General features: G+C 46.8%; 1 protein-coding gene across 1 annotated transcript; it reads left to right on the top strand.

Moving 5' to 3' along the window:
* Positions 1-15893: 15893 nt before the first annotated feature.
* Positions 15894-94967, top strand: LOC143984946 (uncharacterized). Its single transcript, XM_077484680.1, has 6 exons — positions 15894-16050; positions 16169-16447; positions 39182-39600; positions 46152-46286; positions 86918-87014; positions 93934-94967. Exons 2-3 carry the CDS (start codon positions 16189-16191, stop codon positions 39496-39498), a joined length of 576 nt encoding a protein of 191 aa, XP_077340806.1. The 5' UTR covers positions 15894-16050; positions 16169-16188; the 3' UTR covers positions 39499-39600; positions 46152-46286; positions 86918-87014; positions 93934-94967.
* Positions 94968-144179: the final 49212 nt, after the last annotated feature.

Genomic DNA, 144179 nt, shown 5'->3' on the forward strand with positions numbered 1-144179 from the left:
CATCGTCGCTGTAAGTCGGCCCGCACCCGTGGCGAACGGATTGGCTTCAGAATGGATCAGTCTCCATGCCAATGATTTCTGGCCTGGACCTGGTGATCGGGTTCTGATGAATGGGAGACTGTCCCCTGCCTGTAAGTTTAAACACAGGCAGGGGAAGTGATGTCATCTCCCTCTCTGGAATTCTTTTCCATTCCGGAGAGAGGACATCTAAGTTGCACCAACACTACACTGACACAGTACACACAGTCATACTTTTCACCCCCTCAAGTTAACCCCCTTCACTCCCTGTCGCATTGTCACCTAGTGCAGTTTTCATATTTTTCTTTGATCACTGTACTGGTGTTATTGGTGACACTAATCAGAGCAAGGGTGCTTAGGCCCATATTGGTCTAGGGACCCCACCTAATAAAGGTTTAACCCCTTGATCACCATTTGCCAGTATGTAGTTAGCTAGTTACTGTCACCGTCAGGTTTTTATAGCGTCAGAGTACCTGCCATATATTGCTGTATAAAGGTTTAACTCCCTGTTCACCCGATGGGTAATATCAGTTAGGTTTTAGCGTCAGTCAGGGTCTGCATCAGATTAGTGGCAGTAGCGCTAACACCCCCTGCACGCACCATACACCTCCCTTAGTAGTATAGTGTGAATGGATCAATATACTTGATCTGATCAGATCTATACCAGTGTTCCCAAAAACGCAGCGTTAGCGGGATCAGCCCAGATACCTGCTAGCACCTGCGTTTAGCCCCTCTGCCCTGCCCACCCAAGTGCAGTATCAATCAATCACTGTCACTTACAAAACACATAACTGGAGAGTCAGACCTGATCCCTGCTAAAGCTAACAATATATTTTTTTGGTAGCATTTGAAGCAGTCGCTGACATGTCCATCCGCGGGTACACTAGTGAAGAGGCTTACATGTTTCTGAGCATGACGGATGAGAGTGAAGAGGAAGTCGCCCATCTGTCAGATTCAGGCTCACAATATGATCCTGTAGACAGATAACTGACGATGGAGTAGTGGTGGTCCCTGCCAAGGTCAGGCGTACCCGACCCCGTTCTTCTGCTGCTATTGAGATGCAAAAACCGCAGGGCTCTCACATGGAGCAGAGAGCCAGTACTAGTGCCACTCATCCTGGTGAACTGGCAAGCACCAGTGGCCTAGTACGCCCTGGTCGTACATCCAGCACTGCAGTAACGCGTGGTGATGGGGCGAGTCCCATAAGTGCAGTTCAAGCTGGTGTGGTGGCAAGTACAACTAGTGTCCTGTATTGTAATGGGAAAGCAATCTTGGTCCACAATTTTTTCAAAAGAGAGGACCTGTCACTACCTATTGCTATCATAGGGGATAAATACATTCTCTGAGATACCAATAAAAATGATAAAAAAGGAAAAGGAACAGTTTAAAAATAAAATAAAAAAACTAAATAAATAATAATAATAATAAAGAAAAAAGCACCCCTGAACCACCGTGCTCGCATGCAAAAGTGAACGCAAGCGCCAGTCTCGTGTCATATGTAAACAGCAGTTGCACCATGCATGTGAGGTATCACCGCGAAGGTCAGTTCGAGGGCAGTCATTTTAGCAGTAGACATCCTCCGTAAAGCTAAAGTGGTAACATGTAAAGGCTTTTAAATATGTATGTAGTTTTGTCGCTGCTGCACGTTTGTGTGTGGTATCCATGCACTTGGCATAAGATCATTTTTATTTATTTCATCAAACATTTGGGCAATATAGTGTGTTTTAGTGCATTAAGATTAAAGTGTTTTTTTTCCCCCAAAAAATTGCCAGGACAATTCAACCCCCCCCCCCCCCCCCTTTTTGGAAAGTAGACAGACCAAGCTTTTTGCTGATAGGCACGTTGAGTCCATGGAATATTATTATTATTAATATTTTGCCACAAGTTTCTGGAAAATGACACTTTTTTATTATTTTTTTGCACAAAGTTGTCACTAAATGACATATTGCTCACACATGCCATGGTTATATGTGGAATTACACCCCAAAATACATTCTACTTCTTCTCCTGAGTATGGGGATACCAGATGTGTGGGACTTTTTGGGAGCCTAGCCGTGAACAAGACCCTGAAAACCAGTTACCACCTTCAGGATTTCTAAGGGCGTAAAATGGTGATTTCACTTCCTCACTACCTATCACACTTTTAGAGGACATGAAATGTCAAAACCGCCCAAGTGACCCCATTTTGGAAAGTAGACACGGTTTTTGCTAAGAGGCATGGTGAGTATTTCGGAGCTCTGATTTTTTTTGAAAATGAAGAAAGAAGAGGATTTTTTTTTTTCTTCAATTTTTAAAACTTTGTGACAAAAAGCAAGATCTGCAAAATACTCAACATGCCTCTCAGCAGATAGCTTGGGGTGTCTACTTTCCAAAATGGGGTAATTTCAGGGTGGGGGGCTTTGTGCTATCTGGGCATTTCGTGGCCTCTGAACCTGGGATAGGCAGTAAGGCATTTCTCTTACGTTCACGACTGCCACAGCTCCTTTCTTAGACCATCGGGTTGTTACGCCACCCTCAGGAGAAGACTAGGCAGAACATGTTAACATGTACAAAAAAAACAGAACTTGGGTAACAAGCCCCCAGCCTGCATCCTGCAGCCTCAGTTTTCGGGGGTTTGCAGCCCGGTGGGCCTCTCAGCTGTCTGACCAATAGGTCTGCGATCTGATTTCCTCTGGCTACAAGATAGAGTTTCTCTCTTGGCCACCAAACATATTCTTCCCCTCCAGCATACCCGTACTCCCGACTCGCCGGGAGGCCCTAATGGGGGCGGTAAGGGACCTGCTGAGTCACGGGGTGATAGTACCGGTTCCAGGGGTTCTACTCCAATCTGTTTGAAAGTACTCCTTCCTTTTTGGGGATACAATCTTGGACCTAAAAGCCCTCAATTACTTTGTAAAACTGCAGAGGTTCAGAATGGAATCAGTTCGCTCAGTAGTTGCTGCACTCCATCAAGGGCACTCCCTGGCTTGCAACTTGATGATCAGCCAATCAGCTTGCGACATGATCAGCCAATCGGCTTGCGTCTTGATGATCAGCCAATCGGCTTGCGACTTGATGATCAGCCAATCGGGCTTGCGACAAGTTGCAAGCTGATTGGCTGATCATGTCGCAAGCCGATTGGCTGATCATCAAGTCACAAGCCGTTTGGCTTAACTGCAAGTCGCAAGCCGATTGGCTGAACATCAAGTTGCAAGCCGATTGGCTGAACATCAAGTCGCAAGCCGATTGGCTGAACTTCAAGTCGCAAGCCGATTGGCTGAACTTCAAGTCGCAAGGCGATTGGCTGAACTTCAAGTCGCAAGCAGATTGGCTGAACATCAAGTTGCAAGCTGATTGGCCGAACATCAAGACGCAAGCCGATTGGCCGATCATCAAGTCGCAAGCCGATTGGCCGATCTTCAAGTCGCAAGCCGATTGGCCGATCTTCAAGTCGCATGATCAGCCAATCGGCTTGTGACTTGATGATCAGCCAATCGGCTTGCGACATGATCAGCCAATCGGCTTGTGACTTGATGTTCAGCCAATCGGGTTGCGACTTGAAGTTCAGCCAATCGGCTTGTGACTTGATGTTCAGCCAATCGGCTTGTGACTTGATGTTCAGCCAATCGGCTTGCGACATGATCAGCCAATTGGCTTGCGACTTGAAGTTCAGCCATTCGGCTTGCGACATGATGTTCAGCCAATCGGCTTGCGACATGATGTTCAGCCAATCGGCTTGCGACTTGATGATCAGCCAATCGGCTTGCGACTTGATGATCAGCCAATCGGCTTGCGACCCTAAATTCAGCTAATCGGCTTGCGACTGGCTCAGAAAACAGCAATCCGTTTGCGTTTCCCGCACTGAGTTCAGATTGCACTGCCCTTGTGATCTGCAGCGGGTGTCAGTGCTATGATAATGACACCGCAAACGCAGGTCACAAACGCAGTGCATTTGTCTGCATCAGATCACACGGTATAAAACTACTATGCGATCCGGTTGCATTGCGTTTCCAGAAGTTGTACATGCCCTACTTTGGTGCGATGTAGTGCAATTTTCAGCCTATTCAAAATGAATCGACTCAAATCGCACTGCAATGAATCGCATTTGAATTGCACAGGAATTGCGATTCATAGGTGATTCCTGTGCGGTTTCATAGTGTGAACCCAGACTTAGCTAGAGTTTGCACTATCTTTATAAATCAGCATAATTAGTGAGATATCACTCACATCGAGTATAAAGCCAAGAACACACTATCAGTTTTCTTGTTAAACCCAGCGGGCTAAATGAAAAACAACCCTCAAGAGCTGAGGAGGAGATCCTGTACTAACAGTCTAATGTTAGTACAGCGATCTCCCCCGTTGAGCTATTGTGTTCTGACAAAGTATCTTCTGTATCTTTTTTGGAGCATATTTCATGTGACAAAATGCCCAATTTTTTGAGTGTCATTAAGAATAATGGCTCCCAAACGCATGTTGCACATTTTTGTGCGATTTTCCAGTGTAGCAGAATTGTACGACTGCCAGTAATACAGATGTGAATGGGGCCCTATAATAGAGCTTCCCCGGGCCCTGCCCCCTCCTTGTCCCCCCGGATGATATGGATGGAAGATTCGGATCTATGAAGAGAAGGTAGACAGATGGACAGCAGACATCTCAGAGATTATTTAATTAGATGCTCTTCAGCCCTGGTTCACATTGATATGTCAAATCGCATGCCAAATCGGCAGCTATTTCCGGCAATGGCACCCTCCGAATCAGTGCTGCACCGATTCCCAAAAGTAGTTTCTGTGCTAGATTTGGCGATTTCAATAGACATCTGTGCAAGAAAACGCAGAGATGTCGCTGAAATCATCGGACTGACATGCGGGAATGAAATCGCTGAACTCGCCCCTTTTCATTCCCGCAGCTCAGTGTGATCCCGGGATCAATCCTATGAATTACTAATCGCAGTGAGGATCATTGCCGGGATTATTGGGATCAATGCAGTTCTCATGGACCCCATTGAATGGAATTCTTATTATGGGAACACACTCGTCCTATTAGATCAATTGAGCTTATTAATCTGACAACTAACAGAACGATCGGGTGACGATCATCCCATGTCTATGGCCAGCTCTAGGCCTGGGTCACACCTATGTGTTCTTTAGTACTTCTTTCCAGAAACACCCTACAGTCCATATAACATGGATTCCTACGGGACACGATCACATCTGTGCGTTTTTCCAGTCACCACATTTTTGAAAAGGGTCAAGGACTTTTTTTAAATGCAAAATTGTGCATTTTTAGTTCAGTGGACTTCATTTGAGAAGCATCAGAAACGCATGTAGTGCGTTTTTTTTTTACCTGCTCAATAAAAAGCATAAAGAATGCAAAACGCAATAAAAAAAACTTGAAACATGAAAACGTGAAAAATGCTTTAAAAACGTTTGTGCAAAAATGTAAAACACACCACAAAAGCACTGCAGAGATCAAAAGTAAACTGCATCGGTGTGACCCGAGCCTAAGGCTTCAATATCTGATATTTACAATAAGAAATATGTCGGCATTTCTGATCTTTAGACTCACACAGTGCAGTGATCTGCGTTTTTCTGCATTGTAGAATGACACACACCACAATTGTTACCTGTGAACCTCATTCACACTGTAATGCACCCTAAAGCTTTGCTTCAGTGGGCTGTGATAAAATGCAGGCATGCTGTATTTTATTACAGTGCACTGTACAGGATCGCATGTCGCTGTACAGGATCGCATGTCGCTGTACAGGATCGCATGTCGCTGTACAGGATCGCATGTCCCCGTAGAGGATCGCATGTCCCCGTAGAGGATCGCATGTCACTGTACAGGATCGCATGTCACTGTACAGGATCGCTGTACAGGATTGCATGTCCCCGTAGAGGATTGCATGTCCCCGTAGAGGATCGCATGTCCCCGTAGAGGATCGCATGTCACTGTACAGGATCACATCACAAGCTGCTGAACAGTGACATGAATGAGGTGTACATTTGTCCACTTCAAATAAAGTTCAGTGATGAAAAAAGGGAAGTTGTGTGATACACTGAATTGTGCACCGCACCGCCCCCTACTGCACTCAGGATGGAGCGCTGCGGTTTACCTCTCAGACTGCTGTCTATTCTGTGTGATTTACTTTAGAAAATGCTGATTGCCTGGCTTTCATGCTGATCCAAAGGAGCTCATATTATATAAATCACTGACCCAGAATAAGTTTGCAGAAAGTAGAAAGTCTCACTTTACTTGCTGCATGCTTCTTCCAGGTCAGGGACTTGGAAAGCACTGAGCCCAGTGACAGCCAGGCAGATGGTATGCTCAGGAGGTCAGCAATGGCAGCCGCCATATTCCCCTGAGTTGAGGTTTCCATGAAGTCTGACCATTCAGATGAAGTGTCCTCCAATGTATGTTCTGCTCCTTCTACAATACAGATCTCCCTATGAATAGTGATGGATGTGATCCGGGATAACAGGTCCTGGTTCTAGTAAAACCCGTCAGCTGCACAGGACAGTTATTACATAAACAGATCCCAGCAGACAGGAATCCCAGTGACAGCAGCCATTTCCTTCATATCAGTGGTAGAACAGCAGATCTCCAGCTGCAGTAGAACTACAAGTCCCAGCAGGCATTGCCATCTCCCTGGTGACTTTCTTCCCTCATTGAGTGTGGGGCAGGGATGGGATTTGTAGTTCCCCAGCAGTTGGAGCTGTGCTGTGTGGAGGATCCTGTTAATGTACAGAGGTAAGTGGCCAGTGTTGTGTGGAGGATCCTATCACTGTACAGAGGATGATGGGGGGATGGTATGAGATGTTGATTGGATGGTATGAGATGTTGATGGGGGGGATGATATGTGATGATGGGGGGTAGTATGAGATGATGGGGGGATGGTATGAGATGATGGGGGGGATGGTATGAGATGATGGGGGGATGGTATGAGATGATGGGGGGGATGGTATGAGATGATGGGGGGATGGTATGAGATGATGGGGGGGATGGTATGAGATGATGGGGGGATGGTATGAGATGATGGGGGGGATGGTATGAGATGATGGGGGGATGGTATGAGATGATGGGGGGGATGGTATGAGATGATGGGGGGGATGGTATGAGATGATGGGGGGGATGGTATGAGATGATGGGGGGGATGGTATGAGATGATGGGGGGGATGGTATGAGATGATGGGGGGGGATGGTATGAGATGATGGGGGGATGATATGAGATGATGGGGGGGGATGGTATGAGATGATGCGGGGATGGTATGAGATGATGGGGGGGGATGGTATGAGATGATGGGGGGGGATGATATGAGATGATGGGGGGGATGATATGAGATGATGCGGGGATGGTATGAGATGATGGGGGGATGGTATGAAATTATGATGGGGGAGGGTATGAGATGATGGGGGGTGGTATGAGATGATGGGGGGGATGGTATGAGATGATGGGGGGGTGGTATGAGATGATGGGGGCGATGGTATCAGATGATGGGGGGATGGAATGTGATGATGGGGGATGGTATGTGATGATGGGGGGATAATATGAGATGATGAGGGGAGGGATGGTATGTGATGATGGGGGGGTGGCATGTGATGATGGGGGAGATGGTATGAGATGATGGAGGGATGGTATGAGATGATGGGGGGGTGGTATGTGATGATGGGGGGTGGCATGTGATGATGGGGGAGATGGTATGAGATGATGGAGGGATGGTATGAGATGATGGAGGGATGGTATGTGATGATGGGGAGATGGTATGAGATGATGGGGGGGGTGGTATGAGATGATGGGGAGATGGTATGAGATGATGGGGTGGGATGGTATGAGATGATGAGGGGGTGATATCAGATGATGGGGGGATGGTATGTCATGATGGGGGATGGTATGAGATGGTGGGGGATGGTTTGAGATGATGGGGGGTGGCATGAGATGATGGGGGGGATGGTGAGATGATGGGGTGGGGTGGTATGAGATGATGAGGGGGGGTGGTATGAGATGATGGGGGGGTGGTATCAGATGATGGGATTATGGTGTGTGATGATGGGGGGATGGTATGAGATGATGGGGGGGGGGTATGAGATGATGGGGGTGGTATGGATGATGGGGGGTGGTATGAGATGATGATGGGGGGATGGTATGAGATGATGATGGGGGGATGGTATGAGATGATGATGGGGGGATGGTATCAGATGATGGGGGGATGGGATGGTATGTGATGCTGGGGGGAGGTTATGAGCTCATGAGGGGGGGTGGTGTAAGATTAAGATGGGGTGATGGTATGTGATGATGGGGGGATGGTATGAGATGATGAGGATGGTATGTGATGATGGGGAGGATGGTGAGATGATGATGGGTGGTATAAGATGATGGGGGATGGTATGTGATGATGGGGGATGGTATGAGATAATGGGGGGATGGCATGAGATGATGGGGGGATGTATGAGATGATGGGGGGGATGGTATGAGATGATGGGGGGTGCTATGATATGATTATGGGGGAATGGTATGAGTTGATGAGGGGTGGTATGTGATGATGGGGGGGAGGTACTGTGATGATGAGGGGGTGGTATGTGATGGTGGGGGGATGGTGAGATGATGGAGGGTGGTATGTGATGATGGGGGGTAGTATGAGATGATGGGGGGTGGTATGTGATGATGAGGGTGGTATGAGATGATGGGGGGTGGTATGTGATGATGAGGGTGGTATGAGATGATGGGGGGTGGTATGTGATTATGGGGTGGAGGATGGTATCAGATGATGGGAGTAGGTTATGAGCTGATGAGGGGGATGGTATAAGATTAAGATGGAGGATGGAATGTGATGATGGGGGGGGATGGTATGAGATGATGGGGGGGATGGTATGAGATGGGGGTGGTATGTGATGATGGGTGGTATGTGATAAAGGGGGGATGGTATGAGATGATGGGGGGGTGGTATGAGATGCATGGGGGGGATGGTATGAGATGATGCGGGGATGGTATGAGATGATGGGGGGTGGTATGAGATGATGGGGGGGGATGATATGAGAGATGGGGGGATGATATGAGATGATGGGGGGGGATGATATGAGATGATGCGGGGATGGTATGAGATGATGGGGGGATGGTATGAAATTATGATGGGGAGGGTATGAGATGATGGTGGGTGGTATGAGATGGTGGGGGGGATGGTATGAGATGATGGGGGGGGTGGTATGAGATGATGGGGGCGATGGTATCAGATGATGGGGGGATGGTATGTGATGATGGGGGGATGGTTGTGATGATGGGGGGATAATATGAGATGATGAGGGGAGGGATGGTATGTGATGATGGGGGTGGCATGTGATGATGGGGGAGATGGTATGAGATGATGGAGGGATGGTATGAGATGATGGGGGGTGGTATGAGATGATGGAGGGATGGTATGTGATGATGGGGAGATGGTATGAGATGATGGGGTGGGATGGTATGAGATGATGAGGGGGTGATATCAGATGATGGGGGGATGGTATGTCATGATGGGGGATGGTATGAGATGGTGGGGGATGGTTTGAGATGATGGGGGGTGGCATGAGATGATGGGGGGATGGTGAGATGATGGGGTGGGGTGGTATGAGATGATGAGGGGGGATGGTATGAGATGATGAGGGGGTGGTATGAGATGATGGGGGGGGTGGTATCAGATGATGGGAGGATGGTGTGTGATGATGGGGGGATGGTATGAGATGATGGGGGTGGTGGTATGAGATGGGGGATGGTATGTGATGATGGGGGATGGTATGAGATGATTGGGGGGTGGTATGTGATGATGGGGGGTGGTATGTGATGATGGGGGGATGGTATGAGATGATGATGGGGGGGGATGGTATGAGATGATGATGGGGGGGATGGTATGAGATGATGATGGGGGGGATGGTATTGAGATGATGATGGGGGGATGGTATCAGATGATGGGGGATGGGATGGTTGTGATGCTGGGGGGAGGTTATGAGCTCATGAGGGGGGGTGGTATAAGATTAAGATGGGGTGATGGTATGTGATGATGGGGGGATGGTATGAGATGATGAGGATGGTATGTGATGATGGGGAGGATGGTGAGATGATGATGGGTGGTATAAGATGATGGGGGATGGTATGTGATGATGGGGGATGGTATGAGATGATGGGGGGATGGCATGAGATGATGGGGGGATGGTATGAGATGATGGGGGGTGCTATGATATGATTATGGGGGAATGGTATGAGTTGATGAGGGGTGGTATGTGATGATGGGGGGGAGGTATGTGATGATGGGGGGGTGGTATGTGATGGTGGGGGGATGGTGAGATGATGGAGGGTGGTATGTGATGATGGGGGGTAGTATGAGATGATGGGGGGTGGTATGTGATGATGAGGGTGGTATGAGATGATGGGGGTGGTATGTGATTATGGGGGGGGAGGATGGTTCAGATGATGGGGGTAGGTTATGAGCTGATGAGGGGGGATGGTATAAGATTAAGATGGAGGATGGAATGTGATGATGGGTGGTATGAGATGATGGGGGGATGGTATGAGATGGGGGTGGTATGTGATGATGGGTGGTATGTGATAAAGGGGGGATGATATGAGATGATGGGGGGGTGGTATGAGATGATGGGGGGGTGGTATGAGATGATGGGGGGGGGTGGTATGAGATGATGGGGGGGATGGTATGAGATGATGGGGGTGGTATGAGATGATGGGGGGTGGTATGAGATGATGGGGGGATGGTATATGAGATGATGGAGGGGTGGTATGAGATGATGGGGGGTGGTATGAGATGATGGGGGGTGGTATGAGATGATGGGGGGGGTGGTATGAGATGATGGGGGGGGGTGGTATGAGATGATGGGGGGATGGTATGAGATGATGGGGGGATGGTATGAGATGATGGGGGGGAAGGATATGAGATGATGGGGGGATAGTTGAGATGATGGGGGGGTGGTATGAGATGATGGGGGTGGTATGAGATGATGGGGGGGTGTATGAGATGATGGGGGGGTGGTATGAGATGATGGGGGGATGGTATGAGATGATGGGGGGGTAGTATGAGATGATGGGGGGGGGTGGTATGTGATGATGGGGTGGTATGAGATGATGGGGGGTGGTATGAGATGATGGGGGGGTGGTATGAGATGATGGGGGGGGATGGTATGAGATGATGGGGGGGTGGTATGAGATGATGGGGGGTGGTATGAGATGATGGGGGGATGGTATGAGATGATGGGGGGTGGTATGAGATGATGGGGGATGGTATGAGATGATGGGGGGATGGTATGAGATGATGGGGGGGTGGTATGAGATGATGGGGGGGGATGGTATGAGATGATGGGGGGTGGTATGAGATGATGGGGGGGTGGTATGAGATGATGGGGATGGTATGAGATGATGGGGGGATGGTATGAGATGATGGGGATGGTATGAGATGATGGGGGGGTGGTATGAGATGATGGGGGGGGATGGTATGAGATGATGGGGGGGGGGGATGGTATGAGATGATGGGGGGGTGGTATGAGATGATGGGGGGGGATGGTATGAGATGATGGGGGGGGATGGTATGAGATGATGGGGGGTGGTATGAGATGATGGGGGGGTGGTATGAGATGATGGGGATGGTATGAGATGATGGGGGGATGATATGAGATGATGGGGGGGGATGATATGAGATGATGGGGGGGGATGATATGAGATGATGGGGGGATGGTATGAGATGATGGGGGGGATGGTATGAGATGATGGGGGGATGGTATGAGGATGATGGGGGGATGGTATGAGATGATGGGGGGGATGGTATGAGATGATGGGGGGGGGATGGTATGAGATGATGGGGGGGATGGTATGAGATGATGGGGGGATGGTATGAGATGATGGGGGGATGGTATGAGATGATGGGGGGATGGTATGAGATGATGGGGGATGGTATGAGATGATGGGGGGGATGGTATGGATGATGGGGGGGATGGTATGAGATGATGGGGGGATGGTATGAGATGATGGGGGGATGGTATGAGATGATGGGGGGTGGTATGATATGATGGGGGGATGGTATGAGATGATGGGGGTGGTATGAGATGATGGGGGGTGGTATGAGATGATGGGGGGTGGTATGAGATGCATGGGGGGGTGGTATGAGATGATGGGGGGGGGGTATGCGATGATGGGGGATGGTATGAGATGATGGGGGGATGGTATGAGATGATGGGGGGATGGTATGAGATGATGGGGGGATGGTATGAGATGATGGGGGGGATGGTATGAGATGATGGGGGGTGGTATGAGATGTGGGGGGTGGTATGAGATGATGGGGGGGTGGTATGAGATGATGGGGGGATGGTATGAGATGATGGAGGGATGGTATGAGATGATGGGGGGGATGGTATTAGATGATGGGGGGATGGTATGAGATGATGGGGGGATGGTATGAGATGATGGGGGGATGGTATGAGATGATGGGGGGGATGGTATGAGATGACGGGGGGATGGTATGAGATGATGGGGGGATGGTATGAGATGATGGGGGGGATGGTATGAGCTGATGGGGGGATGGTATGAGATGATGGGGGGTGGTATGAGATGATGGGGGGGTGGTATGAGATGATGGGGGGATGGTATGAGATGATGGGGGATGGTATGAGATGATGGGGGGGTGGTATGAGATGATGGGGGATGGTATGAGATGATGGGGGGGATGGTATGAGATGATGGGGGGTGGTATGAGATGATGGGGGGGTGGTATGAGATGATGGGGGGATGGTATGAGATGATGGGGGGGATGGTATGAGATGATGGGGGGATGGTATGAGATGATGGGGGGATGGTAGAGATGATGGGGGGATGGTATGAGATGATGATGGGGGGGTGGTATGAGATGATGGGGGGGTGGTATGAGATGATGGGGGGGATGGTATGAGATGATGGGGGGGATGGTATGAGATGATGGGGGGGTGGTATGAGATGATGGGGGGATGGTATGAGATGATGGGGGATGGTATGAGATGATGGGGGGGATGGTATGAGATGATGGGGGGATGGTATGAGATGATGGGGGGATGGTATGAGATGATGGGGGGATGGTATGAGATGATGGGGGGGTGGTATGAGATGATGGGGGGGGTGGTATGAGATGATGGGGGTGGTATGAGATGATGGGGGGGTGGTATGAGATGATGGGGGGATGGTATGAGATGATGGGGGGATGGTATGAGATGATGGGGGGGATGGTATGAGATGATGGGGGGATGGTATGAGATGATGGGGGATGGTATGAGATGATGGGGGGATGGTATTAGATGATGATGGGGGGGGTGGTATGAGATGATGGGGGGGATGGTATGAGATGATGGGGGTGGTATGAGATGATGGGGGGATGGTATGAGATGATGGGGGGATGGTATGAGATGATGGGGGGATGGTATGAGATGATGGGGGATGGTATGAGATGATGGGGGATGGTATGAGATGATGGGGGGATGGTATGAGATGATGGGTGGGGGTGGTATGAGATGATGGGGGGGGGTGGTATGAGATGATGGGGGTGGTATGAGATGATGGGGGGATGGTATGAGATGATGGGGGGATGGTATGAGATGATGGGGGGGGTGGTATGAGATGATGGGGGGGGTGGTATGAGATGATGGGGGGGGATGGTATGTGATGATGGGGGGATGGTATGAGATGATGGGGGGGGGTGGTATGAGATGATGGGGGGATGGTATGGGATGATGGGGGGATGGTATGAGATGATGGGGGGTGGTATGAGATGATGGGGGTGGTATGAGATGATGGGGGGGATGGTATGAGATGATGGGGGGATGGTATGAGATGATGGGGGGGTGGTATGAGATGATGGGGGGATGGTATGAGATGATGGGGGGGTGGTATGAGATGATGGGGGGATGGTATGAGATGATGGGGGGGTGGTATGAGATGATGGGGGGATGGTATGAGATGATGGGGGTGGTATGAGATGATGGGGGGATGGTATGAGATGATGGGGGATGGTATGAGATGATGGGGGGGTGGTATGAGATGATAGGGGATGGTATGAGATGATGGGGGGTGGTATGAGATGATGGGGGGGATGATATGAGATGATGGGGGGATGGTATGAGATGATGGGGGGATGGTATGAGATGATGGGGGGATGGTATGAGATGATGGGGGGATGGTATGAGATGATGGGGGGGGTGGTATGAGATGATGGGGGGATGGTATGAGATGATGGGGGGATGGTATGAGATGATGGGGGGATGGTATGAGATGATGGGGGGATGGTATGAGATGATGGGGGGATGGTATGAGATGATGGGGGGATGGTATGAGATGATGGGGGGGGTGGTATGAGATGATGGGGGGGTGGTATGAGATGATGGGGGTGGTATGAGATGATGGGGGGATGGTATGAGATGATGGGGGTGGTATGAGATGATGGGGGGATGGTATGAGATGATGGGGGGGTGGTATGAGATGATGGGGGGATGGTATGAGATGATGGGGGGGATGGTATGAGATGATGGGGGGATGGTATGAGATGATGGGGGGGGGGGTGGTATGAGATGATGGGGGGTGGTATGAGATGATGGGGGTGGTATGAGATGATGGGGGGATGGTATGAGATGATGGGGGGATGGTATGAGATGATGGGGGAGATGGTATGAGATGATGGGGGGATGGTATGAGATGATGGGGGTGGTATGAGATGATGGGGGGATGGTATGAGATGATGGGGGGATGGTATGAGATGATGGGGGGGTGGTATGAGATGATGGGGGGATGGTATGAGATGATGCGGGGATGGTATGAGATGATGGGGGGATGGTATGAGATGATGGGGGGTGGTATGAGATGATGGGGGGATGGTATGAGATGATGGGGGGGTGGTATGAGATGATGGGGGGGTGGTATGAGATGATGGGGGGGGGGGTGGTATGAGATGATGGGGGGGTGGTATGAGATGATGGGGGGGTGGTATGAGATGATGGGGGGTGGTATGAGATGATGGGGGGATGGTATGAGATGATGGGGGGTGGTATGAGATGATGGGGGGGTGGTATGAGATGATGGGGGGGTGGTATGAGATGATGGGGGGGTGGTATGAGATGATGGGGGGGGATGGTATGAGATGATGGGGGGATGGTATGAGATGATGGGGGGATGGTATGAGATGATGGGGGGGATGGTATGAGATGATGGGGGGTGGTATGAGATGATGGGGGGGATGGTATGAGATGATGGGGGGATGGTATGAGATGATGGGGGGATGGTATGAGATGATGGGGGGATGGTATGAGATGGTGGGGGATGGTATTAGATGATGGGGGGATGGTATGAGATGATGGGGGGATGGTATTAGATGATGGGGGGATGGTATGAGATGATGGGGGGATGGTATGAGATGATGGGGGATGGTATGAGATGATGGGGGGATGGTATGAGATGACCTCTGATAACACACAATGTGCACTCCTCTCCTCTCCTCTCCTCATTTCTATATAAAGTCCTCAGTGTTCTCTGTAGGATTGGAATGAAGTTTGTATTTCCTGAACTCTCCCTGAACGCTGTGTGCACTGACAGTATACACTCGGTATGACATGACCTTTCCTGGTCGGTGTCCGTCGGTGATCAGCACGATCAGTGTTGTATAATGAATTCATCCCCCCACCCCCCTATAGGATGGAACGTTCCTCGTCTCTCTGACACTGACTTGGTGTTTGATGGGAAACATTAGCTAATAAATTGGATGAAGACCTTTCATTGGATGTAGGGGTGATTGACAGCTCTAAGCGTCCAATCAGTGATCAGCAGCTTCTCAGCGCTCTCCTAGTTGTACAGATTTCTCCCATGATGTGTTTTCTCCCCATTCCTATTGGTTCTTTCAGTCATGTGACCCGGTTTCCTCAGGCGGATTAGCGCTCCACCCCGGGGTGATTGTACACAGCGGTAGGGGGGAGCAGGATGGCGGATCCCTCTTCCTCTGCTCCTCAGGATGTGCCTGAGGGGGGATTGCTGGGACTTGTAGTTCTCCCCGCTCTACAGATGTTTAGGGGGTGGTGAGTGTAGAAATATACAGAGTGATGCTCAGTGTCTGTACTATACATGTCATGTGATCACACATTACACACATCACTTCCTCTGATCCCAGGTCACATCTTCCTCTTCTCTCTGCAGGGATCCATTCCTTCCAGGTGATGTCCGGCTGTGAGCTGAGAGATGACGGCACCACTGAGGGGTATTTCCAGTTCGGATATGATGGGAGAGATTTTGTGTATCTGGACACACAGAGAGGGATCTATATCCCGACCATGAATGAGGCTCAGATCTCCACACAGAGATGGAACAGTCCAGAGGAGAGATGGGGGGAGAGAGAGAAGAATTATCTGGAGAATCTCTGTATTCCATACCTGAAGAGATCCATAGAGTACGGGAGAGGAGATCTGGAGAGGAGAGGTGAGCGCACAATATATATATACATTGTATTATATACATCCTCTGTATACTCTCTATACATTCTATCTGTATACACAGCACCTCCTACATCATCACACACTCCTCCCACCTCTCTGATAACCACACCCACTGACACCTGATAGGAGAAAGTCCAACACTGAGTGTATATAATACACCATACAATGTGTGCGATCTACACACCATACAATACATAACAATCCAATCCTAGAAATGTCCAACAAGTGTCACTCCACCCGACACTCGTAAACACGCAGATGCAAACAAATCGTAACACAAGTGCAACACATGTGAAGCGCACTGCAAAGCATGCATTTTCTTGCTGGTTGCCGTGCGCTTTGAAACACGCAGATGCAAACTAATGGTAACATGTTTTCTATGCGGGTTGTCACGTGTTTTCTGTGCGGGTTGTCACGTGTTTTCTGTGCGGGTTGTCACGTGTTTTCTGTGCGGGTTGTCATGTGTTTTCTGTGCGGGTTGTCACGTGTTTTCTGTGCGGGTTGTCACGTGTTTTCTGTGCGGGTTGTCACGTGTTTTCTGTGCGGGTTGTCACGTGTTTTCTGTGCGGGTTGTCACGTGTTTTCTGTGCGGGTTGTCACTTGTTTTCTATGTGGGTTGTCACGTGTTTTCTGTGCGGGTTGTCACGTGTTTTCTGTGCGGGTTGTCACGTGTTTTCTGTGCGGGTTGTCACGTGTTTTCTGTGCGGGTTGTCACGTGTTTTCTATGCGGGTTGTCACGTGTTTTCTGTGCGGGTTGTCACGTGTTTTCTGTGCGGGTTGTCACGTGTTTTCTATGCGGGTTGTCACTTGTTTTCTATGCGGGTTGTCACGTGTTTTCTATGCGGGTTGTCACTTGTTTTCTGTGCGGGTTGTCACTTGTTTTCTGTGCGGGTTGTCACGTGTTTTCTGTGCGGATTGTCACGTGTTTTCTGTGCGGGTTGTCACGTGTTTTCTGTGCGGGTTGTCACGTGTTTTCTGTGCGGGTTGTCACGTGTTTTCTGTGCGGGTTGTCACGTGTTTTCTGTGCGGGTTGTCACGTGTTTTCTGTGCGGGTTGTCACGTGTTTTCTGTGCGGGTTGTCACCTGTTTTCTGTGCGGGTTGTCACGTGTTTTGAAATGCGCAGATGAGAACGCATCCTAAATGGTACTGCAAGTGTGACTCACATTGCCATGTGGGTTGCCATGCGATTATAAACAGACAGAAGCAAATTAATGGTAACGCAAGCGTGACACGTATTGCTACGTGTTTTTGAAATGTAAGGCAAAGTGCGTGTCTTTTGGTGCGGGTTGCCACGTGTTTTTGAAACGATATGCCAAAGCATTAATTTTACTTGCGAGTTGTCATGCGTTCAGAAATGTGCAGATGCAAACAAATGGTATTGCAAGCATGATGCGCGTTGCTTTGCGTTTTTCAAAACTCAAGGCAAAGCACGCAACTTCTGTGCAGGCTGCTGTGGGTTTGGAAATGCCCAAATGAGAATGCAGCCTGGATGGTAAGGCAAAGGTGACGCACATTGCTGTCCGTTTTAAAAATGCGCGGCGAAGCGTGCAATTTCTTGCAAGTTGTCAATGCGTTTGGAAACGCACGTGTGTACGAATGGTAAAGCAAAAGCGACGCGACTTTAATTGGCAAGAGCGTCCCAGACAGCCTAGTCTCTCGTGCGTCATCGCTGGATCGAGATGGGGCTCAGGTAAATATTAGGGGGACTGCTGCACACAGAATGCATTAAGATAAAAAGCCTTTAGAACCGCTTTAAGTCCTAATGTGCTAGTATGCATCGCTTACTAGCACATTATTCAGGACTTACTTGAAAACAAAGCCCTCCAGAGGTGCGTGTCACCGCTGAACGCGCTTCCATCTTCACCTGGTCTTTTTTCCGGGTTCACGGGCTTCTGCTATATGAATGGCCGAGCCGGCGATGATGCATGTACTCGGGAGTTGCTGTTTATGGCGTGGCTCTGAAAAAACGGCACGGTTATGCCATTACTACAGAGAGCATGTGCTGGAGACATCACCAGCTGCATCTAAATGTAATATCTCCTAAACAGTTCACATTTAGGAGATATACTTACAGTACCTAATAGGTAAGTTTATAATAAGGCTTGCCTATAGGTAAAAATTATACCTGGGAGTTTACTCCCACATTAACCACTTACAGACCGGAAGATTTGGCTGCTTACCAGGCCATTTTTTGCGATACGGCACTGCGTCAGTTTAACCGGTTCCCAACCGGCGCACAGCGATGTACGTCGGCAGAATGGCACGGCTGGGCAAATGGGCGTACCTATACATCCCTTTAAGTTTACCTGTGTGTGCGCCGCCGGCCGGGAGCTTTGTGTGTCGGGTCGCAGGTCCCTTGGACTCGATATCCGTGGGGAGACCCGCGATTGTCTCACGGAGAGGAAGAACGGGGTGATGCTAATGTAAGCAAGCATCTCCCAGTTCTGCCTAGTGACAGTGTCACTGATCATAGCTCCCTGTGATCGGGAGTTATGAAAAGTGATGTGTCGCAGCTAGCCCATCCCCCCCTACAGTTACAAACACTCCCCAGGACACACTTAACTCCTACAGCGCCACCTAGTGTTATCCCCTTCACTGCCAGTCACATTTACACAGTAATCAATGCAATTTTAATCGCACTGATCGCTGTATAAATGTGAATGGTCCCAAAATCATGCCAAAATTGTCGCTGATCGCCGCCATTACTAATAAAGATTTTTTTATTAAAAATACCATAAAACTATCCCCTATTTTGTAGACGCTATAACTTTTGCGCAAACCAATCAATAAACGCTTATTTTGAATTTATTTTTTACCAAAAATATGTAGAAAAATACGTATCGGTCTAAACTGAGGAAAAAAAACGTTTTTTTATATATATAATTTTGGGGGATATTTACTATAGCAAAAAATAATGTGTTTTTTTTCAAAATTGACACTTTTTTTTAGTTTATAGCACAAAAGATAAAAACCACAGGCTACAAGATAGTTTCTATCTTGGCCTTCCCCTCCAGCATATCCATATCCCCGGTTCGCTGGAGGCCCTGTTGGGGGCGGTAAAGGACTTGCTGAATCAGGGGGTGATTGTACCAGTTCCGGAATCGGAGCGCTTCCAGGGATTCTACTCAAATCTGTTTGTGGTTCCCAAGAAGGAAGGGATACGTCCAATCTTGGACTTGAAAGCCCTCAATCACTTTGTAACAGTGCAGAGGTTCAGAACGGAATCAGATCGCTCAGTAGTCGCTGCACTCCATCAAGGGGACTCCCTGGCATCCTTAGACATCCAGGATGCGTACCTGCACATACCCATATGCCTTCGGCATCAAAAATTTCTACGTTTGGCAGTCAGGGAAGCCCATTACCAATTTGTGGCTCTTCCCTTTGGCCTGGCATCCGCCCCCCTGAGTCTTTACCAAAGTGCTGGCTCCAGTATTGGCATTGCTGCAACAACGCGGGATCGCGATCGCGGGCTACCTGGACGATCTCCTCCTGAGAGCACCTTCTGCCTCAGAATTAGAGGAGGATGTGGCGATCACCATGCAGACCTTTCAAGAATTTGGGTGGCTGTTGAACCTAAAGAAGTCGATGATTGTGCTGACCCAGCATCTGGAGTACCTAGGTTGGTTTGCTATTGGACTCCAGGGAAGCGAGAGTTTTTCTTCCTTCAGACAAATTGCAGACTCTCAGATCTGTGGTCAAACTACTGTTGTACCGCAAGTGGTCGTTACTCCGCTTTTTCATGCGAGTACTGGGACTCATGGTAGCCTCCTTCGAGGCAGTACCTTATGCCCAGTTCCACACCAGAGTACTGCAGAAGGAGATCTAGTTGAAATGGGACAAATCTCAGTTATCCCTGGATCAACAGATCCAGGTGAGCCAGCCAGTCAGGGACTCTCTGATCTGGTGGTTGAGGTCCCCGGTGATTCAGTCCGGAAAATCGTTCCTTTTTCTGAAATGGACGGTGATCACTACGGACGCCAGTCTATCCGGCTGGGGTGGAGTGATGGGGATTCAGTCGGCTCAGGGACTCTGGTCGACGGAGGAATCTGAGTTGTCGATCAATCTGCTCGAATTGAGAGTGATCAAGCTGTGCCTCCACACATGGTCGATGAGTCTTCAAGGGCGTCCGATCAGGATCCAGTCGGACAACGCCACGGCTGTGGCATATATAAATCACCAAGGGGGAACCAGAAGCTCAGCCGCTGCTCGGGAGGTCGCTCACATACTTCGGTGGGCAGAGCGGCACATGCTGGCCCTGTCGGCCATTTACATCCCAGGGGTAGAAAATTGGCAGGCGGACTATCTGAGTCGACAGATGTTGGACCCAGGAGAATGGGCGTTGCATCCGGAGATATTCAGGCTGCTGTGCCTGAAGTGGGGCACACCAGATGTGGATCTATTGGCCTCCCGTCTCAATCGGAAGGTGCCAAGATTCGTGTCCAGGACAAGATATCCGTGGGCAGATGCGTCAGATGCGCTGGTGGCTCCGTGGGATCAGTACCAGCTGATCTACGCCTTTCCTCCACTAAAACTGTTGCCACGTCTGCTTCGCAGAGGGGAAGCCGAGGGGATTCCAGTAATCCTGGTTGCCCCAGATTGGCCTCAGCGGCCCTGGTGCGTCTGGTGGCAGACGTTCCCTGACGACTGGCGTTGCGAAAGGACCTCCTATCTCAAGGTCCAATCTTTCATCCTGCTTTACCATCGCTGGCTTTAACGGCATGGCTATTAAGAGCCAGGTGTTGAGGAACCGGGGTCTGTCGGACTTGGTGATTCCAACTATGTTGAGGGCGTGGAAATCTTCTTCTCTGAAGATATGCCATCGTACCTGGAAGGCCTACATCTCCATGTGTGAGGAGAAAGGATGGCATCCACGCTCCTTTTCCATATCCAGGATCCTGCTGTTTCTCCAGCAAGAGATTGGCATTAAGCACCATCAAAGGGCAAATTTCAGCTTTGGCTGTCTTTTTTTTCAATGACCCCTAGCATCACACTCGTGATGCCTTAGTGAGTACCTTCGTTCAGGGGGTACGACACATAGTCCCTCTGGTGTGTCCACCATTACCCCCATGGGATTTGAACCTGGTGTTGTCGGCGCTTCAAAATCCGCCGTTTGAAAACAGGGAGATTCCCCTGTTGACTCTTTCTCAGAAAGTTACACTGGTTTCAGTAAACGTATGTTCTTCTTTAACCACTTTCAGACCGGACCAATTTGCTGGTCAAAGACCAGACCACTTTTTGCGATTCGGCACTGCGTCGCTTTAACTGACAATTGCGCGGTCGTGCGACGTGGCTCCCAAACAAAATTGACGTCCTTTTTTTCCCACAAATAGAGCTTTCTTTTGGTGGTATTTGATCACCCCTGCGGTTTTTATTTTTTGCGCTATAAACAAAAATAGAGCGACAATTTTGAAAAAAACGCATTATTTTTTACTTTTTGTTATAATAAATATCCCCCAAAAATATGTAAAAAAACATTTTTTTCCCTCAGTTTAGGCCGATCTTATACATATTTTTGGTAAAAAAAATCGCAATAAGCGATTATTGATTGGTTTGCGCAATAATTTTTTATTATTTTTTTTTTTTTACTAGTAATGGCGGCGATCAGCGATTTTTATTGTGACTGCGACATTGTGGGGGACACATCGGACATTTTTGACACATTTTTGGGACCATTGTCATTTATACAGTAATCACTGCTATATAAATGCAGTGATTCCTGTGTAAATGACACTGGCAGTGAAAGGGTTAACCAGTGGGTGGCAGTGTAGGGGTTAAGTGTTCCTAGGGGAGTGTTACTAACTGTGGGGGGGTTGGGCTTTCATTTAGTGTACACTGATCTCTGCTCCAATCACATGGAGCAGAGATCAGCGTCGCTAGTTGCTAGGCAGAATAGACAAATGTTGTTTAAACAGCATTTGCTCTATTCGGCCGCTCCGTGAGACGATCGCGGGGATGCCCGCGGCGATCGAGTCCGCGGGTCCTGCGACCGGACTCACGGGGGTCCCGACCAGCGCGCCGCCGGCGGCGCGCTCCCGATGGCAGGGCGGCATCGAATATTGGACGTACCTGTACGCCAATATGCCTGCCCGTGCCATTCTGTCGACGTACATCGTCGTGCGCTGGTCAGGAAGTGGTTAAGTAACATTGGTGTGGAGTGTTGTTCCCTTTACAGCAGGTGATACCCAGGTAATAACAAAGGTATATTGTGGTTATACTGCAGATTGTGGGGTTATTCGCTTCACACCAACATCGCACCATAGCTGTGTCAAGGGGATTGAGCAAATTCAGTGGGGGTTTAATAGCAGAGTACAGGCCCAAACAAACTCAGGAGCTCCTTCGGGGGTCAGTGCTACATTAGTAAATTGAGTCCACTTGTGTGTAATTTCATCTCAGTATAAATACAGCTGTTCTGTGAAGCCCTCAGAGGGCCTTGAATACATCACCCCCACCATGGAACATGGTGGTGGCAGCATCATGTGGGGATGCTTATCTTCAGCAGGGACAGGGAAGCTGGTCAGATTTGATGGGAAGATGGATGGAGCCAAATACAGGGCAATCTTGGAAGAAAACCTGTTATGCCGCGTACACACGACCGGTTTTCCCCGTCGGAATAAACTCTGTCTACACAAGATCACACCAAAGTCCGAACGTCTAGAACACGTACGATGGGACTAGAAAAAGGAAGTTCAATAGCCAGTAGCCAATAGCCTCCGTCTCGTACTTGCTTCAGAGCATGTGTCATTTTTGGTCCGTCGGAACAGCATACAGACGAGCGGTTTTCCCAATAGGAATTGGTTCTGTCGGAAAGATTTAAAACATGTTCTATTTATAGGTCCATCAGAGTTTTCGGAAAAAAAAGTCAGATGAGGCATACACACGATCGGAATATACGATGAAAAGCTACCGTCTAACTTTTTCTGACGGACATTCCGCTCGTGTGTACGCGGCATTAGAGTCTGCAAAAGACTTAAGACTGGGGCGGAGGTTCACCTTCCAGCAGGACAACGACCCAAAACATACAGCCAGAGCTACAATGGAATGGTTTAGATCAAAGCATATTCATAGGTTAGAATGGCCCAGTCAAAGCCCAGACCTAAATCCACTTGAGAATCTGTAAAAGACTTGAAAATTACTGTTCACGGACGTTCAACATCCAATCTGACAGAGCTTGAGCTATTTTGAAAAGAAGAATGGGCAAAAATATCACTCTCTAGATGTGCAAAGCTGGTAGAGACACCCCCAAAAAGACTTGCAGCTGTAATTGCAGCGAAAGGAGGTTTTACAAAGTATTGACTCAGGGGGGCTGAATACAAATGCACCCCACACTTTTCACATATTTATTTGTAAAAAAATGTTCAAAACCATTTATCATTTTCCTTCCACTTCCCAATCATGTGCCACTTTGTGTTGGTCGATCACATAAAATCCCAATAAAATACATTTATGTTTTTGGTTGTAACATAACAAAATGTGGAAAATGTCAAGGGGTGTGAATACTTTTTCAAGGCACTGTGTAATGTATTTTTTATATCTACACACAAATGTTTTGCCTTTCATTTCTATTTTCAAGTGAATGAGTTGTTTTACAAGGAGATCATTTACAATCACTTTAAGCCCTGTCTTTTCTACATCAGAAAACCTTAATAATACATTTTGATTGAAAACAATTTATACTTAAATAAAAAAATAAAAAAACATGGAATGAGTAAACACACGAGTATATTACTGCACTCAAATGTAACATTTTATTTTTGTTTTACTGCTCTGTACTCAACGCTGTATTGCTGATCTTTACTGTGTGCATTGTCCCATAGACCACAATGTATCTCAGTAAAAACATATATTTTTTTTTTTTACTCCCGTGTGCAACCAGCCTTAAAGTATTAAAATGTATGCATTTGGGCTCCACTGACATTTGTTTAAAGAGTTGTCAAGGGTTAACTGAAAAAAAATTGTTTTAGGAATTTTTCTCAAAGGAAATGGCGGTTATCTCAATGTGCTCTGACTATTCCTATTCAATACTATGAGAGGGTGAGACCGATAACACCAAATTTAACACACCTGCTCCCCATTCACACCTGAGACCTTGTAACATTAACGAGTCACAAGACATCGGGGATAGAAAATGGCTAATTGGGCCCAAATTGGACATTTTTACTTAGGGGTGTACTCACTTTTGTTGCCAGCGGTTTAGACATTAATGGCTGTGTGCTGAGTTATTTTGAGGGGACCCTAAATTTACACTGTTATATCAGCTGTACACTCGCTACTTTACACTGTAGCAAAGTGTGATTTTTTTCAAGTTTGTCACATGAAAAGTTATAATAAAATATTTACAAAAATGTGAGGGGTGTACTCACTTTTGTGAGATACTGTATGTATGGTGGGTGGTCTGCAATTGGTTAAAGTGGAGCACAGCTTTTAAAAATCTACAAGGATCCAAAACATCTCTTTGTATAATCAAAACAAATAAGCCGGTGGCACACCATAAAATCCAATGCAAGGGAAGCTTTATTATTCCAGAAAAACAACAAAAATCCCATCCTCAAACCTCCTGTGGCCTGCACCACCTTAAACTGGCCTAGTCCATCTAAAGCCGCGTACACACGGGCGGACTGTATGGCCAACTTAGTCCGTCAGACAATCCAACGGACAGTCCGTCCTACTTTCGAATGAACGGACTTGACCACACACGGATGCAAAACTGTCCGTCGAAAGTTTGCGCGATGACGTGTACAGCACGTACAACGGGACTAGAAATAGGAAGTCCAATACACAGCAATGCAACCTTTCGCCGTGTAAATCCTTGCTGAGCATGCGCCATACTTAGGCCGTCGAACTAGCCTACTCACGAGCGGATTGTCCGCTGAAACCAAAGTACGACGGACAATATTACGGAAATTCCGAAATACTTAGTCCGCCAGACTGCACGCTGAAAAAGTCAGCTGAAGCCCACACACGAGCGGACTGTCTGCTGAAATGTGTTTCGACGGACTAAGTTGGCCAGACAGTCCGCCCGTGTGTACGCGGCTTAACACTCGCCTTCCCAGGATTGACAGTGCAGCTGTCCAAATGTGCCCCCCTGTTCTCCTTCATCCAGAGTAGGGGTGCTCTAATACAGGAAGTGTGTTACTGGCCAGATCACTAGGTTAAAACAAAGGGAGGAAAGCCTATCCAAAAATGATTGCAGCTACAACATCTAATGATTGGTAAGCTGCAATATATTACATTTTTTGTTTTGGGGTTTAATACAGTTTAAGTGAGCCAATACCCAGTTCATGAACACTAAAGTATATTAGATATTCTGAAAAAGCAGAACTTTAAGGGATAAGTTCACCTTTCTGAACATCCATATTTAGGGTATAACATGTTCAATATCTGCCCCCTCTTTCCCCCCAATCCACCCCCTCCTTGTGACAGCAAGCAGGGGATCTCCCTGCGGGGGAGGGGGTGATCTTCGTGGTCTTTGAATTTCTTTCTTTTTATCTTTCTGACAGCGAGCGCCACTTTTTCGTCGTATCAGTTTCATGCTGTGGAGGAAGCATAAAGCGAACACAACGTTTTATTTTTTTATGTAGAAGTGGCTTCGTCTTGGTTGATTATCATCTTCATGCCCTGGAGGAAGTGTAAAGCCAAAATGACATTTTGGTTTCTCTATGTAGAAGTCACACTCTGGTGGAGTGGCCATGTCTAGGTCGCACTCTGATGGAGTGGCCCCGTGTGGGGCGCACTCTGGTGGAGTGGCCTCGTCTGGGGCGCACTCTGGTGGAGTGGCATTGTCTGGGGCGCCCTCTGGTGCAGTTGCCTCGTCTGGGGCGCACTCTGGTGTAGTGTCCTCGCCTGGGGCGCACTCTGGTGTAGTGTCCTCGCCTGGGGCGCACTCTGGTGTAGTGGCCTCGCTTGGGGCGCACTCTGGTGGAGTGGCTTCGCCTGGGGCACACTCTGGTGGAGTGGCCTCACCTGGGGCACACTCTGGTGAAGAAAAAGTCTATCGGCCTCCAACCTCCCCTAACAGCCGATCCAACACACGCCTGCAGAAAAAGAAAAGTCTTCCAGGGCACACTCTGGTGTAGTGGCCTCGTCTGGGGCGCACTCTGGTGTAGTGGCCTCGTCTGGGGCGCACTCTGGTGTACTGGCCTCGTCTGGGGCGCACTCTGGTGTACTGGCCTCGCCTGGGGCGCACTCTGGTGGAGTGGCCTCGCCTGGGGCACACTCTGGTGGAGTGGCCTCACCTGGGGCGCACTCTGGTGAAGAAAAAGTCTATCGGCCTCCAACCTCCCCTAACAGCCGATCCAACACACGCCTGCAGAAAAAGAAAAGTCTTCCAGGGCGCACTCTGGTGTAGTGGCCTCGTCTGGGGCGCACTCTGGTGGAGTGGCCTCGCCTGGGGCGCACTCTGGTGGAGTGGCCTCGCCTGGGGCGCACTCTGGTGGAGTGGCCTCGCCTGGGGCGCACTCTGGTGGAGTGGCCTCGCCTGGGGCGCACTCTGGTGAAGTGGCCTCGCCTGGGGCGCACTCTGGTGGAGTGGCTTCGCCTGGAGCGCACTCTGGCGGAGTGGCCTCGCCTGGGGCACATTCCTGTGGAGCGGCCTCGCCTGGGACACACTCTCATGAAGAAAAAGTCTACCGGCCTCCAACCTCCCCTTAGCCGATCCAACACATGCCTGGTTTCTCTAAGTCTGGGGCGCACTCTGGTGGAGTGGCCTCATCTGCGGCGCATTCTGGTGGAGTGGCCTCGTCTGGGGCACACTCTGGTGAAGTGGCCTCACCTGGGGCACACTCTGGTGGAGCGGCCTCGTCTGGGGCGCACTCTGGTGGAGCGGCCTCGCTTGGGGCACACTCTGGTGGAGCGGCCTCGCCTGGGGCACACTCTGGTGGAGCGGCCTCGCCTGGGGCACACTCTGGTGGAGCGGCCTCGCCTGGGGCACACTCTGGTGGAGCGGCCTCGCCTGGGGCACACTCTCGTGAAGAAAAGGTCTATCGGCCTCCAACCTCCCCTTAGCCGATCCAACACACGCCTGTAGAAAATAATAAGTCTTCTTGTGTCCAACCTCCCCTCAAAGCTGGTCCAACACATGACTGCAGGAAAGAAAAAATGTATTGGCTTCCATCCTCCTCTCACAGCTACTCCAACTCGTACTGTCTTTTATTTATTTTTCTCTTTTTGTTGTTTTGGTTCTTTTTCTTTGGTTCATAATCATCGAGGGTAGTCCTGCAGGGAGGGAGGGGGGGGGGTGATAGCTTTCGTGGTCTTTCCATTTTTTTCTGTATGTCTTTCTGGCTTTTTCGTGGCTCTGGGGGAAGCAAAAAGTGAACATGACCTTTTACTTTTTTTATGTAGAAGTGCTTTCGCCTTGGTCTATTATCATCTTCATGACCTGGAGGAAGCGTAAAGCGAACATGACGTTTTGGGTTCTCTATGTCTGGGGCGCACTCTGGTGGAGCGGCCTCGTCTGCGGCGCATTCTGGTGGAGCGGCCCCGTCTGGGGCACACTCTGGTGGAGCGGCCTCGTCTGGGGCACACTCTGGTGGAGCGGCCTCGCTTGGGGCGCACTCTGGTGGAGCGGCCTCGCTTGGGGCGCACTCTGGTGGAGCGGCCTCGCCTGGGGCGCACTCTGGTGGAGCGGCCTCGCCTGGGGCACACTCTGGTGGAGCGGCCTCGCCTGGGGCACACTCTGGTGGAGCGGCCTCGCCTGGGGCACACTCTGGTGGAGCGGCCTCGCCTGGGGCACACTCTGGTGGAGCGGCCTCGCCTGGGGCACACTCTGGTGGAGCGGCCTCGCCTGGGGCACACTCTGGTGGAGCGGCCTCGCCTGAGGCACACTCTCGTGAAGAAAAAGTCTACCGGCCTCCAACCTCCCCTTAGCCGATCCAACACACGCCTGTAGAAAATAATAAGTCTTCTTGTCTCCAACCTCCCCTCAAAGCTGGTCCAACACATGACTGCAGGAAAGAAAAAAATGTACTGGCTTCCGTCCTCCCTTCACAGCTACTCCAACTCGTACTGTCTTTTATTTTTTTTTCTATTTTTGTTGTTTTGGTTCTTTTTCTTTGGTTCATAAACATCAAGGGTAGTCCTGCAGGGAGGGGGGGGTGAGGGCTTTCGCGGTCTTAGGTTTTTTTTCTGTATGTCTTTCTGGCTTTTTCGTGGCTCTGGGGGAAGCAAAAAGTGAACATGACGTTTTACTTTTTTTATGTAGAAGTGCTTTCGCCTTGGTCTATTATCATCTTCATGACCTGGAGGAAGCGTAAAGCGAACATGACGTTTTGGTTTCTCTATGTCTGGGGCGCAATCTGGTGGAGCGGCCTCGTCTGGGGCGCGCTCTGGTGGAGCGGCCTCGTCTGGGGCGCGCTTTGGTGGAGCGGCCTCGTCTGGGGAGCGCTCTGGTGGAGCGGCCTCGTCTGGGGCGCGCTCTGGTGGAGCGGCCTCGTCGGGGGCGCGCTCTGGTGGAGCGGCCTCGTCTGGGGCGCGCTCTGGTGGAGCGGCCTCGTCTGGGGCGCGCTCTGGTGGAGCGGCCTCGTCTGGGGCGCGCTCTGGTGGTGCGGCCTCGTCTGGGGCGCGCTCTGGTGGAGAGGCCTCGTCTGGGGCGCGCTCTGGTGGAGCGGCCTCGTCTGGGGCGCGCTCTGGTGGAGCGGCCTCGTCTGGGGCGCGCTCTGGTGGAGCGGCCTCGTCTGGGGCGCGCTCTGGTGGAGCGGCCTCGTCTGTGGCGCGCTCTGGTGGAGCGGCCTCGTCTGGGGCGCGCTCTGGTGGAGCGGCCTCGTCTGGGGCGCGCTCTGGTGGAGCGGCCTCGTCTGGGGCGCGCTCTGGTGGAGCGGCCTCGCTTGGGGCGCGCTCTGGTGGAGCGGCCTCGCTTGGGGCGCGCTCTGGTGGAGCGGCCTCGCTTGGGGCGCGCTCTGGTGGAGCGGCCTCGCTTGGGGCGCGCTCTGGTGGAGCGGCCTCGTCTGGGGCGCGCTCTGGTGGAGCGGCCTCGCTTGGGGCGCGCTCTGGTGGAGCGGCCTCGTCTGGGGCGCGCTCTGGTGGAGTGGCCTCGCTTGGGGCGCGCTCTGGTGGAGCGGCCTCGCTTGGGGCGCGCTCTGGTGGAGCGGCCTCGCTTGGGGCGCGCTCTGGTGGAGCGGCCTCGCTTGGGGCGCGCACTGGTGGAGCGGCCTCGCTTGGGGCGCGCTCTGGTGGAGCGGCCTCGTCTGGGGCGCGCTCTGGTGGAGCGGCCTCGCTTGGGGCGCGCTCTGGTGGAGCGGCCTCGCTTGGGGCGCGCTCTGGTGGAGCGGCCTCGCTTGGGGCACGCTCTGGTGGAGCGGCCTCGTCTGGGGCGCGCTCTGGTGGAGCGGCCTCGTCTGGGGCGCGCTCTGGTGGAGCGGCCTCGTCTGGGGCGCGCTCTGGTGGAGCGGCCTCGTCTGGGGCGCGCTCTGGTGGAGCGGCCTCGCTTGGGGCGCGCTCTGGTGGAGCGGCCTCGTCTGGGGCGCGCTCTGGTGGAGCGGCCTCGCTTGGGGCGCGCTCTGGTGGAGCGGCCTCGCTTGGGGCGCGCTCTGGTGGAGCGGCATCGCCTGCGGCGCGCTCTGGTGGAGCGGCCTCGCTTGGGGCGCGCTCTGGTGGAGCGGCCTCGCTTGGGGCGCGCTCTGGTGGAGCGGCCTCGCTTGGGGCGCGCTCTGGTGGAGCGGCCTCGTCTGGGGCGCTCTCTGGTGGAGCGGCCTCGTCTGGGGCGCGCTCTGGTCGAGCGGCCTCGCTTGGGGCGCGCTCTGGTGGAGCGGCCTCGCTTGGGGCGCGCTCTGGTGGAGCGGCCTCGCTTGGGGCGCGCTCTGGTGGAGCAGCCTCGTCTGGGGCGCGCTCTGGTGGAGCGGCCTCGTCTGGGGCGCGCTCTGGTGGAGCGGCCTCGCTTGGGGCGCGCTCTGGTGGAGCGGCCTCATCTGGGGCGCGCTCTGGTGGAGCGGCCTCGTCTGGGGCGCGCTCTGGTGGAGCGGCCTCGCTTGGAGCGCGCTCTGGTGGAGCGGCCTCGCTTGGGGCGCGCTCTGGTGGAGCGGCCTCGCTTGGGGCGCGCTCTGGTGGAGCGGCCTCGCTTGGGGCGCACTCTGGTGGAGTCTGAATGTAATAGACGACAGGCATGCTGTGTGAGCCTTGTCTGCAGTTAATACCGCATACATCTTCAATAAAAAAAAAGAAGAATTAGATTTAGCACCTTCACCTACATTTCATATATTTTTTTAACTTCAAATTATAGAGAGAACAGTTCAAAAATCTTGTGCCAGGGACAATGAATAAACTTGACATGACAGGGACACAAGGATCACTATTGTTGGCCTTCCTATAAAGATGCTGGTTGCCTGCCACTCATCCCGACCCACTAGCTGGCAATAATCGCATGAAACATCTGATGTAATCAGCCTGCACATGTTTAGAATCTCGGCTGGTCCCTGCTGAACTGGCCAAAATTCTAACTGTGTATCGCCGGCTTTAGGAGCACAGACACTTAGGTGAAAGGGATAGTGCATAATAAAACGCTCATGGATAATTAATTAGCACTGTTTTATTTGCATTCGTTTTGTCTGTCTGTCTGGCCGTGAATATAAGGGTGATGACGCCCATATAGCATGAACGGAGCGTTTTTGCAGCATCTGTAACTTTCAGGTGCTACATGCAGGCAGTCCATTGAAAATGATTAGAACGTACAGCTGCACAGTCGCAGCCACTTCCTCCATGTAAAAGAGATCTGGGTCCATATCGGATGGTGATTGGGAGGCGGCATTGCCCACACTGCCCATCGTCTCTTTATCTTCCACACAGAAAGTAAACCAACTATTCATTTCACACAGGAGTTATAATACCTCTAAGATATTTGTTTAAATGGCAGCGTAAAGATACCCCTCTTTGTCGTAGATGTAATATTGGGCTGGCTAATTTAATACATATGTTATGGAGATGTCCTGAACTCCATCACTATTGGCAAAGGGTTATTTCTGCTGTTATCTCTGTCTTTAACCAATTACGGACCGCCGGCCGTCGTTATACGCCCGTACTTTGAAGAGGAATATCGTTGTTATGGCAGAGCTAGCTACCATAACCCCGCTATTTTTTTTCTTTAGCGGGCGGTCAGATAAAAGTGGTCTCTGCGGCGGATTTGCCATGAGATCCCTTTTATTGGCTGCGGGAGAGGACCCCCCCTCCTGCCATGCTCCGATGCCCTCCGCCGCTTACCGGAGCCGCCGGCAGCTTCTGCTACCGTGTGTGGTATGGAGCTGAGTGAGGGGAAGATGGCCCCCACCCGTCTCCATACCACTGGAGGGCAGAAGTGACATCAAAACGTCTCTTCCCCCCCATAGCTCTTAAAGAAACTTTTTTTATTTATTTAGTTTTTTTCAAACAACTTTTTTTTATTTTTTATTGCATTTTGTGTAAATATGAGATGTGAGCCCGGATCTCATATTTAAGAGGCCCTGTCATGCTTTTTTTTTTTTTCTATTACAGGGGATGTTTACATTCCTTGTAATAGGAATAAAAGTGACACAATTTTTTTTTAATTTTTTTAGAGCACAGTGGGAAAATTAAGAATAAAAGCTAAAATAAATATATAAAAAAAAACGCGCCCATCCAGCCGAGCTCGCGTGCAGAAGCGACCGCATACGTGAGCAGCGCCCGCATATGAAACCGGTGTTCACACACATGGGAGGTATCGCCGCGATCGTTAGAGCGAGAGCAATAATTCTTTGGCGAAACTCTCGCTTTAACCCTTTGATCACCCCCTAGTAGTTAACCCCATTCCCTGCCAGTGACATTTATACAGTGATAAGTAGGGGTGCAACGGATCGTCACTGATCCGTGATCCGAACGGGCCACCCCGCTCGGATCGGCACATGCTGCGATCCACAGAGCGCTCCGCGGTCTCGGCCTTAGGAAAGGCCGCGGCTTCAGCCTAGCTCCGAAGCGGCAGCCATCTTTCTACACCCATGCTGTTTACATTGTGTTTGCTCCGACGTCATGACGCCGGTTCCTCTCTTCCCTCTCTGTATTAATCTGTACAGTGGAGGGGAGAGATCCTGAGATGGAAGCAGCCATCCCTGACAATACTCTGCAATATCCCAATACTCTGCGATTCCCTGCCAATACTCTAGCAATACTCTGGAATACCCCAATACTCCAGCAATACTCTGCGATACCCCAATACTCCAGCAATACTCTGCGATACCCTGGCAATACTCTAGCAATACTCTGCGATACCCTGCCTATACTCTAGCAATACTCTGCGATACCCTGCCAACACTCTAGTAATACTCTGCGATACCCTGCCAACACTCTAGTAATACTCTGCGATACCCTGCCTGCCAATACACAGCGATACCCTGCGGTACCCAGCCATACTCAGCTGTACTCAGCCGTACTCAGCCATACTCTGTTGTGCCCAGCCATACTGAGCCATACCCAGCCATACTCAGCTATGCTCAGCCGTACCCAGCCGTACTCAGCCATGCTCAGCCGTACCCAGCCATACTCAGCCGTACCCAGCCGTACCCAGCCATACTCAGCCGTACTCCACTATGCTCAGCTATGCTCAGCCGTACCCAGCCATACTCAGCCAATATTACAGCGGGGGAGATTGTGGATATTACAGTGGTGACTATATGGTGGTGGAATTTTCACAGGTTTTTGCAAATTAAATTATTATTTGCTGATCCGAAAAATGATCCGATCCGTGACTCTGATCCGAGGAACGATCCGATCCGTGAGTTTTTTGATCCGTTGCACCCCTAGTAATCAGTACATTTTATAGCACGAATTGCTGTATAAATGTCACTGGTCCCAAAAATGGTGTCAAAAGTGTCTGATCTGTCCGCTGCAATATCGTGGCAGAAAATGACGTCAACCACTTGACAACTGGGCACTTAAACACCCCTCGTACCCAGACCAATTTTCAGCTTTTGGTGCTCTCACACTTTGAATGACAGTCATGTAACATTGTACCCAAATGAATTTTTTGCCCTTTTTTCCCTACAAATAGAGCTTTCTTTTGGTGGTATTTAATCACCTCTGGGTTTTTTAATTTTTGCGCTATAAATGAAGAAAAAAGACCGAAATTTTGAAAAAAATACGCATTTTTCTTTGTTTCTGTAATAAAATTTTGCAAATGATATTTTTTTCCATGATTTTTGGCCACAATTTATACTGCTACATATCTTTGGTAAAAATAACCCAAATTAGTGGATATTATTTGGTCTTTGTGAAAGTTAGAGAGTCTACAAGCTATGGTGCAAATCATACAAAATTAATCAGATCTCATGTACTGGTCACATTTCTTGTGACCCGAACAAGCCAGGAAAGTACAAATACCCCCTAAGTGACCACTTTTTTGAAAGTAGACATTCCAAGGTATTTAGTAAGAGGCATGGGGAGCTTTTTGGTGTTGTCATTTTTTTCCCACAATTCTTTGACACTGCACTGATGACAGATGCCACTGATACGTGGCACTGTTGACACATGACACTGATGACAGATGGCACTAATATGTGGCACTGATGACAGTGATATGGCACTGATGAAAGATGCCACTATGTGGCACTGATGACATGTGGCACTGATCACAGATGGCACTTATACGTGGCACTGGGGACAGATGGCACTGACAGGTGGCACTGGGGCAAATGAAACTGGGGACAGATGGCACTGACAGGTGGCACTGGGGACAGAGGGCACTGACAGGTGGCACACTGGGGACAGATGGCACACTGGGGACAATACTTACGGCCGCTGCAGCTGCTAGTAAACATGCTATGTAAGCCATGCCATGTATGCCATGCTATGTAAACATATGAGATCATCTCTCATTGGGCACGCCGATCGCTCTGTAAACGGCTGCTGTGATTGGCCGTTTACAGCGATCTGTGACTGGCTGTGTCCGGGGGACACGGCCAGCACAGAACTTCCCCGATGTGCGTTCGCGGGAGCGCGCATTGCGGAAGTAAACAGGAAGATGTCCAGGGACGGCCTCTCGGCAATTGGCGTCCACGCTTCAGCTGTCTTTCGGCTATAGAGCGGACGCCTAGTGGTTAAATTTAGGGCAGCCAGGCTTTTGTTGTCTGCTTTGTTTCCATGGTTACCAACACGTCTTATACACAGTGATGGGCAGTGGGGGAGGGCACAGACACACCATGTACTGATTTATAATAGAGGAATATGATGGGCAGTTTTCATGCTATTCAGCATTCCCACCCATTTTCTCCAGGAAATGCATTTTCTAGTTTGCACTTAAAACTGCCATTTTGTCATTTTGTAACTTTTGGAAATGTCAGTAAACACGTGTCTGTGCCAGTACATTTTGGGTGTTGTGTCAGTAAATCTCAATCTGGTAGGTTGGCAGCACTGCTCTGCCCCATGAGTGTAGGTGACTTCTCCAGTGTACTTTTTGTATCTATCACTATCAATATTACTCACCAGTCTCTGTGTCGGTCTCCTGGTGATGTCCTTTGGTTTTGCAGCCGAATCCGAAACATCCAACAAGGGCTCTGAGACAGCGGCGTACAAACGTCCGGGTCCTCTTCATTGTGATTGGAGTATCTGCAGGCTGGTCACCGATACCTCCTACAATAGCTGACCTTCCTTCGCTGGGTTTCTCTTTGGTGTTTTTCAGAGAAAGAAGCTGATTACATTTAAATCGGTTCATTATTAAGAATAAAGAAACACGCTTTAAATGTACTATAGAAATCGCAAAGAAATTGAATTGAATTAAATCAAATCCAATCAAATTGCAAGAAAAATCTCAGGAGAGATCAGAGGCACGTCCTCAACGCTCAGTCTCCTATGAGATTCTGCTGTCTGACGTCCGTGCGTCTGCATATATAGTGGCCCAGTCGATGACATCATCGGCAGAGTTTTTTTTTTTTTTTTTTTTGAAAAAATAACTGACAATTTTTCTTAAAGGGGCCACGTCCTTATTTGTCAACTTTGTGAATTGCAAAATAACTGACAACTTCGTCTGAGACTGCTGTTGCTATGGAAACCCAACCGACAACCTATTACACTGCTCGTGCTGCTCTGAGCATGTGCGAGATCTGGAGGTGCATTCTGGGTAACCAGCATGCATGGAATACAGGAAGAGATACAGTCTGGCTTCAGATGCCCACACATGAGATGGCTGCGGCCTGCTGGGACTTACAAAAGTAAGAAATCAATGGTGCAAAAATACAAAACAGACCTTCGTTTGCAGCATTCCTTTACTAGAATACATCAAGCATGAGGATTATAGGGGGATTTTTATCTAAAAGTAAAATTTTGCTCAGAACTCGGCTTTTCAGTATAACTAAAGGAAATCCCGTTTATTGTTAGTGTTGGATGGAGTGGAGAGGGGTTAGATCCCCTGTCAGGTTTTTATTGCTGTCTGCACCCCTTTAGGGAGATTCAGTCTCTCTATTTACCAACAAAAGTGAAAGAAAATGCCAGGTGTTGGGTTGTCACGGAACAGGAATTAGAGGGGAAATCTTCCAATGTGGACACTAGTTCTGGTGACACCCAGGGGTGATGTCACTTTGGGAGGATTTCTCTCACTTCTTTTTTTGTCTATGGGAAAGGAAGTGAAGGGAAATCCCCCCCAATGGGGACACAGATGGCAAATAAAACCTGACAGGGGTTATAGTCCCCCTCACCTCTATTGTAAATGGGAAAAAAAAAGTTGGTCTTTATTCCTATTTTATCTTTTATCTGGTATGCGGGGGATGGTGGGGACTTGGTATAATCAAGAGTGAAACACATTACACATGGGGGGCTATGGGGGGGAGGGGTGAGCGCTCAGCTAGTCATTTGAACCCTTTCAGTGTTGGTGATTTTTGCTGATTCCTGCTCTCCCAGCATTCCATAGTTTGCCATCAAGGTGTATGTCAGAGGTGTGACCGGGACCTTTCTTAATTTCACAAACACCCAACAAGCATAGCGCCCCACAATTGATTTCAGTGTGTTTTCCTGTGCCCCACAAGTATCTGATGGCGCGTTTCACTTTGATTTATATCCCACGCATTTTGCCCACATTTCTTGTTTTGGGGTCTCACGTTTTGGGGGGGCATTTACAATAAATGGCACTACAAGCGCAAGGCTCGTATTTTTGCATGTTCCAGGATTGCGTGGAAACGTCCATTTCTGTGCGCATTACCGGAACACGCAGCTGTGACCGGAGACTGATATGGTGGAAAGTTGTCACCGCGGCATGCCGTGTTCCGCCATATTTCCATTTTCTATCGGTGACCACCATACAAAAACTTTTTTTTCAGTAGCGGGCAGACGTGTAAAGTGCGCATGTTTTCTTTGGATGGAAATGTTGGAGTAAAGTTCTTTGTCTCCTATACTCCTGACCAGGGGCATTACTAGGTCTGCAAAAGATCTGGGGCTAGAGCCCATAGCAGCGTAGTCAAGAAAGTGTGTGAGGAGGAGAACCCGGTAACATCTCGTTACCGCTAAGGGTGCAACAGATCAAAAAACTCACGGATTGGATCATTCCTCGGATCAGAGTCATGGATCGGATCATTTTTCGGATCAGCAAATAACTGAATTTGCAAAAACCTGTGAAAATTCCACCACCATATAGTCCCATACTGTAATATCCACAATCTCCCCACTGTAATATCCACGTCATCTCCCCCATTGTAATATTGGCTGAGCATGATGGCTGGGTACGGCTGGCTATCACTGAGTATGGCTGGGTATTACCGAGTATTGCAGGGTATTGCAGAGTATTGGCAGCTTATTGCTGGGTATTGCATTGCAGGTTATTGCAGAGTATTGGCAGAGTATTTCATTGGCAGGGTATTGCATTGCAGAGTACCGTTGGCAGAGTATTGGCAGAGTATTGCATTGCAGAGTATTGGCAGGGTATTGCATTGCAGAGTATTGGCAGGGTATTGCATTGCAGAGTATTGGCAGGGTATTGCATTGCAGAGTATTGGCAGGGTATTGAGGGATGGCTGTGACTGCGCTTGTCACAGAGCAGCCCACATCGCTGCTTCCATATGATCTCTCCCCTCCACTGTACAGATCTGTACACAGAGGGGAGAGAGGAACCGGCGTCATCACACTGGTTTGTTTACAAGTGATCGCTCCGTCATTGGACGGAGCGATCACATTGTAAATCCCAACAGGTGCACCAAGATGGCTGCCACTTCGTAACTAGGCTGAAGCAGCGGCCTTTCCTAAGGCCGAGACCGTGGAGCGCTCCGTGGATCGCGGCTTGTACCGATCCGAACGTGGTGACGATCCGTTGCACCCCTAGTTACCGCGGTTTGTTTACATTCTGTGACCGGCTGTGATTGGACACAGCCGGACACGTGGTAAAGAGCCAATTTCATTGGCTCTTTACTGCAATCGTGTTTGGGCTGTGTCAGGGTGACAAGCGGCATCCCTGATCGCCGCTCTGCACGCGCCCTAGGCACCGTGAATGTGCACAGTACATGTGACCGGCTGTGATTGGACGCGGCCGGTCATATATATTTATATTGTTTATGTTTAAAATATTTTTTTTTTATTTTTCTCCTTGTCAAACTTTTTTATTGATCATACAAAAATGTTTTTTTTTTTTTCAATAAACAAAAAAAAATGTCAATTTTAAGACCATTGGGCAGAAGTGACGTTTGGTGTCACTTCTGTCATCCAACGGGAAGGGCATCCTGTTGGATCACATCACAGGTCCCAGAAGAATGCCCGGCCACTAGCAGAGTACAGCACAACTCGCGCATGCGTAGTGCGTGCCTGGCCGAGCAGCCGCCAGCTGTCACGGTGGGGTGCCCACAGTTCCTATAATGGTGCCATGGAGAGGAACGAGGCTCCATGCGGCCGCATCGCTGGACCGTTCAAAGTCAGCAGCGTTCTGCTTTTTGTAGCTGCTGACTTTTAATAAACTAAAAAAAGTGGAACTCTGCTTTAAAGTTTAAAGACAGATAAGTTTCTGGTCGGACAGGGAATGCCGATCGGCGGGGTCTCCTGTCAAAGTGGGGTGAGCACTGGTAATCAACACATTGATTATCAGCGCAGCCCCATCAGAGGTGCCCACCACAATGTCAATTGGTGCCCATCAGTAACGCCTGTTAGTACCTTCTCATCAATGCCATCCATTAGTGCCCATCAGTGCAGCATATCAGTGTAGCCTATCAGTGCCCATTAATTATACATATCGGTGCCTCCTCATAAGTGCCCTCGGTGAAGGAGAAACTAAGAAAAATTCCCCCTCCCCAAATTTCTGTCTTTTTTTATTTTTTAGTTTGTTTAGCAAAAAAAAAAACACAGAAGTGATTAAATACAACCAAAAGAAAGCTCTATCTGTGGGAAGAAAATGAGAAAAATGTTTTGGGTACATCGTTGCATGACCGCGCAATTGTCATTTAAAGTACGACAAAGCTGAAAGCTGAAAATTGGCCTGGGCAGGAAGAGGGGAAAGTACCCAGTACTGAAGTGGTTAATTATATGCCAGTCAACCCAAAATTATTTGTTGGGTGGATGCAGGTAGATTATTCACTCATTGGAACTTTGTGTCTCTTGAGGGACTCGAGTGGTGAAATCTCCCAGTTGAGGTCATTGAGCCAGCATTCCCACGGACTCTCTCGTTCCTCCAGTCATGTACATTTATTAGAAAGTCTGGTGGTGAAGTGAGGCCCTCACACAGTGGTCATGCTTTAGAACCCAGATGAAACAAAGTTTTTGCTCTTCCTATGAGGTTCTCTCTTCTATCCTCACCGTTTCTTTTTTTTGTCCCTTTAGGTGAGATGGGTCGCATCTGGAAGAAAGGAGAGCGAGTGTCCTGTGCCACATTGCTGGCCTTGGTGCTGGTAAATCTGCTGTGTACAACATTGGCTCAGAATCACCACGGGCACAGCCACGGAGATGTTCACCATGGCCACAGTCATGAAGGTCATCATGGGCACAGCTACGGACGTGCCCACTGCCACGAGCATGGACATGCGCACGGCCACAAGGACCATCACGGGCACGATCACCACGGTCATGGTCACGATGATCTTGATGCATTCAGAACCTGCTGGCAGTTTGGAGATGCACTACCCCAGGAGGCCGCTTAACAGCCTGCTAAAAGTGAGGCCAACGTAGACTCTCCACCATCCCCACCTTCTCCACCACAGTGGTTAAAAGAGAAGCTGGATCCTGTGACACTCTGGACCTATGTAAGTGTGACCCCCCCCCCCCTTTTTTTTATGAGCATAACTCAAGGGGGGGTAATAGGAAAATATATATAGATATATATTTATTTATGAAGGGGTTACTATGTATCCTAGGGAGTGTTCTATCTGAAGGGGGGATAGGACTGTGCAGTGAACTGACAGACGGTTTACACACACAGCTCCTGGTACTCCATGTGCCCCGGGCAATCGCAAGAGCCCAGTGGCGATTGAGACCGCTGGGCACTTTCATCACCATGGGGGGGCATGCGCCTCCGGCTTCGCAAGCGCTCCCTAGTGGCTGTTTATGCTACCGACGTAGCATAACGGCGATTTGCGCAGCCGAACCATGCTGTCGTAGTACAACTTTGGCAGACGGTTGGCATGCGGGTTAAAAAAAAGACAACTAGTTATTTTCCTTTTTGACCCATCCCAACTCCATTTTCATATTCAGGGGTAACCGACAACTAGGGTCCATTCACACGGGTATATGCGTATTTTTCCACATGAGTGCAGGTTCACATTGGCAGGAAATCCTGCAACACGTATCTAAAGTACTTGCATTTAGATATGTACAGTTCTAATTCCATTCCATTTAATGGATACACATTTATGCATGTATGCATTTACACAAAAAATCAGCGGATCTGTGCGTCCCTGGACTCAGAGGTGGCCTACTTTTTTCTTTTTTTTTTTTCACAGCACATATTTTTGTAGATAGGCTCAGCTGTGTGTAGTATGGGCTCCTTGATTACTATAGTGCTGCATTTAGATTCACACAAAACGCAGTGAATGAGCCCTAAGGCCGCGTACACACGGGCGGATTGTCTGCCCAACTAAGTTCGTCAGACAATCCGACAGACAGTCCGTCCAACTTGTGAATGAACGGACTTGACCACACACGATGAACAGACAGTCCGCCGAAAGCTTGCGCGATGACGTGTACAGCACGTACGACGGGACTAGAAATTCGACGTCCAATACACTGCAATGCAACCTTCGCCGTGTAAATCCTTTCTGAGCATGCGCCATACTTAGTCCGTCGAACTAACCTACTCACGAGCGGATTGTCCGCTGAAACCAAGTTTGGACGGACAAAATTACGGAAATTCCGAAAGACTAAGTCCGTCAGACTGTCCGCTGAAAAAGTCAGCTGAAGCCCACACACAAGCGGATTGTCCGCTGAAACACGGTTCAGCGGACTAAGTTGGACGGACAATCCTCTCGTGTGTACGCGGCCTCAGGCTACCGGTCTTGGTTTCAGCTCCAGATTGACGTATCTGCCAGCCTTGCCGGGACCAAGAGTAATCCTTGAGGTGTGATCCTCTTCACTGAGGAACCCTGAGCAGTAACAGGTGTGGGCATTCCCCAGAGACTAATGTCCATGTATAATACTGCACACAATCTGAAAAAATGAAATAAGAAAATAAACGACAATTGGGCTTTAAAAGGCATAGTCCGCCTTTTTAAAAAATGTAATACATTTTTGTGTTTAAAGCCTGCAGAGCATTGTAACCGGGATCATTGTATTGCAGGGGTAATACACAGGCTCCTCCAATGTTGTGCATACGGCTTTTCTGGTAAAGCTCTCTTCATTCACATCGATGTGAAAGGAGGAATCTGTTATGCTCTTCCTTTTATTTTTTTTGTTTTTTTTCGTTTCACGAAAAAAAGAACATTACATGTATGCCCAACATAAGGAGTGTGGCAGAAACTCCTAATGCTGGGCATAGGGCTCCATTCACACCTGAGTGTAGCATTTTCAGCAGAAAGTCACGCTATTTTGCTGTGTTTTTGCCGTGATTTTTTGTAGGTCAAAAGGACACCAATGTAAAAAGCAGAAAAACTCCCATATCTGCCTTTAAAAGAAAAAAAAGTTCCAGAACTTGTTTAAGTTTCAGGCATTTTGGAGTGGAGATGTGAACCTTCTCCATAGAGAATTCAGGCTTCAAGCTACAAAACGCTCAGGTGTGACTGGGGCCTAAACGTCATTTTTATTTTTTTTGAGGCCTTAAAATGCCGGGACAGTTGAAACACCCCCTATTGCCACATAAACTGAAAACGAAAAAATTGCGTGACAAAAAAATGAGATCTACAAAATACTCACCAGGCCTATTTTCAAATAAGATATAAAAAGTAAACCACGCTATTCAGAAAAAATAATATTTTTTTTTCAAAAATGTATATAGGTTCCCTACAAGCAGCAACTCCAATCGTAATACTCCGATATAATAAACGAAATAAGTGAAAAAGGTAAGCTGCGCTAAAAAACAAAAACAAAAAAAAAAAACTAACCTCAACTCAAAAAACTTAAATCACACGCATATTGAAAAATCTATAATCCCAAAAGGAAACTAGTGACAAAAAAGATGCAAAGATAGCTTAAAAATATTACTTAAAAATATTAAATAAATATAATTATATCAGTGAATAATATCTTAAATGTATAGGTGAGAATTAAAAATCACCAGTGCCAATAATATAATTAGCATAAATTATATGTCCCTTGTGCATAAAAATTGCATAAATTGTTAATAAAGCACAAAACACCAACTGATTATAATGAATGTACAAAAGACTTAAAAAAATGAATAGAAATAAAGTCAATAAAAGTCCCAGAGAAAACAATCAAAAGATGGTGATGATTCGTCCAAAGTGAAGATATGGAGTGGGCACCCTCAATATTCTGTGTTAAAAGAAATCCAAGAAATCACCTCCACCAGTGAAAGGGGGCCGCTTACCAGAATTTAAGATCTCAGTATCAGTGAGATCAACAAGGCAAAAGCACAGGGGTTCTGGATGAGCCGTCACATGAGCCACAGTAAACTTTATCCTTGATGTAAGCCTCCAGACTCGGAACGAAGGTGTCATATATCATATAAAGAAGCAGAAAGGCACTCGCATAGCGTAAAACCTCTTACTTTAATAAATAATAAAATAAATAATATTGCACTCACATGTATAAAGAAGGAAACAATCGTGTAAATAGAAAACGAGCCGGCCGGCTCTCGTATGCCGCCCGCACTTTCGGGTTAGGCGTAGAACACGGTGACGTCAGCACGCCCTATTTTCAAATACCTTGCAGTGTCTACTTTTCAAAAAGGGGTCATTTTGGTCTGTAGTAGCCTGGTAGTGGAGGGCCTCGGAAACTGTTCTATCAGGTTCAGGTCAGTGAAGGCCAGTCAAGTTCCTCCACCCCAAACTCTCTCATCCATGTCTTTATGGACCTTGCTTTGTTCTTTGGTGGGCAGTCATGTTGGGAAGGGACCATCACTAAACTGTTCCCACAAAGTTGGGAGCCTGAAATTGTCCAAAATGTCTTGGTATTCTGATGCCTTCAGAATTCCCTTCGCTGGAACTGAGTGGCCAAGCCCAACCCCTGAAAAACAACCCCACACCATAATCCCCCCTCCACCAAATGATTTGGGCCAATGCACAAAGCAAGGTCCACAAAGACACGGATGAGCGAGTTTTGGGCCTGCACAGATTCCTGACCTCAACCCATTAGAACACTTTTGGGATTAAATAGAGCGGAGGCTGGGAGCCAGGTCTTCTCATCCAACATAAGTGCCTGACCTCACAAATGCTCTTCTGGAAGAATGGTCAAACCTTCCCATAGACACACTCCTAAACCTTGTGGACGGCCTTCCCAGAAGAGTTGACGCTGTTATAGCTGTAAAGGGAGGGTCAACTCAATACTGAACCCTACGGACTAAGACTGGGATGCCATTAAAGTTCATGAGTGTGTAAAGACACGTGTCCCAATACTTTTGGTAATATAGTGTATACACTTGGCCTGTGTGAGAAATATCTCAGTAACGTGACATCTTTGTATGTGATTAAAATAACTTGTCATTTTTAAAAATGTATGGCATAAAAAACATCTTCATGGACTCAACATGCCTCTCTCAGCAAATCCCTTGGGATATCTACTTACCAGAAAGGGGTCATTTGGGGGGTATTTGTACTGTCCTGGACTTTTAGCGCCTCAAATGTTATCATTCAAAAAGTCTGAGCTGCTAAAAAGCTGCAGAAATTCGGTGTATAAATAACAATTTAATAATTGAAGATAATTTTGGCCTAGGCCCGAAATGAGGAAGCAACGGGAGGAAAAAAAAAATAAGTTAAAAAAGTAAATATAAAATACTAGCGATCGACCGATTAACTTTTTTGGTGCTGATACGATACCGATATTTCGACCACCTCTCCTGCCGATAGCCGATATTTTGTACATTAAAAAAAATATATATTTTTAAGTCCCCTTGCTCTGTTGAGCCACTTTGGTTATTACTATAAAGCCGACCGTGCGCTCTAAAGAACGGTCCCGGGGGGTGATGCATGCAGCTGCGGGCATCAAACCCGCTACAACCCCTTGAAGCAATATTGCAAATATCAGTCCGTATTTTTACCGATACTTCTAAAGTGAATATCAGCCGCCAATAATCAGTCAATCCCTATAAAATACCTTACTATATCTATTTACTAAGACTAGCAGAATAAAGCTCCATACACACTATCAGATTTTCTGCTGATTTTTTTTTTCCCCTTCAGATTTAATAAAACCATATAATATGAGGTCAAACCTTAGAAGTTTCAATGTGTATGCAATCAGGCAGGCCCTTCTACTACATGGTTTTGGTAAATCTGAAGACAACAATCAGCAGAAAATCTGATAGTGTGTATGGAGCTTTAGGACGAGCTGGGCGATTTTGAAAAAAAAAAACTTGATTCACGATTCTAATCGAGGGTTTTTTTATTATTATTTTTTTATGGACACCGTTGCCGGTCCTGAGGAGTCTTTAGGCAAGTCCGCGGCGTCCAGCCTCGCGGACTAGGCCGAAGCCGCGGCCTCGCCTAAAAACTCCTGCCCGCAGCACATCAGGACCGGCACGGTGGTGAAAAAAAAAAATCTAAATTAGTTTTGCTTAAATTTTTAATTGATTTGACCTCTCAACTCGATTCAAGATTTAAATAGTTTTTTTTTCCCCCAGCCCTAGCTTTAGGTTTAAAAATTGGTTAAAGCTGATCTTTACTCTGAGCGGACCAGAGCTTTTAATATTAGGAAAAACAAAAGAAGTCCCATACTGTGCAGCGGAAGGGAGGAGGGTTGGATGGGAGTAAACTTGTCATGGAGGGTGAAGATCCTCTTTAATGTTGATTGTGAGAGTCCCCACCACCTTTCCTGGCCGGCCGGGTAGCGTGCTCGGATAAGGGTCTGGTATGGATCTGGGGGGGGACCCCCACGCCGTTCTTTCGGCGTAGAGGGTTCCCCTTAAAATCCATAGCAGACTTAAGGGCCTGGTATGCTCCCGGAGGGGGAACTCACGCCAATTTTTTAAAATAAATTTGGTGTGGAGTTCCCTCTTGAGAGCTGATAATTCTGTGAGAGTCGCCTCCGCATAGACGGAGATCCGACTTGGAGGCGACCTCCATTGAAATCAATGGGTACCAGTCGCCTACAAGTCAGATTGAAGTAGTACAGGAACCTTTTCTGAAGTCGGAGCGACTTCAGTAGTGTGCATTAAGACGGCTCTCATTCACTTACATTGATTTTTACATGTGGCGGGACTAGGGGCGACCTGAAGTCGGATCTGAGTTGCCCCTGTGTGAACCGGCTCTCAATGTTGATTGTGAGAGTGTTACTAAACCCAGGACTCTGCATTCACTATATCTGGTCTGTCACAGAACATGCAAATGCAGTTATTTTAAATATTTTAAATATAAAATATTAATATTATAAAATATAATATTTTAAATATAAACTGCTAAATGCCTTTTCTCTTCTGCAGTATATAGCAGTCTTGTAACTTCTATAAGTGTCTGGTTAAAGCTGGTAGGAGGAGTTTTCATTCTCCTCTGACTGTCCTATGAGGATGTGGGACCCCTGACCCTCTGTCTGGACAGTGCTGATTGGCCCTGTGCTGATCACACTCGCCCAAGAAAAAAAAAACTCTAGCAAGATGCACCAAACTGATCATGTGCAGAGTGCCCCCATAGCTCTGTCTTATCAGGAGATGGATTTGGAACAGTGGAAGAAGGGGAGGATCAGAGAAGACAGGACCAAACAGCCTTTTTTACACAATGCAGAGGATTAACCCCTTAGGTTCCACAGTGAGTATAGTAAGTGAGCTTCACTGCAATAAACAGTCTGATTTTACTTGGGGGTTTTGTAACACTTTATTTCTGCTTTAATTGTCACAAGAAATATGGTTTGTCAGTTGCAGTCGAAATAAATGTAAGAATGAAATATGACCTGTACTAAAATACATATGACCACCTGAAAACACTAGTTGCCTGACTGTCATGTTGGTCCTTTTGGCTTCAGTACTTTGAGTCGCTGACCCAGGAGAAATATGGAAATCAGGAGATTTGACTTCACTTGCTGCATGCTTGTTGGTCAGGGATCAGCAGCACAGCCAGGCTACAAGCTCGGTTCAGAAGGAGGTCAGCAATGGTGGGTTACAGATTTACCCCAAAGAAGAAAAAAAACACAAAACCTAGCTGTGATGTATTTTCTCAGTATTGACTCTCCATGTTTCTGTGTGCTCTTCTGACAGACCACAGCCACACCCATATGATGTCCGTCGGCCTCTGGGTGCTGGCAGGAATCATCGCCTTCCTGGTCGTAGAGAAGTTTGTGCGCCACCTTAAAGGAGAGGATGGACATGGCCATAGCCACGGTCACACCCACGGTAAGTCAGCATCAAAGCTTCTAGATCACGGCAGCCTTGAGGAACTACAAGTGTCAGCAAGCCCTCCCTGCTTTTGTTGCCAGTAACACATTGAAAGTGATTGTAAAGGTTCAAGTTTTATTTTTTAAAATAATAAACACGTCATACTTACCTTACGCCCCAATCCTCCTCTTCTCGGGGGCCCCTGCTGGCACCTCTGGCCCCCTAGTATGTGTATGTATGGAAGATAAAGAAGATGAGGGCAGATGTACATAGCCCGTTCCTGAGTATTTCCAAGGCTCTCCGTTGCGCCCCCCCCCTCCTTCCTGGCCACATGCTGTATTACATGAAATAGAAGTCCATGCAGAATGATTTATCTTAGTTTCCATTGACTTCTATGGGGAAACTCGCTTTGATATGAGAGTGCTTTGGATTACAAGCATTCTCCTGGGATTATGCTTGTGATCCAAGGTTCCACTGTACAATCTTTTATAATGCAGAAGTCCCTGTTCACACCTGAGAGGTTTTTTTCCGGGCTTGTAAAACGCTCAGCTCTGAAGCTCCAAAACGCCCGACAATTAAAATCGTAATCAATTCAATAATTGTCCCCTGTTCACATCTGAGCGTTCTGTCGTCTGAAGCAAAATGCCTGTTGCTCAAAGTTCAGGAGCTTTCTTTTTTGGCATATTACAAGCATTTTTAGCCTCATAGACTTCAATAGAAACTCCTCACTTGGGCAGAAAAACGCTCAAAAAAGCAGCTCCCCGCCCCTGATCTCCTCTCCCTCTCCTCTCCCTACTGCTTTCTATTAGCTAAACAAAATGCCTGAAGCTGTAAAATGCTTGTACTGTAGTACGCTTCTAAAACGCTTTAAAAATAAGTTTGTAAAAAGTTGAAAAGCCAGTAAATCTATATGCTCAGGTGTGAATGGAGCCTAAATTGTCATTGCTGTAGAAATCGCTGTAATAAATGATTTGGGTATCATTTTCAAATCCCCATTTTTTTCAGAGAGGACAGTGCCACCTGCAGGCAGTGTATAGAAAAACTTCCCGAGTGCACACAGCAGCAAGCTTCAAAATTCCCTAATCATTGAAACGTCGTGATGCAAGTTTTTTTTTTTTTCTTCATAAAAATGTAAAGCGGTATTAAACCCAAAACCCAAAATGTAATATATTGCAGCTTACCAAACCTTAGATGTGGTGGCTGAATGTGAGTTATTTTTTTTTTTCTTGGCTTCTCTCCTTTTTATCACACCTGGTGATCTGGCCAGTAACACACTTCCTTTCTTGAAGTGTCCGCATTCTGGATGAAGTAGTAAAGCAGACACCTTTTTAGGGCTGCAACTAAACCCCCCTCCCGATATTTATTCAGCGAGTACTACATATTTACATTAGGTGGGGTTCCCATTTAGTCCAAATTTTTTGCTTATCAGTTCACATATGTGCAGAGCAGCCGAAGTGTGTTTTTAAAAAGGATCCGGTGCCATTTTCAGTCTGGTTCAGGTGTGATTTGAAGTGTCCTACACCTAAAAAATTTGCACCTGAATTTGTGGACAACAACGAATCGGACTCCTTTTGAAATATCGCCTTGGAAAGGGCACCATACATATGTGAACTTATGGAGGACACGTCGGACACTTTTGACACATTTTTGGGACCATTCACATTTACACAGAGATCGGGGCTATAAAATTGCACTGATTACTGTGTAAATGCGACTGGCAGGGAAGGGGTTAACACCAGGGGGCGCTGCAGGGGTTAATATGTTCCCTATGGGAGTGATTCTAACTGGGGGGGACTCACAAGGGGAGGAGACCGATCGGTGTTCCTCTGTACTGGGAACACACCATTGGTCTTCTCTCCTCTCACAGCCTGTGGATCTGTGTGTTTACATACACAGATCCACGGTCCTGCTGTGTTCCCGGGCAATCGCGGGTGCCCGGCGGACATCGTGGCCGCGGGGCACACGCACCGGGTTCCGAGCAATGCCGCGGGTGCGTGTGCCGCCTAGATGGCCGGGAATCAGAGGACGTCATATGACGCCCACCCAGGATGGGGGATCCCATCTGTGGGCGTCATATGTCTATGGGCCGGGGCTGAAGTGGTTAAGGGTTCATAACTCCTTTTTAAAGAGTAACTCCACATTTTATTTCAATGCGTTTATTATTTATGTTGGTATAAGCATTTGGTACAGATCAAACAGTTCGCATTTTGGGTACAGAGAAAGTAAGCCAAATATATGGATCCAAAAATAAGACAAAAAGATGTAACTTTTTTACCGGAGCTTATCTTAGATCAATTAGAAGAGTAACAAATCAGTACACAAAGCATTGATATCAAAAGTCACGTAACTCTACTTTTGTTGAGAAAAAAAATTCCCATGTGGGTGATCTCTGTACATTGCAAGGATTTAAACAAACTGTTGCAGATTCATACCTTTTTGGTATTCTGAAGAAATCCTTGTTTGTGTCCATGTGGAAAATTATTCTAATGGTAGTGGTTTCATTATTATCAATCAGCTGCTGCACCTGCAGGTCTCTAATGGGGAATGTTGCCATTTTGCATTTACAGAAAATGACAGCGCTGCAAAGGAAAGGTAATTTTACCCTCTTGCTTACTGGGCACATTTACTCACTTCCTGCCCAGGCCAATTTTCAGCTTGCGCAGTCTTTACAATTGCACGGTCATGCAACACTGCACCCTAAGCAAGTTGTTTTTTTGTTTTGTTTTTTCACACAAATAAAGCTTTCTTTTGGTGATATCTGATCAACACTGGGTTTTTATTTTTTGCTAAACAAACGAAAAAAGATCGAAAATTGGGAAAAAGATTTTTTTTTTATTTTTTTTTTCATAGTTTTGTTATAAAATTTTGCAAACAATTTTTTTACTTCACCGATAGGAGGGCACTGGTGGGACTGCACTGATAATCAGTGCTGATGTCCCTTTTAGCACGAGCCGGTTATCGGCTTTATTCTTTTCTTCTCGTGCTAACAGCGTGAGGAGTACAAATTCGATAACCGGCTTGTGTTCACAGCCGTGATCAGCTGTCAGTGGACACAGCTGATCACATGGTAAAGGGCCGCTGTGATTGGCCCTTTTACCATGATCAGCTGCGTCCTTCGGACTCTGCAATCACAGTGCACCGCCTGCGTGCTGGAAGTGTGATTACAGAAGAACGTCAATAGATGCCCTCCCGGCAAAGGAACCCCCATGCTGTAGCCGTCATTTAGCTATAGTGCGGGCGGCAACAGGTTAATAACATTCAATAACAATAGGATTTGTGTCGTAATTGTATACACTATATCATTCATTTTTTCGGCTTGCGACTTGAAGTTTCGGCCAATCGGCTTGCGACTTGAAGTTTTGGCCAATCGGCTTGCGACTTGAAGTTCCGACCAATCGGCTTGCGACTTGTTGTTTTGGCCAATCGGCTTGCGACTTGTGTCGGCCAATCGGCTTGCAACTTGAAGTTTCGGCCAATCGGCTTGCGACTTGAAGTGCCAACCAATTGGCTTGCGACTTGATGTTTTGGCCAATCGGCTTGCGACTTGTTTCGGCCAATCGGCTTGCGACGTGACGTGTTAGGTATCTATTTACTCGGCATAACTTCATCTTTCACATTATGCGAAAAAAATAGCCTAACTTTACTTTTTTTGTTTGTTTTTTTAGCACAAAACTGTTTAAAAAGGAAAACTTGTTTGAAAAATTAATGCGCAAATACCACACGAGATACAAAGTTGCAATGACCACCATTGTATTCTCTAGGGTCTTTGCTAAAAAAAATATGTTTGGCGACTTGATGATCAGCCAATGGGCTTGCGACTTGATATTCAGCCAATGGGCTTGCGACTTGTTCGGCCAATGGGCTTGCGACTTGTTCGGCCAATCGGCTTGCAGCTTGACGTTTCGGCCAATCGGCTTGCAGCTTGACGTTTCGGCCAATCGGCTTGCAGCTTGACGTGTTGGCCAATCGGCTTGCGGCTTGAAGTTTCGGCCAATCGGCTTGCGGCTTGAAGTTTCGGCCAATCGGCTTGCGGCTTGAAGTTTCGGCCAATCGGCTTGCGACTTGAAGTTCGGCCAATCGGCTTGCGACTTGAAGTTCGGCCAATCGGCTTGCGACTTGAAGTTCCGGTCAATCATCTTGCGACGTGACATGTTAGGTATCTGTTTACTCGGCATAACTTCAGATTTCACATTATGCGAAAAAATGGGCTAACTTTACTGTTTTTTTGTTTTTTTAGCACAAAACTGTTTAAAAAAGAAAACTTGTTTGAAAAATTGATGCACAAATACCACACGAGATACAAAGTTGCAACGACCGCCATTGTATTCTCTAGGGTCTTTGCTAAAAAAATATATATAATGTTTGGGGACTTGATGTTCAGCTAATCGTCTTGCGGCTTGAAGTTTCGGCCCATCATCTTTAGAAGAGGCTTCCGAGACGACAGCCATGCAGACCAATTTGATGTAGTGTGATGTGTATGGTCTGAGCACTGACAGGCTGACCCTCCACCCTTCAACCTCTGCAGCAATGCTGGCAGCACTCATACGTCTATTTCCCAAAGACAACCCCTGGATATGATGCTGAGCGCATGCACTCAACTTATTTGGTCGACGGTGAGGCCTGTTCTGAGTGAAACCTGTCCTGTTAAACCGCTGTATGGTCTTGGCCACCCTGCGCAATCTTTATGTAGAGCAACAATTCTTTTTTTCATACCCTCGGAGAGTTCTTTGCCATGAGGTGCCATGTTCAACTTCCAGTGACCAGTATGAGAGAGTGAGAGCGATAACACCAGATTTAACACACCTGCTCCCCATTCACACCTGAGACCTTGTAACATTAACGAGTCACAAGACACCGGGGATTGAAAATGGCTAATTGGGCCCAATTGTGGACATTTTCACTTAGGGGTGTACTCACTTTTGTTGCCAGTGGTTTAGACATTAATTGCTGTGTGCTGAGTTATTTTGAGGGGACCCTAAATTTACACTGTAGTAAAGTGTGATTTTTTTTTCAAGTTTGTCACATGAAAAGATATAATAAAATATTTACAAAAATGTGAGGGGTGTACTCACTTTTGTGAGATAGTGTATGTATGGTGGGTGGTCTGCAATTGGTTAAAGTGGAGCACAGCTTTTAAAAATCTACAAGGATCTAAAACATCTCTTTGTATATTCTTTGTACATCTCTTTGTATATTCAAAACAAATAAGCCGGTGGCACAGCATAAAATCCAATGCAAGTGAAGCTTTATTATTCCAGAAAAACAACAAAAATCCCATCCTCGAACCTCCTGTGGCCTGCGTCACCTTAAACTGGGCTAATCATCTTCTAATGTATTAGCAGGAGTTTGGCTTCAAATGGTTAGTGTATCTAAATCTCCTAGTCCATCTAACACTCCCCTTCCCAGGATTGACAGTGCAGCTGTCCAAATGTGCCCCCCTGTGCTCCTTCATCCAGAGTAGGGGTGCTCTAATAAAGGAAGTGTGTTACTGGCCAGATCACTAGGTTAAAACAAAGGGAGAAAAGCCTATCAAAAAATGATTGCAGCTACAGCATCTAATGATTGGTAAGCTGCAATATATTACATTTTTTGTTTTGGGGTTTAATACAGTTTAAGTGAGCCAATACCCAGTTCATGAACACTAAAGTATATTAGATATTCTGAAAAAGCAGAACTTTAAGGGATAAGTTCACCTTTCTGAACATCCATATTTAGGGTATAACATGTTCAACATCTGCCCCCTCTTTCCCCCCCAATCTTCGTGGTCTTTGAATTTCTTTCTTTTTATCTTTCAGACATCGAGCGCCACTTTTTCGTCGCATCAGTTTCATGCTCTGGAGGAAGCATAAAGCGAACACAACGTTTTATTTATTTTTATGTAGAAGTGGCTTCGTCTTGGTTGATTATCATCTTCATGCCCTGGAGGAAGTGTAAAGCCAAAATGATATTTTGGTTTCTCTATGTAGAAGTCACACTCTGGCCATGTCTAGGTCACACTCTGGTGGAGTGGCCATGTCTAGGTCGCACTCTGATGGAGTGGCCCCGTGTGGGGCGCCCTCTGGTGGAGCAGCCTCGCCTGGGGCACACTCCTGTGGAGCGGCCTCGCCTGGGGCACACTCCTGTGGAGCGGCCTCGCCTGCGACTTGAAGTTTCAGCCAATCGGCTTGGGGCTTGAAGTTTCGGCCAATCAGCTTGCGACTTGAAGTTTCGGCCAATTGGCTTGCGACGACGTTTCGGCCAATCGGCTTGCGACTTGACGTTTCGGCCAATCGGCTTGCGACTTGACGTTTCGGCCAATCGGCTTGCGACTTGACGTTTCGGCCAATCGGCTTGCGACTTCGGCCAATCGGCTTGTTCGGCCAATTGGCTTGCGACGTGACATGTTCGGTATCTATTTACTCGGCATAACTTCATCTTTCACATTATGCGGAAAAAATGGGCTAACTTTACTGTTTTTTTGTTTGTTTTTTTTAGCACAAAACTGTTTGAACTGGATGGACTGGTGTCTTTATTCAACCTTACTAACTATGTAACTATGTTTAAAAAAGAAAGCTTGTTTGAAAAATTGATGCGCAAATACCACACGAGATACAAAGTTGCAACAACCGCCATTGTATTCTCTAGGGTTTTTGCTAAAAAACATATGTTTGGCGACTTGATGATCAGCCAATTGGCTTGCGACTTTGGCCAATCGGCTTGCGACTTGTTTCGGCCAATCGGCTTGCGACTTGAAGTTTCGGCCAATCGGCTTGCGACTTGAATTTTCGGCCAATCGGCTTGCGACTTGTTTTGGCCAATCGGCTTGCGACTTGAAGTTTCGGCCAATCGGCTTGCGACTTGACGTTTCGGCCAATCGGCTTGCGACTTGACGTTTCGGCCAATCGGCTTGCGACTTGAAGTTACGAACAATCGGATTGCGGCTTGAAGTTTCGGCCAATCGGCTTGCGGCTTGTTCGGCCAATCAGCTTGCAACCTGACATGTTAGGTATCTATTTACTCGGCATAACTTCATCTTTCACATTATGCGAAAAAAATGGGCTGTTTAAAAAAGAAAGCTTGTTTGAAAAATTGATGCGCAAATACCACACGAGATACAAATTTGCAACGACCGCCATTGTATTCTGAAGGTCTTTGCTAAAAAAAATATATGTTTGGCGACTTGATCAGCCAATGGGCTTGCGACTTGATGTTCGGCCAATCGGCTTGCGAGTTGTTCGGCCAATCGGCTTGCGAGTTGTTCGGCCAATCGGCTTGCGAGTTGTTCGGCCAATCGGCTTGCGACTTGTTCGGCCAATCGGCTTGCGACTTGTTCGGCCAATCGGCTTGCGACTTGTTTTTTGCCAATCGGCTTGCGACTTGAAGTTTTGGCCAATCGGCTTGCGACTTGAAGTTTTGGCCAATCGGCTTGCGACTTGAAGTTTTGGCCAATCGGCTTGCGACTTGAAGTTTCGGCCAATCGGCTTGCGACTTGATGTTTCGGCCAGTCTGCTTGCGACTTGAATTTTCGGCCAATCGGCTTGCGACTTGTTTCGGCCAATCGGCTTGCGGCTTGATGTTTCGGCCAATCGGCTTGCGGCTTGAAGTTTCGGCCAATCGGCTTGCGGCTTGACGTTTCGGCCAATCGGCTTGCGGCTTGAAGTTCCGGCCAATCGGCTTGCGACTTGATGTTTTGGCCAATCGGCTTGCGACGTGACATGTTAGGTATCTATTTACTCGGCATAATTTCATCTTTCACATTATGCGAAAAAAATAGGCTAACTTTACTTTTTTTGTTTGTTTTTTTTAGCACAAAACAGTTTAAAAAAGAAAACTTGTTTGAAAAATTAATGCGCAAATACCGCACGAGATACAAATTTGCAATGACCACCATTGTATTCTCTAGGGTCTTTGCTAAAAAAACATGTTTGGCGACTTGATGATCAGCCAATGGGCTTGCGACTTGATATTCAGCCAATGGGCTTGCGACTTGAAGTTCGGCCAATCGGCTTGCGACTTGAAGTTCGGCCAATTGGCTTGCGGCTTGAAGTTTCGGCCAATCGGCTTGCGGCTTGAAGTTTCGGCCAATCGGCTTGCGGCTTGAAGTTTCGGCCAATCGGCTTGCGACTTGAAGTTCGGCCAATCGGCTTGCGACTTGAAGTTCGGCCAATCGGCTTGCGACTTGAAGTACGGCCAATCGGCTTGCGGCTTGAAGTTTCGGCCAATCGGCTTGCGACTTGACGTTTCGGCCAGTCTGCTTGCGACTTGAATTTTCGGCCAATTAGCTTGCGACTTGAATTTTCGGCCAATCGGCTTGCGGCTTGAAGTTTCGGCCAATCGGCTTGCGGCTTGAAGTTTCGGCCAATTGGCTTGCGGCTTGAAGTTTCGGCCAATTGGCTTGCGGCTTGAAGTTTCGGCCAATCGGCTTGCGACTTGAAGTTTCGGCCAATTGGCTTGCGACTTGACGTTTCGGCCAATTGGCTTGCGACTTGACGTTTCGGCCAATTGGCTTGCGGCTTGAAGTTTTGGGCAATCGTCTTGCGGCTTGAAGTTTCGGCCAATCGGCTTGCGACTTGAAGTTCGGCCAATCGGCTTGCGACTTGTTTCGGCCAATCGGCTTGCGGCTTGAAGTTTCAGCCAATCGGCTTGCGACTTGACGTTTCAGCCAATCGTATTGCGGTTTGAAGTTTTGGGCAATTGTCTTGCAGCTTGAAGTTTTGGCCAATTGGCTTGCGACTTGACGTTTCGGCCAATCGGATTGCGGCTTGAAGTTTTGGCCAATCGGCTTGCGGCTTGATGTTTCGGCCAATCGGCTTGCGACTTGATGTTTCGGCCAATCGGATTGCGGCTTGAAGTTTTGGCCAATTGGCTTGCGGCTTGAAGTTTCGGCCAATCGGCTTGCGGCTTGATGTTTCGGCCAATCGGCTTGCGGCTTGATGTTCGGCCAATCGGCTTGCAACTTGAAGTTCGGCCAATTGGCTTGCAGCTTGAAGTTTCGGCCAATCGGCTTGCGGCTTGAAGTTTCGGCCAATCGGCTTGCGACTTGAAGTTTCGGCCAATCGGCTTGCGACTTGAAGTTTCGGCCAATCGGCTTCCGACTTGACGTTTCGGCCAATCGGATTGCGGCATGAAGTTTGGGCAATCGTCTTGCGGCTTGAAGTTTTGTCCAATCGGCTTGCGGCTTGTTCGGCCAATCAGCTTGCGACCTGACATGTTAGGTATCTATTTACTCGGCATAACGTCATCTTTCACATTATGCGAAAAAAATGGGCTAACTTTACTGGTTTTTTGTTTTTTTTAGCACAAAACTGTTTAAAAAAGAAAACTTGTTTGAAAAATTGATGCGCAAATACCGCACAAGATACAAAGTTGCAACGACCGTCATTGTATTCTCTAGGGTCTTTGCTAAAAACACATATGTTTGGCGACTTGATGATCAGCCAATGGGCTTGCAACTTGATCAGCCAATGGGCTTGCGACTTGATATTCAACCAGTGGGTTTGCGACTTGTTCGGCCAATCGGCTTGCGACTTGAAGATTCGGCCAATCGGCTTGCGACTTGAAGTTTCGGCCAATCGGCTTGCGACTTGATGTTACGACCAATCGGCTTGCGACTTGAAGTTTCGGCCAATCAGCTTGCGACTTGACATTCGGCCAATCGGCTTGCGACGTGACATGTTTGGTATATATTTACTTGGCATAACTTCATCTTTCACATTATGCGGAAAAAATGGGCTAACTTTACTGTTTTTTGTTAGTTTTTTTTAGCACAAAACTTGTTTTAAAAATTGATGTGCAAATACCGCACGAGATACAAATTTGCAATGACCACCATTGTATTCTCTAGGGTCTTTGCTAATAAAACATGTTTGGCGACTTGATGATCAGCCAATGGGCTTGCGACTTGATATTCAGCCAATGGGCTTGCGACTTGATGTTCGGCCAATGGGCTTGCGACTTGTTCGACCAATCGGCTTGCGGCTTGAAGTTTTGGCCAAACGGCTTGCGGCTTGATGTTTTGGCCAATTGGCTTGCGACTTGAAGTTCGGCCAATCGGCTTGAGAACTTGAAGTTCGGCCAATCGGCTTGCGGCTTGAAGTTTCGGCTAATCGACTTGCGGCTTGACGTTTCGGCCAATCGGCTTGCGACTTGACGTTTCGGCCAATCGGATTGCGGCTTGAAGTTTTGGGCAATCGTCTTGCGGCTTGAAGTTTTGGCCAATCGGCTTGCGACTTGAAGTTTTGGCCAATCGGCTTGATGTTTCGGCCAATCGGCTTGCGACTTGAAGTTCGGCCAATCGGCTTGCGACTTGAAGTTCGGCCAATCGGCTTGCGGCTTGAAGTTTCGGCCAATCGGCTTGCGACTTGATGTTTCGGCCAATCGGCTTGCGGCTTGAAGTTTCGGCCAATCGGCTTGCGGCTTGAAGTTCCGGCCAATCGGCTTGCGACTTGAAGTTCGGCCAATCGGCTTGCGACTTGAAGTTCGGCCAATCGGCTTGCGACTTGAAGTTCGGCCAATCGGCTTGCGGCTTGAAGTTTCGGCCAATCGGCTTGCGACTTGATGTTTTGGCCAATCGGCTTGCGGCTTGAAGTTTCGGCCAATCGGCTTGCGGCTTGAAGTTCCGGCCAATCGGCTTGCGGCTTGAAGTTCCGGCCAATCGGCTTGCGACTTGATGTTTTGGCCAATCGGCTTGCGACGTGACATGTTGGGTATCTATTTACTCGGCATAATTTCATCTTTCACATTATGTGAAAAAAATAGGCTAACTTTTCCTTTTTTTTGTTTGTTTTTTTTAGTACAAAACAGTTTAAAAAAGAAAACTTGTTTGAAAAATTGATGCGCAAATACCACATGAGATACAAATTTGCAATGACCACCATTGTATTCTCCAGGGTCTTTGCTAATAAAACATGTTTGGCGACTTGATGATCAGCCAATGGGCTTGCGACTTGATGTTCGGCCAATGGGCTTGCGACTTGTTCGGCCAATCAGCTTGTGACTTGAAGTTTCGACCAATCGGCTTGCGGCTTGAAGTTTTGGCCAATCGGCTTGCAGATTGGAGTTTCAGCCAATCGGCTTGCAGATTGGAGTTTCGGCCAATCGGCTTGCGGCTTAAAGTTTCAGCCAATCGGCTTGCGGCTTGAAGTTTCGGCCAATCGGCTTGCGGTTTGAAGTTTCGGCCAATCAGCTTGCGACTTGAAGTTTCGGCCAATCGGCTTGCGACTTGTTCGGCCAATTAGCTTGCGACGGGACATGCTAGTTATCTATTTACTCGGCATAACTTCATCTTTCACATTATGCAAAAAAATGGGCTAACTTTACTGTTTTTTTGTTTTTTTAGCACAAAACTGTTTAAAAAAGAAAACTTGTTTGAAAAATTGATGCGCAAATACCGCACGAGATACAAAGTTGCAACGACCGCCACTGTATTCTCTAGGGTCTTTGCTAAAAACACATATGTTTGGCGACTTGATCAGCCAATGGCGGCTTGAAGTTACGCCCAATCGGCTTGCAGCTTGAAGTTTCGGACAATCGGCTTGCGGCTTGAAGTTTCGGCCAATCGGCTTGCGGCTTGAAGTTTCAGCCAATCGGCCTGCGGCTTGAAGTTTCGGCCAATCGGCCTGTGACTTGAAGTTTCGGCCAAGCGGCTTGAAGTTTCGGCCAATCGGCTTGCAGCTTGAAGTTTCGGCCAATCTGCTTGCGGCTTAAAGTTTCGGCCAATCGGCTTGCGACTTGTTCGGCCAATTAGCTTGTGACGGGACATGCTAGTTATCTATTTACTCGGCATAACTTCATCTTTTACATTGTGCGAAAAAAATGGGCTAACTTTACTGTTTTTTTTGTTATTTTTTAGCACAAAACTGTTTAAAAAAGAAAACTTGTTTGAAAAATTGATGCGCAAATACCGCACGAGATACAAAGTTGCAACGACCGCCATTGTATTCTCTAGGGTCTTTTCTAAAAAAACATGTTTGGCGACTTGATGATCAGCCAATGGGCTTGCGACTTGATGTTCGACCAATGGGCTTGCGACTTGTTCGGCCAATGGGCTTGCGGCTTGAAGTTTCGGCCAATCGGCTTGCGGTTTGAAGTTTCGGCCGACTTGAAGTTTCGGCCAATCGGCTTGCGGCTTGAATTTTCAGCCAATCGGCTTGCGGCTTGAAGTTTCGGCCAATCGGCTTGCGACTTGAAGTTTCGGCCAATCGGCTTGCGGCTTGAAGTTTCGGCAAATTGGCTTGCGGCTTGAAGTTTCGGCCAATCGGCTTGCGGCTTGAAGTTTCGGCCAATCGGCTTGCGACGGGACATGCTAGTTATCTATTTACTCGGCATAACTTCATCTTTCACAGTATGCGAAATAATGGGATAACTTTACTGTTTTTTTGGGTTTTTTTTTAGCACAAAACTGTTTAAAAAAAAAACTTGCTTGAAAAATTGATGCACAAATACCGCACGAGATACAAAGTTGCAACGACTGCCATTGTATTCTCTAGGGTCTTTGCTAAAAACACATATGTTTGGCGACTTGATCAGCCAATGGCGGCTTGAAGTTACGCCCAATCGGCTTGCGGCTTGAAGTTTCGGCCAATGGGCTTGCGGCTTGAAGTTTCGGCCAATGGGCTTGCGGCTTGAAGTTTCGGCCAATCGGCTTGCGGCTTGAAGTTTCGGCCAATCGGCTTGCGGCTTGAAGTTTCGGCCAATCGGCTTGCGGCTTGAAGTTTCGGCCAATCAGCTTGAGGCTTGGAGTTTCGGCCAATCGGCTTGCAGATTGGAGTTTCGGCCAATCGGCTTGCAGATTGGAGTTTCGGCCAATCGGCTTGCAGATTGGAGTTTCGGCCAATCAGCTTGCGGCTTGAAGTTTCGGCCAATCGGCTTGCGGCTTGAAGTTTTGGCCAATCAGCTTGCGACTTTTTCAGCCAATCAGCTTTCGACGTGACATGCTAGTTATCTATTTACTCGGCATAACTTCATCTTTCACATTATGCGAAAAAAATGGGCTAACTTTACTTTTTTTTGTTTTTTTTAGGGCAAAATTTTTAAAAAAGAAAACTTGTTTGAAGAATTGATGCGCAAATACCGCACGAGATGCAAAGTTGCAACGACCGCCATTATATTCTCTAGGGTCTTTGCTAAAAACACATATGTTTGTCGACTTGATCAGCCAATGGCGCCTTGAAGTTATGCCCAATCGGCTTGCGGCTTGAAGTTTCGGCCAATTGGCTTGAAGTTTCGGCCAACCGGCTTACGGCTTGAAGTTTCGGCCAATCGGCTTACGGCTTGAAGTTTCGGCCAATCGGCTTGCGGCTTGAAGTTTCAGCCAATCGGCTTGCGGCTTGAAGTTTCGGCCAATCGGCTTGCGGCTTGAAGTTTCGGCCAATCGGCTTGCGGCTTGAAGTTTCGGCCAATCGGCTTGCGGCTTGAAGTTTCGGCCAATCGGCTTGAAGTTTCGGCCAATCGGCTTGCGGCTTGAAGTTTCGGCCAATCGGCTTGCGGCTTGAAGTTTCGGCCAATCGGCTTGCGGCTTGAAGTTTCGGCCAATCGGCTTACGGCTTGAAGTTTCGGCCAATCGGCTTGCGGCTTGAAGTTTCGGCCAATCGGCTTGCGACTTGAAGTTTCGGCCAATCGGCTTGCGGCTTGAAGTTTCGGCCAATCGGCTTGCGGCTTGAAGTTTCGGCCAATCGGCTTGAAGTTTCGGCCAATCGGCTTGAAGTTTCGGCCAATCGGCTTGCGGCTTGAAGTTTCGGCCAATCGGCTTGCGGCTTGAAGTTTCGGCCGACTTGAAGTTTCGGCCAATCGGCTTGCGGCTTGAAGTTTCAGCCAATCGGCTTGCGGCTTGAAGTTTCGGCCAATCGGCTTGCGGCTTGAAGTTTCGGCCAATCGGCTTGCGGATTGAAGTTTCGGCCAATCGACTTGCGGCTTGAAGTTTCGGCCGACTTGAAGTTTCGGCCAATCGGCTTGCGGCTTGAAGTTTTGGCCAATCGGCTTGCGGCTTGAAGTTTCGGCAAATCGGCTTGCGGCTTGAAGTTTCGGCCAATCGGCTTGCGGCTTGAAGTTTCGGCCAATCGTCTTGAATTTTCCGCCAATCGGCTTGCGGCTTGAAGTTTTGGCCAATCAGCTTGTGACTTTTTCAGCCAATCAGCTTTCGACGTGACATGCTAGTTATCTATTTACTCAGCATAACTTCATCTTTCACATTATGCAAAAAAAAATGGGCTAACTTTACTGTTTTTTTGTTTTTTTAGCACAAAACTGTTTAAAAAAGAAAACTTGTTTGAAAAATTGATGCGCAAATACCGCACGAGATACAAAGTTGCAACGACCGCCATTGTATTCTCTAGGGTCTTTGCTAAAAACACATATGTTTGTCGACTTGATCAGCCAATGGCGGCTTGAAGTTATGCCCAATCGGCTTGCGGCTTGAAGTTTCGGCCAATCGGCTTGTGGCTTGAAGTTTCGGCCAATGGGCTTGCGGCTTGAAGTTTCGGCCAATCGGCTTGCGGCTTGAAGTTTCAGCCATTCGTCTTGCGGCTTGAAGTTTGGGCCAATCGGCTTGCGACTTGTTCGGCCAATTGGCTTGCGGATTGAAGTTTCGGCCAATCGGCTTGTAACTTGTTTGGCCAATCAGCTTGCGATGTGACATGCTAGTTATCTATTTACTCTGCATAACTTCATCTTTCACATTATGCGAAATAATGGGCTAACTTTACTGTTTTTTTTTTTTTTAGCACAAAACTGTTTAATAAAGAAAACTTGTTTGAAAAATTGATGCGCAAATACCGCACGAGATGCAAAGTTGCAACGACCGCCATTGTATTCTCTAGGATCTTTGCTATAAACACATGTTTGGCGACTTGATCAGCCAATGGCGGCTTGAAGTTTCGGCCAATTGGCTTGCGGCTTGCAGTTTCGGCCAATTGGCTTTCGGCTTGAAGTTTCGGCCAATCGGCTTACGGTTTGAAGTTTCGGCCAATCGGCTTACGGTTTGAAGTTTCGGCCAATCTGCTTGAGGCTTGGAGTTTCGGCCAATCGGCTTGCAGATTGGAGTTTCGGCCAATCGGCTTGCAGATTGGAGTTTCGGCCAATCGGCTTGCGGCTTTAAGTTTCGGCCAATCGGCTTGAGACTTGAAGTTTCGGCCAATTGGCTTGAAGTTTCGGCCAATCGGCTTACGGCTTGAAGTTTCGGTCAATCGGCTTGAGGCTTGGAGTTTCAGCCAAACGGCTTGCAGATTCTAGTTTCGGCCAATCGGCTTGCGGCTTAAAGTTTCAGCCAATCGGCTTGCGGCTTGAAGTTTCGGCCAATCAGCTTGCGACTTGAAGTTTCGGCCAATCAGCTTGCGACTTGAAGTTTCGGCCAATCGGCTTGCGACTTGAAGTTTCGGCCAATTAGCTTGCGACAGGACATGCTAGTTATCTATTTACTCGGCATAACTTCATCTTTCACATTATGCAAAAAAAATGGGCTAACTTTACTGTTTTTTTGTTTTTTTAGCACAAAACTGTTTAAAAAAGAAAACTTGTTTGAAAAATTGATGCGCAAATACTGCACGAGATACAAAGTTGCAACGACCGCCACTGTATTCTCTAGGGTCTTTGCTAAAAACACATATGTTTGGCGACTTGATCAGCCAATGGCGGCTTGAAGTTACGCCCAATCGGCTTGCAGCTTGAAGTTTCGGACAATCGGCTTGCGGCTTGAAGTTTCGGACAATCGGCTTGCGGCTTGAAGTTTCAGCCAATTTTCTTGCGGCTTGAAGTTTCGGCCAATCAGCTTGTGGCTTGAAGTTTCGGCCAATTGGCTTGCGGCTTGAAGTTTCGGCCAATTGGCTTGCGGCTTGAAGTTTCGGCCAATCGGCCTGCGGCTTGAAGTTTCGGCCAATCGGCCTGTGACTTGAAGTTTCGGCCAAGCGGCTTGAAGTTTCGGCCAATCGGCTTGCAGCTTGAAGTTTCGGCCAATCTGCTTGCGGCTTAAAGTTTCGGCCAATCGGCTTGCGACTTGTTCGGCCAATTAGCTTTTTTTACTTTTTTTTGTTTTTTTTAGGGCAAAATTTTTAAAAAAGAAAACTTGTTTGAAGAATTGATGCGCAAATACCGCACGAGATGCAAAGTTGCAACGACCGCCATTATATTCTCTAGGGTCTTTGCTAAAAACACATATGTTTGTCGACTTGATCAGCCAATGGCGCCTTGAAGTTATGCCCAATCGGCTTGCGGCTTGAAGTTTCGGCCAATCGGCTTGAGACTTAAAGTTTCGGCCAATTGGCTTGAAGTTTCGGCCAACCGGCTTACGGCTTGAAGTTTCGGCCAACCGGCTTACGGCTTGAAGTTTCGGCCAATCGGCTTGCGGCTTGAAGTTTCGGCCAATCGGCTTGCGGCTTGAAGTTTCGGCCAATCGGCTTGCGGCTTGAAGTTTCGGCCAATCGGCTTGCGGCTTGAAGTTTCGGCCAATCGGCTTGCGGCTTGAAGTTTCGGCCAATCGGCTTGCGGCTTGAAGTTTCGGCCAATCGGCTTGCGGCTTGAAGTTTCGGCCAATCGGCTTGCGGCTTGAAGTTACGGCCAATCGGCTTGCGGCTTGAAGTTTCGGCCAATCGGCTTACGGCTTGAAGTTTCGGCCAATCGGCTTGCGGCTTTTAGTTTCGGCCAATCGGCTTGCGGCTTGAAGTTTCGGCCAATCGGCTTGCGGCTTGAAGTTTCGGCCAATCGGCTTGCGGCTTGAAGTTTCGGCCAATCGGCTTGCGACTTGAAGTTTCGGCCAATCGGCTTGCGGCTTGAAGTTTCGGCCAATCGGCTTGCGGCTTGAAGTTTCGGCCAATCGGCTTGCGGCTTGAAGTTTCGGCCAATCGGCTTGAAGTTTCGGCCAATCGGCTTGAAGTTTCGGCCAATCGGCTTGCGGCTTGAAGTTTCGGCCAATCGGCTTGCGGCTTGAAGTTACGGCCAATCGGCTTGCGGCTTGAAGTTTCGGCCAATCGGCTTACGGCTTGAAGTTTCGGCCAATCGGCTTGCGGCTTTTAGTTTCGGCCAATCGGCTTGCCGCTTGAAGTTTCGGCCAATCGGCTTGAAGTTTCGGCCAATCGGCTTGCCGCTTGAAGTTTCGGCCAATCGGCTTGCGGCTTAAACTTTCAGCTAATCGGCTTGCGGCTTGAAGTTTCGGCCAATCGGCTTGCGGCTTGAAGTTTCGGCCAATCGGCTTGCGACTTGAAGTTTCGGCTAATCAGCTTTCGACGTGACATGCTAGTTATCTATTTACTCAGCATAACTTCATCTTTCACATTATGCGAAAAAAATGGGCTAACTACTTTTTTTTGTTTTTTTAGGACAACATTTTTAAAAAAAGAAAACTTGTTTGAAAAATTGATGCGCAAATACCGCACAAGATGCAAAGTTGCAACAACCGCCATTGTATTCGCTAGGATCTTTGCTATAAACACATATGTTTGGCGACTTGATCAGCCAATGGCGGCTTGAAGTTTCGGCCAATCGGCTTGCGGCTTGAAGTTTCGGCCAATCGGCTTGAGGCTTGGAGTTTCGGCCAATCGGCTTGCAGATTGGAGTTTCGGCCAATCGGCTTGCAGATTGGAGTTTCGGCCAATCGGCTTGAGACTTAAAGTTTCGGCCAATTGGCTTGAAGTTTCGGCCAATCGGCTTGAGGCTTGGAGTTTCAGCCAATCGGCTTGCGGCTTAAAGTTTCAGCCAATCGGCTTGCAACTTGTTTGGCCAATGGGCTTGCGACTTGAAGTTTCGGCCAATCGGCTTGCGGGTTGAAGTTTCGGCCAATCGGCTTGCGACTTGAAGTTTGGGCCAATCGGCTTGCGACTTGTTCGGCCAGTCAGCTTTCGACGTGACATGTTAGGTATCTATTTACTCGGCATAACTTCATCTTTCACATTATGCGAAAAAATGGTCTAACTTTACTTTTTTTTGTTTTTTTAGGAAAAAATTGTTTAAAAAAGAAAGCTTGTTTGAAAAATTAATGCGCAAATACCGCATGAGATACAAAGTTGCAACGACCGCCATTGTATTCTCTAGGGTCTTTGTTAAAAACACATATATTTGGCGACTTGATTAGCCAATGGCGGCTTGAAGTTACGCCCAATCGGCTTGCGGCTTGAAGTTTCGGCCAATCGGCTTGCGGCTTGACGTTTCGGCCAATCGGCTTGCGACTTGAAGTTTCGGCCAATCGGCTTGCGGCTTGAAGTTTCGGCCAATCGGCTTGCAACTTGAAGTTTCGGCCAATCGGCTTGCGGCTTGAAGTTTCGGCCAATCGGCTTGCGGCTTGAAGTTTTGGCCAATCGGCTTGCGGATTGAAATTTTGGCCAATCGGCTTGTGGCTTGAAGTTTCGGCCAATCGGCTTGCGGCTTGAAGTTTCGGCCGACTTGATGTTTCGGCCAATCGGCTTGAAGTTTCGGCCAATCGGCTTGCGGCTTGAAGTTTCGGCCGACTTGAAGTTTCGGCCAATCGGCTTGCGGCTTGAAGTTTCAGCCAATCGGCTTGCGGCTTGAAGTTTTGGCCAATCGGCTTGCGACTTGAAGTTTTGGCCAATCGGCTTGCGACTTGAAGTTTCGGCAAATCGGCTTGCGGCTTGAAGTTTCGGCCAATCGGCTTGAAGTTTCGGCCAATCGCCTTGAAGTTTCGGCCAATTGGCTTGCGACTTGAAGTTTCGGCCAATCGGCTTGCGACGGGACATGCTAGTTATCTATTTACTCGGCATAACTTCATCTTTCACATTATGCGAAAAAATAATGGGCTAACTTTACTGTTTTTTTGGGGTTTTTTTTAGCACAAAACTGTTTAAAAAAAAAACTTGTTTGAAAAATTGATGCGCAAATACCGCACGAGATACAAAGTTGCAACGACTGCCATTGTATTCTCTAGGGTCTTTGCTAAAAACACATGTTTGGCGACTTGATCAGCCAAAGGCGGCTTAAAGTTATGCCCAAAGTTATGAAGTTATGAAAAAATACCACGGCTTTTGTTGTCGAAATGTGCGATCAATGTCCGCGTACACACGATAGGATTTTCCGACAACAAAATCTATGTTTTTTTTTTTCTTTTTTTTCGACAGATGTTGGCTTAAACTTGAAGTTGAAGTTCAATAGCCAGTGTGGCTCTTCTGCTTGATTCCGAGCATGCGTGCAACTTTGTGCATCGGAATTGTGTACACACGATCGGAATTTCCCACAACGGATTTTGTTGTCGGGAAAATTTGAGATCCGGATCTCAAAATTCGTGTGACGGAAATCGCTAAATGGAATTTCCGACAAGCTCCCATTGAACATTTTCCATAGGAAAATCCGACCGTGTGTACAGCGCATTATTGTCATGTTTTTGGCCCCAATCAACTTCAATGGGAGCGCCTGAAAAACGCACTCTGTTTTGCATGTAACAGCCCTCTCCTCCTACTAACTAGCCTTCCATTGGCTACAATTAAAAAGCTGAAACCTGAAAACGTACCAAAAAAAAATATGATGTCCAAAGCTCAACTACTTGGCCCTCTATGTGCACAGACAGGACGGGTTCACTTTATAATGACGAATGACAACAACTACAGCAATCGCCCCCTTCCTAGCACAGCATGGTTCCTGCCAGTCCATCCCCCAATAAACAGCCTCGCTCTCTAGTCAAATATCGAAACTGCTCTTCCTGATTGGTCAGACCGACCCGCTCAACATACAACCAATCAGAGCTTCCGCTTTACCTCCTTCGATCACGAAGTAGCCAATGACAGATGGTGACAGGGCTCCTCGGCGGCTGGTTGCTGGAAGATCCGTTAGGAGGAGATCGGAGAGTGCGGAGGGCTGATCGCCATCTTCAGATTGCGGGGACCGTCAGTACTGATCTGCTTTTATGTCTGTCTGTCTGTTTAGGATCATACCACACGTAGTCACATGGGGGGCGGAACCCGCAATGATTCCCCTTCTCTCTGGTACGGTGGAAGCGGCTCTGATCCGTCTCGGTTCGGCTGTCTCACACAGCCTAGCAGAGTGAAGCCGCCTCCCCCTGTAGTGTAGGGGGGGCCTGTAATGTAGGGGGGGTTCTGCAATGCAGGGGAGGCCTGTATTGTAGGGGGGGTTCTGTAGTGTAGGGGGGTCTGTAATGTGGGGGGGGGGGCCTGTAATGTAGGGGGGGTTCTGTATTGTAGGGGAGGCCTGTATTGTAGGGGGGGTCTGTAATGTGGGGGGGGTTCTGTAATGTAGGGGGGTTCTGTATTGTGGGGGTCTGTAATGTAGGGGTGTTCTGTAGTGTAGGGGGGGGGTTCTGTAGTGTGGGGAGTTCTGTAGTGTAGGGGGGCTGCAGTCTAATGGGGGTCTGTATTGTAGGAGAGGTCTGTAGTGGGGGGTTCTGTAATGTAGGGGGAGGTCTGTAGTGTGGGGAGTTCTGTAGTGTAGGGGGCTGAAGTCTAAGGGGGTCTGTAATGTAGGGGGGGTCTGTAGTGTTGGGGGAGGTCTGTCGTGTAGGGGGGTTCTGTATTGTAGTGTAGGGGGGGTTCTGTATTGTAGTGTAGGGGGGGTTCTGTAATGTAGGGGAGGTCTGTAATGTGGGGGGGTGTCTGTAATGTGGGGGGGTTCTGTATTGTAGGGGGGTGTCTGTAGTGTGGGGAGTTCTGTAGTGTAGGGGGCTGCAGTCTAGGGGGTCTGTAATGTAGGGGGGTTCTGTATTGTAGGGAGGGGGTCCGCACTGTAGAGAGGGCATCTGCACTGTAAGGGGTCCAGAGGCCGCCCCCCCCCCCCCCCGGCTGCTCAGTCTAAAATGCCCGGGCCTATTTTTTGTCCCAGTCCGGGCGGAATTGCACCGATTTCAAGTTGCTGTAAAATGCGGGTCCTGCGATTGCGCTGCCATTACTTCTAAATGTTATCCGATCGTTGGGCAGTTAATAGAAACACGTGATGCTTGTCGCTTCTTTTTGGGGCGACAGAGATTTACCGACACTGCGGGGCGATTTGGGCTCCATTCACACCTGTGGCACTCAGAATTGCGGCAAAAACGCGCTTGCAATGGCATTACTTCTCAATGGCGCCCCCCAAACGCGGTGCGATTTTTGCCACGATTGTCACACGACAGATTGCAAACAAAATTTGTGTGAAGTGTGTCCCACACCGCAAAATAAAGTTCTTGAACTTCTTTTGGGGCAACGTGCATCCTGTGATTTTACTGCGATCTGTCATGCGACAATCCCTCAGTACGCCTCTTAAAGCAAACCTTCTCTCCCAACATGGACTCCTCCCCCCCCCCCCCCCACATCATGTTTTATTGATATTTTTCAAGTATATAAGAAAATGGAGTGATATATGGAAAAAAAAAAGAAAACGGCAACTTAAAATCTAAATGGACTTTTAGGCTGCGTTCACACGCGATCCCAGGCGGAATCGCAGCAATTCCAAGTGGCTGCAAAATGTGGGCCGCAATTGCGCTGCCAATACTTCGAAAATTGCGGGAAGTGTGTCCCCCCCCCAAATAAAGTTCCGGATCTTCTTTTGGGGTGTCCCGCGATTTTGCAGAGATCTGTAATGCGACAATTGCGACAAAATCGCACAATGTTTAGGGCGCCGTTGACAAGTAACGGCATCGCAATAGCGTCCCGCATTTTGCAGCCATTTGGAATTGCGGCGTTTCCACCCACGATCCTGTGTGAATGCAGCCTTAGGGCTTGATCACATGGGCTTTGCTCTTTGAAGAGCGATCTGTCTTCTGATCGTTTTTCAGAGAGCATGTGACAGGCGGTGAGATGTAGCGCTTCTCCACCACCCGCTTTAACCCCTCGATTGCCACAATTGCAGAGCGGCCCCATTCACTGGGAGCATAATTCCTGCCGCAAATCACAGCATCGCAGCCATGGCATGCGTACATCCCCAGCCTCTGCAGCGGTCGGGAGGGGGACAAAAAAAAAGCTTGGCTCAGCTGTGGGATTTACCCCCCCCCCCCACCTCATGTGTGCACAAGCCCTTATTTCCTGTATCCAACCCCACCAAATCACAATTTTATTTATTTTTTACTTTCACTGCCCCGCCTCCATTTTCTTCTAGGTGAGGATGATGTGTCCCCACTCCTGCACATTTCTGGGGGTTATGTGACAAGGACATCCCAGGAGGCTGCAGGAGTCGGGAGCTGGTGAAGTATCATCAGGGACTGGCTACAAGAACCTGGAAGAGACAGCCAGCTCCTGATCACCCAGATGGCAGCGGTGGATGATTTCTGAAGAAAACACTTCATGGGGGGGGGGGGTGCTGAAAGGCAGAGCTGGGGGTGGGCCTCATCCGCATGGATGTGGGCTGGACCCTGGGAGGGGCTATGCAAATCACAGAATGCCCTAGAGCAGTAAGATGGCACCTCAGATGTTTTGGAACTGCATTTCCCATGATGCTCCACTACACCACAGAGTGCATAAGCATCATGGGCAGGGCCGATCCTGGGTGGGTGCACTGCGCCCCTGCTCTGCAAACTGCTGCAGAGGAGGGGCGCCAAAGCTGTGGCACTCACTTGACCCCGAGACCCAGTCGTCCTGTCCACACTGCCATGCCTGCCCTGGCTGTAGCTAGAATCGCCTGCCGCCCGGCGTCTAGCAACCAGTGACAGAGGCCGCGGCCACCCCAGCATTCAGAGCACTCCGCGCCTAGTAAACTAGCTCCACCCACCTCTTCCATGTTCTTCAGACAGCGTGGCTCAGAGCAAGAGAGAGGAGAGCCGCCTGCCTGTGAGTGACTGAGCTGAGCACACTGCCCACCTGCACTGCACCAGCATAGCACCTGTCGGCTGCCGCTGTCTGAGCCTGGTGTTGCAGCCTGACACTGTGTCTGTTCTGGAGGCTCGGAATTGACCTTCGGCCTCACCCTGTCCATTCTGCCACCAGGCTCTTCTACAAGTAAGTTGTACCATCAAACGCAGGCCCTGTGCCCCATCAAAACGCAGCCACTGTGCCCCATCACGCGCAGCCACTGTGCCCCATCACGCGCAGCCACTGTGCCCCATCACGCGCAGCCACTGTGCCCCATCACGCGCAGCCACTGTGCCCCATCACACGCAGCCACTGTGCCCCATCACACGCAGCCACTGTGCCCCATCACACGCAGGCCCTGTGCCATCAAATTTAGCCCCTGTGCCCCATCACACGCAGCCCCTGTGCCCCATCACACGCAGCCCCTGTGCCCCATCACACGCAACCCCTGTGCCCCATCAAACGCAGCCCCTGCGCTCCATTAAATGCCACTGTGCCCATCAAATAGTGCCACATCAAATGTTGTCGCTGTGCCCATCAAATAGTGCCACTGTGACCCCCCCACCAAAGGGAAGGAGTTAGTAAGAGGACCACGCCTATATGGGGGCACCAGAAATATTTCTGCACCCAGTTGCCTGTGACACTAGGATTGGCCCTGATCATGGTAAATGTAGATCCAAATCATATGGGGTGCCAAAGTTGGCCATCACTGCCCTAGGTTACCTTCACATCTTTAGTAAAAATAGGAGGTTGAGCTACGTTTTTACCACCCGCCACAAAGCGGCCAGATGGATTTGTACATGTGCCACGGCATCTGTGCTTTGCAGCTGCTGCAAATATACCTGAGCATGGCAAGTTCAACAGAGTGGTAAATCCTGAAGATCTCACCCACTGGAGTCAGTGGGATGGTGCTGCACTCTCATACAAAGCCCTTGGCGGTGCCCTTATTTCAATGCAAAATACCCCTTCAGATGAAAAATTAAAAAAAAAACAGTCCTCCCAAAAAAAGGCATTCAGGAGGCGTGATTTTCTGAAGGCATGCAAACTGCTTCTGAAAGGAGATTCCCCGGGGATTGCTTTTCAGAGGGGAGGTAGGGACTACATGTGAACGAGCTCTTAAAGCTGCCATCCAAAAGTGGAACCTCCGCTCATCTGACCCATCTGGCAGTAGAGTTCCCAGAGTGAAGCCGAAAGGCTACACTGACGGGTTCCCTTAACAGCAATGGAGGCGGCAGCACCCGACAGCTGATGGAAACATCACCTGTGGTGCCGACATCGCTGGACTCCAGGACAGGTAAGTGCCCGATTATTAAAAGCCAACAGCTGCAGTATGTGTAGCTGCTGGTTTTTAATTATTTAAAAAAAAATTTGGAGAGGACCTCCACTTTAATGGGTGGGTGTTAGTCCGGGGCTGTAATACATGAGGCGCACATGTGACGCTGATCCTCCATGGGAAAAACCAAATCCAAAGTCAAAGGAGCGGGCTAGGGACAATCCAGCTGGGGAGGGAAGTACTAGATGATGCTTGGCGTCCTCTAGCCAGAAAATGAGGTGGGTTCTAAATAACTTGTTGCATCTTGTAATGCACATTGTGGGACGCTCACAGTGTGAAGTGGAATCAGAATAAGTCATTTCAGTCCAGGAAAGAAGTCTCTATAACTGCAAGACTGAAGGGAAGGCCGGAGGTCAGTGCCTAGGCAAGGATGACATCACAGTCCTTCCACCGAGATCATAGGGACACCCAGGACACCTCACAGGAATATGATCCTTTGCTGTGCTAAGTGTAACAAATGAATGAAAGGGTAACTAAAAACTAATTGTAATTAGGGGTGCATTGAATGGAAATTTTGGTGCTGAAACCGATACTGAAAATGAAGGATGCACTAGGACGAAAAACCGATACCGAAAATGACAGTTTTTAATAAATATTTAAATTATTTTTATATATATAATTTTATTATATTTAACTTTTTAATTAATATCATCAATTTAAATTAATATGAATTTATTTTTTGCCATTATTGGCACCTTTACTACAAGAAAGGTCAAGAGAAATGCAGTCTGCAGTCTCTGACCATCTCTTGTATCATGTCTGCAATCTCTTACTGACATCATACAAGAGATGGTCAGAGACTGCAGACGCGATACAAGAGATGGTCAGGGACTGCAGACGCGATACAGGAGATGGTCAGAGACTGCAGACGCGATACAGGAGATGATCAGAGACTGCAGACGCGATACAGGAGATGGTCAGGGACTGCAGACGCGATACAAGAGATGGTCAGGGACTGCAGACGCGATACAAGAGTTGGTCAGGGACTGCAGACGCGATACAAGAGATGGTCAGGGACTGCAGACGCGATACAAGAGATGGTCAGGGACTGCAGACGCGATACAAGAGATGGTCAGGGACTGCAGACGCGATACAAGAGATGGTCAGGGACTGCAGACGCGATACAAGAGATGGTCAGGGACTGCAGACGCGATACAAGAGATGGTCAGGGACTGCAGACGCGATACAAGAGATGGTCAGGGACTGCAGACGCGATACAAGAGATGGTCAGGGACTGCAGACGCGATACAAGAGATGGTCAGGGACTGCAGACGCGATACAAGAGATGGTCAGGGACTGCAGACGCGATACAAGAGATGGTCAGGGACTGCAGACGCGATACAAGAGATGGTCAGGGACTGCAGACGCGATACAAGAGATGGTCAGGGACTGCAGACGCGATACAAGAGATGGTCAGGGACTGCAGACGCGATACAAGAGATGGTCAGGGACTGCAGACGCGATACAAGAGATGGTCAGGGACTGCAGACGCGATACAAGAGATGGTCAGGGACTGCAGACGCGATACAGGAGATGGTCAGAGACAGCAGACTTGATACAGGAGATCAATGCAGCCTCACCAGTGCCCATCATATGCAGCCTCACCAGTGCCCATCATATGCAGCTTGCCAATGCCTTTACTACAAGAAAGGTCAAGAGAAATGCAGTCTGCAGTCTCTGACCATCTCTTGTATCATGTCTGCAATCTCTTACTGACATCATACAGAAGATGGTCAGAGACTGCAGACGTGATACAAGAGATGGTCAGAGACTGCAGACGTGATACAAGAGATGGTCAGAGACTGCAGACGCGATACAAGAGATGGTCAGGGACTGCAGACGTGATACAAGAGATGGTCAGGGACTGCAGACGTGATACAAGAGATGGTCAGGGACTGCAGACGTGATACAAGAGATGGTCAGGGACTGCAGACGCGATACAAGAGATGGTCAGGGACTGCAGACGCGATACAAGAGATGGTCAGGGACTGCAGACGCGATACAAGAGATGGTCAGAGACTGCAGACGCGATACAAGAGATGGTCAGAGACTGCAGACGCGATACAAGAGATGGTCAGGGACTGCAGACGTGATACAAGAGATGGTCAGAGACTGCAGACGCGATACAAGAGATGGTCAGAGACTGCAGACGCGATACAAGAGATGGTCAGAGACTGCAGACGCTATACAAGAGATGGTCAGGGACTGCAGACTTGATACAGGAGATCAATGCAGCCTCACCAGTGCCCATCATATGCAGCTCACCAGCGCCCATCATATGCAGCTCACCAGCGCCCATCATATGCAGCCCTAACAGTGTCCATCATATGCAGCTCACCAGCGCCCATCATATGCAGCCCTAACAGTGTCCATCATATGCAGCTTGCCAGTGCCCAGCAGCTTTACCAGTGCCCACATCAGCTGCGATCTCCGTGTGTCACGCAGCTGGATTTGAATTGCCCCGGCTGCAGTAAGAATGTCCCGCCTCCTGTAATCAAGTCACACTGATTCAGTGTGCCGTCTATCACAGGGACATTGTTACTGTGGTCTGGCAATTCAGCTCCGTGAAGAAGACCACGCCCCCTTTCTGTATCTGCTGTTTTTTTCATTCAGCCGAATGTAAAAAAAAAAAATTTTTGGCCGAAATTCCAGCGCACCTCTAATTGTAATATTATGTACCGTATATACTCGAGTATAGGCCGACCCGAATATAAGCCGAGGCCCCCAATTTACCCCCAAAAAAACTGGCAAACTTATTGACTCGTGTACAAGCCGAGGGTGAGACATGCCTGTCCATCCCTGTGTGTGTGTCCGTCCATCCCTGTGTGTCCGTCCATCCCTGTGTGTCCGTCCATCCATCCATCCATCCCTGTGTGTGTGTGTCTCCATCCATCCATCCCTGTGTGTGTGTGTGTGTGTGTGTGTGTGTGTGTGTGTGTGTGTGTGTGTGTGTGTGTGTGTGTGTGTGTCCAGCCTACCTGTGTCCCGAGCCTTTGTCCGGAGCCTCCGTCCCGTGCCTTGCCTCCTTGCCTCCGTCCCGTGCCTTGCCTCCGTCCCGTGTCGTGCCTTGCCTTGCCTCCGTCCCGTCCCGTGCCGTGCCTTGCCTTGCCTCCGTCCCGTGCCCTCTTCGTCGGCGCCTCGGCGGCCATTGTAAAATTCAAAAGCCGCGCCTCCGCCTTCGCCTGTGATAGGCGGAACACTGAATTTCCCAGCAGCCTGTGTTCCGCCTATCACGGACATCGTATCATCCTCGTCCGTAGTACGAGGATGATACGATGTCCGTGATAGGCGGAACACAGGCTGCTGGGAAATTCAGTGTTCCGCCTATCACAGGCGAAGGCGGCGCCGGAGGCGCGGCTTTTGAATTATAGAATGGCCGCTGTCTGTCTGCTCGACACGCTGATCGAGCGGGCAGACAGCGATGACTCGAGTATAAGCCGAGGGGGGCACTTTCAGCCTCAAAAAAGAGGCTGAAAATCTCGGCTTATACTCGAGTATATACGGTATTCATTTAATTTTTAATTATAATGGATAACGCGCAACAATGATGTTTAACCACTTCCCACCCGGCCAATGTATATATACGGCCGGGTGGGAGCCGCCTGCTCCTGATAGGACGTTCAGGAACGTCCTTCAGGAGTAGCGGGATCGTGCGCGCGCCCGCGCAGCGGCACGATCCCGATGTGCTCGTGTCACCCGGACACGGCACATCTCAGATCGGCAGGAGGGCTCTGTGATTGGCCCTCCTGATCACATGACGGCCGTGTCCAATCACGGCCGTCATGTGATGTAAACAAACAGCCGGTTGCTAGGCAATCGGCTCTCCTCTCCTCACACGGAAGTCATCGCAGAGGAGAGGAGAGCGGATCGCTGCAGCCGGCTGATGATCAGTGAGTATGGGCTGCTTTTCACAGCTTTTTACTCACTGATCACCAGTGTAGTGTCAACACACAACACACCACACAGTACAAACACAGTCCCCACATATGTCCCCAAAACACACATGTCCCAAAACATACATGTCCCCAAATAATAAAAACACATGTCCCTAATAATAAAAACATGTCCCCCACATATGTCCCACTAAAATCACATGTCCCAATGATTATCTGCACACATATGTACGTGATCACCTGCATACATATGTACATGATCATTTGCGTACATATGTCCGTGATCACACAAACCAATTATTATACACTGTAAGGGATCTTCCCGGGGTAGGGTGTGTTTGGACACAGTTCACAGCAGACTTGGAATTTATAAAGCAGATCTTGGCGTTTATTCGTGGTACAAACAGTCCAGCAAACAAAATATACAGCAACACCGTGCTATCTAAGTACAACAAAAATAAAAGTCCTAGCCCGGCTGGGCGCTTACTAACAGGTTCTGCTCACCTATCTGACACTTACAAACACAGCGTCTTTCGCCTGGATATCGCAGGGTGAGTTTTAGCTCCAGCAGTGGCTGTGCTTGCAGCTTCCTCAAACACACAGACTGTTCGTTTCCCTGGCTGAGAGCAATCACCTGCAGACCCTGCAGAGCCTTTAGCTTCCCAGGCTAATTAGGATCAAAGCTCACCTGATCCCAAACCCAGAACTGGATCGGGGGATGTGGAATGACAGGTCCCTCTACCAAACCTACCTGCCATTCCATATAAACCCAGGCCCGGCAAAATTAAATAACAACTCAGCAGCATATTGCTGCTGAGAAACTGATCCATCCTGGACTTACCATCTCACACTGTGTAGCAACCTAGGTGAGATGTACACCCCCTCAACCACTTCTCCAGTGACATGTCTACATATCCCCCCCCTCTTTTTCAGACCGGAGGGCTGAGCCTTTTGTCCCCACAGACAACTTACCCTTGACAATGCGTCAGCATTTGCCTGTAATTTCCCTGGCCTGTGTTCCACAGTGAAATTAAAGTTTTGTAGGGAGAGAAACCATCTAGTCACTCTTGCATTTCTCTCCTTGTTTAACTTCATCCATGTTAGGGGGGCATGGTCTGTCACCAACTTGAATTTCCTGCCTAGCAAGTAATACTTTAACGATTCTAGGGCCCACTTCACTGCCAAACATTCTCGCTCCACAATGGCATAATTTTTCTCGGCCGGGGTTAGTTTTCTACTCAAGTACGTCACTGGATGCTCCTCACCATTCACTACTTGTGAGAGTACTGCACCTAAGCCTGTGTTAGAGGCATCTGTCTGGACCAGAAATTCTCGCCTGAAATCGGGGGTAACTAAGACAGGTGGTTGGCACAAGGCAGACTTAAGGCTTTGGAAAGCCTTCTCGGCCTCTGGGGTCCACGTGACCATTGCTGTCTTTCCGCCCTTTGTCAAGTCAGTTAGTGGAGCAGCAACTGAGGCAAAGTTCGGCACAAATCTACGGTAATACCCCGTAATACCCAGGAAAGCTCTAACCTGTTTCTTTGTCAGGGGTCTAGGCCAATTCTGTATTGCCTCAATTTTATTTAGCTGTGGCTTAATCAACCCTCTCCCAATAATGTAGCCTAGATATTTGGCCTCTTCTAGGGCTAGAGCACACTTCTCGGCATTTATGGTCAACCCCGCATCACTTATGGCATCCAACACGGCCTGTACCTTACAGAGGTGACTTTCCCAATCAGGGCTAAAAATGACCACATCATCGAGGTAGGCAGCTGAGTAATCACGATGTGGTCGCAGAATCAAGTCCATCAACCTCTGGAAAGTTGCAGGCGCTCCATGTAACCCGAATGGCATCACTACATACTGGAATAGCCCATCAGGGGTGGAGAATGCAGTTTTCTCTTTAGCCTCACCAGAAAGTGGAATCTGCCAGTAGCCCTTTGTGAGATCGAGGGTGGTTATGTACCTGGCGTTACCCAACTTCTCAATCAACTCATCTACCCTGGGCATAGGATACGCATCGAACTTGGAGATCTCATTCAACTTTCTGAAATCGTTACAGAACCTCCAAGTTCCATTGGGCTTTGGGATTAGCACAATTGGGCTGGACCATTCACTCTGTGACACCTCAATTACCCCCAGAGCAAGCATACGTTTTACCTCGGCAGATACGGCTTCCCTACGTGCCTCGGGTATCCTATAGGGCTTAAGGTTTACTCTGCTTCTAGGCTCAGTTTCAATGTGATGATGGATGAGGTGTGTACGCCCTGGGAGGTCAGAGAACTTGTTTTTGTTTTTCTGTAAAAATTCCTGAGCCTCCTGTTTCTGTGACACTGATAGAGTATCACCTACCTTGACTGGAGGGATTGGTGGTGACAAATTATTAACAGTATTTGTCGCCACCAAGGATTCCCTGTCTTTCCAGGGCTTGATCAAGTTTATGTGATAAACTTGGAAAGGCTTCCTTCTACCTGGTTGGTGCACCTTGTAGTTCACCTCACTGACCTTTTCAACAATTTCATAGGGACCTTGCCACTTCGCCAAGAATTTACTCTCAACAGTGGGGACTAGTATAAGGACCCTATCGCCTGGGTTGAATGTCCTGATTCTTGCGGACCGGTTGTAAATTCTACTTTGTAGAAGTAGACCCCTAGGGTGATGACCATAGACCAACTCGAATGGTGAGAACCCTGTGGACGCTTGGGGCACCTCCCTAATAGCAAACATGAGGTAGGGTAATAAATGATCCCAGTCACGACCATCTTTTGCCACCACTTTCTTCAACATATGTTTCAAAGTTTTATTAAATCTCTCCACCAATCCGTCCGTCTGGGGGTGGTATACAGAGGTACGGATGTGTGAGATTTTAAATAGTCTGCATAATTCCTTCATTACTTTCGACATAAATGGCGTACCTTGGTCAGTTAGGATTTCTTTGGGGATCCCAGTCCTAGAGAACATATAAAACAACTCACGTGCAATTGTTTTAGATGCAGTGTTTCTTAAGGGTACAGCCTCAGGATAGCGGGTCGCATAATCCAGGACTACCAAAATATACTGGTGTCCTCTAGCTGACTTTACAATGGGACCCACTAAATCCATGGCAATACGCTCAAAAGGCACCTCTATAATAGGGAGCGAAACCAAAGGACTGCGAAAATGTGACACTGGGGCACTAACCTGACATGTGGGGCACGACTCACAGTATTTTTTAATGTCATCATATATGGCCGGCCAAAAAAACCTCTGGAGAACCCTCTCTCGCGTTTTGTCAGTCCCCAAGTGTCCCCCAAGAACATGGTTATGTGCCATGTCAAGCACCTGACGCCGGTACGGCTTAGGTACCAGAAGCTGTTCCACAATCTCATCCTTAACCTTATTGACTCTATAGAAAAGATCATTAGTCACCGAAAAATGTGGAAATCTTTTTTCAGCATCTGGTTCCTGAGGTACCCCATTCATAACAGCAACCTGCTCTCTCGCATTTTTGAGAGTGGGGTCCTGTAATTGTGCAGCCCCAAAATTATCGCTAGACACCTCTAAGTCTAGTATATTTTGCTCAGTGGGAGGAGCCTCCTCCTCCCCAGCCAGGACCTGCAAAGGAAAACAATCATTTTCATCCTGTACACTTTTATCATTCACAGTGGACAAGGCAACCACCTTAGAGGTATCCTCACTCCTTTTGGGGATTTTTCTTTTTTCCCAGAGAGCCCAGAATAAAGGAAAATCGCGCCCCAATATTACATTATGCATGAGGTTTTTAACCACACCCACTTCATATTGTACTGTGCCTTGTTCAGTCCCGACTTTAGCCAGCACTATAGGGTACACTTGTGTATCACCATGTATACACACAACGCTCATATGCTTTTTAGACTCTAAGTCCCCAGTCACCAGGCTAGCATGCACCAAGGTTACAAGGCTTCCTGAGTCCATTAACGCTTTAACAGGAAAGTCATTGATTGTGATGTTGCAGATTTGCGGTTCAGTCTCTAGTCCAGGAACTGCAGCACAAGATGGTTCCGCAAATAGCGACTGACGCCGGCTAGCGTCACATTCCATGGGTTCAGAGGTAAGAGGGCAATGGGCCGACACGTGTCCCGCCTCATGGCATCTCCAACACTGGATAGGGCCTGGTCTCTTTGGCAAGGAGTCCTTTTCAGAGCCCCTTAGCCACCCGGGACCATCACCAGTCTTTTGTCCCTGAGACACCACTTGAGCCCTTTTCCCTCCATCAGCACCCCTCCACACTCCCCCAATAGATGGAAGTCTCTTACCAGCTGACGGCACAGATCTGGCGCTCCGGGGAGGTGAAGATGCTGCAGGAACATCACGGAGGTAGTCCTCAGTCGCCTGGAACCTCTCCACAAGGTTGACAAGTTCGTTTGCATTCTTAGGATCACCTTGTCCCACCCAGCGTTGCAGGTCAGTAGGAAGCGCTCGGAGGTAGCGATCCATCACGACCTTCTCTAGGATTTGTGCAGGAGTAGAAGTGTCTGGCTCCAACCACTTTCTTGCCAAATGGATTAGGTCATACATCTGGGACCTCGCTGATTTGGCCAGACTGTAGCTCCAGTTGCGTACCCTCCGGGCACGGACTGCAGTAGTAACTCCTAGTCGGGCAAGTATCTCCTCTTTTAGCCGAGTATAGTCCTTAACCTCTTGCTCACTGAGGTCATAGTAGGCCTTTTGGGGTTCACCTGTTAAATAGGGCGCAATTACCTCTGCCCACTCAGCGGCTGGTAACTTCTCTCGCTCAGCCACGCGCTCAAATACTGTTAGAAAGGCCTCAACATCGTCCTCAGCAGTCATCTTTTGCAGCGCTTTCTGCACAGTCCTTCTCCCAAAAAAAATCTCTGGAGCGGCTCCCATCACTGTGGGTGGATTAGCAACCACAGGCGCCTCTCGAATTGCTATCAGGTGCTCGATAAGTTGTTGTTGTGCAGCCATGGACTGTTCATGTCGTCTATTGGCCTCTGTCTGAGCCTGCTGTTGTTGCAAACTCACTTGCATAAACTGCTTCAGCATCTCCTCCATGTTGCTGGACTGCTCTTGGAGTGTAGTTGCAGCTTTCACCCAGGACATCAGCAGCTGTAGCCAAGTCTGTCCACACCGTTGCCCCTAGCAACCGTGTTGCCCGCTACCTCCACCAATTGTAAGGGATCTTCCCGGGGTAGGGTGTGTTTGGACACAGTTCACAGCAGACTTGGAATTTATAAAGCAGATCTTGGCGTTTATTCGTGGTACAAACAGTCCAGCAAACAAAATATACAGCAACACCGTGCTTTCTAAGTACAACAAAAATAAAAGTCCTAGCCCGGCTGGGCGCTTACTAACAGGTTCTGCTCACCTATCTGACACTTACAAACACAGCGTCTTTCACCTGGATATCGCAGGGTGAGTTTTAGCTCCAGCAGTGGCTGTGCTTGCAGCTTCCTCAAACACACAGACTGTTCGTTTCCCTGGCTGAGAGCAATCACCTGCAGACCCTGCAGAGCCTTTAGCTTCCCAGGCTAATTAGGATCAAAGCTCACCTGATCCCAAACCCAGAACTGGATCGGGGGATGTGGAATGACAGGTCCCTCTACCAAACCTACCTGCCATTCCATATAAACCCAGGCCCGGCAAAATTAAATAACAACTCAGCAGCATATCGCTGCTGAGAAACTGATCCATCCTGGATTTACCATCTCACACTGTGTAGCAACCTAGGTGAGATGTACACCCCCTCGATCACTTCTCCAGTGACATGTCTACAACACTTAACGGAATTTTTTTTACCAAAAACATGTAGCAGAATACATTTTGGCTTAAATTTATGACAAAATTTGATTTTATTGGATTTCTTTTCAAATAGAAAAAAGAAAATATTGTTTTTTTTCCCAAATTTCCGCTTTTTTTGCGCTTATATCGCAAAAAAAAAAAAAACGGAGTCGTGAATAAATAACACCAAAATAAAGCTCTATTTGTGCGAACAAAATGATAACAATTTCATTTGGGTACAGTGTAGCATGACCGCGCAATTGTCACTGAAAGCGCTGAAAGCTGAAAATTGGGCTGGGAAGGAAGGGGGTGAAAGTGCCCTGTATTGAAGTGGTTAATTATAATACTAGAATTTAATAATGAGGTTTAATTATAATACAGGGGTTGACAAATTTGCTTTGAATTTAGGAGCCAGTTAAAAAAGTTAGGAGCCAGTTTTTTTTTTTTTTTTTTTTAAGAGTGGTATTGATTGTCAGCTCCCGGGGTAAGGCCACTCATTTTCACCCCCTATCCCTAACTCACAATGGAGCACCCTGTCAATCACTCCATTGAAACGCTGTTATATCAGGGTTATGGGCTGACCAGAAAGAGAGTAAGGCTGGCAACAGATGGAACTGGCTGGCACTGGCAGGTGGCACTGGTTTGGACCTGGCAGGTGACACTAGTTTGGAACTGGCAGGTGACACTAGTTTGGAACTGGCAGGTGACACTGGTTTGGAACTGGCAGGTGGCACTGGTGGTGGCACTGATTGGCAGGTGGCACTGGTTTGGAAGTGGCAGGTGGCCCTGGTTGGCGGTGGCACTAGTTGTCACTGGCAGATGACACTGGTGATGGCACTGGTTGGTGTTGGCAGGTGGCACTGGTTGGCACTGATTGGCAGGTGGCACTGATTGTCACTGGCAGGTGGCACTGATTGGCGGTGGCACTGGTTGGTGGTTGCAGGTGGTATTGATTGGCGGTGGCACTGGTTGGCACTAGCAGGTGGCACTGATTGGTGGTGGCACTGACACTGGCAGGTGGCACTGATTGGTGGTGCCAGTGGTTGGCACTGGCAGATGCCACTGGTTGGCGCTGGCAGGTGGCACTGGCAGGTTTCACAGGGAGCACGCTGTTACTGAAACGTAACAGAGGAGCTGTCAGAATTGAGCTTAATGTTGGGGTGGGCGGGTCCCGGGTGAGTGGGACTCAGCAGCTATCAAACGCCAGCCAACAATATGGCTGCTTAAAGAGGGATTTCACCAAAAAAAAAAATATTAAAAGCCAGCAGCTATAAATACTACAGCTGCTGACTTTTAATAAATGGACACTCACCTGTCCCGGGGTCCAGCTATGCCGAGGCCGATCGATCACTCGGCTCTCGGCTGCTGCCGTCACCATTCTAGATGAGGGAATCAGGAAGTGAAGCGAATCGGCTTCACTTCCCGGTTCCCTACTGCGCATGCGCGAGTCGCGCAGTGCAGTAGGAATTGTCCGCGCTGTCACTGGGACCCGTGTGTGTCCCAGCAGACAGCGCGGCAGGACAGGAAGAGGCATAGACTCCCACGGGAGTCTATGCCCAGAAGTGGGTGTAAATACCTGTCTTTGACAGGTATCCCCACCCCCCTCCCCCCTGAAAGGTGCCAATTGTGACACCGGAGGGGGGGAGGGTTCTGATCAGCGGAGGTTCCACTTTAGGGTGGTACCCCGCTTTAAGAAAAGGGGCGGGGCCACATACACGTAGCGGCCCGCCCAGATTTCATTAGCTGGTGTTTGATAGTTGCTGGGTCCCGCCCATACCGGCCGGTTCCCGCCCACCCCGACATCGAGCTGAAATCTGACAGATCCTCCTCTCTCCATTGCTTGTCAGTTTCACAGACTTAGTGCGGTGCGGCAGAGTGTGGAGGAGGGAGGAGGACGGCAGTCGGTGTTAATGCTGCTGCATGTCTGGGGCATCAATAGTGAGTGGGCTGGTGACAGCTTAGGCGCCAGGTTGCGATTTCTGGTCGCATTGGCGACCTGGCGCCTGGGGTTTGTGGATCCCTGGCCTAGGCCATCTTTATGTGGAGCAACAATTCTTATCTTCAGATCCTCAGAGAGTTCTTTGCCATGAGGTGCCATGTTGTACTTCCAGTGACCAGTATGAGAGAGTGAGAGCGATAACACCAAATGTAACACACCTGCTCCCCATTCACACCTGAGACCTTGTAGCACTAACGAGTCACATGACACCGGGGGAGGGAAAATGGCTAATTGGGCCCAATTTGGACATTTTCACTTAGGGGGTGTACTGACTTTTGTTGCCAGCGGTTTAGACATTAATGGCTGTGTGTTGAGTTATTTTGAGGGGACAGGAAATGTACACTGTTATACAAGCTGTACACTCACTACTTTACATTGTAGACAAGTGTCATTTCTTCAGTGTTGTCACATGAAAAGAGAGAAGAAAATATTTACACAAATGTGACTGAGGGGTGTACTTACTTTTGTCAGATACTGTGAATTATATTTGGGTTCAGCACAATTGTCAGTTAAAGCAACACAGTGCCACATCGCAAAAAATGACCTGGTCGGGAATGGGGGTAAATCTTCCCGGAGTGGGTAAGGGTACTCTGGTAACAGCAGATCTACAGACGAGGAAACGGCCTTTGGTCTATTTTACCCCCCAGAGGTCTTTAGAGAAGCAAAACCACAAAACTCCATCTGACTGTCGGGATGAAGTGGAATGTATGGAATGGACAGTCAGTGTATTCCAGAACACACGCTCGCCCCCTGCTGTCCATTTCTGGTTCTTCACCCTTATTGGGCAGAGCTGGCTTTATCAATAAATGGTATAATGGCTCCACCTAGTGTACACAAAGTGTAATACACCCCATAATACCCCACAGGAAGATAAAGCATATTGTTAAAATCGGGTTCATTTATCTGGGAAATTTGTTTTTTATTCTTCTTTTATCCACCATTTTAAACAGTTGTTTCAGCTGCTTTTGGAAAAATGGAAAATCTGAAAAAAGGTCTATCTCCCATCTGATCAATGTTTATAAACAATGTTACTTTGTATTGCTCTATCTCCTCTCTGAGCAATGTTTATAAACAATGTCACTTTGTATCTTGTACTTCCTAGTCTTATCAATTTTTATAAACAATGTTACATTGTTTTCTCTATCTCCTGTCTGAGCATTGTTTATAAACAATGTTACTTTGTATCTTTCTATCTCCTGTCTGATCAATGTTTATAAACAATGTTACTTTGTATCTCTGTCTGATCAATGTTTATAAACACTGTTTACACATACAGCATACAGATTGTATCTCTCCTCCCTCTATACAGTGAGTGTCGGCTCAGAGAACAATGAATATACAGTATACGGGGGGGGGGGGGTGATTGTGGATAATAATTATTGATCGGCCTAACAGAGGTATGATCAGAGAAATGATTGGTGATAGTTGGGTGTCGTGTGATCAGGTGACCAGATACTGACACCTGATAGGTGGATAATTACTGACAGACGGGTGTTGGGTACAGGAAAAGAAAATTCAGTTTATTGGTAAATATATTGATAGGTGATATCTATAAGGAATGAATATCAATGGGCGGTTATTGATAAAAGAATGAAGATTGGTGATTACTGATAACCAGCAATGCCGAGTATTGATAATGAGGAGGTTATAATGGAAGACAAAGAGGTATTATAGAAATCAGAGGTGATTGCTGCTTATTGATCACTGATCGGGGGGGGGTGATAATCATGAAATACAAGCTGGTTATTGATCACTGATCAGGGGGGAGGGGTGATATTCATGAGATACGAGCTGGTTATTGCTCACTGATCGGAGGAAGGGGTGATAATCATGAGATGCGGGCTGCTTATTGATTACTGATGGGGGGGTGATAATCATGAAATACGGGCTGGTTATTGATCACTGATCGGGGGGTGATAATCATGAGATATGCGCTGGTTATTGATCACTGATCGGGGGGGAGGGGTGAAAATCATGAGATACGGGCTGCTTATTGATCAGTGATAAATGCTGGGATATCAGTATATCGTAGATCAGTGATGGCGAACCTTGGCACCCCAGATGTTTTGGAACTACATTTCCCATGATGCTCAACTACACTGCAGAGTGCAGGAGCATCATGGGAAATGTAGTTCAAAAACATCTGGGGTGCCAAGGTTCACCATCACTGTCGTAGATCAATAACAATGAATTATCAGACAGTGATCACCAAGTATTGGCAATGATGAGATATTGATTATTAGTCATGATATTGGCTGGTTACAATAGGTGAATATAAAAACAGAGTATAGGGTGATTATTGATCAGTGGTGGGGGTGATGTGATATAGATTGGTTATTGATTCCCTGCCCCATATAATGGATCATCCTATTCATACAGGGGTCAGTGGGGGGGTCGGTGATTTGGGGGGATGGGAGGTGATATACATTCAGGTGTCAGTGATATGGGGGAGGGGTGTTATATTGTGGGTATAATTTGGAGGTTATGGGGGGTAGTTGTTGTATTATCCGGGTTTCAGTGAGGGGGGAGGGGGTAATATTTGAGGTGATAGTGGGAGGGGGTATTTGGCGATAACGGGGGAGGGGGAATTTGGAGGTGATGGGGGAGGGGGGTATTTAGGGTGATAGGGGGAGGTGATGGGGGAGTGGGTATTTGGGGGTGATGGGGGAGGGGGTATTTGGCTGTGATGGGGGGGGGGAGAAGAGGGGGTACTTGGAGGTGATGGGGGAGGGGAGTATTTTGGGGTGATGGGGAAGAGAGGGGGTATTTGGAGGTGATGGGGGCAAGAGAAGGGGGTATTTGGCGGTGATGGGGGAAGAGAGGGGGTACTTGGAAGTGATGGGGGAGGGCGGTATTTGGAGGTGATGGGGGAGGAGAGGGGGGTATTTGGAGGTGATGGGGGAGGGGAAGAGAGGGGGTATTTGGGGGTGATGGGGGAGGGGGGTATTTGGCGGTGATAGGTGGAAGAGAGGGGGGTATTTGGAGGGGATGGGGGAGGGGGTATTTGGCGGTGATAGGTGGAAGAGAGGGGGGTATTTGGAGGTGATGGGGGGAAGAGAGGGGGTATTTGAAGGTGATGAGGAAGACGGGGTATTTGGCGGTGATGGGGGAGGGGGTAATAGTTGGAGGTGATGGGGGAGGGGGTAATAGTTGGAGGTGATGGGGGGTGTATGTGATGGGGGAGGGGGGTATTATCCAGGTTTCGGTGATGTCGGTAGAGATATGGGGGGAGGGGTGATATTGGGGTGTATGAAGGTCCCGGTGACGGAGGTGGGCTGTCCCCGGAGCTCCTCCCCCCCCTCTCTCCCTGGGGAAGCGGCTTGTTGTGTTGTATGGTGAGGTCCAGAGTCTGCGGACGAGTGCGGGGTGTAGCAAGATGGCCGCGATGGAACGTTACTTCCATTGCACTTTCTGAACTGAAGAACGCTGCGGTGTATAACGGAAGTGACGTTGCGTCGCCGCCATCTTTCTACACCCCACACTCCTCCACAGTAAGGATGCACTGAGAAGGGGAAAGCGGACATTTAGGTACGCCCATCGGAGTTTTCCATCTTACACTTATTTTTAACTGCAATCTGAAGTTTTATAGTAAAATACAGGACTTAGAACTCCGTCTGACTGTTTAGATGTCGAATTTTAAAAGCAGCGAACTTCTGTCAGATTAGGAAACCTGTGAGATCAGCAGGCTCGCCGCTGCTTTTAAAACTCAAATCTAAACAGTCAGACGGAGCTCTAAGTCCTGTATTTCCCTATATAAACTCAGATTACAGTTACAAAAAAGTGTAAGAGGCAAAACTGGTGGGTGTAACAAGATGTTCGCTTGCCCCCTTCTCACTCTATCCTGCCTGTGGGCGAGTGTAGGGTGTAGCAAGATGGGGCGGCGATGTAACATCTAACCTGACGAATCAACGGCTTTCTGATAGAAGACCTGTCACCATGGAGACGGGGTACAGGCCGCCGATTCTGGGAGTTGTAGTCCGCTCTGTAGTCTGCTGTGCGGGACAAATCCGGTGATTGGTTGCTAGAGGGGCTCAGTGTGACCCTCTCAGGGTTTATGCTGTGTGTGTGTGTGTGTGTGTGTGGGGGGGGGGGGGTTATGGTGGTCCTCATCCCATATAGTACCCTCCCCCTCCGCCCATTCCTGTGTATGTGTATGTTGTCTCTGCCGGGTGTTTATCACCATCTGTGACCCCCTGAGGAGAATCCACCTCCCTTCCTGTCCCGGAGACACCTCCATACAGTACAATACAACTATAGAACAGGCCCGAGGGTCTCCATCAGATTCTATTATTATGAGGGTCTGCATCAGATTCTATTATGAGGGTCCCCATCAGATTATCACTTTTATTTAAATCACAAAATATGTACACATCCCTTGTGATAGAAATAAGGGATGACAGGTACTCTTTAGGGAGACATCGGGGGGGGGGGGGGGGGTGGTCTATAAGACCCCCAAATCTCTCCTTTGCCTTGGAAAACATGAGATAATAAAGAATAAAAAATGATCTGATGATTTCCCAAAAATAAAAAATGTCAGTACATTTGCCAGAACTGGAAGTGATGTCATGGCGTTGCTTCCAGCCTCCCAGAATCATAGAGATGCCTGGGAACCATCTGGTCCACGACCAGCTCTATATTATATAAATCTGGCTTCCCGATGGCATGGGAGAGCTCAAAAGTTGCCATTGGGAGGGGGGAGGTGGGGAATGTTCCCTCCCAGTGCCTGTAAAAGACATCCAGCAGTTAATCAGTCACTAGGATGGCTTTTACAACACAGGAAGTCACATCTTGAAAAAAGTAAATCCCGGTATGAAGCCTGTAGCTCCGCCCATCATCCCGGTATGACCACTGAAAGTCCAGGACGTCTATCCATTAGGAAGGGGTTAAAGAGAAATTCCTCCCTTATTATAAATAAGGCAACAAAGGCCTCTGGAGACGTGATTAGTAATTGCTTTTTTTTCTCTTTTTTTTCTCTATAGTCGTATCACAGCGGCCATTTTTACTCCTGGAACATGTGACGGGAAGTACCCCGGAAGAATGAGGCCGGGGGGAGCAACACTCAGAATACCAGTAATTGTAAGTGAAAGGAAACAATGTTTTTATATTGAAATGTGGAGCTGCATGGGGGGGAGGGGGTGGAGTCCACCTTAAAGCTTTGAAATTGCGCACCCTCGTGGAATGGCGACAAACTACAGTACCTAAAACATGTCCATAGGCGATCCTTTTTTAGTGTTACAGAGGAGGTCTATAGGGGTAGAATTATTGCTCTCACTCTGATGATCGAGGCGATGCCTCACGGCGATTCTGAATGCAGTCATTTTTTATTATATTTTAATTGGCGCCATTGGCGGCCGAGTAATCCGGAAGTGACATCACTTCCGGGATTTTACATCGCAGACCCGATCAGAGCCGAATACGGCTTCCTTAGGGTCTTAGCCTAGCCGGCTGATGGGCGCCGAATGGTGGCTCGGGTCTCCCGGTGGGACTAGGGTGACCACATTTCCAAACTGCCATTTAGGGACCCACCCCCCACTCCCTTCCTAAAAATCAGCTTGTGCTGTAACCAATCACGGCACAGCTGGGGTGGTGGGTGCGAGCTTTACCCAGAAGCACCGATCACTCCCCTCAAAAAATGGCCACCGCATCGCCACTTTACTCACTGACAGTACTTGTCCTGGCCGGCCCAGACCCGCTTTACCTCGTTCCAATGCTGGAGGGGGTGGGGATTGTGGCTCTCTAGACATTCCCGGCCAGGACAAGTACTGTCAGTGAGTAAAGCAGCGATGTGGCGGCCTTTTTTTGGGGGGCATCAGATCAGCCCTGGGGGTGGGTGGCTGTGTCAGTTTCAATCCAGGGCACTGTATTGTCCTAGAATGAAGGTACCCGGGAAAGACCCGGGCAATCCGGGTCACCCTAGGTGGAACGGGAAGAGCGGCGGAAGGCGGGGCGGTAGTGTAGGGGGGGGTCCCTCTCGCTCCTTCAGAATGACAGCCGATCGGCTTTTAGCCACATTGGTTGTTATCACTAAAAAGCTGACCGCCCGCCGGGGCCGGGGCGATGCCCCCAGCTGCATATCATCCCGGTATATTTCTGGTCGCTTACCCGTCCAGGGATCCCGCGGTGCCCTCACCCAGGCAGGTGCTGGCGCCGCCATTATGACTAAGGGAAACCTGCAGTAAAGCCTTGCGGCTTCACAGGCGGTTTGCTACCGAACATGCGTGGAGCACGCTGCACTCTGTGAATGGAAATGGGAGAAAGTAAGGGTGGGCGGACTTCCGGATCAGTTTGCTGTGGCGAAACCAAGTGTCCCCCCAAAAAAGGTGCCGAATGTAACAACAGAGAAATCGCACTGCGTTTATGCGATCTGCTGCGAGTGCCAGTTAAAACGTTAACAACACCCCAAAAGCGGTGCCGTTTGAGCCGTTTGAAACGATCGCACTCCATTAGGCCACTTTGGGTTTTTGTTCAGTTTTTTTTGTGTTTTCTTTTTTTGTCTTTGTTTTTTTTTTTTCAGTTCTTTTGTGTTTCTTTATTTTTTTGTTTTGTTTTTTCTGGGTTTTTTTTTTTTTTTTTTTTTAAATACAGTCTTTATTTAACCCCTTCCTGCCGAGCGTACGCATATCTGCGTACTCGGCTTCCGGGGGGTATACCAGGATGATGCCCGCACCTGCAGGTATCATCTTGGTACCGTTTTTTACAGCAGGCGATCGGCTATCCAGCCATAACAACCGAAGTGGCTAAAAGCCGCTCGGCTGTTATGCCGGAGGAGCGGGAGGGGACGTCCCACCCCCTCCCGCCACCTCTCGCCGCTGTTACCGGTGCTCCCGCTCGATCGGGAGCACCGATTCACAATCGGATGCTTCCGGGTGCTGGGGAGGAACTGAAATGATGGCGCATTCCAGTCTCCTAATGGTAAACACGGAAGCCACGTCATGACGTCACTTCCCGTTTACACGGCTGCCAATGGCACCAGTTTAAAAAAAATGTACAGTATTCAGAATCGCTGTTTTCGGCGATCTGAATACTTTGAAGTGTAAAGGAGGGATAAATAAACTCCATAAAGAGTACCTGTCACCACCTATTACTGTCACAAGGGGTGTTTACATTCCTTGTGACAGCAATAAAATCGAATTTTTTATTTTTTTTAAAAAACAATTTATTAATTTTAAAATTAAAAAAAAAAAAATTGAAAGCGCCCGCCGTCCCCGCGAGCTCGCAAAGCAAAGGAAACTCATACGGAAGTCGCGCCCGCATATGTAAACGGTGTTCAAATCACACATGTGAGGTATCGCCGCGATCGTCAGAGTGAGAGCAATAATTCTAGCACTAGACCTCCTCTGTAACGCTAACCTGGTAACCGTAACAATTTTTTAAAGCGTCGCCTATTGAGATTTTTAGGTACCGAAGTTTGTCATCATTCCACGAGTGCGTGCAATTATAAAGTGTGACATGTTTGGTATCTATTTACTCGGCGTAACATTATCTTTCACATTATGCAAAAATTGGGCTAATTTTCCTGTTTCGTTTTTTTTAAATTCATGAAAGTGTCCCTTTTCCCATAAAGTTGCGTTTAAAACACCACTGCGCAAATACCGTGTGACATAAAATATTGCAACAATCGCCTTTTTATTCTCTAGAGTCTCTGCTAAAAATATATATATAATATATATAATGTTTGGGGGTTCCAAGTAATTTTCTAGCAAAAAATATGGATTTTAACCTTAAATACCAAATGCCAAAAATGGGCTTAGTCATGAAAGGGTTAATATTGTCCAATTGTTTATTTTTTATTGTAAATAAATCAATAGAAGGAAATGATTCTAAGGCCTTGATAAATCAGAGGATTGGTCACTGTTATCCTCTGCGGCTCCCCATAGACGGGGCCTTTTTTCGGACCCCTAAACCTTACGATGATTCAGAGGAAGGCGAAAACCCCCCCCTTCCTTCCTTGGTCAGATTGTCTCCAAAGGGGGGCGGGGGACAAAATTCCTTCCTGACCCCACGAAGGCGATCGGATTGTCCCTGAATCATCAGTCTAGAGTGCCCCATTCATCTCCCTGTGCAGAATGTAGAGCCGGGACCCCGATATCAAAGGGGAGTCCCCATCCAGAAATGCGAAGAAGTCGGAACATTTATTGTTCCCGCGTCAAGACAATACAATATAACATCCATTTTATCATTTACAGAGGAAATCACATAAAGTAGAACATTGTGCTGACAGCCATTGACTTCCCTTCCCTTCCTCTTGGTGTTTTTTTTGTTGGGGGGAGGGGCAGGTACCTAGTTGTGATAGGTGCCCACTTCCACCTCCCCTAGGATAACCTAGACGTTCCATGCCCCCCCCCCCCCCCCTTGCACGCAGTCCCATTGATGGGTTATGGGTAGAGGTCGACCGATATATCGGCCGATATTTGCCGTTTTTTAAATAATCGGCATCGGCCGATTGTGCTGATAAAAAGCCGATTCTACAGCGGGACTTTGAAATGACTTCTGTAAGTACCGGTTCACACTGCAGGCGATGCGAGGCGACACCGACTTGCCTCGCCGCGACCTGCGGTGACCTCAGCGGCAACTTGCAGATGACTTCTGTATAGAAGTCAATGCAAGTCGCCCCGAGGTCGCCCAAAAGTAGTACAGGAACCTTTTTTCTGAGTCGGAGCGACTCGAGTCGCTCCTCTCAGAACGGTTCCATTGTACAGAACGGGGCGACTTGTCAGGTCGAGGCGAGGCAAGTCGTGTCGCCTCGCATCGCCGCAGTGTGAACCGGCTCTTAGAAGTCAGTGTAAGTTGCCTGAGTCGTCATAGCAACACTTTCCTCCTCTCTGGGCAGACTGCCAAGAAAAGAACTAAATGATACAATGTTTACACTTCAATGAATGAAATCATCTCTGTGTGTAGAAGTTCTCAGTTTAACCATTTAAAGACTAAATCTTTTCTGACACTTGTTGCTTACAAGTAAAAATCCTGTATTTTCTGCCAGAAAATCACTTAGACCCCCCAAAAATTATATATATTTTTTAGCAGAGATCCTAGGGAATAAAATAGCGGTTGTTGCAATATTTTATGTCACACGGCATTTGCACAGAGGTCTTTCAAATGCATTTTTTTGGGAAAAAAATACACCATTTAAAAAATAAAAATAAAATAAAAACAGTAAAGTTAGCCCATTTTTTTATTTTTTATTTTTTTGTCCAAAAGTTTTGACTACCCGTTTTTATTTAATATATAGTTTTTTTTTTTTTTTTTTATCTAGATCATACATACATGATTGATTGGAGGTTTGTTTTGTTTAATAAATGTTTAAGTGTAAGAAATTTTCTGTATCACTTATGAAGGCTGCTTTCACACTGGAGCGGACAGGCGTTGATGGTAAAACGCAAGTTTTAGCGGCTCTTTACCATCATTTTAGCGGTGCTATTTGGCTGCTAGTGGGGCACATATAACCCAGCTAGCGGCCAAGGAAGAGGTTAAATGCGCCCATGAAGCACCGCTGCCAAATCGCATTGCATGTCCTTTGGCAGTGGTGCCCATTCATATCAATGGGCAGGAGTGGTGGAGGAGCGGTATACACCACTCCAAACGTGCTGCTTGCAGGACTTTTTTTTTAAGATCCTGCCAGCGCATCGCCTCAGTGTGAAAGCACTCTGTCTTTCACACAGACTGCAGGGGAGCCATTTTGCAGGCACTTTACAGGCACTATTTTTAGCCCAAAAGCGCCTAAAAAAAACGCCCCAGTGGGAAAGGTGTGTTAGATCAAGGGGGATTAAAAATAAATAAATAAAATAAAATCGGCCTAACATGTCGGCCCAAAAAAATCGGCATCATATATCGGCTATCGGCCGCCATGATTTCTAAATATCGGCATCGGCCAGAGAAAAACCCATATCGGTCGACCTCTAGTACTTATAGGTGGCATTGGTGGGCACTGAGAGGTGGCACTAATGGGTGACACTGAAGGGCATTGATAGGTGGCACTAAAGGGCACTAATAGGTGGCACAGATGAGGTGGCACTGGTGGGTAGTTATAGGTGGCATTGGTGGGCACTGAGAGGTGGCACTGATGACTGACACTGAAGGGCATTGATCGGTGGCACAGATAGCTGGCACTGATAGGTGGCAGTGATGGGCACTGATGGGTGACAGTGATGAGCACGAATCGGCACTGGTAGGTGACACTGATAGGCAGCACTGCTAGGTGGCACTCATGAGGCACTGATTGGCACCAATGTGGGCATTGATAGGTGGCACTGATTGCTGGCACTGATTCATGGCACTGGCAGGTGGCACTGGTTGGCACAGATGAGGCGGCTTTGCTTCTTCCTCTTCGGGACCGATGTCCCTTGCACAGAAGCCGGTGATCGGCTGTCAGCGTGAGGAGAAAAAAAAACGATTACCGATCTTCTGATTACATCACATGATCAGATGTCATTGGCTGACAGCTGATCACATGGTAGGGGGCCAAGATCGACCCCTTACTCCGATCTGTGATCAGCCGAGTCTCATTGACTCTGTGATCACAGCGCGCCCTGCAGGTGGAAAGGGGAGGACGTCTATTGACGGCCTCCTGGCAAAGCAGGTGCATCTTGCCCTCCCTCGACTTCCTGCCCATTATTTAGAGCAGGGTTCTGCAATTAGCGGACCTCCAGCTGTTGCAAAACTACAAATCCCATCATGCCTCTGCCTCTGGGTGTCATGCTTGTGGCTGTCAGAGTCTTTCTATGCTTTATGGGAATTGTAGTTCTGCAACAGCTGGAGGTCCGCTAATTGCATATTCCTGATTTAGAGGATCGGATCGTTTCCCCCATTACCGATGTCTCCTGTAAACGGGCAAACAACCAGAAAGCGGCAGGGGGGGCAACTCTCTTGCTGCCCATAAAAATGATCCAGTGGCAAATCCGCCGCGCTGGGGCCACTTTTATTGGACACCGGATTGGCTTCTGTTTAAAATTAATACCGGGGTTATGACGGCTAGCTGTTGCTGTAACCTCCCCCCCTCGGTATTGCGGTAATGCGGTATATATACAGTGGGCGTTCCTGGAAGTGCCTATACAGGGCTCTGATAGTTGGACTGACAATCACTCGGCCATGCAACAATGAAGTTTATATCATTTTATAGACAGATGGAGCTCTCGTATGGGGGTGGAGGAGGGGGCATTTTTTACTATATTAATATAATGAATACATTTTTTTTAACTAACAAAGCTTCCGGGTAGAAGATGTGAGACGTTCCCGAAGGTGAACTTATCCTTTAACCCTTTCGCTACCAGAGACAATTTTGTGGGATTTTTTTTTTTTTTTTTACACAAGCCCTATGACCCCTATGACCCAGAGCATCCTGTCACCCTGTGACCCCTATGACTGCAGAACAGCCCGTGTCACCCCTATGACCCAGAGCATCCTGTCGTCCTGTGACCCCAGAGTATCATGTGTCACCCTGTGACCCCTAAGCATCCTATGCCACCCTGCGAGCCCTATGACCCCAGAGTATCCTGTGTCACCTTGTGAAACCAGAGTGTCCTTTGTCACCCTGTGACCCCTATGACTCCAGAACATCCTGTGTAACCCCTATGACCCCAGAGTATCCTGTGTAACCCTGTGACCCCAGAAAACCCTTTGTCACCCTATGACTCTGAGCCCCCTGTGTCACCCGGTGACCCCCATAAATGTAGTGTGCATTGTGTCCTCCAGTGATTGTTTTGGGTGCCCGCTGCTCGGGGATTTCTCCAAAAACAGGTTTGGACGTTTATAATTCAATGCCGGATTTTTACCACAATTTTTATTTTTCAGAATTGGGTCCCCACATTTCATTACAAATAAACTTTTAGATTTGGATTTATCAGTCATAAAATATTTTCTTTATAACAATCGTCCTTCTCGGATATTTTTAGCGATGGTTTGAGATCTGTAAATCAGTAGTTCATTCCCATTGTGCCAGGGGTCCTAGTACACTGGCCGAGGTCCCAGAGATGACCGTTTCTTATTTTCTCATTCATAGCCGTAGTTGACTTGCGGACGCCTGAAGGTGAAGGACCGGTTCCCCCAGCCGGGGGTTGGGGCCGTCGTTGGCGCCCTGTCCGTAGTCAGCCTGAGGAAAAGGAACAGCTGCAGATCTCTGCAAGAAGATGAAACGGGGACCATAGATGAGAACGGCAACGTCTGCATGGAACAGGCAAGAGACAGACAACAGTATACGGGGGGGGGGCTGATTTACTAAGACTGGACAGTGCACAATACAGTGGTGGCCGGTCCATGAGAGGCCCCTCCCCTCCCAAAGTTCAGCCCCGCCCCCTCAAACTTCATACAAGGATTTTGGTGTCATTGGTTCCCAAAAAGTGTCAGTTAGTGTCTAATTTGTCCTCCACAATGTCGCAGTCCCGCTATGAATTGCTGATCGCTGCCATTACTAGTAAAAACAAAAACTCAATAAAAAGGCCATAAAAATATCCCATAGTCTATAGACGCCAAAACATTTGTGCAAACCAATCAATATACACTGAAATGATTGATAAAGAAATTAGATTTTTTTTCCTGTTTTTTTTATTGGATATTTTATACCAGAAAGTAAAAAAATTATTGTTTTTTTTTTTTCAAAATTGTGGGTGTTTTTTGTTTATAGTGCAAAATATAAAAACCGCAGAGGTGATCAAATACCACCAAAATAAATCTTGATTTGTGGGGAAAAAAACAAAGGACATTCATTTTATTCGGGTGCAATGTTGCACGACCGCGCAATTGTCAGAGCGCCATATCGCAAAAAAATTATCTGGTCATGGGGGGGCTAAAACCTTCTGGGGCTGAAGTGGTTAAGCTTTGACAAAAATAAACCTGGAAGATGACTGGTTTCCATGCAGAGCTTCACCAGATTTTGCACTTCTCAGTTTTAATAAGTCAATCCCAATGTATAGATTGATGTGACCAGAAATCAATATTATATATATAAATGGGGTCCAGTGCTTAGCAGATCCCCACCCCCCAGACTGTTTACTTACCAACACCCCATGTGCACCTTTCCCCATATGCAGACTAATGAGAAACTATACATTTCTATAAATAAATAATAATAAATAATATATTAATAAGTAATAATAATATAATAATATATTTATTATTTAAATTATTATTATTAATAAAAAAAATAAATAAATATATATATATATATATATAGATTATTAATAATAAACTATATATATATATATATATATATATATATATATATATATATTATTATTATTACTATTATTATTAATATCATTTATATATATATATATATATATATATATATATTTAAAAATTATATGTTATTAATATAATAATAATAAATAAACTATAAATATAAAGGGCCCTTCTGTCCTTTCTGTATTGAACTATACTGTAATTATTCTGTCCCCTCCCCTTTACACTGTAAATCGCTGTGTAAACTGTTGGCGCTAAATAAATCGTGTATAATAATAATAATAATAATAATAAATAAAATGTTACATTACTAAAAACAATATATACAATGCTATCCTGTGTTATTTGCCATGTTTACTTCTTTCTGCAACTAGTGTAATTCTTGTGGCCAAAAAACAGATGAAACGCGCCAGTCCAAGCTGTAACCACTGTTGGCAGTGGTGGTGAAGTGGCCCTATAAGAAAAAAGGCATTTTTGCTTTGTCTTGCATTGGGACTTAAGCGAGGCCATAAAACGTGTGATAAGTACCACAGACACGTCTACCATACAACCTCCTTTATTCCAGTCCCGATCTCAGGCCTCATTCACACATGTGTGGCAAGGGGTTGGTAAAAACAGGCTGTCCATTCTCATTTTCTTACCAGCAGCCACTCAGGATTATAAACCTTGAGGCGGTCCCTACATTTGGCAGGCGGTGCCGCTTACCAAGGACATCCTTTGGAGTCAATGGGACCGTTCCGCAACCACATGCCATAGGCTTGGCTGGCAGTCGTGGCTTCAATAGAAAATCCTCAGGATTGTAAGAAAAATAAAAAAAAGTAAATTCAGGAGGTGGCATTACTGCCCTCTGAACATCTGTAAACTGGCTCAAAACCACCTCTGAAAAGTGATCCACCATTTGTGTGAATGAAGCCTTAAGGAGCAACATCACCTCGCCAAAACCCCCCACCCATCTTTCCTCTTCTGAGCAGCCATTTTTAAATATCCCGCACATGCAGAGAGGTGCCGTAGGGGCGCCGCCCCCCCATCTCCATATGCCGCCACCCCCCCATCTCCATATGCCGCCACCCCCCCATCTCCATATGCCGCCACCCCCCCAATCTCCATATGCCACCCCTCCAATCTCCATATGCCGCCGCCCCCCCTAATCTCCATATTCTGCCCCCCAATCTCCATATTCCGCTCCTCCTAATCTCCATGTATGGTGCTGGACACTTCGATTTCTACTACTGTTTTTTTTTTTTTTGAAGCACACGATTAAAGCCCGAGACTGTAATTGGCTTCAAAGAAGGGTGGGCTCGGGGCGCAGAGCCCACCCACTTGCGTAATCAATAATAATATTCGCTACTGTCTTCCGGCTTCTCCTCCCGGCCAATCAGGACAGGAGGTGGGTCTTAACACCGGATTGGCGGGGGGTTGATTGACGCCCCTCCCCCCCAAAAAATGTAGCACTGGCCCCATTGCGCAGGATCTTTGCCAGGTGTTGGGGACCTGCAGGCTGTCTCCTGTACTCCTAATGGGGATTCTGTATAGAAGGGGTCTCGGCGCCATCTAGTGGCAGATGGTTAATATTACAGGCTTCATTTTATTATACACCATGTCCTGCCGGAACCCCCCGGAGGTTTTGTGTAAATGGATGGATACGTTTGATTATTCTGTATGTATATAATGTAAGTGACGTCTCCCTTGCTGGTGATTTTATTTATTTTTTGTGTGAGATCGGCATGGTTTTACAGCCGACATGATTGTATTGGGATACAGAGCCTTGAAAAAGTATTCATACCCCTTGACATTCCCCACATCTTGTCATGTTACAACCAAAACCATAAATGTATTTTATTGGGATTTTCTGTGATGGACCAAAACAAAGTGTCACATAATTGTGAAGTGGAAGGAAAATGATAAATGATACAAATAAATATGTGAAAAGTGTGGGGGGGGGGGGGCATTTGTATGGCGCCCCCTGGGGTCAATACTTTGTAGAACCCCCTTTCTCTACAAGTCTTTTTGGGGGTGTCTCTACCAGCTTTGCACATCTAGAGAGGACATTTCTGCCCATTCTTCTTTGTAAAATATCTCAAGCTCTGTCAGATTGGATGGAGAGCGTCTGTGATCAGCGATTTACAAGTCTTGCCACAGATTCTCAATGGGATTTAGGTCTGGACTGTGACTGGGCCATTCTAACACAGGAATATGCTTTGATGTAAACCATTCCATTGTAGCTCTGGCCGTCGGAGCCGCAAGCCGATTGGCTGAACTTCAAGCCGATTGGCCGAACTTCAAGCCGATTGGCCGAACTTCAAGCCGATTGGCCGAACATCAAGTCGCAAGCCGATTGGCCGAACATCAAGTCGCAAGCCGATTGGCCGAACTTCAAGTCGCAAGCCGATTGGCCAAACTTCAAGTCGCAAGCCGATTGGCCAAACTTCAAGTCGCAAGCCGATTGGCCAAACTTCAAGTCGCAAGCCGATTGGCCGAACTTCAAGTCGCAAGCCGATTGGCCGAACTTCAAGCCGCAAGCCGATTGGCCGAACATCAAGTCGCAAGCCGATTGGCCGAACATCAAGTCGCAAGCCGATTGGCCGAACATCAAGTCGCAAGCTGATTGACTGATCATCAAGTCCCCTAATGTTATATATGTTTTTTTAGCAAAGACCCTAGAGAATACAGTGGCGGTCGTTGCAACTTTGTATCTCGTGCAGTATTTGCGCATCAATTTTTCAAACAAGTTTTCTTTTTTAAACAGTTTTTTGCTAAACAAAATACAAACAAAAAAAACAATAAAGTTAGCCCATTTTTTTCCGCATAATGTAAAGATGAAGTTATGCTGAGTAAATAGATACCTAACATGTCACGTCGCAAGCCGATTGTCCGAACTTCAAGTCGCAAGCCGATTGGCCGAACTTCAAGTCGCAAGCCGATTGGCCAAGCAAGCCGATTAGCCGAACATCAAGTCGCAAGCCGATTGGCCAAATTTCAAGTCGCAAGCCGATTGGCTGAACATCAAGTCGCCAAACATCATATATGTTTTTTTTTAGCAAAGACCCTAGAGAATACAATGGTGGTCATTGCAACTTTGTATCTCGTGCGGTATTAAAGTATTAAAAACTCTGTTACCACAACAATGCGATTGATCACCGAACGTTTGTGAGTAATTTCATTTGTTTTTCGAATAAAACCTCTTTCCATACATGCTATACCATCGATATGCTTCTTCCTTGTTACATATAACGTGGCACGCTACACCAACGGAGGAACGGGGGTCTCCCAGGACAACAGCTGATTAAAGCCAGAGAGCAGCACAGTGGCTTATACTGTGGAGGCTGATCCACCCCGGATGGGGTAAAACCTCTGGTGAGAGCAATCACATTCGCATTCACTGTGCACTGGGAGCAGCGTTTGCAGACACAGTTTTGAAGACACTCACAGAAGATTTTTCACTGTTCATCATATTATTATTTCTCACTTGTTATTATTCACATGCTATTTAGGATGTGGCACTCAGTACACTGCTTATGAAAAAGTGGGATTTTCACTAATCAATATTTTCTGAATTTGATATTAGTTTGATATAAATTAATTTTTAGGAATACTTTTTCCAATTGCTTTTTATATTTTATGCTCAAATTTCACTTGGGACTTTGCATGGTTGTCACTTGCATTTCATTACCAATCATAGTAACTGTATGTTTATTGATGGTTTGTTTTGTATAATAAGGTTAGCACTTTCACGGTATTTACACAGGTGCATGTGGTTTTCCTTTTTAAAAAACCACTAGAGATTACTGGTTGTCATAAATAGAATTGTTTATATTTTTTTATCACTTACCAGCACGCTGGAAAATTTATATAAATTATATTTTTTTTTATAAAACCTAAATTTTGCCTTTCACCATTTAATATTACAATTTAAAGGTATAGCGCCAAGCATTTCCACCCACAATAGGGTGGGAAATTAAATAGAGGCTGCTCATACCATAAATATACCAATTTGCTCCATAGCGCAACCTCCCCCCATCTTTGCTTTTGTAGTCACATGACTACCCTGCAGGAGGATAAATTGGCCAATCCCTCTTCCCCATTTTCCCCATACCCCCCCCCCCCCCCCCCGGATTTTTCTTATTCAGTTATTCGGGTTATTCTTATTTTCTTACCCTGGCCATTGGTTGTCGGGGTCTGGGTCTTACTTTTTTCACAGGTGAATGGGTAGGGGTACATTTTACCCCATACTCATTCACATAGGGTGGGGGGCCAGGATCCGTGGGCCCCCTTATAAGGGGGCTCATGGATTCCGATAAGCCCCCTGCCCGCAGACCCAGACAACCAACAGCCGGGGTTGTCAGGAAGAGGCCCTTGTCCTCATCAATATGGGGACAAGGTGCTTTGGGGTGAGGGGGCTGCGTGCCCCCCTTCCCCAAGGCACCCTCCATGTTGAGCCTGGTACGGCTCAGGAGAGGGGGCTCGCTCATCCCCACCCCCTTTCCTGGCCGGCCGGGTAGCGTGCTCGGATAAGGGTCTGATATGGACCGGGGGGGACCCCCATGCCGATTTTTCACCGTAGGGATTCCCCTTTAAGTCCATACCAGGTGACGGGGCCAGCGACGCCTCCTTCGCTGGTCCCGGCTACCTGGAGACAAAATGAGCGGACTTTCCTCTGCGTGTGTGGGTGAGTCCGTTCATTTCAAAAGTACAGCGTATTAGTCCGCCGTAAAAGTACCATGTGTGGGCAGGTAGCTCGTTTGCAAAGTTCAGCGGACAGTCCGCCGGATAGTCTGCTATGTGTGTACGCGGCATTAGTGTCAAAGTCAATATTGAAGAACTTGCTTACTTTCACTGCATCCAGAGAATAGCCATTCGCAGCTGGATGATCACTCAGGTTGGACAGCCCCTCTCTCACAAGGCCTAGCAGCCAACAAGGTGCTTAACTTAGGAACAAGTCTCTGCCACAGACGTTGTTGTAGAACACGTAGGGAAACTAAACTTGTAGAACACTAGTAGGATACCTGGATCTTTCGGCCAGCTTGGCAAAATCCACAAGACCGGATTCTCTTGGGTACTTCAGCCCTTCCAGGCTCTTACTAAGAAACCAACCTGTACATGGCCTTCTTCGGAAGAGTCCTCCCCTGGAATGCTTGAAGTCACTGGGTCTCTCCCAAACTGGAGACGGCACCCAAACACCTCAGAATCCTCCTTTAATTTCCTTGCCTCGGGCTAGCCAGCCCCGAGACAACAAGATCGGGTGGATCTGCACCCCAGGCCATAGCCTTCCCGGGGGCTGGTCAGGAGGACCATGAAGTCAGTGCATCCTTCTGGACCGGAACCCCGAACCACGTGACGTCCGCATCTTAAATACCCTCTCCCAGAAAGCACAGCGAGAGCGTCACTCCCACTGGGTGGGCTCCAAGAGATTAACTTAGGCACCCAACCAGACCATAGTTCAATGCCTGCCAGAAGAGACAGTGCCCCATGTGGCCAGGCTGAACATCTCACAGTCCAGTCAGACTGATGCTGAAATCCAAATTTAGACAATTGTACCCAAACCAAACTGCATTTCAGGTGTAACCTTAATTTTGAAAAACACGTAGCGCGTGCTCTTCAGGAGCCGGCGCTACACATACCATGTGCATTGGCGCACTATGCCGTTAAGTGGACTATTTATAGCAGGGTTGCCCAACCTTTTGAAGAGCGAGGGCCACCTAAGCGACTTGGTAACCGGCTGCGGGCCGCAATGAGCAGAGCGGGTGCATGACAGCCAACTCTACTTACTTTTTTCGTGGATCGGATTGGAGTTAGGCGTTTGTAAACAGACACAAGTCCATTTACATCTGCTACTCTTTAGAGGTGAATGGAGGTTCCAATTGGGTCGGACAGACCGTGTGAAAAGGGGGCCCTATGGCTCAGTGCAGGTAACCCTTAGGTGCACTTCTCTGCACCTGCGGACCAGTTTGAAAGCAGGCTTCACCACCATTTCTCCTCTGCGTGTCTGTTTGGCCCTGCTGTAGACTAACTGGTGAAAAAGAACAAGGGCCTGTAACATAATGGATAATAAAGGGCATGTAGCCCTGCAGACCAGTCCGACACACCGGAGCCCCGGGAAAGTGAATGCCCCTCCCGCCGCTGGCTCCTGATGTGACTCCTCCCACACAGGGGCCAGTGAATGTCACTTCAGCTCTGAGGGGTTCATGCTGGGACTAGTAGTCCTTCACTTTGGGGGGGTTACATCCCCCAAAAGTGAAGGACTACAAGTCCCACCATAAACCCCTCATATCTAAGGACGTGATTCCCCCCCAAATTGAAGGACTATAGGTCCCAGCATGGACCAATGAGAATTAAGGGTGTGACCCCATAGATTTCTCATGCTAATCCTGGGACCTGTAGTTCTCCAGTAATTAGTGGGGGTCACATCTTCTGGGACCTGTAGTCCATCATCTTTTGGGTGGGGTCACATCCCAGCATGAACCCTGCCCTTAAATCTAAGAATGTGTCCTCTTCCATCCTTTGGAGGGTGTAATCTCATCTGTCAGTGTCCTCTCCTCTTCTGTGGACCCCTTATCTGCCTACCTTCCCCTTATCAGTCCCAGCTCCAAGCTACTGGGAGCTCCTGTAAAGTGCTGGCAGTTCAGCACAGAATGGCTGGGGGAGATCTGACTGTGGATTTTAGCCTGATCTGTCCATGGTGAGTGCTTTGGATTTACTTGCCTTTCTATAAAACTCATCTCTCCTTTGTGCACTTCTGCATGCTGCTGGCTGGACGATGCAGGGAGGAGGTGGGTGGAGCTAATCAGTAGACGTGGAGAAGGAGGAAGTTAAATCCCCCCCCGCTGTGAATGCTGGGGTCTCTGCCTCTCTCCTCCTCATGATGTCACTGGTTGCTAGACACCAGGCGGACAGCGGCTAGCAACCATTTGGGCACTCAGCCGGTGGCTCATGTAAAAGGGGGTCTCGCCAGCCAGGGGGTCCACCACAGGCTGTCAGTGAGTGACATCAGCGATATGAGGGATATTTTAGGGGGCATCAGATCGGTCCAGGGCCAAGGAGCAATTCTGGGACACTGTATTGTCCTGGAATGAGGGTGCCCGAGACCCGGGACAGAGTTACCAATTGCGGGAATGTCCCGCTGAATCAGAGATGGTTGGAAGGCATGTGTCACGTATCAGATAAGACCAGAACTGTGTGGACTGCAACAGAGGGAACCCAAACGTGTATAAGTGAAATATGATTTATTTAAGGAAGTGAATAATATGAATACAACCACACAGTGCAATAAACCAACCAACAAAGACCCCCAAACAACAACAGACAGATATGTACAATAAATGGGAAATGCAAGTACCGTAAACGATAGGCAGGCCAGGGTCATACACAGAGGATCAGCAAATGGGGTAAGGAACACAGGACAGGGAGAGGATGGATGGATCAGACTTCAGGACAGGAATAATGGTAACAGGTGGGACAGGGTTGGGACCAGGACAGGGAAACAGGATCAGAGCCACGGGTCACAGGTTCAGGGTACAGGAACAGGTTCAGGATCGCAAGCAGCAGGTCAGGGCACAAGGAACAATACCGAGGCAAACATATGACTGCTTGCCAGCTATTTATAGGCCTGTGATTGGCCTCAAGTGACACCTGATTGCAGGAGGTGCTGCCTGCTCCATACTGCCAGGATCCATCCGCTGGTGGACGCCAGTACTGCGGCCCAAAGATGATATAGCATCAGCAGGGAAAAGCTCTCCTGACAGCTCAAAACTGACAGGAGACACCTGCTGGTGGACCTCAGTACTGCACGCCAAGAGACAGATATTATCAGCGGATGGAACATTTCCTGACAGCATGCTTCTACCTTCTTTTATCTGGCCCTTTTCTACATCAAACTGCAGGTCCTTATTCTCCTTCATGTTGCAGGACTTTATTTTTATTTTTTTACAGGCCCTTCTTCTTCATGTAGCAGGTCCCTCTTCTTCGTCATGTAGCAGGTCCCTCTTCTTCGTCATGTAGCAGGTCCCTCTTCTTCTTCATGTAGCAGGTCCCTCTTCTTCATGTAGCAGGTCCCTCTTCTTCTTCATGTTCCAGGCCTTTCTTCTTTTTCATGTTGCAGGCCGCTCCTCTTCTTCATGTTGCAGTTCGCTTTTCTTCATGTTGCAGGTCCCTCTTGTTCCTCATGTTCCAGGCCTTTCTTTTTTGTAATGTTTCAGGCCTTTCTTTTTCTTTACGTTGCAGGTCCCTCTTCTTCTTCGTGTTGCAGACCTTTCTTCTTTATGTTGCAGGTCCCTTTTGTTCCTCATGTTCCAGGCCTTTCTTTTTCACCATGTTCCAGGCCTTTCTTCTTCATGTTGCAGACCTTTCTCCTTTACGTTGCAGTTCTTCTTCTTTATGTTGCAGGTCCCTCTTGCTCTTAATGTTGCAGGCCTTTCTTCTTCGTCATGTTGCAGGCCTTTCTTCTTCGTCATGTTGCAGGCCTTTCTCTTTTTTCATGTTGCAGGCCTTTCATCTTCATGTTGCAGACATTTCTTCTTCTTCATGTTCCAGGCCTTTCTTTTTCATCATGTTGCAAGTCCCTCTTCTTCTTCCTGTTGCAGACCTTTCTTCTTTGTCATGTTCTAGGCCTTTCTCCTTCGTCATGTTGCAGGTCACTCTTCCTCTTCATGTTGCAAGTCCCTCTTCTTCTTCATGTTGCAAGCCCTTATTTTTTCTTCACAATGGAAGCACGTATTCCTCTTCTTGTTGCAGGCCCTTCATCTTCATGTACCAGTCCCCTTCTTCTTCCTCTCCGGAAAGGTGGATACTAAAGTTGAATAGTGCCACAGCAACATTCAACAAACCTGAGAAAGTGGACACCAAACTCCTCACACATATCCTGCAATTTATTTAATCTCAGTAGATTTTAGAGCAGGGGGTTGTCTGCACTTTCTATTGCACAGTTATCCTACCATTCTACAGAAAAAATGGCAAACATTTCATAGTTCTTTATAAGAATTCTGTTTTTGACCATAATTCCTCCTTGAATATTCCCTCTAAACAAAACCTGTTTGGATAGAAAATGAGGGGAAAAGCAGCATGTTCACCTCATATACAGATTACTGATCCAGCATTCCTCCTCCACCATCTCACAAGGCATAGACCGTTGCGTGATGTAAACTAATATATATATATATATATATATATATATATATATATATATACAGTGCTTTGAATAAGTATTCATACCCATTGAAATGTTCCACATCTTGTCATGTTACAGCCAAAAACATAGATGTATTTTATTGGGATTGGATTTTATGTGATAGTCCAACACAAAGTGCCACATAATTGTGAAGTAGAAGGAAAATGATTATTATTATTATTATACAGGATTTATATAGCGGCAATAATGTACACAGCGCTTTACAATATAAAATGGAGACAATACAGTTACAATACAATAAAATACAAGAGTATTAAGAGGGCCCTGCTCAGAAGAGCTTACAATCTAATAGGGTGGGGCAGGTGGTACAAAAGGTTATAACTGTGGGGGATGAGTTGATGGAAGTGGTAGGAGATCAGTTGGAGAGGTGATAGGCTTCCCTGAAGAGATGAGTTTTCAGGGATCGCCTGACGGTAGCAAGAGTAGGGGATAGCCGGACCAGTGGAAGTAGCGAGTTCCAGAGGATGGGAGAGGCTCTGGATAAATCCTGGAGACGAGCATGGGAGGAGGAGATGAGAGAGCTTGAGAGTAGGAGGTCTTGAGAAGAGCGGAGAGGTCGGTTTGGGTGATGTTTGGAGATGAGATTGGTGATGTAGCTCAGGGGCAGAGCTGTGAATGGCTTTGTATGTTGCGGTTAGTATTTTAAATTTAATTTGCTGGGCGATTGGGAGCCAGTGTAGGGATTGGAGGAGAGGGTTGGTGGACACTGGGCGCCAGTGTAGGGATTGGAGGAGAGGGGTGGCAGACACTGATTGGGAGCCAGTGTAGGGATTGGAGGAGAGGGTTGGCAGACACTGATTGGGAGCCAGTGTAGGGATTGGAGTAGAGAGTTGGCAGACACTGATTGGGAGCCAGTGTAAGGATTGGAGGAGAGGATTGGCAGACACTGAATGGTGGCCAGTATAGGGATTGGAGGATAGGGTTGGAGGACACTGAATGGAGACCAGTGTAGGGTTTGGAGGAGAGGGTTGGCAGACGCTGAATGGGAGCCAGTGTAGGGATTGGAGGAGAGGGTTGGCAGACACTGATTGGTATCGCCAGACCGGCTGCCGGATACTGGTACCATACAAGGGTTCTACAAACTTTCACTCAAGTGTTCTATAGCACAGTCTGTGGCAGAGACTTGTTCTTGATTTAAACACCCTGTTGGCTGCTAGGCCTGGTGAGAGAAGGACTATCAAATAAGGGTGAGGATCCAGTTGTGAATGACTTTTCTACCCAAACCCTCTAACCCTACGTTTAGAGACTGTGTTGTTAACTATTTTTCGCAGATAAAAATCCCTTTAAGTCAGGGCTCGACAAAACCCGGGCGCCAGGTAACATTTGCAACTAGAATTAGCGACCTGGCACATGGGCAGCACAGCTGGGGGTATCCTGTCTCCGTGCACCCCCCCGGCGTGATCGCGTCGGGCCGCGCCGCCGCTGGCCGGTAATTGAGGCCACGGCTTTGAGGCCTTCTGCGGTCCTATGTTTCCTTCTGGAATCCCGCGCCCTCTAGTGGTGGCTGTTAGTATGACAGCCAGCAATGCTAATGGAGCTTTCACTGCCCGCCCATCTCCTCCCCTTTACTAAGAACTGCTAAACATTATATTTTTTATTCTAACAACCTAGAGAATAAAATGGTGGTCGTTGCAATACTGTCTGTCACACCGTATTTGTGCAGCGGACTTACAAGCGCACTTTTTTGGGGGAAAATTAATTATTTAATAATAAAAAAAAAAAGACAACAATAAAGTTAGCCCAATTTTTTTTATATTGTGAAAAATAATATTACGCTGAGTAAATTGATACCCAACATGTCACACTTCAAAATTGCGTCCGCTCATGGAATGGCGACAAACTTTTGTCCATTAAAATCTCCATAGGCGACGTTTAAAAAATTCTACAGGTTGCATGTTTTGAGTTACAGAGGAGGCCTAGGGCTAGAATTATTGCTCTCGCTCTATAGATCGGGGCGATACCTCATGTGTGGTTTGAACACCACTTTCCTATGCAGGCGCTACTCACATATGCGTTCGCTTCTGCACGCAAGCTTGGCGGGACAGGGCACATTTAAATTTTTATTGTATTTCTTATTTTAACTTTTTATTTTTTCACTGTTCTTTTTTAAAAAAAATGTCACTTTTATTCCTATTACAAGGAATGTAAAAATCCCTTGTAATAGAAAAAAGCATGACAGGTCCTCTTAAATATGAGATCCGGGGTCAGAGAGACCTCAGATCTCATATTTACACTAAAATGCAATTTAAAAAACAAAAACAATCAATTGTCATTTAAAAAAAATAAAAAATAAAATGTAATCTAAGAGCTATGGGCAATGACTTGGAGACAGGTGGGGGGGCTGCGCTATCTTCCCCTCACTTGTCTCCATGTCAGGCCAGGGACAAGTCCGGATTGCCGTTACGGACCTGGCTCCTAACTTTTTTAGCTGGCTCCTAGATTCCAAGAAAATTTGTCAAGCCCTGCTTTAAGTGGATCTGGCGTCAGTCTCTACAGTTCTTGGGTCATCTACCTCGGGAAACCCCTAAACACGCACGATGTAAAGAAGGTAACGGTAAGCCCAATAAAATCATCCACTCCTTCGGGGGGGTCAGTGCTACAGATAAATTGGTCCCTCATTGGAGAGGGGGGTCCCGTGTTAGGGGAGTCTTAAAACTTGAAACATTCTGGATATACCAGCTCAAGTTGTACTCTCCCCATGGGATAAACATTGAGTGGGACATAAATGAATTTATTAACAAATCTTGAAGTGGTTATTTTTTTTTTTTTCTTCCAGTCTTTGTAGGTTTAGTAATTGTAGGTGGTCTCTAGTAATCATGATATTGTCATGTTTGGATCTGTATTTTTCATGAATGAAGTTTTTGTATGCAAAAATTTTTAAAAAGTTTTTTTTTTTGGCTAAGCTTGCACTTTAGGTGTAATGCCATTCTCATTTTGTGAGCTGGGGTATTGCACTCATCCTTGGTCGCCTTTTATATATTTGAAAGGTGGATTAGGGCATGCCCACCTTCTTTTATTTTTGTTATATATAACAATTTTTTGGTTTAAATTCCCCCCCCCCCGATTTGGCCGTTTAACCCACTGCAGTGATCTCCCCTTTCCTCCTGACCTGGCCGCGTTATTCATTGTGGTGACTCTCCCTGACCGGCCGTCCAGCCTATTGCGGGGGACTTCTGTTTTTTGCCGGAATCACCGCAAGGCTTGGAGCGCGTTTCCGGAAGCGCAATGAGAATTTCCGGAAGGGAGATGTGTAATTTGCATCTCCGATCTGACTGGTTAACAGCGCATTTGAGGCTTGGATCGCACAGAGCTGGAGCGCAATGACGCTGGCGGCTGAGGTTTGGTCAGGTGATTAAAGAGTCATGAGGAGTCATGTTCTCAGTGGTGTAGATTGGTTAATTATATGTGGAGGGAGGCGCCAACCTGTGGGAAACACTTATGATTGGCTGACTGAGGGATTTGCTTGTCAGCAAAGCACAGCTGATTCTTTTCTGGGTAATTGAAAGGGTAATATATTCAGAGTGGTGGCCAACAGTGAGTCAGATGCCCCAATAGAAGGACCTTCAAAACATGTCGGGTTTTTAACTCACTCTTTTTTGTTACCGCGTTATGTGTTTTTTATGATTTTTATATGGACTTACAGGAGGGATATGTGGAAGCCTTTTTTTCTCCCCTTTTTTATGAGTGGGAATCGACCATTGCATACCATTGAGAGTTGCATACATCCAGAGATCCAGAGATTGGCTTGCTTCATGGGTTCGATTACCTTTTGGAGTGATTGCAGTACCGGCCATCCACTGCTTCTTCCTCTTGGAAGTAGTTAGAATACGTCTCCATATTGCCAGCGTCTCCGTTGAAAGACCTGCTGAATCTGGCGGTCCAAACGCTCATTTGACTCACCGCTATATATTGTGTGTCCATCTTATGGGGTAAGCTTACCTTATCTGTTTATTACCTACATATGGATTATTATTGGTGACGTATGGATGTATACAGGCTTTATGGTGTAGCAGCAGTCTGAAGAGACAGTACTCCTTACTTATTTAATAGGACTACAGCCCTCCCGAGGGAGCAAGTTCATTCTTTATATATACTCACGGACTATTCCTTTAATTGTTTGAAGTCAGCTTTTATTATCTTAAAATATATATATATTTCTTTCACACTTTGGAGAAGCAGTTTGCTATTACGGGCCTTCAAAGGTCCGGTTTAAGTTTTGCCTCTCCCCTCAGTTTGGAACTAGTTACATTGTGTCACCGCACATTTCCGCTGTTTATGGTGTTTCTTTAAAGTGGTTTAAAATTATTGGGGATTATTTTAACTCATATGACTGTGATATGGTTTTGGAGATCACTACATTTTTTCACTAGCGCTGCATTTTATTTATTTTTCGCTTTTTCTATAGAATTTCAATAGATTGTTGATGCTAGCTGCTGAGTCATTCTGTCTATCACATTTTATTAGTAGCACAACTTTTTTTCACTTACAGAGCTGAGAAGGGGCTGAACCCTGAGCTCTGTGCTTAGTGTAATCCTGAACCCTGAGCTCTGTGCTTAGTGCAATCCTGAACCCTGAGCTCTGCGCTTAGTGCAATCTTGGACACTGAGCTCTGTGTTTAGTGCCATCTTGAACCCTGAGCTCTGTGTTTAGTGCCATCTTGAACCCTGAGCTCTGTGCTTAGTGCAATCCTGAACCCTGAGCTCTGTGTGTAGTGCAATCCTGAACCCTGAGCTCTGTGTGTAGTGCAATCTTGAACCCTGAGCTCTGTGCATAGTGCAATCCTGAACCCTGAGCTCTGTGCTTAGTGCAATCCTGAACCCTGAGCTCTGTGCTTAGTGCAATCCTGAAATGGGAAAGGTGTAGGTAGACGTGGCGCTATACCTCAAAAAGTGCAGAATATAAACCCAAACCAAAAAGCTACGTTTTATCCACTAATATTAAGGAAGAAAGAACCGTTGGGCCTTAAGATATATTTGTTGGTGACTTTATCCAAAATCTTGTAAGGCCAACTACATCAGAATCTGTGTAGTGCCTTGACCACCAGAAATGAATTTTATCCTAATTTGATAATAAACTATAAGAATTATATAAAAAACATAGAAAGGGTGTTCGGTGAGATCGGTCATTGGAATAAATAAAATTAGTGAAAAATTGGATAAAAATAGAAGTGAAAAATTGATTAAGTGTTAGAACCTCTGTGTAGTGTTGGGTCCACCAATCTGTGTTAGAAATTCAGTAAAGTCTTAATACAAAAAACCATACATATATGTGTGTGTATATATATATATATATATATATATATATATATATATATATATATATATATATATATATATATATATATATATCTCTACACTTGCATATATGTTAGAAAAAAAAACGCACAACAGAGAAGCAAAAGTGGCAGTGAATAAATAAGTAAATGGTTGTAACTCCAATATAAGTGACTGGTGCCCAGCATTAAATATATAAAAAATATATATGAAAAATGGAAATATATGAAAAATATATAAAAAAAATAATAATAATATAAATAATAAAAAATAAAATAATAAAAAATATAATAGTCCAAAAACGTGATAAAGGTGACTTGTGCACAGTTGGTTAATTTCTTAATCCCTGAAAATGAAAACCCCGGTGCGTTTTTTTGTGCACGTGATGGTTTTGCACTCACCAGATCCCCTGCCCCTGCAGGGGTGAAAACGCCTTCACAGTGTGAGCCCCTGTGTCGCTTTATGATGCTTTTCCAGGTACTTTACTTTCCTCAATGTGAATGCGTTATTCAGATGATAAATAAGAAAGAGGCGTATCCATAGTGTAGTATATTTAAAACATCCAATTTATTAAATTAAAAAGCTACTCCCAATATTGATGTTTACAAATCCCAAAACACATGTGCCACCATTTGCTGCAACCCTGGGAGAGAGTATGTGTCCTGAACCCTGAGCTCTGTGCGTAGTGCAATCCTGAGCTATCTGTCTGTCTATCAATTGGAGATCGGTCAGTGATTCCTCAGAAATGATGCCTTTTCAGACCCCGAAACCTTACGATGATTCAGAGGAAGGCAAAAACCCCCCTTGGTAAGATGGTCTCCAAAGGGGGAAAAATTCCTTCCTGACCCCCTAAGGCGATCGGATTGTCCCTGAATCATCAGTTTGGGGTTTCTAAGGTTCACAAATCAAGACCGTAAATTCGATATTTTGTTTAGCATTTAGGCCACATTTACACAGGTTTAAGGATGAGCCGAACACCCCCCTGTTCGGTTCAAACCAGAACCTGCGAACAGACCTAAACTTCATGTGAACTTTAGAACCCTATTAAAGTCTATGGGACGTTCACAATCTAAAGTGCTAATAGTAAAGGCTAATATTGACACTACACAGGGTGTATCAGTGGTGTAAAGTGGTAGTAAAGTCAGCTTTTTCAGTTGTACCTCCAGCCTATAATAAGGCTTACCTATAGGTACAGTGAATCGGTTAAGAGATATTTGATGTTGCTGCAGCTGGTGACGTCACCGGCACATGTGCTTTGAAAGGAACACATACTCATGGCGTCCCCCTAGAGCTCTGTGTCACAGCCGTGACTTCCATGTGCATACGTGGGAGTGACATCATCGTGGCTAGGCCATTCAAATGGCCGGAGTCTGTGAAGCCGAAGGAAGAGTGGGTGAAGATGGAAGCCCTGTTAGCGGTGACAATGTGCCTCTGGAGGGCTTGGTTTTATAGTAAGTACTTCATAATGTGCCATGCGATGGATACTAGCACATTATAGCATCACCTTGCAGGTGGACATTTTTTTCCCTTTTGGGGAGATGGCGATAGTTTCGGCTTCAGACTATTGAACCCTGAGCTCTCTGCTTAGTGCAATCCTGAACCCTGAGCTCTGTGCGTAGTGCAATCCTGAACCCTGAGCTCTGTGCTTAGTGCAATCCTGAACCCTGAGCTCTGTGCGTAGTGCAATCCTGAGCTATCTGTCTATCTATCAATTGGAGATCGGTCAGTGATTCCTCAGAAATGATGCCTTTTCAGACCCCGAAACCTTACGATGATTCAGAGGAAGGCAAAAACCCCCCTTGGTAAGATGGTCTCCAAAGGGGGAAAAATTCCTTCCTGACCCCCTAAGGCGATCGGATTGTCCCTGAATCATCAGTTTTGGGTTTCTAAGGTTCACAAATCAAGACCGTAAATTCGATATTTTGTTTAGCATTTAGGCCACATTTACACAGGTTTAAGGATGAGCCGAACACCCCCCTGTTCGGTTCAAACCAGAACCTGCGAACAGACCTAAACTTCATGTGAACTTTAGAACCCTATTAAAGTCTATGGGACGTTCACAATCTAAAGTGCTAATAGTAAAGGCTAATATTGACACTACACAGGGTGTATCAGTGGTGTAAAGTGGTAGTAAAGTCAGCTTTTTCAGTTGTACCTCCAGCCTATAATAAGGCTTACCTATAGGTACAGTGAATCGGTTAGGGCCGGTTCACACAGCGAGCCGCGGCGAGGCGTCTCCGACTTACCTCGCCGCGACTTGCGGGGAGCTCAGCGGCGACTTGCAGAGGACTTCTGTATAGAAGTCAATGCAAGTCGCCCCCGAAGTCGCCCCGAAGTAGTACAGGAACCTTTTTTCTGAGTCGGAGCGACTCGAGTCGCTCCTCTCAGAACGGTTCCATAGTACAGAACGGGGGCGACTTGCGGGAGCGAGGCGAGGCGAGCCGTGTCGCCTCGCCTCGCTGTGTGAACCGGCCCTTAAGAGATATTCGATGTTGCTGCAGCTGGTGACGTCACCGGCACATGTGCTTTGAAAGGAACACATACTCGTGGCGTCCCTCTAGAGCTTTGTGTCACAGCCGTGACTTCCATGTGCATACGTGGGAGTGACATCATCGTGGCTAGGCCATTCAAATGGCCGGAGTCTGTGAACCCGAAGGAAGAGTGGGTGAAGATGGAAGCCCTGTTAGCGGTGACAATGTGCCTCTGGAGGGCTTGGTTTTATAGTAAGTACTTCATAATGTGCCATGCGATGGATACTAGCACATTATAGAATCACCTTGCAGGTGGACATTTTTTTCCCTTTTGGGGAGATGGCGATAGTTTCGGCTTCAGACTATTGCAGATGTAGGAAAAGTTTTTGAAGTTCTCCTGTTCTGGCTTCTTTATCGCAATGTGTCGGTATTCACAGGCCATAAATGTCTCCATATCCGTTTTTAAAATATTCCTGTTTGTTGAGAATCTGGAAAGAGAAAAAGACATTCATTAGTGTTTCTGATTGATACAGAAAATGGTGACAAAGCTTGGTGAACCCAACCCCCAATGTGCAGAAGATTACCCCAAGGGGAATCCTTCAACCTCTAGCTCCCTCTAATGGTCAGAAGAAGCACTGCATTAACACACCATTGATGTATATCTAATCCCAATAACATCTATTCCAGATAATTCTAATGCCGCCTACAGGTCCTGAATAGAGTATGGAAGGGTTAAGGCCCTTGCCAATTTATTTCTGCTGTCTGTGTGCTGTTGGGGAAACTTCCCTTCACTTCCTGTCCCAGAGACTCAAGAGGAAGTCAAATGACAATTCCCAAAGTGAAAATAATTCTTCTTTTAGAGTTTTGTCCCTGCAACAGGTGTCACCATTGGAAGACTTTCCCTCTATTCCTGATCTGGGGACAGCTGTAACATTTTGCATTTCATTTCTTTTCTCTCTCACGAGCAACAGTCACCAGTACACATAAAGAGTGTGACTTCCTTAATGAGGACACCAATAAAAACCAGAGAGAGGGTCTAAATCTTCCTTATTCTATCCAAAACTAAAAGAAGACCATTTTTCCTTGAGGTACACTTTAATTGTTCATATTAAAGGGGATAGATAAAGGAATATGGACCCCAATAGCTCAATGTTCACAAGCTCTCACCATGGCATAGAGTAGGAGTTCAGCAGGTGAGCCTGAAACTTTTATCCCATTTGTATGTGTGAATCGGAGCGGACAGATCCCGCCATCTACACCCCGGACTCAATGTCCTCCACAAAGAAGCTCCAACACTGCTGCAACTCTCAGAATCCCTCATTTTGTTGGATATAGTTCCGGCCTGGAGATCCACTGAAAACAACCGCGGCCCCAGTGGAGGAATTCTCCATTTAGTGAAAGGGGAGCCCCTTTATGTCTTCTCTATATCCCATAATAAACAATAAAATTCAGTCTAATATCAGGGATCTTACCTCTGGGGCCATGTAAAGTCTTGTACTCGCATATGAATACAGATGACTTCACCAACCTCCAGCCTTGCAGGAAGCACTCTAGAGTTCTCCTCTTACCTATAATACTTCCCCAACTACAGTCGGAGCCCATAGAAAAAGCTGGTGTGGGATACAAATGGGGCTCCCTTCTGCCTCTCACACTTTAACAGTCATTGGTCAAAGGACTGATTGATACACCCAAAGACTGTCATTGGGGGAAGGGAGAGGCTTATCCTCATGAAAGTTTTGACTGCCAAAAAGTTGTTATTCGCATAACATTGATTTTAGAGGGTCTGGGTCAGTAGAGGGAGCAGTACAGGAATAGGATGAAAAGACTGGGAGATAAAAAGACTTACCTCTGTTTGGAACGTTCCAAATATATGAGTTATATACGGACGGTCCCTTATTGATTCCAGTATGTAGCGCTCTGGAATATCGAAGCCTTGATATCTGTCTGGTTTAACCATCGTCACCGCCAACTTCTGTTGATAGGAGGGATGGAAGGCCAATAGCACCTTCCCATAGTACCCCTCTCCGAGTTAATCAAGGATTGTTAAATCTTCTATTGAAAATTTGCTGGGCTTCTCCTCCTCACTGGGCTTCTCCTAATCGCTGGACATCTCATCATCGCTGGACATCTCATCATCGCTGGACATCTCATCATCGCTGGACATCTCCTCCTCGCTGGACATCTCATCACTGGATATCTCCTCATCGCTGGGCTTCTCCTCTATGCTGGATGGGACCGGTGATAAAGTCCCATGGACTATGTGCTCACTTTCAGTGGCAGTTGGGTCATTTTTTGCTTCTGGGGAGAAAAAAGAAAGCAATTATTTATATTTCTACTATTTACACATCATTTATTGATGTTACACAGAATATGTGGACATAAAATGATTGTGAACCTCGAACGATATTTAGAGTTTGTGGCCACCTAGAGATAGAAATCCTAATGTGATCTCTGACTGCGCTGAGATCTTGGTGATAAAGACCACCGATCTGCTACATTACATATGCAGGCTGTGCTTCCTGCTTAGTATGTTTGTGATTTACTCTTCCTTCCTCTCATTGCAATCCCATCATTCTGCTTATCCTAAATAACAATCATTCCAGTATTCTATAATGGTTTTATCTCAGCAGTTGTACAAGTGTGCCACCTGAACTCTAGTGATGCTCTATAGACAGAAATCTATATAGTGCACTCATTTAAATGATATAATAGAACAATACATAGTGGGGGGGGGGGGGGGGCTCTACAGGAGCAGGGGAATGATTCCTGTGAGCAGTTATGTTCTGGACACTATATGTTAAAATAGAAGGAATCTTCTCCTGCAGCCCCCATACAGAGCCCAGAACACGTCTGTCCGCATGACTACTCCCAGTGGCAATGATGGGGATAATGGCAGCAGCTCTGTCAGTCTGTTATGTGCAATCCTTTAGTTTACAACCAGGTTGCCTGGCAGGTCTATGCATCTCCTTCATACCTGATACCTGTCGCCTCACACCGGACACCATCTGATTGGCTGCCCAAGCTATTGCCTATTGTAGTTCCTATACTGCTACAGGAAGGGTCCCAATGGAGAGATTTCCCTTTAATTATTTTCTGTTCTGTAAACACAGAAAGACTTAGGAAGAAATATCTGAGTCCCCTCCTAGACCATTGTCCCCATCAGAAGGTTTATTTCTGTCCTGGTGGATCTTCCATCACTTTCCATCCTGGTGACATTGGTGATCAAATGGAGATGGTGAATCTCCCTAATGGAAACCTGCCAGGGGTTCTAACACCTACTTACTCTATGTAGTTACCCTTCTTGGTGTATATAGCAGTGACCCCAGTGTATATAGTATATATGTGAGTGTCTGTGTATATAGTGGTGACCCCAGTGTATATAGTATATATGTAGGTGACATATATTATATTGCCCTGCTGTGCTTGCCTTATAACTCTCTATTATAATACTTACCAATGACATCATCTTTTGTGGATTTTAGATGAGGAATGGGCTCCACATTTACATTGACTTCTTCGCTTGTGGTGGAAGACTCTTCCCAATCCTCCAGGACCTCTTGATTTACAGAGGCTTCTTTGCATATTATGGAAGAACCTTCAGAATCCTCCAGGTCCTCTGAGTTTACAGAGCCTTCTTCGCTGATCAGGGAAGAATCTTCGGAATACTCATTTTCATGAGCCAAATATTCCTCTACCGTCATATTGAAATATTCAGGTTCTGTGAGAGTCTGGTAAGAGAAAAAAGACATTCGTCAGTGTTTGATTGATACAGAAAATGGTGACAAAGCTTGGTGAACCCAACCCCCAATGTGCAGAAGATTACCCCAAGAGGGATCCTTCAACCCTAGCTCCCTCTAGTGGTTAGAAGGAGCACTGCATTAACACAACCTTTATGTAAATATAAACCCAAGAACAAAAAGGTCATCTATTCCAGCAAGGTTCTTACATGTGGAGGCTGCATTTCGGTAAGTAAATTTTCAGCAGGTACAGAAAAATACCTATTAATCCTGTCAGAATTCCAGTGACCTTGTAAGTTCCTGTGGCCTGAGCTGAGATTTCAGTGTTATCCACTTTCTCAGCTTCTGTCAGTGTACTACAAAGCAACACCCCTCTTTGTAATGGAGATAAGGAGAGGGGGAGGAGATTGTAGTTCTAATCACAATAGGGTGCCAACATGTCTCCATAAATTCAGTGAGTCTGTGTTGTCACCAGTGATGTAACTAATGGAGTTAAAGTAAACGGCATTACTTAACGTCATTACTTTAGAGGGTAACGAGTAATCTAAATGATTACTCTTCCCCCTCATGGTAATGCCGTTCCCACTACTTGGGCGGTGTTACCGCAATTACATCTACCGCCACTAGGGGAGTCCCCGCCGCGATCCGTGGAGCACTCCGTGGCCTTGGCCTTAGGGAAGGCCATGGCTTTGGCCTGTCTTGGGAGTGGCAGCAATCTTGGTGCAGCCTCCGACCATTTACAATGTGATTGCTTTGTCAAATGACGGAGCGATCACTTGTAAACAAACCGGCGTTTGAGATCTGTGCAGTGGAGGGGAGAGATTGGATGGCAGCAGCGCTGTGGGCTGCATCTGTAGTGCCCACAGCGCTGCTCTGTGACAATTGTAGTCACAGCCACCCCTCCATACCCTGCCAATACTCTGCAATTCCCTGCCAATACTCTGCAATTCCCTGCCAATACTCTGCAATTCCCTGCCAATACTCTGCAATTCCCTGCCAATACTCTGCAATTCCCTGCCAATACTCTGCAATATCCTGCCAATACTCTGCAATTTTCTGTCAATACTCGGTAATACCCAGCCATGCTCAGCTGTACCCAGCCATACTCGGCCAATATTACAGTGGGGGAGATTGTGGATATTACAGTGGGGACTATATGGTGGTGGAATTTTCACAGGTTTTTGCAAATTCAATTATTATTTGCTGATCCGAAAAAGGATCCGATCTGTGACTCTGATCCGAGGAACGATCTGACCTGTGAGTTTGGGGGGGACAGATGTACAGATATATGTGTATGGGGGACAACAGATGTGTAGTGGGTTACAGAGGGGAAACAGATATATGTGTGGGGGGAACAGATGTGCAGGGGGGGTACAGAGGGGAAATAGACATGCAGGGGGGGAACGTGCCCCTTGCTTACAGTAATACTAGACCCGCCCCTTAGAATATTAAAAAAAAGTCACAGTTACTTTGCTGAATAATTAATTACTTTTCCAATGTAATAACCGAGTTACTAACACAATTACTTTTTGGGAAAAGTAATTTGTAACTTATCTAATTACTTTTTTAAAGTAGGATGACCAACACTGGTTGTCACCTCATAACAGGAAGTGTGTTTCTGGTGTTATTTCCAGCATAAAGCAGGTCTAAGCTGTGCACCTGACACATACACAATAATTATTACCAATAATAAACAAAATTCCTTTAGACAAGTCCCCAGACAATGTGATTGTGCAATAACCACAAAATGACAAATGGGAGAATTCTGTACAAAAATATTTCCTAGATGTTGCTGAAAATCTCCCCTCCCCCAATATATATGGACCCCTCCATTATTCATATACTTACCGGTTTTGGTTTAAATGCTGGGGGTGACAGTCTTTTCTCTACCTTAGACCAGTCAATCCACTGGAAAAATGGGTGCCGTCTGATGTCACGTACCAGGTATGCCCGTGTATCCTGTTCTTCCCATAAGAGCTGTAAAGAAGAAAGAATTATAATAAGAAACATTGAGAGAACAATAACAATATGTGAACAAAAGAACCCCCCATTGTAATATTTGATTCTGACAGTGACGTATTTCAGCTTCCTTGATTTTGCTTGTAAACCCGCCACTATGGGATGATTGGATCGGGTCGGAGCGTGGTACCTTATTTGTGTCATGTTCTCTCATGAGAGGCTTTAAAGAGGAAGTAAACCCTGATGAGTTTACTTCCTCTTTCATTCCCTACAAAGGTAAAGCATAATGGACTACTATGCATAGTAGTCCATTATGTGTCACTTACCTGACACAGGAGCCAGCGATGTCACCGCTGTCCCCTGTAGTCCGGCGCATCCATCTTCTCGGTGGGGTCTCGCTGCTCCGCCACTGTAATTCAGCGAAGCCGCGATGATGTCACTCCCACTCATGCATACGGGAGCCGACACGCGCGGCATCTTCGTCGTTGACGATGCCGTGCTCAGTGTGCCTGCGCGCCGCTGTCTACGGCGCATGTGCCATAGACAGCGTTGCCTGTCTTTCAGCAAATATCTCCTAAACCATGTGGGTTTAGGAGATATTGCTTGGACCTACAGGTAAGCCTTAATCTAGGCCTTACCTGTAGGTCAAAGTGTGTTGTAAGGGTTTACAACCAATTTAAAGGAAAACTAAAAACACAACTAAGGATATTTTGCAATGATACGTTATGATGAATATATAAAACAATCTTTCTATCAAATCTGCCACTGCCATGATTGTTTTCTTCCTGATGACAACACCAGTAATGTACGGTTGTGTGTTCTGAACTCCAAACAAGGTCTGTATAACCTGGAAAGGGTTTTGTCTGTAAAGAGAAGGTAAAGCTCTGCTTATACTCACCATAGATATGAGTTCAAAGAGTTCTATGTCCATACATGTTTTGAACTGGGAAATGACTGTCATGAACAAACTTCCACTCTGGTTTTCCTTGATCTCTCTGAATTGATCCGGGCTAACGGCCATCTCATACAATAGCACTCCCAAGGAGTAATAGTCTGCTGTTTTGTTGTATGAGCCAGCACCCATGGCCTGTAGAAACATAAGGAGATAAAAAAAGGATGAGAACATTCCTAGACCGGGCAGAGGACACAGATGACTTCATGCTGACATGTGTGATGTATGAAGCCTCCCAAGAGTCCTAAAATTGAGCTCAAAATACATCAAACTAAGGCGGAGCTTGTGAATGTTATATATAGTCAAAACTTTTGTTTTCTAAGTTTTTGGATAGAGTACGGAAGGGTTGAGACCCCTGCCAGCTTATTTTTGCTGTCTATGTGCCATCGGGGGAATTTGCCTTCACTTCCTGTCCCCGAGATTCAAGAGGAAGTCAAAGGAATTCTCCCAAAAGTGAGAGAAACTCTACTCTTAGGATCTTGTCCCCAAACAGGTGTCACCCTTGGAAGACTTTCCCTATATTAATGTTCTGGGGACAGTTGTAACATTTTGCATCCTGCTGCATTTTCTTTCTCACTCACAATGATTACCAATACACATAAAGAGTGTGATTTCCCTAATGAGGACACCAATAAAAACCTGACAGAGGGTCTAACCCTATCCATTTAGGCTGCATGCACACATGGCCGTTTTGAGCTTCACATTGCCTGAAGCTTGTCCCCCCCCCCCCAAAAAAAACAGTTCAGGAGCTTCTTTTAGGAAACATGCTTCATGCAATGCGGTTCACCCCGATTGCAGCACAGTTGATCATGTGACAATCTCGGTAGAACCGCACTGCTTTTTTAGGTGCAATTCCAATGAATGCCAACTGAAATGTGCGTTGTGCGATTTGTCCTTCACACCGGGGTATTTGTTAGACAAGATTCAAAACCCCCATGTGTGAATGTGGCCTTAATGAAAGGGGAGCCCCCTTATCTCTTCTCTATATCCGTAGTAAATATTACAATTCTGTCTAATATCAGGATGTCGGGAATCTTACCTCTGGGGCAATGTAACCGTCTGTACCCACAGTTCCTGAAATCCTTGTGGTGTCTTTGATTCTACTCCGTGAGACGCTGAAGTCTGCAATCTTGACGTGACCCTCGCTGTCCAGCAGAATGTTCTCTGGTTTGAGATCTCTGTGAAGAAAAGAAGTGAACCAATAAATATTTATACAAAGAAGAATGAAGATTGATGGGTGGACATTGGCTTCTTTTATATCCGCCCACAGGAAGATCTTTGTTCCGGAGTTTCCAGCTCCGCCCACCTGTTATATTCATCATGAGGTGGTCTCACTCCTCTTGCTGGATTTTGTATAAATTGTACATTAAGCAGAATATGGCATGAGCAGGGAGATTTCTGCAGCAGATGGAAGGAGAAAGCGCAACTGGGAACTCTGGCGGAAAGTCTTCCTGATTCAATAAAACATACCAGAAGCCAAGGGGTGATTGTTAGTCAGCAAATTCAATACTTACAAATGGGCGACGTCCTGAGCATGGATGTATTGCAGGCCACAAACAATCTCAGAAGTGATACGCCTGAAGGAGAAAGAAAAATATGGATTAGCATTTAAAATCATCACAGACCAATAAAAGGTAAAGATAAAGTGACTTCCCCCTATAGTACATAGGGGTGTGGATGGGCAGGGCTCAGTGGGAGGGGCCTGGTTGTGTCACGGACTGTTCTCCGTGGTCAGCCACCCCCGACTCCATCACAACCCTGTCATTGGACTTACCTTATCATGTCGTAGCCAAATGGAGCTGAAGATTCTATAAGTTCCCGTAGATTGCCGCCACTCAGGAATTCCATAACGAGGAAGAGATCAGTCTGTGTGAAAATAAGAGATAAAGGTTACATTAGAGACAAGTAAGATTTCACTTTGTGGGGGAATATAGGAAGGCACACACACCGGCAGACTGTGCAATGTGGAATCTTCCTTCAAGAGAAGAGAAGATACACTGGCCACCATGGCTGGACTATCCTGATCACAATACTAGTCTTTTCTGTCTGTTAGCCCTTGTACACATGGTCGGAGAATCCGTCGGAATGTGTCCTATCGGACCGTGTTGTCGGATAATCCGACTGTGTGTGGTCTGCATCAGACTGATTCCGTCGGAATATCCGTCGGACCAAATTTTCCAACATGTTGGAAATATTTTCCGACCAACTGGTCCGATAGGACATACTCCGATCATGTGTAGAGAATTCCGATCGGACAAAGTGCCACGCATGCTCAGATCAAATTCCTACATCAAAGCTATTGGTTACTAGCCTGAACGTAGTCCCATCGTAGTCCCAACGAAATTACGTCATCACGTTCTGAAAGATCGGATTTTTCGACAACTTTGTCCGACCGTGTGTATGCAACAGTTTCGGACAAAATCCGACGGATTTGGTTGTCGAAATCTCAGACCGTGTGTACAGGGGCTTAGGGTGATCCAGTCACTTCATTACTTTGGTCACCATTCTGGAAGTCTCATGTAGATGAGGAGGCCTGACTTCTCCAGTCCCCCTAGCTGCAGGCTGGTTCTGGCTCAGTGGCTTCAATGTTTGAGGCCAAAGGCAGCCAGGCAACTAGCAATTTCAGAAGTAGGTTCACAGTGACAGCCTCATTTCTATAAAGAAAACCTCTACTTTGTACAGATGACTTCACCAACCTCCAGCCTCGCAGGAAGCACTCTAGAGTTCTCCTCTTACCTATAATGCTTCCCCAACTACAGTCAGAGCCCATAGAAAAAGCTGGTGTGGGATACAAATGGGGCTCCCTTCTGCCTCTCACAATTTAACAGTCATTGGTCAAAGGACCAATTGATACACCCAAAGACTGTCATTGGGGGAAGGGAGAGGCTTATCCTCATGAAAGTTTTGACTGCCAAAAAGTTGTAATTCGCATAACATTGATTTTAGAGGGTCTGGGTCAGTAGAGGGAGCAGTACAGGAATAGGATGAAAAGACGGAGATAAAAAGACTTACCTCTGTTTGGAATGTTCCAAACAGATGAGTGATATACGGATGGTCCCTTACTGATTCCAGTATGTAGCGCTCTGGAATATAGAAGCCTTGATATCTGCTTGGTTTAACCATCTTCACCGCCAACTTCTGTTGAAAGGAGGGATGGGAGGCCAATAGCACCTTCCCATAGGACCCCTCTCCAAGTTCATCAAGGATTGTAAAATCTTCCATAGAAAATTCGCTGGGCTTCTCCTCATCACTGGACAACTCCTCATCGCTGGACGTCTCCTCATCACTGGACATCTCATCGTTGGGCTTCTCCTTCATGCTGGGTTGGACCGATGATAAAGTCCCATGGACTATGTGCTCACTTTCAGTGGCAGTTGGGTCATTTTTTGCTTCTGGGGAGAAAAAAGAAAGCAATTATTTATATTCCTTCTATTTACACATCATTTATTGATGTTACACAGAATCTGTGGACATAAAATGATTGTGAACCTCAAACGATATTTAGAGTTTGTGGCCACCAAGAGATAGAATTCCTAATGTGATCTCTGACTGCGCTGAGATCTTGGTGATAAAGACCACCGATCTGCTACATTACATACTCAGGCTGTGCTTCCTGCTTAGTGTGATTGTGATTTACTCTTCCTTCCTCTCATTCAGGGCCAGATTAAGATATCATGGGCCTGGTGCTGAGGATTTTGGTGGGGCCTTTTATAAATAATAAATAAATAATGAAAACAATTTTTTGTTATAACAAATTAAATTAAAATGAGAGAAGGAGGATGAGAGAGAGAAAGGGGAAGAGTGAGGGGTAAGGGAGAGAGGATGAGAGAGAAAGCGGGGGATGGGAGAGAGAGGATGCACATGAGCATGTGTGGGAATAACATCAACGCAGCCTGGGCAAGGCAAGTGACTGAAGGTACTGAACCCAGAAGGAAGACCGGGTAGAGATGGGAGCACCCGGGCCCCGCCGGATTGATCACAGCACTGGAGGGCTCAGTCTGACAATTTAAGTGTACTCTAATGTGCTAATATGCTGTGCATTCTTGTACATTGTGGCATAACCTACCTCAGGGCCTCTAAAAAGTAGTAATGTTAGCAAAGTTTACTACTGCTTTAATATCATAGGATCCCAGGAGCCTCTCATGGGGCCCCCTACTGACCCGGTGGCCCTTGGGCAGTGCCTAAGTGCATAGTTGCCAACATTTCAAAAATATTTTCAGGGACACTTTTTTTTACAAGTGCTATATTTAGAGTAGCTGAAATCCCTCTATACATCACAATAGTAATCACAAAATTAAATAAGTACTAATGATGGGGCCGAACAAATGTGAGGACTGAGAAGATTTCCTTTAGTTGAACTAACAAGTGTGCCCATTCTAGAGCTGGTAACATTGAAGATATTCAGTACAATTTTAAAGAACTGTTATTGTGGGTAAGAGGCATAGGGGAGGAGTATGGATGGTATAAAAGTGGGAAGTATGTGCAGGCGAAGTAGAGGAATGTGGAGGGTCTAACAGCGGGCACTATGTACAGGATATGAGTGCAGAGGGTATGGCAGAATGCCAGGAGAGGAGTGTGAAGTGTATTACAGTGGGCAGTATGCACAGCAGAGGAGTGTGGAGGGTATGCCAGTGGGCATTATGTACAGGAGAGGAGTGTGGAGGGTATGACGGTGGGCAGCAGGTATAAGAGAGAAGTGTGGAGGGTATGACAGTGGGCACTATGCATACGAGAGGAGCATGGAGGGTATGAAGGTGGGCACTATGTAGAGGAGAGAAGTGTGGAGGGTATGACAGTGGGCACTATGTATAGGAGAGGAGTGTGCAGGGTATGACAGTGAGCAGTATGTACAGGAGAGGAGTGTGGAGGGTATGACAGTGGGCACTATGTATAGGAGAGGAGTGTGGAGGGTATGACAGTGAGCAGTATGTACAGGAGAGGAGTGTGGAGGGTACGACAGTGGGCACTATATACAGGAAAGGAGTGTGTAGCAGGCATGTACTGGCCATCGGGACTACTGGGAGTTTCCCGGTGGGCCAATGGCTCAGTGGGCCACTCTGATGTAAAAAGGGCTGCTGATGGGACACTCTGATGTAAGGGGGCTGCTCATGGGACACTCTGATGTAAGGGGGCTGCTCATGAGACACTCTGATGTAAGGGGGCTGGTAATGGGCCACTGTGATGTAAGGAGGCTGCTCATGGGACACTCTGATGTAATTTGGCTGTTCATGGGATTCTCTGATGTAAGGTGGCTGGTGATGAGACACTGATGTAAGGGCTGCTCATGGGACACTTTGATGTAAGTGGGCCGGTCTGGATGAATTCCAGGGTCAAATTTCTGTCCCAGTCCAGCCCTGGTGTGTAGGGTATGACGATGGGCACTATGTATAGGAGAGGAGTGTGGAGGGTATGACGGTGAGCAATATGTACAGGAGAGGAGTGTGGAGAGTATGACAGTGGGCACTATGTACAGGTGAGCAGGATGAAGGAATCTGGGATGGAAAAATTTAAAGGTTTGTGGAAGGATGTTTAGGTCCTGCGTAGTGGTTAAGCGGGCCATACATGGATTGAAATTAAGCCAATTAAGTAGAGACTAGCCATAGTCGATCTATGTATGGGCTAGCTGGTTTTACACAAGTTAATCTATTAACCGACTTGAGTACAACCAGCCTGTCAAGTTTTTCCCAAAACAATCAGTGCTGTCAGCTATAGTTGGCAACAATGATCATTGTATTCACAGGCAGAACACAATAACACTGCGGGAGTGATTCCCCCATCCACAGGCCAGCAGGTGAGAGGGTGTGTGGGGACAGGCTGGGGAGAGATACTAGTCAGTCCCTGGGAAGGCACTGGTTAGTATCAGAGCCAGAGACACACAGGTTACATATGCCACTATCATTAGAGCGAGAGCAATAATTCTAGCACTAGAACTCCTCTGTAACTCTAAACATGTAACCTGTAAAAAAATGTAAAGCATCGCTTAGTATATAAAAAGAATCGTGCTAACTTTAGTTTTTTTTAATGAATGAAACAGTTTCTTTCCAAAAAAAAAACACGCTTAAAAATGCTGCGCAAATTCCGTGTAACATAAAAAGTTGCAAAGACCACCATTTTATTCCATAGGGTGTCTGCTAAAACAAAAAAAAGATGATTTTTACATGTAGGAGAGAAGTGTCAGAATGGGCCTGGGTGACAAGGGGTTAATTACCATAAGTAATATACAAATAATTATTATAAGCCCTGTGAGCTCATCCTCTCAGTCTGCTGCAGAGGGTGTCAGTTTGTATGTAAACTGGCCGCTCTGAATGTAGCTTCTGACCAGCTGTGCAAGCAGCTCCGTATCTCCGCAACCATAGCTGATAGCAGCCCCACATTTTAAGCAGTGGCGGGGTAGGTCTTCGGCTACCTACCCCCCAAATGTGGGGTCTCTGTGACCCCTGGTCAGCGAGGAGCTACAACCCTCAAAGTCGATCGTTTTCTTTTTTGGGGGGGAAATGGGCCTTGATGGGTCTTGAGAAAGGGGCCTGGAGCCGCAGCTCCAATAGCCCCTATGTTATCCGGTCCTGCTCTCATTGCAATCACATCATTCTGCTTATCCTAATTAATAATCATTACAATAATCTATATTGGCTTTATCTCAGCAGTTGTACAACAAGGGGGCCACCTGAACTCTAGTGATGCTCTATAGACAGAAATCTATATAGTGATCTCATTAAAATGTTACAATTGAACAATACAGAGTGGGGGGTCTGCGGGGGAGGGGGGAGTCCTGTGGGCAGTTATGTTCTGGACACTATATGATGAAATAGAAGGAATCTTCTCCTGCAGCCCCCATACAGAGCCCAGAACACGTCTGACCACATGACTGACACCCGCCTGCCATCCCATCCAACAAGATCCGCTCAAAACAGATGGATGGTGATACCTTCGATCTCCATCCAGCGGATTCGATTGAATGGGATTGGATCAGAACAGACAGGCTGTCTGTTTTCATCCGATCTCCCCATAGAGAACAGCGGGGCTCTGACAGGTCCGTCTCTGCACAGCGAGTGAAGATCCACCTGCTCAGCGGGGATCAATGGAGCCATCCCCCACTGAGCTAGCGGAGTCCATCCAGCGGATCCGCCCCGTGTGAAAGGGCTCATAGGCTCCATTCACATCTATGCATGTGGCTTTTCACCGTTTCTGCAGTGCTTTTTGCTCTAATTTCTATGTTTTTTGAAAAGATTTTGACGTGATTTGCATTTTGCGTTTTATATGCTTTTTTTTGTGGGGGGGGAAATGTGTTGAGCAGATTTAAAAACACAAATCGCGGCAATATCGCAGCAAAATTGCAGTAAAAACGCACGATTGGTGTGCTATTACTTTGTGGAACGGTTCACGAAATATCGTCATTTTTGCAGCAAAATTTGTCCCATAGGAATGAATGCCGAAATGTTCAAAACTAGAGTGGGAGGTGACAAAAGCTGACAACCCCATGATCAGCCAAAACCTTATGACCCCCCCATGACCAGCCAAAACATTATGACCCCCCTCATGATCAGCCAAATAATTTATGACCACCCCATGAAAAAAAAAAAAATGTTGAAAAAAAAATTTTTGGAAAAAAAAATTTGGGGAAAAAAATCATTTTGGAAAAAAAAATCATTTTGGAATTTTTTTTTTTTTTAAATCATTTAAAAAAAAAACTCTATGTAGTGACCTCTCTTGGTGTATATTGCAGTAACCCCAGTGTATATAGTATATATGTGTGTCTGTGTACTGTTTTATATGTAGGTGATATACATTATAATTTCCTGTAGTACTTGGATTATAATTCTCTATTATAATACTTACCAATGACCTCATTGTCTGTGGATTCTGGTTGAGGAATGGGCTGCAGTCTGGGTGCAGCTTCCTCGTCCCCCCGCCCAGTTACCCTCTCCTCACCCCTTGGAGGGGCGGTGTCCTCAGGCTGGCGGTCCTCTGTTATGGGGTTTACGCTGAGAAGTACAACGTTGTCCTCTTTGTTGGTGATCAGAGGATTCTTCACATTGTATCTTCCCTTCCACTTCTTCAGTAGTTGTCTAATGGCCCAAAACCCACCCTTCTGGGGGGTGGGCATTATGGGCTGGATGGTAAGTGGGTGATCCTCTATTAAAGGTCCCACTTTCATTAATAAAACAGATTCCTCTGTGATGGTATTCAGGGAATCTCGCATCTCATACAGTTTATTTCTCCCAAAAAGTCGCATCATTATCAAATGATTAGCAACCAGAGAAAATACTGAAAAAACACAGAGAAAACAGAATAGCTCCTTTCACTCCAACCTCCAAATTCTGTCTGAGCTGAAACTGCCGGGAGATCCCTTTATATAGGGCCGTCTCAAGGCAGTTGGCGTTGCCATGACAACATACACCTCACCTCCAGCCACAGACTGTCATATGGACCTCCATTCACAAAACTGCCATAGCAGTATGAGCTGAGCTATTTTTAGCTCTCTGGCAGTTGGAATTCAAATCCTCTGGCTCTGTGCCAAAAAAATAACTGACATTTTTTTTTCAATTATTTAATCCTTTCATGCCTAAGCCTTTCTCTGACATCTGTTATTTACAATATAAATTCCATATTTTTTGCTAGAAAATTACTTAGAACCCCTAACCATTATATATATATATATATATATATATATATATATTTTTTTTTTTAATTTTTTTTTACTAGTGACCCTAGAGAATAAAATGGCGATTGTTGCAATATTTTATGTCACACGGTATTTGCACAGTGGCCTTTCAAACGCAATTTTTTTGGGGGGAAAAAGACACTTTCATGAATGAAAAAAACAAAACAGTAGTTAGCCCAATTATTTGTATAATGTGGAAGATGATGTTACACTATTTAAATATTGTTTTTTTGATCTTCACATTGCATTACTTTTTTGATGCACATGCATCTTAATATTTGGGACATATCCTAATATTATTATGTAAAATCAGATGAATATCTGCTTTTTATCTGAGTACTTTATCATTGTTTCATATATTATCGCATATTATCTTATACATTGTATTTTTTTTTAATTAGGGGTAGTCATTCTTTTATTATTTTTACTTTTGCCACTTAGCTTCTTGAATTAGTGCACTTTTTCACCGTTTCACATATTATGACATATTATTGCATATCGCTGCATTTTTATTTATTTATTTTTTAAATTAGGGATGCATTTTTGTCTATTTTTTTCTGCATATCTTCTTGTATTAGTGTACTTTATCACTGTTTCATTTAATATCGCATATTATTGCATTTTTATTATTTTTTTTTATATTATTGATAATCATTCATGCATATTTGTTTATTTGTGCTGCATAACTTGTTGATTAGTGTACTTTATCATTGTTTTACATTATCGCACATTGTTGCTTATTACAGCATCTTTGTCTTTTTTTGCTGCATAGCTACTTGAATTAGCGCACCATTTTTATTATCATTATTTGTTTTAGAGTGTTGAGGTCACTTTCTAATGGTTGCAAGTTTTTCATGTGTATTTTTAGGGTGATATATTATTCTTTGGTATTTATTTTGTATATGAGTTTTGGTTGGTTGTGTGGTCCATAGCAGCGCACAAGTACTTCATATTTCATTTTCACAATGAGTAAATAGATACCTAACATGTCATGCTTGCACATACTCATGGAATGCTGACAAACTACGGTACTTAAAAATCTCCATAGGAGACAATGTAAAAATGTCTACAGGTTACCGGTTTAGAGTTACAGAGGAGGGCCTGTGCTAGAATTATTGCTCTCACTTTAACGATTGCGGGGATATGTAATATGTGTGGTTTGAACACCGTTTACATTTGCGGGCGTGACTTACGTATGCATTCGCTTCTACGCACGAGCACGGAGGGACGGGGAGCTTTACATTTTTTTTTTTTTCTCTTTAAAAAAAAATATCTGATAATTTTTATTGCTGTCACAAGAAATGTAAACAGTAATATTCAGTGACTGGTACTCTTTATGGAGGGATCTGGGGACGCCATTGTCATTACATTGCTTCCGGGTTACTAGATCGGAGAACCAAAGCTGATTTTAGCTTTTTTTGGGTCTTTGACCAGCCGGCGGAAGATGGATTGGGCATCCCGGTGGGACGGGAGAGCCGCGGAAGATGGCGGGGGGGGCGTCCCCTCCTGCTCCTTAGGATAACAGCCAAGCGGCTTTGAGCCGCATCGGTTGTTATCACTAGAAAGCCAACTGATGGCTCTAAATAGCCGTACTGGGGTGATGCCTGCAGCTGCATATCACCCCGGTATAACCCCTTCACGCCGAGAAGGCATATTTCCATATGGTCGGCGTGAAGGGGTTAAATTTCACAAACACATATCAGTTATTTAGGGGGAGGGGGTCCTATTTCTGGTTATATAGTAAATGTCCAGTACCAGTCTGTAATCCTCCTCCATTACCAAACCATTTCTCACCATACAGGGATCTGATAGTTGGATTGACAATCACTCCACCATACAATCAATGTTATATCATCGTATACAGACAGATGGGCCTTTCTTATGTTGGGGTGTCATAGGCACTGATATGTTTATTTTACAAAAGAAATGTAAAAAGCTTTTTTTCCGTATTCCAGATTGTAATCTGACCCTTTGTGCAATGTTGTAAAGACAACTGCTTCTAACCACTCGACCTCCGGAAGATTTACCCCCCCCCCCTTCCTCACCAGGCCAATTTTTAAGTTTTAATGTCGCTCATGGATGTACAACATTTGTAATAAATCTTTGTAGATTTACTTTCATCTGTGTTGTGTACATTGGCTATTATGCCAGGTAACTCACAATCAATTGCCGCTCTGTTACAGAACACTTTAAAACAAATAAATTGATTTTGTCTCAGTGTTTGCTGTGGACATTGGCTAAACGCCTCTCACCTCATTTAAAGTCCCAGGGCTATTTTTCTTGTTTTTTGTCCCTGATCCTGCAAAGCCTGCGGGAGGATCCTCGTATTCTTCGGATCAAGGAGAGGGACCATTACTGGCTGGCCACTCTCCTTGATCCACAGTACAAGAGTAAGGTTGCCGACCTTATCTTGCCATCGCAGAGGGAGCAGAGGATGAGACATCTCCGGGAGGCCTTGCAGAAAGCTCTGTGCAACGCGTTCCCAGAGACTGGGAGGTTACAAACTCCTGGTCCTGGACAACGTGTTGCTGAGGCTTCGGTCAGAAGGAGCGGTGGAGGTGGCCGTCTGACCGATGCGTTCAGACAATTTTTTAGTCCGCAGCCCTAAGGTATGATCGGTTCCAGCAACCATAGTCAGCGTCTGATTTACATGGTGCAGGAATATCTAGGGGCAAGGTCAGACTTGGACACCTTTCCCACCTAAAATCCTCTGGCTTACTGGGTCTTGAGGATGGATCACTGGCCAGAGCTTGCACAGTATGCAATTGAGCTACTGGCCTGTCCTGCATCCAGCGTTCTTTCGGAATGCACCTTCAGTGCTGCTGGTGGCTTTGTAACCGATCACAGGGTGCCCCTGTCCACCGACTCGGTTTATCGACTGACCTTCATAAAGATGAATCAGTCTTGGATCACCACCAGCTACCAAGCACCTGAAGCTGATGTAACCAAATAATTTTTTTTGAAATGTCACATCCCTGTGACCTAGGCATAGGCAGTCTTGCCACAACAAGACTGCCTATGCTGATGCTGAGTGACTATCCTGTTATGTTGATTGTCTATCCTTTTCCTCCTCAATGATCCTGCTGATAGCTTGGAAGCACATTTTTGGTTCTAGACACCGTCACCAGTGTCTAAGGCCCAATTTTTCAGCCCCTGTTGGGGCACCCAATTACAATTTTTGATGCAATGCTTTGCAGCAGGGCTCATTCCTGCACTCCAACTAGAGTTTCTGTGAGGTGTTAGTGTTGTGGCACCAGTGCCTAAGGTCCAATTTTTCAGCATGTAATTACAATTCTTGATATAATATTTAACAGCAGGGCCCATTCCTGCGCCCACCGAGAGTAACTGTGAGGACTTAGTGTTGTGGCAGCAGCCCCACCACAACCACCAAAGGCCCAATTTTTATACCACTGTTCAACAATGGCATGTAATTACAATTCTAGATATAATAGTTCACAGCAGGGCGTTCCAGCGCCCACCAAGAGTCACTTTGAGGGCTTACAGTGTTAAAGTGGTAATACCAACACCTTAGGGCTACATTTCTGCAGAGCATATAGGGCAGGCCCCTACTTTCAAACATCCAACTTACAAATGTCTCCTACTTGGAAACGGAAGGAGACAACATGAAGTGAGATGAAAAAAAATGGACAGCCAAAAAAATGATATAGGGGTGACAACCCTTCCCTATGTTTTGCAAAAAGCTTAAAAATAGATTTTTGGACTGGAGCTACACTTTAAAAATGTTCCAGTTCAAAATTACAAACAGATTCTACTTAACACAACAAACCTGCACAGTCCCTGTTTTGTTTGCACTGCCTGTATAATGCTGTTCGGAGTATATAGGCCCTGGGGGCCCCACGCCTTTCCTTGTTTTACTTTTTGGTACAGGGTTCCCCTTAATATCCGTACAAGACCCAAGGGGGCTGGTAATGGGCGGGGGGAGGGGCTACCCATGCTATTTTTATCACTGATTTTCATCCATATTGCCGGAACCAGACATTACATTAAAATCGCAAGCAGTTTTGAATGAATTTTTTTAAATGTCATTTTGTGCAGGGACTGTTCTAAACACTGGAAACACGTGGCACTTCACAGGTATACTATAGACACCCCCCAGGCACGATATTTAAAGGAATATTTCACTTTTTTTCACTTTAAGCGTCATTAAAATCAGTGCTTCCGAAAAAACTGCAGTTTTGAAAAAAAATGTTTGCATTGATCCATGTCCCCTGGGGCAGGAGCCGGGTCCCTAAACCCTTTTTAGGACAATAACTTGCATATTAGCCTTTAAAATTAGCACTTTTTGATTTCCAACGTTTGAATCCCATAGACTTTGATGGGGTTCTAAAGTTCGTACGAATTTCTGGTCCGTTCGAAGGTTCTGGTGCGAACCGAACCGGGGGGTGTTAGGCTCATCCCTAATATGGTCTTCTATTAAACTCTCCAGTATCTTCCTGACTATAGAAGTTAAACTACCTATAGTTACTTAGTGTAATGGAAATTTGTAGGTTCTGTATTTAATTGTATTATATGTATTGCACAATGCCCTCACTGTGCACACGGCACTAACAATGTTTTCAGTACATGTTTTGCATTCTTCCAAGTCCTGATTAGAATTAGCCTGCCTATGTAACGCCCTTTGTTACCATAAACGTACAATTGTAATATTAATGTAATACCTACGTAATCATGTGTATAAAAACCTTCAAATGCGTCATAATAAAGAAGAACGGTTATTGGAAAGATGCTGAGCGTATCTTTTGTGTCTGTTCCCTACTGCAGTAGTTATTATTAATTTGGAGCCACTAATCAATATTAGGATAGGAGTTGCCTATCTACAAAATATCCGTTTCACAGCTTACCTGTAAAATCCTTTTCTTGAAGTACATCACGGGGACACAGAGCCATAATAATTACTACATGGGTTATAGGCCACCTTCAGGTGATGGACACTGGCACACCCAAGACAGGAAGTCCCTCTCCCTATATAACCCCTCCCATTACAGGGAGCACCTCGGTTTTGTAGCAAAGCAATATACATATATCCCAGAATGAGGGGCGGGACCTCTGTGTCCCATGATGCGCTTCAAGTTAAGGATTTTACAGGTAAGCTGTTATAAAAATCCTAATTTCTTAATCGTACATCACGGAGCACAGAGCCATAATAATTACTACATGGGATGTCCCAAAGCAATGCCATTTGAGGGGAGGGAGACACAGAAAAAAGCCAGCTGCCATCAGACATGAGGATTTATACTGCTGCTTGCAGAACACTGAGCCCAAAGGCAGCATCCTTTTACATCCATGTCAGGAAAGGTTCCATCCCCTGGTAATAGCTATAATTTGGTGTGCACTACTGAAGTCCACCAGCAGGTGTCTCCTGGCAGTTCAGAACTGTCAGGGGAGCTTTTCCCTGATGGCGTTATGTCATCGTTGAGCCGTAGTACTGGCGTCCACCAGCGGATGAATCCTGGCACTGTGGAGCAGACAACACCTCCTACGTTCAGGTGTCACTTGAAGTCAATCACAGGCATTCACATAAATAAGCGGCTGATGATTGCTGGCCTCGTTTATGATCCTGTTATTTCCCATTTATGGTACATATCTGTCTGTTCTTATTTGTGGGACTGTGGGTGGAGGTGGTTGTATTCATATTATTCACTTACCTTAATAAACGTTTCTATTTCACTTACATGCATTTTTGGTTCTCTCTGTGCAGTCCACACAATCTGGTTTTACCAATTCCTGATAATCCACCTGATAGAATCTGGTGAATGTATGGACCGAAGACCAAGTTGCATCCTTGCAGATCTGAGTCATGGATGCTTGGCGATGCACTGCCCAGTAAGCACTGACTGCTCTGGTAGCGTGCGCTCTGGAAGGGAGGATTTTTCCCTTTCAAACCATAAGCCTGGATAATAACCTGCCAAATCCACTTAGAAATAGTAGACTTCGATGGTGCCTGGCCCTTCCTGGGACCTTCTGGCAGCACAAACAAAACATCAGTTTTACGTATCTGAGTTGTCGTATTCAGATAGATTCTGACTGCCATCACTACATCAAGTGAGTGAAAAGATTTTTCCTGCGCAGAACTAGGTTCTGGAAAAAAGGAAGGTAGGACAACATTTTGATTCAGATGAAAACCTGATACTACCTTAGGTAGAAAGGATGGGTGAGGTCGCAACACCACCCTGTCCTTATGAACAATCAAATATGGCTCTTTACAAGAAAAAACAGCCAACTCTGATACTCTTCTAGCCGAAGAGCTAGCCACCAGAAAAAACAATTTCCTTGTCAAAAGGACCAATGGAATATGATGTATCGGTTCAAAAGTCTAATTTTGTAACACTGATAAAACTAGATTTAAATCCCATAGGCACAGAGGGGACCTAACTGGTGGATTTATACGCATTACCACTTGTATAAAGGGCAGAATTAAGGAAAGTGAAGCAAGCGGCCTTTGAAAGAACACTGATAAGGACGAGATTTGACCCTTGATAGTACTCAAGGGCAGCTTCATTTCTACTCCCAGCTGTAGAAAGGTAAGAATTCTATCTATGACATACTTTCGGGGATGCCATCTCTCGGATTCGCAACCAAGAGACATAGGCTTTCCAGATCCTATAGTAAATTACTCTGGTAGCTGGCTTCCTAGTATTTAATCAGGGTAGAAATCACTGAACCTGAAAGCCCCTTATTCTTTAGAATATGAGCTTCAATAGCCAAACCGTTAAATTTAGCGTTTGTAAAGAAGGATGGAATACTGGACCCTGCGAGAGCAGGTCTTGGCGCAGTGGAAGAGACCATGCTTCTCCTATTGCCACCTTTATGATTTCTGTATACCATGATCTTTTGGACCATGCTGGGGCTACGAGAATTACTGGCTTCCCCTCCTGCTTGATTCTGCGAAGAATCCTGTGGATTGAAATTAAGCTAGTTCAGCAGGGATTGGCCAAATTTTGACCCATGTATGGGCACCCAGGATGTACACGTCACTCTATCGATTAACTTGTGTACAACTGACATGTTGGGTTTTTCCTGAAGGATTAGTTCTGCTGGCTATAGCCAGTAACACTGATCATTGTATTCTGATAGTGGGGAAGGCTACTCGCCAGCAGAACACAAGAGCGCTGTGGGAATGGGAAGGATTCCCTTATCAGCACTAACTGTGTTGATGGGGGAATCCGGCAATTTTTTTTCCTTCCACCCGTGGTCCATAATCTATGGACTGCCTAAGGTATAATAGTCAAGAATTTATTATTTTTATTATATAGGGTTTATATAGCGCCAACAGTTTGCGCAGCGCTTTACAACATGGGGGCAAATAGTACAGTTATAATTCAATACAGGAGGGATAAGAGGGCCTTGCTCGTTAGAGCTTACAGTCTACAAGGGAGGGTCAAGTAGAACAATAGGTAATACCTGTGGGGGATGATCAGATGGAGAAAATGAAAATACAGTTTTTAGGTGTGGGTAGGGTAGGCTTCTCTGAAGAGAAGGGTTTTCAGGGATCGTCTAAAAGCTAATAGAGTAGGAGATAATCGGTTTGGGGTAAGGAGCTCCATAGGATTGGAGAGGCTCTGGAAAAGTCCTGGAGGTGAACATGGGAGGAGGTGACAAGGGAGCTAGAGAGCAGGAGGTCTTGAGAATAACAAAGAGAACAAATTTACTGAGAAGAAGGCTTTTGTGAGGAATATAATGTGATGTATTTAGTCAGGGAGGGAGTCTATTCCACATTTTCACAGCTCTTACTGTGAAGAAACCTTTTCTGTATTTGGAGATGAAATCTTGTTTCCTCCAAATGTAAAGAGTGTTCCCGTGTCCTCTGTGATGACTTTACAGCTTACTGAAGTTTCATCTAAGCTTTAACATGGTGATGTAATTTCAAATGTTATTTTCATTCTTTTTCAACTACTATCAAAAAAAATACCCGGTCATGCTTCTTAAAGGTCCTTGTTCGGGTATTTCCTGTCAAAGGGTGAAAACTGTGTCCCAGTTGTTCTCCAGTGTTGTCATTCTATCACACATGTTCCAGATGGCAAATAGCATTTCACAGGCATGGCTCACTGTTGTCACTATCAGGAAGCCAGTCCAATGATGTGCATCTGACACTGACGCACCTACCTGCACATGTACAACATAGTCGGGGAAGGGCTATGGGATTGGAGAGGCTCTGGAAAGGTCCTGGAGGCAAACATGGGAGAAGATGACGAGGAAGCTAGAGAGCATGAGGTCCTGAGAAGAACAAAGAGCATGAATTAACTGAGAAGAAGGCTTTTGTGAGGAAAATAATGTGATGCATTTAGTCAGGGCTTAGATGGTGCCAAGTGGGGCGGCACTCTCAATGGATTCTGCTTAAAGCGGTAGTTAACCCGCACATTTTTTATTTATTTTTTTCTGACCTGCAAAGCAAAAGGCATAATGAGCTAGTATGCACCGCATACTAGCTCATTATGAAATACTTACCTTAGAACGAGGCCCCGACATCCGGCCCGATCCACGCCGAGGGAGCTGACATGCTCCCTCTGCGTTTCTTCCGGGTATCGCGGCTCCGGCGCTGTGAGTGGCCGGAGCCGCGATATCGTCACTCCCTCGCATGCGCGCGGGAGATTTCAGTCCGGCCGCTCGGCCGCTGCCGGATTTTGACGGCGAGAAACCCCTTGTGCGCATGCGCCGCTGCAGTCAGCGGCGCATACCGAGGGGAATATCTCCTAAACCGTACAGGTTTAGGAGATATTTTTTTTACCTACAGGTAAGCCTTATTATAGGCTTTCCTGTAGGTAAAAGTTAAAAAAGTGGGTATACAACCACTTTAAGTTCTACAAAAAGATAACAAATTATTAATTTACACAAGGACAGCTGGGCAGTGTAAGAAACAAAGAAACTTTTATTACTTAGATTATCTACTTGATAAATTGTCTGATGGTTGCCTATTACCAAATAATAAAGTGTTCCTTGAAACTTATTAATATCAGTTTCTACATCCTTGTTCATGTTCTTCTGGAGATAGATAATATAAACCTCATAAACATGGAAATGGAAACACGGAATGGATTACATGCGTCTTTAATCAATTAGGCCCCTTTCACACGAGGGAGGGGATGCATTTTTGACAGATCACTCCGTTGATCTCGGATGACATCTCTTCTATGGGGAGATTGGATGAAAATGGACCGCCTGTCCATTTTTATCTAATTTTGATCCGCCAGATGGATGGAAAATTGGACCACCATCCGTCTGGATCTGTCGCACCGGATCGGATATCGGCGGATGTCAGCCGACATGCCACTGTTGACATCTGCCGCTCCATAGGGCTGAATGGAGGGTCTGATCAGGTCCACTTGAAAAACGGATAGGTGGACCCGATCAGACAACCTGTGTGAAAGGGGCCTAAACCTACAGTAGTTACATAGTCAAGGGAAAACAAACAAAAACTTTTATTTTACAATCCCATACCCACAGTTGATCCAGGGGAAAGCAAAAAGCCCTAGCAAAGTATGGTCCAATTTGCTCCAGCAAGGGAAGAAATTCCTTCTTGATCCCCCAAGAGCCAATTGGATGTTCCCTGGATCAACTTTACCTTTAAATATTAATTTCAAGTTATATTATGTGCAATTATTAAAGAATCCAGGCCTTTTTTTTAAAGCAATCTACTGTGGTGACTAGAACCACCTCTTGAGGGAGTCTATTTCACATTTTCACAGCTCTTACTGTGAAGAAATGAAAAAAGTGCAGCAGCGCTAACAAAAAACTATATGTGAACCCAAAGTGAATAAAAAATGAATAAAAATGAAAAATCAACTCATATAGTAAAAATATGGTCAAATCACATATCGTATATACTTGAGTATAGGCCGACCCGAATATAAGCCGAGGCCCCCAATTTACCCCAAAAAAACTGGGAAACTTATTGACTCATGTATAAGCCGAGGGTGAGACATGCCTGTCCATCCCTGTGTGTCCGTCCATCCCTGTGTGTCCATCCATCCCTGTGTGTCCGTCCATCCCTGTGTGTGTGTCCGTCCATCCCTGTGTGTGTGTCCGTCCATCCCTGTGTGTGTGTCCATCCATCCATCCCTGTGTGTGTGTCCATCCATCCCTGTGTGTGTGTCCATCCATCCATCCCTGTGTGTGTGTCCGTGCAGCCTTGTGTGTCCAGCCTTGTGTGTCCAGCCTACCTGTGTCCCGAGCCTCCGTCCCGTCCCGAGCCTCCGTCCTTCTGCCATGCCAGGATCTCCGCTCTTTGTCGGCGCCTCGGCGGCCATTCCACTGTTCAAAAGCCGCGCCTCCGTCTGTGATAGGCGGAACACTCAATTTCCCAGCAGTCTGTGTTCCGCCTATCACGGACATCCTCGTCCGTAGTATGAGGATGAGCGGATGTCCGTGATAGGCGGACCACTGACTGCTGGGAAATTGAGTGTTCCACCTATCACAGACGGAGGCGCGGCTTTTGAAAGGTAGAATGGCCGCCGTCTGCTCGACACGCTGATCGGGCAGGCAGACGGTGACGACTCGAGTATAAGCCGAGGGGGGCACTTTCAGCCTCAAAAAAGAGGCTGAAAATCTCGGCTTATACTTGAGTATATACGGTAATACCAAAAAAATAATTTGGTGTGAAAAAGTGTTACTCCCTATAAATATATAACCAACAAAGTTATGATATGTGAATATGACAAAAAAAATATATAAATTAATAATTAGTAAGTGGGTATCACAAATTAAGATTAAATATGAATAAAAATGTCCAATATATATATCACATGGAAAATAAATAAATAAAAAAAAATCATAAAAAAGTCCAATTCAATTGAAAACAATCCAATTCAAGTGAAGAAAAGGTCCAATTAGAGTGACTTCTAAGTAACCGTAATAATGCCAAAACACCTTCAATCGTGAAAAGAAAAAAAAGGAATTAAGTGTCCATGTGAATCCACCACCAATGTGACCACCGTAAAAAAATGGAGACTTATCAACTAACAAGCCTTTGGGGCTTACAGCCTTAAATTTTGTATCAAGTGCCTTTGATTCGGACCTCCTCTCCCTGGGACAGGACACAGTCAATAGGAATCAACTGAACACCTTTCTCCAGCAATGGGAAATATTCAGCCGGCTCAACGGAGCACACAAGTAGACCCCAAAGCAGTCACGGGAAACCCAAAAGAGCTCACCATGGCATAATATCGTAATGACATTTATTAAAATAAAAAAAGAATTGCACTTACAATAAAAAGTAAAACAAAAAGCAAAGTAGCCGACTGGCTGTATATGAACGCCCATCCAAGAGACCAGGTACGTGGAGACGTCAACACGCCAAACTTCTCCTTACTGTGAAGAAACCTTTCTGTACTTGGAGATGAAATCTAATTTCCTCCAAATGTAAAGAGTGTCCCCTTGTCCTCTGTGATGACTTTACAGTGAATAACTCATCACTAAGTCTCCTCAATATATTTGGTTCCTCTAATCTTACTGAAGTTACTGAAGTCTCATATAAGCTTTAACATGGTGATGTAATTTCAAATGTTATTTTCATTCTTTTTCAACTACTTTAAAAAAAAAATACCCGGTCGGGCTTCTTAAATAATTTTTTTTTTTTACAATTTAATTTGTTTCAAAAAAAAATTCACAATGCTTTTTGGGGGGAGGGGGTTGGGGAAGTGGACAGTGTTGGCAGGGCAGGGGAGAGTGGTGTCAGCAGTTTTTTTATTTTTATTTTTTACACTTTTTAATTTTTTCTGAATTTTTTTACGATCTTTTTTAAATATTTTTTGGGGGGCTTTGGTGAGATGTCAGGGGTCTCCCCTTTGAGACAGACAAAGGGACTGAGGACACACATTCCCTAGTTCCTTTCTTGGCACTAAAGATGAATGAACAGGAGACAGAGGCTCCTGTTCATTCATAAACTGAGCAGAGTAAACACAGTTTACTCTGCTCATTTATCACAGGAGCGATCTCGCTCGCTGTGTCCATTAACTAGTTCCCCTCGCAGCCGGCAGGAGAGGAGAGGAGCAGAGCCGGCTGCGGGGGATGAGGGGGGCCAGAGGAGAACGGGGGGGAGAAGGACATGGAGGTGGCCGGAGGAAAACGGGGGTGGAGAAGGACATGGAGGGGGCCGGAGGAAAACGGGGGTGGAGAAGGACATGGAGGGGGCTGGAGGAGAATGGGGGTGGAGAAGGACGTGGAAGGGGGCCTGAGGAGAATGGGGGCGAAGAAAGACACGGAGGGGGCCGGAGGAGAATGGGGGCAGAGAAGGACATGGAGGGGGTCGGAGGAGAATGGGGGCGGAGAAGGACATGGAGGGGGCTGGAGGAGAACGGGGGCGGAGGAGGACATGGAGGGGGCCGGAGGAGAATGGGGGCGGAGAAGGACATGGAGGGGGCTGGAGGAGAACGGGGGCGCAGCTGGGGATGATTGGCGTGGCTGGAGGGACAGCAGTGCTCACCAATCTCCCTGTATAGCTTTTTAGCTGACAGCCATGGGAAGAAGAGAAGGAGAAGCGGCTATCAGCTAAAAACCTATACAGAGGAGATCGGTGATCACAGCTGATCCCTGCCGCACCGATCATTCCCAGGCGATCGGGAGGCGCTTGCGTGTGTGCGGGGGCCGCCGCAGAAATGCAGGAGTCTCCCGCACCTTCCGGGAGACTTGAGATGTCTGGTTATGTATTTTTATATATGAGGTTGTTTTTTTGTAAATACCAGCAGGCCAACCCTTAGAACATCTGCTTTGTTTCTTTTCATATTATTCTTGGCTATTTACTTGGGTTGGTGACCTCATGGTATATTATCTTCATGACTCCCAGTGTGTGCATTATCTACTTAGTGCCAGGTTGTGGTCCTCAGGATCACCCTGCCAGGAGGTGGGCAAGCTGGGGTTCAGTAGCAGATATGGTAGGGATCAAGCAGAAGTGTAGTCAGTAAACAGGCCAAAGGTCGGTAACAAGTGGTTGCAGGTTAGGATCAAGCGGAAGTGTAGTCGAGGAACAAGCCAAAGGTTGGTAATGAGCAGTAGTGAAGATACTGACAGCAGCACGAGCAACAAGAGCATGGTATGGTATTGGCTGGAGAGAGCACGATAATCTGGCAAACAGTAATCAAGAAGTTCATGGGAACAGCAAAGAGGTTCACCAGAAAAAAGAGACAAGGCAAGATTGTCCAAATGATCAGATAGGGAGCTGTCCAACATCCCAGGTGGCTCAGCAAGAAGAGTGATTACCAGAGACAGCCGAGGTTGTGGCCCAGATCCCAGTCCTGACACTTGATTTTTTTTGTTTTCAGTTAAATAACACTTACAGGTCTTGCACCTCACCAAGTCTGTGAGTGGGCAGTGAAAGAAGAAGCAGCACATCTGAGTTTATCTCTTTGCTCTCTCCCCTATCATCATGTTTATGGCTGTGCTGTACAACTTATTGGCTCCTTGTATTGCTCCTCCAACTCCCAGGGCTTGATTTCAGCTATCCTGACTTACAGTATATTGGACCTGAACTGAATGTAATTTTGCCTTGTTACAGGGGATATCTAGAAAATGTTAATTGTGCCTAAGGATTCATGTTCTGTAGACTCAAAGCTGTATATCTTCTATATGAAATCATCGAATGCCCTGTACACTGGATCGGATTTTACATCAGAAAATCCTTGGATGATTTTTCTGACGGAATTCCGCTAAGCTTGCCTTGCATACACACAGCCACACAAAAGTTCTCGGAACTTTCGACCGTCAAGAACGCAATGGCATACAGCACAACGACGAGCCAACAAAATTAAGTTCAATGCTTCCGAGCATGCGTCGAATTGTTTCAGAGCATGCGTAGGAATTTTGCGCTGGAATTGTTACAGACAATCGGAATTTCCGGTCGGAAAAATAGAGAACCTGCTCTCAATCTTTTCCTGGCAGGAATTCAACCAGCATAAAAGGAGGAAGCTCCAACAAGGAAGCAAAGCCCTGCCCGTCTACCATGAGGAGTACCCCCTTCCAGGAACACAGTGTATAACAAGGTATCGTAAATTAGCAATGGGGAAAAGATCAGCTTCAGGGAGGCCACAGACAATATTTGTGGCTAGATCTTTGTCTCTAGGCACAGCTTCCAGAGTTCTAGTCCTCTATAAAGAAGCAACCAGTTGGGATACAAAGGCGCTATATATATATATATATATCTATATATATATATATCTATATATATATATATATATATATATATATATATATATATATATATATATATGTGTGTGTATGTATGTATATATATATATATATATGTAGCACTAACCCCCGAAGGAGCTGCCGGTTTTATTAATGCGTACGGTTACCTCACCTGCTCGCCTATTCATCTTAGGGGGGTCCAGTGGAAAGTAGCCCAAATGATGATAGATCAGACACGTGGTCCTTTTTGAAGATTTATTTAGGGGTAACACCAAAGAAAGACACAAGATAACGTCCTTCAATAGAGGGTTAGAGGATAAGGGGGAGTTCAGGCACCTAGTAATTACGGGTTAGAGGTATTCGTCAGATCCAGAGGACAAACAGCTCCACACACTGGATCCAGCAGTCACCGGATAGGCCCCTCTCACTTGACCTAGCACCCGATGAGATGCCAAACCATGTCTCTGCCACAGACTTGTTCATTGAACGTAGTGGTTTTGAGAGTAGATGCACAACAAAGTCTCTGCTACAGACTTGTTACTTGAACTTAGAGATTTTTGAGAGTTTTTAGGAAGAACTACCATACAGTACCAGATTCTTTCAGCCGACCCAGTGATACTGTGAGGCCGCGTACACACGGGCGGACTGTTCGCCCAACTTTGTCCGCTGAACAGTGTTTCAGCGGACAGTCCACTCGTGTGTGGGCTTCAGCGGACAGTTTCAGCGGACAGTCTGACGAACAAAGTTTTTCGGAATTTCCGTAAGACAGTCCGCTGAAACTTGGTTTGAGCGGACAGTCCGCTCGTGTGTAGGCTTGTTCGACAAACTAAGTTTCGCGCATGCTCAGAAAGGATTTACACGGCGAAGGTTGCATTGCAGTGTATAGGACGTCGTTTTTCTAGTCCCGTCGTACGTGCCGTTCACGTCATCGCGCACGCTTTCAGCGGACTGTTCGTTCATTGTGTGTGGTCAAGTCTGTTCATGCTAATTTTGAGCGGACTGTTTGTCGGATTGTTTGACAAACTTAGTTGGGCGAACAGTCCGCCCGTGTGTACGCGGCCTAAGGATATTGATCCGGGTTGCGTCCTCAAACTGAGTTTCCAGGCTCCTCCAGAGACAACAGCCTTGCGCTCGGTCCTCCACTGGAAAAGTCCTCCCCTGGATCCTCCAGCTTTTCTTTCTCCCCGCAGGCGAGACAGCACAGGACCACCCCTGGATTAGTAGGCCCTAAGACATTCCTGGGCCTACACTTTCAGTTGCGAAGCCTCGGGCCAGCTGGCCCCAAGGTGCAAGGCCATGCTACACAGACCCCAGGCCAGGAGGGCCCTGGGGTTAGGATCACGGACCCCGGTACCTTAAATTCCCTCTCCCAGAATGCACAGCAGGGAAACCACACCCAGTGAACCATTTCCGAGCAAGAGGTGGCATTCAATGCATCCAGCCTGCTGCTGTTCCACACCCACCGACTGTGACAGCGACACCTATGGTTAGGTGGGAATCGGTGCAACCCAACTGGACTGGTACAGAAACCAGAACTTTTAGAGCCAAACTACAGATTCAGACAATTAAATTTGAAAAAAAAACAATAGCATCTGCTCATCAGGAGCAGGGCGCTATATATATATATATATACACACACACTACTGTTCAAAAGTTTGGGGTCACCCAAACAATTTTGTGTTTTCCATGAAAAGTCACACTTATTCACCACCATACGTTGTGAAATGAATAGAAAATAGAGTCAAGACATTGACAAGGTTAGAAATAATGATTTGTATTTGAAATAACATTGTTTTTACATCAAACTTTGCTTTCGTCAAAGAATCCTCCTTTTGCAGCAATTACAGCATTGCACACCTTTGGCATTCTAGCTGTTAATTTATTGAGGTAAGCTGGAGAAATTGCACCCCACGCTTCTAGAAGCAGCTCCCACAAGTTGGATTGGTTGGATGGGCACTTCTGGCGTACCATACGGTCAAGCTGCTCCCACAACAGCTCAATGGGGTTCAGATCTGGTGACTGTGCTGGCCACTCCATTACCGATAGAATACCAGCTGCCTGCTTCTGCTGTAAATAGTTCTTGCACAATTTGGAGGTGTGTTTAGGGTCATTGTCCTGTTGTAGGATGAAATTGGCTCCAATCAAGCGCTGTCCACTGGGTATGGCATGGCGTTGAAAAATGGAGTGATAGCCTTCCTTATTCAGAATCCCTTTTACCCTGTACAAAGCTCCCACCTTACCAGCACCAAAGCAACCCCAGACCATCACATTACCTCCACCATGCTTAACAGGTGGCGTCAGGCATTCTTCCAGCATCTTTTCATTTGTTCTGCGTCTCACAAACGTTCTTCTTTGTGATCCAAACACCTCAAACTTGGATTCATCCGTCCACAACACTTTTTTCCAGTCTTCCTCTGTCCAATGTCTGTGTTCTTTTGCCCATCTTAATCTTTTTCTTTTATTGGCCAGTCTCAGATATGGCTTTTTCTTTGCCATTCTGCCCTGAAGCCCAAAATCCCGCAGCCGCACTGTAGATGTTGACACTGGTGTTTTGCGGGTACTATTTAATGAAGATGCCAGTTGGGGACCTGTGAGGCGTCTGTTTCTCAAACTAGAGACTCTAATGTGCTTATCTTCTTGCTTAGTTGTGCAACGCGGCCTCCCACTTCTTTTTCTACTCTGGTTAGAACCTGTTTG

The sequence above is a fragment of the Lithobates pipiens genome, unplaced genomic scaffold, assembly GCF_037356315.1.
Source record: "Lithobates pipiens isolate NorthernLeopardFrog02 unplaced genomic scaffold, aLitPip1_a1.2 Scaffold_1, whole genome shotgun sequence".
NCBI lineage: Eukaryota > Metazoa > Chordata > Amphibia > Anura > Ranidae > Lithobates > Lithobates pipiens.

Coding starts and splice junctions, on each gene's coding strand:
- LOC143984946 (XM_077484680.1), top strand. CDS start 16,189: ATGTCCGGCTGTGAGCTGAGAGATGACGGCACCACTGAGGGGTATTTC. Junction 16,448..39,181: donor AGGAGATCTGGAGAGGAGAG/GTGAGCGCACAA, acceptor TTGTCCCTTTAG/GTGAGATGGGTCGCATCTGG.